Raw genomic sequence first — 144179 nt, 5'->3', positions numbered from 1 at the left:
TAATTAAGAGTCAGGCATCTTCTGAAAGTTAGGTCATCAGTGCTCAAACCCTGGGCCAGCCTCAGTGCTGTGCAGTCTGGCCAAGGAGTACGGTCTCTCAACTCAGCGTCTTCGTTTGCAGGGCAACCCCAGACTCAATTACACAAAGTGAGACGATCTATTTTCTTCCATTTTTTTTTTTTGACAGTACTGGGGATGGAACCCAGGGGCAGTCTATGTCCAAGCTACACTCCCAGCCCTATTTTTTATTCTTTTTATTTTGAAACAGGGTCTCACTGAGTTGCAGAGAGCCTCTCTAAGTAGCTGAGGCTGTCCGCGAACCATGATCCTTCGGTCTCAGCCTCCCGAATGCTGAGATGACAAGCGTGCGCCACCACGCCCGGCATGAGGCAATTTTAAGAGCAAACAGGAGTGCTGCCCACATAAAATGAGGCTGAAACACCCCGGAGGGTGGCTCACAGTGACAGTGTGCATAGCGCCTTCCTTAAGCCTTAGCATATCATAGGAGCCAATGAGTGGGAAGAGCTTGTGCTGGTTCAAATTTTTAAAAAGTGTGTGTGTGCGTGTGTGTGTGTGTGCCTGTGTGTGTGTGTGGGAGTATGTGCACGTGCGTGTGTGTGTATGTGTGTGTGTGTCATACTGGGGGTTGAACCCAGGAGCATTCTACCTCCGAGCTACATCCCCAGCCTCATTCCTTTTATTCTTTATTTTAAAACAGGGTCTCACTAAGTTGTGGAGAGCCTCACTAAGTAGCTGAGGCTGGCCTTGAACCTGGATCCTCCTATCTCTGCCTCCCAAGTACAAGTGTGCACCATCACATTCAGCTCCCAAGTCCTATTTTATCTCTTAGTTGGAAACAGATTCAAGTTGCTAAGCCTGGGCTCAAATCCACAACCCTCTTGTCTCAGCCTCCCAAGTACTGAGATTACAGGCACGGGCCACCACACCCAGCTCAAGAAAACTGGTCTTCTAAAAGGTTTGGATTTTTCCCCTGAAGTGTTTCTCTTTTTCCCCTGAAGATTTGGAGCTATAGAAGATTCTAAACTGTTAGTCTGCCTGCTTCTCTCACAGTCAGAAGGGCCAAGGTTAATCAGAGGCCCTCCCTCTCCCCCTTACCATCTTCCTTTTTGATATTCCCTGCAAACTTTTGATATATCACTGCAAACTGTATAATCTGGTAAGAGTGATTAAATCTGGAACCTCAAGTTCTATATCTAGAAAATGGGAAGACAAGTAGTAGCGAGGTGTGGAGCTTGGCGTGGACCTGCTGAAATGCAATAAGCAAAAGCTCAGCATAAAATGATGTCAGTGCACAGCACAAAGCCCGGTGTACAGTAAGCACTTCATTCGCAACGAGCCATAATAATTGTATCCTCGAAGCAACCATAACTACATGTGCATTCATGAATATGCATACACCAAGTTTTATAAGTAAGTGTGTTTGTGTGTGTGCACGCATGACAGGCATAGTAGTTAACAGTACAGACTGCAGAATCAGAGACTGCCTCTGCTATTTCTGGTCTACATAATTTTGTACAATTCAACTGACACCTCTGGGCCTCAGTTTCTTTTTTTTTTTTTTTTGGCGGGTCTGGGGATGAAACCCGGGGGCATTCTACCTCAAAGCTATACCTCCCTGCCCTATTTTTTTTAATTCTTTATTTTGAAACAGGGCCTCACTAAGTACCTGAGGCTGTCCACGGACCATGATCCTCCTACCTCAGCCTCCAGAATGCTGGGATTACAATTGTGCGCCACCACGCCCGGCTTGGGCCTCAGTTTCTTCCTCTGTAAAAGGTATAAGCAACTATACATATCTCCTCGAAGAAGTTCTGTTAAGTTCAAATAAGGTAGTATATATAATGATTAAAACATTCTGTTCAAATAGTACACAGGAGGTATACGTTCACATGCAGCTGTACTCAAATCAGAGAATTCTATTTGACATTTTCTAAGTAAGGACTGGAGCGTGGAGGGAGCGCTGGGAAGTGGGAATATCAAAAAGGAAGGCGGTAAGGGGGCGAGGGAGGGCCTCTGATTAACCTTGGCCCTTCTGACTGTGAGAGAAGCAGGCAGACTAACAGATTTAGAATCTTCTATAGCTCCAAATCTTCAGGGGAAAAAGAGAAACAATTTAAAAATACACAAAAAAAGCAAAGTAAACCTACAAAATAACAAATAAATGAAAGACGGAAAAGAGCCAGAAGCACTATTTTTCAAGTAAAATATCCTTATCATACAGTCACAATTAAACAACTAGAACAAGAAAACAGCCAAATCCCTCTTGTGGAAGACCCTGGAAAATGCAGAAACAGAGGTGGACGTAGAATGGACCTATTTATGGCCAGGCAAGGTCTTCGGATGTGGGCTCCCTTCCCAGCATCTTCGAAGGTGGCTGTGAGAGCCTGTGGAGAGCACCAGAGACAGATGGGTGCTGGGAGTCGATGGTCCAGTGGGTGGCTAGGTCCAAAGTCAGGTAGAGGAAAAAGAGAAGGGAAGAGGCCCGGAAGGGCCTCCAACCAGGCCACGGCCTCCAGCCTACGCCTCCTGCACGCAGTGTCCCTCAACTTCTGTCCCAAACCCCTCAGCTGCACCTTCCCCTGCTGTAGGGAACATCAGAGGAAGGGACATTGCTGTCTGCTTCTTACCTGTGGGCAATGTTCCTCTTTCAAAAGGACCCACGTTACCCAGAAGCCCGGGTTTCAGGAGTCCCAGCACCCCAAATCCTATGGATGTTTCCAATAACTTACTCCTTTCAGTGCATCACTGTCCCCGAGCCCCTGACTGACTCGGCTGGGACAGATCCAAGATGCTTCAGTCGTGGAGTAGCTGGATTGTCGGTGGACAGGATGCAAGAAAAGAAGATAAAGTCTAGGAAGGGACAGGAGACAAGGGAGAGCGGGACCCTTCTCCCCTGAAGCTGGCTCTGACCTCTGGAGTGCTCAATTATGGAAAATATCTAGAATGCTCCCTAAGCTGTTTAAACCAGTTTGTAGATTCCACTCCTCATGACCAAAGGTATTCTAACTGATACCTGGACTGGGAGCTCCAGGACCCTCCTTACTGTGCAATGGCTCAGAAGACAAACTGATCTGAGTGTGTTCTCCTAAGGTAGCCATTTACAACTGTGATCCTAGAGAAGTTACCTAACCTTCCCTCCCCACCCCATTCCTGTTTTATTCTGCTCCTCTATAAGAGAAGGATCATAATCCTAAGGTGCAGGGGTGTCACATGAATTATATAGGGCAATACATGTTAAAGTACTTAGCAATGTGAGTTGCAACACACACACACACACACACACACACACACACACACACACACACACACACAGGAATATGTCACCAAAAAAAGGCACAGGTGAAAGGAATACAGAGAAACCTTATAGGCATCCCAGAGTTGGAAAGGAGGAATCGACGGAAGGATCAGCCTCTGAATGTGCTCCACAGATAACCATCTCCTTCCTTTTCTTGGTTCTCTCCTGGCATGACAGGCTTTTTTTTTCCCATCAGGAATGCTCCACACCAGCTCTGCTGCTCCAGATGCTGGACCTTGACACATTTTTCAGAGGTCCAACCTAAGGGGATGATGTAATTATCCAGGCCTCTAACACCCTCCCTGAGCTGCTTTCTGCACTGGGGACATGCACAAAGGAAAAACTGGCCATGGACCAGCTGCACTGGGTCCAGGACACAGTTGCAAATACAGAGGCCAGGTGGTCACCTACCCTAAATCCTTCCTCAGAAGGAATCCTCCCTGAGGACTCACTCTCCTGCTATGGAGAGGGGTACATACTCCCAACAGTGGAGCCATTAATATTCTGAGTTTGAAGAGGACACTCAAGGTCAGAATTCCAACTTCCCACCCAACCCTACTGCATTTAATTCAAAATGGCAAAACTGTGGAACTTGATCATCTACAGTAGCGAATTCTGGCTTTTGGTCTACATGGATGCTCTGGACGCCAGTCTCCAGTACCATTTTTACAAATTCCTGACGTTTTTCTCTGGGACTTTGCTGAAAGCAACTTGATTCACACCTGGTTGGAAAGCCAGTGACATGTGTGGTGCCTTGCAGATTGTCATCAGTGGTAAAATACTGCACCATGGTGTGAGGAGACAAGGAAGAGTTGGGTCCAATTCACCTAAAACTGGCTCTACCTCTGAAGTTCTCCATTATATCAAACATGTAACTGGTTACCTAGCTGTGGAAGCCAGTTTGTAGATTCCACTCCTTGCAACCAACGGTGTTCTACCTAATACTGCAAAATCCTGAAATCTCATGGGCAGAAATGCAAGCCCACTCTACAACGAGTTAGACTAAGACCCTGGAAGAGGGCATTCCATTGCATATATCTGTACCTTCCAGAAGATCTGAGCAACACTGTGGCTAGGGTATGCTACCAAGGAAAGAAAGGCGTAACACACACCGCAGGGACGAATGAGTGGACAGGTGCCCCTCTAACAGAAAGGGATCTTGCTTTAGTAAATAAGTAAAAGGAAACTATCTGTAGTTGGTAAACAAAAGCAGGAGTGACTGCTTGAAAGTGGGGAGTTGGAATGATTCAGAGAAAGGATGCTCTATGTGTTGGTGGGGAAGTACATGATTTGGACAAATGGAAAACAGAGACTTCTCCCTAGATGAAGTCATACAGGAACTAGCATTTGAAGTATGGACTGAAGTTTTCTGTGAGTATCTGTGCACACAGATGTATGTGGCTAGCTATATTTAGCCAGGAATTAAGAAGGGGAAATATCCTAACTTTCCAACACACTTTCTGGCAGATATCATTTTTAAAACACTTGGTGTATACATGTGAATATAACATTGTTACCCTGGACACTCTTGGGAGTGAGGGAAAAGGGGAAATGGGCGGCACTGAGTACTGTGTGAATATATGCCATTGTCAACACGATCCACATTATGATGTGAAACTATAGTGCACCAATAATAATAATAATAATAAACCACTTGGTGCCATACCTGATGCTCTTTTCAAAAGTTTCATACAGGGGCAACAACCCCTGTCAATCAAACAGTAACCCTCTTGCCAGCAAGTATTACATCAAATGCTCTTCTAGATGTTAAATGCTTCTGTGTGTATATTTTTAAAACCACACATTTATTTTTATCTTGGAATAATCACAGCTTCACAAGAAATTGCAAAAGTAATACGGAGAGCTCCTATGTACCCTTCACTCAGTTTCCCTGCAATGTTGACATCTTAGGTAGGAATAGTCATTTTCAAAAACCAGGAAATTAACATCAACATAGTCCAATGAGTCAAACTTCAGACTGTACTCAGATTTTCCTAGTATTTGCATATACTTGGGTTTTTGTCTTTGTGTAGAGTTCTATGAAATTTCATCACATGTATAGATTTAAGTGACCACCGTCACAGGCCCTGCACAGAACTGTTTCTTCAACCCAAAGAAAAAATGCTCTTCTGCACAAGCTGGAGGTGCAGCACAGTGGTAGAAAAAGAAATGCTCTCACGCTAGTCCATTCTGTTTACACCCAGCCCCGAGGTCCTGGCATCGAGGGATCCATTCTTCCTATGCTCCATAATTCTGTCATTATATAAATGAAATCCTGCACTATGAGACCTTTTGAGATTGGCCTCTCTCACTCAGCAGAATGCCTTTAGATCCATCTCCCCCGTTGTGTGCATCAAGTTCACTCCACTTTCTTGCTGAGTAGTCAATTATAAGGAGGCACTGCCTTTTCTTTAATCATTCGCCTGTTGAAGGACATTTGGGTTGCTTCCAGTTCTGAGCTTTTACAAATAAAGGCCCCACAAATATGTGCATATAGCTAGGTGGTAAACACAAGTTCAACTTTTCTATGCTGAATGCCCAGGCATGTGACTGTTGGATCATATGGTAAATATATATTTAAACTTTTTGTTTTTTGCAGTACTAGGGATGGGACGCAGGGGGATACTACCTTTAAGCTTCACCTCCATCTCTATTTTTTATTTTTATTTTGAAACAAGGTCTCACTGAGTTGCAAAAGGCCTCCCTAAGTAGTAGTTGAGGCTTTCCACGAACGCAATCCTCCTGCCTCCGCCTCCCGAATGCTAGGATTACAAGCATGCGCCACCATGCCCAGCTACATTTAACTTTTAACGAAATTGTCATACAGATTTCCAGAATGGCCGGACCTTTATATATTCCCATAAAAGATGCAAATTGTCTGTATCCTCACCAGCATTCGGTACTGCCGATGCTTTTTATTTTAGACATTCCAACAGGTGTTCAGCAGTAGTTGTTTACAGACTTAATTTGCACGTCCCTGGTGTCAGTGAATACCTTCTCATGTGCTTATTTGCCATCTGTCTATTTGCTTTCATAAGGTGTCTTTTGCCCATTTCCTAGGTACACTTTTTTGTTTCTTACTGTTGAGTTTAGGGGCATTTTTATATACTCCAGACACAAGTCTTCTGTCAAACATGTGAATTCACACAATTCCCTCTAGCCACTGGCACATATTTTTACCAATTTAGCAGAATTAAAACCAAATTAAAAAAAAGAAACAAGCATGGGAAGAAGGGATGGGGAGGGAATGGGATGGGGATTGGGTAGGGTCTAACTGGGCAATGTGCGCATGTATGTCTACACAAGATTTTTATCCCATTATCATGTATGAATACATTGCACCAATAAATAAATAAATAAAACAACCTTAAGTCCAATTTAATCACTGTATTGTGCTTATGAATTATGCTTTTGGTGTCCCACCAAAATTAGTAGAGGTGCTTTGGGAAATTACTTAATGCCCTGTGTCTCAGTGTTATACATGAAATGGAAAAATAACTGCAGCATCTATTGGTCATTATATGCAGTAAGAGTTAAACTACATAAAACACTTAGAACAGCACCTGGCAAATAATATTCGCTGCTGCTGCTGCTGCTGCTGCTCTTATTTTTACTTCCCTATAAAATAATATTCTTCTTTGGCTCAAACAACCTTATAAAAGTCCTAAGAGGAAAATGGTATTCAGTTAACTTTAAAAATAATGCAGATTAGCCACGTGTAGTGGTACATGCTTGTCATCCCAGCATTTGAGAGGCTGAGACAGGAGGACTGCAGACAGCCTCAGCTTCTTGGTGAGGCCCTTTGCAATTCAGTGAGACCCTGCTTCAAAATAAAGAATAAAAAATAGGGTTGTGAGTGTAGCTCAGAGGTACAATGCCCCAGTACCGCAAAAATAAATAAATAAATAACGCTGATTCACAAGCGTTACATGTGCAAAGGAATGATTCAGTTGAGCGGGAGATGACAAATACATGCTCTCAACACAGGAGTCATGCCAAATTTCTCAAACAAAAGGTAAATCAGAAACCAAAGGAATCCATACCCTAAGTAAAACCAAAACTCCAAGTGATGATCTGGCTTCTTCAACTGACAACGTCCCAAGCTCTTATCCCAGAGCAATGGCTCTGGATGGCAAAGTGAGGAGACCCTGGGGGCTCTAGCTCCATGATCACTGGGAGAAGAGTTCAGAGGCTCTGCCCAGTGTCTAGACCTCCTAGCATGGCTGTCTTCCTTTGCTCCCTATAGGCAGGCTACGGGGTGTAAATCGTCACCACCTTTAGGAGCGGTGATGTCCACCGTTGTACTCAAAGGTAGCTTTACATCATCTTAGAGATAAATTAAAAGCATAATTTATATTAACTTTTAGGAAACCCTTATAAGAAATGGCTTTATTCCCTCTCCTTTAATTAAATGGCTATGACAGCAGGGACAGAGGACCGCCCCACCCTGCTCCCTCTGCATGTACGATCTCCTTGGACATATGGTAGAACAAGCTGGGCACCTCACCCCCAGTGTGACTCATGCAGGTAACTTTCCACCTGTGAGGACACAGTGCTCCCCCAGGTGCTTCTCCCTCTCTGTAGACCATAAGCCCGCAGGGCAGGGGGCCCTCTCAATTCATCCCAGTACTCTATTATATAAAACAACTTCTAACACACAAGCCAGCTCATTAGTGTAACCAGCCGCCTGGCAATGCTGGGTGGGTAAGCAGGTGAAAAGGGAGACAAGACAACGCGATAGAGACAGGAGGGAAGGTTGGATGCACAGGAAAAAAAAAAAAAAACTAAAAGAAACTCAGAGGCCAGTGCAGGGGCATGTCTGCCAGTGTAGCAGTCAAGTCTCTGCTGCAACTCCCTCAAGACAGCAGCCTAATCCTCCCCTCAGTACAAACCACTGTTACATCATGGGAACTTCATGTTCCCCAAAGTTCTGGGGATTTGGCTTCTCTACAATTTACATTTTTATTCTAAGACTGAGATTGAATTGATCTAGGTGTCAATCATCTCTATATCTTCCATAATGTCCCATATCTGGGAATGCCTTGGGGACAAGTTAGCCCTGGAAGCATTTGATGGTGTAACATGGCTTCTAAGGAAAACTATCCTGGAGTTCTGGGCATTTTACAGGTGTGTTGTACACAGCTGTGATCCAGACAATGTTAATGGGATTCATAGGTCTCTAGGGTGAGATGACTGCGAGTTTAACAAAGTAAACAGCCCCAAAATGAAAGGCAATGTCAGAAGTGCCCAGGAACAGCCCAGGATGGGCAATTCACTGTGAAGACTCAGACTTAGCATAGAGATGTGATCAGGCCCATGGCTGATTATTGTTAAGGGTCACACAGCAAAATTAAGAAAAGGAAAGGTGCCTGGCACAAAGTCAAGAGGAAACTCAGTAGCCTGAGACTTCAAGAGTCCTCTCCCTGTGAGCAGCACAGGATGCACTTAATTCCTCTAACAATGACTATGACAAGCATGTGAAAATGTATCTATCACAGAAGCCCAAGATCAGCTTAGTACTCAGGGTTTTAGAGGGGACTGGTCAGGTAGGCATCCCTCTACCTAACAGACACCCAAACTCTTGCCTTACAGAAGAAAAACCAGTGTTCAGCAAAAACTCTATAGTTTTTCTAACAGTTTAGGTGGCCTTATCAGCCTGGGAATCCTCCTAAAATCCAAGTTCCAGGACACCAGGCAGCTACCTTACACACAGGACTTCCAAAGACTCAGTCAGACCACTATGCTAACTCTCTCCTCAATAGGGAACACAGACAAAAAGATTTGGGCCAGAAAAATCTTGTGGGGAGTCATAGACTCATTTCAATAAAGCTGCCTTTGTTCAGGATAGTTTTAGATTTCTCTTTGGGAACTGACCCGAGAGCCCTCCATCTATTCAAATGTGGCCAACCTCTGAGCCCTAAAGAAAGACCGTATCTCTACTAACTGAGGTATATAGGCAGGCCTCTTAGATTCAAACAAGAATACAATAATGTAATTTCATCTGCCTTCCTTGGTCACCAGCCACATAGGGTGAGACCACTTATCTATTGTCTCCAATTTCTGAATAACAGTTAGTTTGTAGGTCACTTGCTTGTGTGTTAGTCAGCTTTCTATTACTGTGACAAAATACTTGACATAAGGTAACCAGTGTGTGCGTGTGTGTATGCGTGTGTGTGTGCGTGTGTGTGCATGTGTGTTACTGGGGATTAAACCCAGCACATTCTACCCCAGGCTACACTCCCAGCCCATTTTCTTTCTTTTTTTTTTTTTTTTTGAAACAGGGTCTCAAACCTGTTTGAAGCAGGTTGCTAAGAGTCTTGCTAAATTGCTGAAGCTGTCCTCAACTCTGCGACCACCCAGCCTTCCAAGTACTGGGATTACAGGTATACACCACCATACCTGGCTAACATAATCAACTTAAATGAAGGGGAGGTGTATTTCGACTCACAGGCTCAGAAGTTTCAGTCTATGATTGGTTGGCCCTGCTGCTTCAGGGCCTGCGGTGAGGCAGACATCATGGTGGAAAGCAGGTGGTAGAGCAAGGTACTCACCTCATGACAACTGGAAAGCACAGAGAAGAGGAAGAGACCAGAGTCCCACAGTTTCCCTCATGGCCATGCCCCCAATAACCTGACTTCCTCCCAGCAGGCTCCACCTTCCAAAGCCTCTACCACTTCCCAACAGCACCACAGGCTGTGGACCGAGTCTTTAATATATGGACTTTTGGGGGACATTTATCTAAATCCTAGCACTAGAATCACAGTTCTGAAAAAGAGGGCTGCCGTAACCCTCAGTCCAGCTCATCTGCACAGTGACTCCACAGGATGAATGTGCACTGTGCCCTGCACAAGGGGACTGAACAGAGAGAGCCGGAGTCCAGTGGCCGCTCCTGCTCTGGAGCTCACAGCAGTGTGCCTGGCCTCTAATCTGCTCGAAGGCACCTTGAGGCTGGCAGCAACACTGTCTCCTCTCATCTCCACTCACTCCAGAACAGAATGGAACATGCATCCAGCCCTTCATCTTGCTGTGCCCTCTGCCTGAGACAGTCTCATGGTCACCTTCTTCAGGCCCCTCTCAAATGTCCCCTTCCACATCCCCACCTAATGCACAAGCCATCAAGGTACCCAGCATGCCCCCTGCCTCTTCATTTCTTTATTTTTTTTTTAATTTTCAGTATCAAAAGTTATTTAATGTCTACTTCCCCTCACTGGATTTTTTAAAATAATTTGAAAAATTAAATTATTTTTAATATGATTTTAAAATTATATTTAATGCATTAAGGTGAAACTTACATAAAAAACTCTTTTAAACAATCCACTGCCATTTATTGCATTCACAATACTGTACGACCATACCTATTTAATTCCACGACTTGTTCACCACTCTGAAATAAAACCACTAGGCATCCTTCCTCCCCATCCAGGTCCTGAGAATGACCAATCTGTTTCCTGTTTCCATAGATTTACCCACTCTGGATATATGTTACAAATATATAATATACAACATAGGGCCATTTTGTATCTGACTTCTTTTACTACCCCTTGTTAGAATTTAAGCTTAGGAAAATAGTCTTTATTTTCTTCACCACCACAGTTCCAGTGCATAGGAAAAGCCTCTGAATGAAAAAGGTAAAACAAAAACAAAACCAAGCATGTGTTAAACGGAAGGATGAAGAGGTGCATGGGTGGGTGGATAGGTAGAAAGATGTATGTACATATGTACATATGTAGGTATGTGTGTGTGTATATATGTGCGCGTAAATGAATGATGCATAGATAGGTGTATGGGTGGTGAGTGGATGGGTGGATGGATGGATGGATGACTAGACTACATGTTATCCAATGGGAAAGAGAAGGAAGAAAAGCATAAAAAGACTTGGGCAAAGTTCACTTGAGGTGCTGACAGGAGCAGACACTGAACCCACAAGCAGCCATGTAGGTGGCAAATGGAGCTGGCCATGGCACAGCCTGAGAACTGAGCTCCAGGCAGCCTGAGCCTTAAAAGTGAACCTGGCACCTTTTACAAATGCAATGCTTACAGGACCTTCAGAAGAAACACCTGCAGGAAGAGGACAAATAGCTCCTTGAATACTTTCCAGGAACATGACTATATCATTACATCAAAATTACCCATAATGTTACATAGCCCCAGCTCTAGGCCCCTTGAGAACAGAAGAGCTCATCAATCTTTAAATCCCAGCACCAAGGACAGTGCCCAAGCCTGAGCAGGTCCTCAGTGATGCCAGCTGTGCTGCTCACAGGGAAGCAGTGAGGCTCAGAACTAACTCCAAATCTTTTCCTTGTGCTTTTTAAACCACGTGATATATAGAAATATGATTTGATAGGTAAGTTGCTACAGCAGGTAAAACTATAGCCAAAGCCAGGCATAGAGATGCACATCTGTAATCCCAGTACTTGGAAGGATGAGACAGGAGCATCACAGGTTTGAAGCCAGACTCAACAACGTAGCAAGACCCTCAGCACTTAAGGAGACGCAACTTCAAAATAAATTAGAAATAAAAATAAAGCTGAGAGTATAGCTTGGAGGTAGACTGCCTCCAGGTTCAATTCCTAGTATCAAAATAAGTAAATAAGTAAACAAATAAATAAACTATAGCCAGCCATTAAGAGCCCTGGAGATAGCATGCCTAAATCTAAATATCAGCCCTACAACCTTCAAATGGTGTGACCTGGGGTGAATGTATTAACTTCTCTGGACTGAGTTTCATTAAGTTTTCAACACACATTTGCTTTCCATAAGTAGGTCTATACTTCTTTTAATAAACTTTACTTTTTAAGCAAAGTTTAGGTTCACAAAAATTTGGGAAGGTACACAAATTTTCCATAAACTCTCTGCGCCCACAAATGCATAGCCTCCCCCCTTATCAACATCTCCCATCAGAATGGTATGCTTGTTACAACTGATGGAACTACAATAACATATAATTATTACCCAAAGCTCTTAGTTTATATTTCACTTTTGATGTACCTTCCACTGGTTTTGACAAATGAATAATGCCATGTATCCACCATTATAGCACCATGGATAGTACTTTCATTGCCCTGGAAATCCTCTGTTTAACACCTCCGGACCCACTAGCCTGTGGCAGCCACTGGTCTTTGTACTGTCTCCATAATTTTACCTTTCCCAGAATATTACACTTAGAATATCATATGCAGCATTTTCAAATTGACTTTCTTCACCCAGTAATATGCATTCAGTTTCCTTCTGTGTCCTCTTCATGGCCTGAGCACTGATTTCTTTTTGGCACCAAATAATATTGTCTGGACATACCATTGTTTAGTCCTCTCACCTACTGAAGACATCTTGGTTGCATCCAAGTTTGGGCAATTACGAACAAAGCTAATCTAAATATTCATGTGCAGGTGTTTATGTAGACATAAGTGTTCAGCTCCTCTGGGTAAATACCAAGTTGTATGATTCTGGACCCTATGATAAGAGTATGTTTAGCTCTGTAAGAAACTGGCAAACTGTCTTCCAATGTGGCCATCCTGCCTTCCCCCAAGCCACGAATGAGCGTTTCTGACCCAGCACATCCTAGCTAGTGTTGGTTGCTATCAGTGTTCAGAATCTTGGCCATGCTAACAAGTGTGCAGTCATGTCTCACTGCTTCAATTTGCACTTTTATGATGATACATAACATCGAGTGTCTTTCCAAAAGTACTTCTTTCTCCTGGAAATCTTTGGTCAGGTGTCAGTTAAGGTCTTTGGGTCATGTTTTAATTGGGTAGTTTGTTTTCTTCTTCTTGAGTTCAGAACTTTACTAAGTTCCTCCATCCCCTTATCAGAAAAAAAAAAAATACGGATGAATCCTTGGCAAAACGCTAGGGGAGGGAGAGTCAACATGGGGACATATGTCAGGCCCCTCTACCCACTACAAAGGTGCTTGGCACACACAAGTGGGGGTGTCCAGGTGAGTCCTCTAATCATCCAAGACGACAGGGAGTTTACAAACCTTGAGGCACTCTGTACGCCTGAGAGACCATAAGCATGAGGAGGCCCATCATATTATGTGTGGGATGAACCAATCCCACACAGTGATGTGTGTCCTGTGCCCACATTGCCTAGAAGAGGCAGCAGCAGAATCCAGTATTCGACATTATTTTTAGGAGACCATATTCTGTATTCCAAGGTGATTAACCTCTTCTCCACAGGAAGCATGGAGCTCAGAGAACGTGTCCATTTTGATCAGCCCTGGCTTAGCACAGGACTTAAGTGTAGAGGGCTGTCAATAAATACATTGTTATGTATAACTAATATGACAGAGAACAGTTGGACAGCTGGACAGTGGGTCTGAAATCCCAGGGAGACATGGGCCTCATGCTCTGTATCTTTAAGCCAGCACTACTATGTTTGATTTTAAATTTTCTAGTAGCCAGATTTAAAAAAAAAAGCAGGTGAAACTAATTTTAATAAGTTATATCTTATTTTACCCAATATATCAAAATATTATAATCAGCCTATCATCAATAGGAAATAATTTATGAGACAGTTTACATTCTGATTTTCATACTAAGTATGCAAAATCACATATTTTAACCTTAAAATATATTTATCTTTGGATAAAAATTTCAACAATTAAAGTAAAATGGAGACCTTCAAAAAACCATAAAACATGTTTAAAAAAATATTTTATACTACTTCAGGGTTTAAATGTAAATTAAGATTGAGTAATCTCTGGGTATATATCCAAAAAAAAAAAAAATGGCATGTGCATTTGCATGTTTTTTCAGCACTACTCACAGTAGCCAAGATATGGAACCAACCTAAGGGTCCATTAACAGAGAAAATATAGCATATGAACACATGGAATACTACTTAGCTAGAATAAATAAGATTTTGCCATTTATGACAACATGAAAGAACCTGGGAGGCTTTATGCCAAGTGAAATAAGCCAGGCACAGAAAGCAAATACCGCTTAATTTCATTCATATGGGGATCTTAAAGTTGATCTCATAGCGGTAGGAAGGAGCATGCTGGTTACCAGAGGCTGGGGTGACTGGGTGGAATGGGGGTATGGTTAAAGTGTACATAATTACAATTTAAAAGAACTACATTTCAAAAGATTTATCATGTAGCAATGTGAAAAAGTTGATGATTCCTGAGAAATATAGTGTATGCTACATGTTTTCATCACAAAATGATAACTATGTGAGGTATCCCATTGTTAATTAGCTGAATTTAAGCAGTCTACAGTGTCTATGCTCCTCAAACTATCATGTTAGTTATACTGGATAACAACATACAATGCCATATGCCAATCTAAATAAAATAATCAATTAAAAACATTTTTTTTTGGTGGTACTGGGGTTCCTGGAAGCCCTTCTGCCTTAGGGCTACACTCCCAGACCTATTTTATATTTTATTTGGAAACAGGTCTCTTAAGCCAGCAAGGCTGGCTTCGAACCTGCGTGATCATCCTGTCTCCACCTCCCAGGTGCGGGGATTAAAAGCGTGGGCCACCACGCCCGGCAACTAAAAAACATTTTTAAAGACTAAATCAGATCTGAGGGTGAGTTCCTCAACAGCAGCATTGTCCACATCTCCAGAGGCATCATGCCCCTGTGGGTGCGGCTAAGTGTGTGGGTGTAGCTATGTGCATGGGCGTATTTACATATGTGAGTGTGGCTAAGTGCGGGGGCATGGTTATGAACCACTGTGGGTTGTACACAACCAGCACAAAATCATTGACTCTAAAGATCTATTGTGGGGGAGCAGGAGAGAATTGCTAACATGCTCTGTGAAGAAATTGTAAGGCCTTCTGTCTCCTTAAATCCTCAGCAATCCTATAAAATAGGAATTGTGCTTTTCAGGTTGCAGAAGAGCCAGGGTTTGAGAGAGCTTAGGCTGTCTTGATCACAAGGTTCAGAATCTGAGCCAGGGACTGGATAAATCCAGGGCCACCCCACAGTACAGGCTCAACCTCAGGTAAGTGGAATCAAATCTCCCTAAAAACTCCCTAGAGTGGGTGCATTAACATCCAACCAACCACAGTGTGAGAGTTTCTAACAAATACCAGTCCCCGGCTCTGAGCATCAAGAGAGGTGTGGCCATGTGGCTTAAGCTGACCAATGAAAAAAGAGCCAAAGTATTTGAAAGACAACTTGGCAAACCAGTGTGTGGCCGGGTCTCTCTGTTGAAGTGACCATCAATGGCCCTGACTGAGGCTCTCCAGTGATCCTGGATCCCAGAGCGAAGATAGCAGGGAGAAGAGCCACAGGGGCCAGTGATGGCCAAGAAGGATAGGGGAAAAACCCTTAGGGCTCTGTGTGAGGTCTGTGTCTGCAGAATCCCAGCTCTGCACTGATCCAGGCACGCCGAGTGTGCACGTGGAGGAGGGATAAGCTTGGTGTTAAAGGAAAAGTGGGTAACACTAAGCTCCTCCTTATGTTGACTGCAAGAATCCTGCAGGCTGTGCCCCTCCAGTCAGTGAAAGGGCTATTATACCACCAGCTGAGGCGGGGGTTGGGGGGTCTGCACGCATTCCGACTGGTAATACTGTATTTCTTACAAATAGCTCATTAAAGCAATTATCAGTCATTAGCTCAGAAGCCTGCACATCAGAACAATCACACGCATTAATACAACACAATTTAGCAGAGCTAGTAAAGACATGAACGAACTAAGCTCCCTGGTGCAGCAGTCGTGGCTCCAGCTGAAAAGGATTTCCACTATACTGAAGCCACATGCTCTGGAGAAATCTGCCCATGAGATTCAACTCCACCCACAAAGCCCGAGTCTCCAAGAGAAAATCAACATGCTTTCCAGGGAACAAAGGGATTCTGCTCTCTCGGCAACATGGAGGAAGACGTGGGCTGGATTTAGGAGGTGAGAAAATCATGATCCGCTATATAGAGGTTGTGCCCAAGGCTAGAAAGGCAAGCTGAGGCCTGACTGGGAACAGCTTTCCTATGTCACATTTAGTTGATTGGATTTTTTTCTAGAGGCAATGAGGACTGATCAAAAGGCTTAAAACCAGGAATCCACAGGCTGCTCTGAGCTTTAGAGAAACCCTTCTGGCAGCATGGTCATGATAAATGAGGAGGCACGGGCAGGAGGAGACCAGGCCAGCAGTTAGCACAATACTCCAGGCCAGGGTGATGGGAGCCCAGCCCAGAACCACAGCAGATGGAGCATGGAAAACCGGTGGGAGACATCAGGAGGAGGTGGACCAGCAAGCTCCGTGCTCCACTGGTGACTTGAGTAAGAGGAACAAGCAGAGGAGAAGTTGGACAGAGAACTCCTAAAGACGACTGCAAGCTTTTGACCTTGGGTTCACAGAAGGTCAGAGACTCTTGGGGACTATTTTCATAGGTTGTACCCAGGAGGACAGATGCAGAAAACCATCAACAACATGTATAGAGAGGCACTGAAAACATGACTTTTCCTGCTCATGGGCATTTAATATCTAAAGTCCCAGGAACAAGTGTTTTAGATGACAGGACCATAGGTTAAGGCTAGGCTTAGCTCCACCCATGCTCTGAAACATACTGAGAAGGGCACCTGGCCTCTCTGCCTTCCTGTGGTACCCACAAGGCATCTCACCTGCCTCCAATTTGTGACCGTCTCTTGGTTTCATTTTAGAAAAGCCTCTTTTTGGCACAGAATGTTTTCTGTTTCTTGGCCTCCCCAGAGGAATGCATGAGCCTCAGTTTTCTATCTGCATAGTATGGTGCCTTTTCTCTGGATTCAAGTCTTCAGAGAAAACCAAGGTTCAAACCAGAGTCTGGCAAGGTGTTCTTCCAGCCAGGGTGCAATGTCCTTGGTGAGACCTCTCTCAGCCACACATGTACCTCTGATCAGCCAGCTTGAAAGCACAGATGATACAGGGCTAGCAAGGCCGTCCTGTCCATCTATCATACCCCTGGGATTGCCCCCAGAGGTTCTGGCCCATGGCTGAGTCTCCCAGTGTGTACATTATTTCCTTCCATAAGCACAGTCAGGCCTCACCAGCTGTCCAGACCAGACACAACATGGATCGTGACGTTTCTTCACAGTTTATTCGTTCATCCGACAAACGTATGATGCCCTGACAACATACCAAGCCCCGTGCCAGGCAACAAAGTACAGAGATGAAAAGAAAACCATCTGTCCTTCAAGAAGTGCAGAGCTGTTTCAAGGAGACAAAAAATAAAAAGACAAATACAGTACCAATCTATTGAATGCAACTGGTTCTGCCTGCTTCCGAGTTTTCTCTATTAGGTAGTACCAAATTGGTAGAGAAATACAGACCATTCATTTAGTATTGGTTTAAATCGTCTTCTGATCTACATCTGGTGCATAAGAAGGGCTGTTCTAGGAAGCTACAAGCTTCTTCAGGTAAGGTGGGCAAGCCCAGTCCTAAGAAGCTGGTAGAAATATATCATGACCAGAACCAAGACAGGCATCAAGATCCCACACAAATATCCTCATGGAAGGCAGATGTGACTGGCATTTGGGATCTCCTCTGCCCAACAGACCAGAAAGTATATAAAGCAAGATTGATGATGGTGGTCACTTATCTTTAAAAAATTATAAAATGCTGACATTCCCATTTGGACTCAACTACTGGGAAAGAGCTCACAACTTGTGTCCTATCTCAACTCTCAGTTTGAGGATAGGATGGTCCAGCTTTCCTATTCATTAAAGATCTCAGGTGAAAATTAAAGATTTTCACCATGAACACAGGAATCCCAGGTACCCTTGAACTCCACCTCCTTCCCATTTTGACTCATATCTCCAGCTTTTCCAAACTCTCTTGCATTCTGCAATGCTTCCAACTTCCACCCCAAACCCTTTATGGGAACATCTCTAGATTAGAATAAATGTCGCATTATAACAACTCCACGAACACTTATCAAATACACACAGAGGGAACAATTATTTACCAAGTGATTGAATCATCCCACTCTTGTAGCAAGCATAGAAGGTATTTGTTTTCCAGGTCCAGAGGGAAGCATGGGAAAGAAGCATCATCAAGTTAAGTTACTCAGCTCAGGGGCAGGGACAGCAAGAGGAGTGGGGCCAGGACTCTACCCGGGTTATCTGACCCCCACAAATAATACCCTTTGCAAATTCTCATTTGATTCTTTCAAATTCCAGAAGGCTCTCAGAGAAAGGATGGCCTGATGGACTGTCGAGATACTCCAAAAGTCTCCAACAATCAAGTTCTTTCTTCCTTCCTCTTCCCCAAAAAGACCTAGAACTAAGGCACTGGGTGCCTGTCTGGCCAGAAAATGCCTTGCCACCAGCATTCAATAACGCCAAGGTTCCTGACATGTCAAATAGCAGCGGCGATGGGTATGATGGCTAGTTCTACATGTCTACTTGGCAGGGCTAGAGAATCCTGTTAGTTAACCAAACACTGTGAATATTGCTGAGCAGCTATTTTGTAGATGCTAAACATGGACAACCAGTTGACTTTAAGTAACGTCAACTAAATCCCATTGACCTTAAATCATATCGGTGGGCCTCATCCAATCAGCTTAAGGCTTTAAGAACAAAGACAGCGGTTTCCTAAAGAAGAACAAATTCTGCCTTGAGAATGCGTATCTAACTCTTGCCCAAGTTTCCAGCTGCCAGCTTGACCTACCGATTCCAGAATTGGCAGCCTTCGTAAGCACGAGCCAATTCCTTAAAATAAAGCTTCAACATCTATATGTGTGCATGGATGTATATGTGTATGTATAGCTATATTATCTTATTGGCTTTGTTCTTCTGGAGAACCTTGAATTCTGCATCTAACTTATGCATAACCGAATTTGACATGAACTATTCCATTTGAACCTCAAAATAGTCAATGAAAACTGCAGATCCCTACAGGTAAAAAATGTAGTTGAGGAATATACAGATACAGGCATGAAATGACAGGGCTATAATTTATATACCGCCTTTTAGATTAAAAATGGCATGCTGCTTTTTTCAAGGCACACCTACTCCCCAAAAATGTCACCAAATCTTTAATGAGAACACCCAAAGATGGAAGATTTGATGATTGGACACTAGAACCCACAGCCTGGCCAAAATGGCTCTTCTCACACTTCATGAGGATGTCACCGTCTTGAAGGGTAGCACATGCAACTTCTCCAGGGCAGCAATGGGATAGAGGAAGACTGAAGAAGGACCAGCTGAGGTTAGAATTCATGCCGGTCCTCATCACCTTGCCTAAGCCCAGGGCTCTCGCAGCCTGCTCCCTTATCAAGCTGTCCAGCTGTTCAACATGACGGCAAAAATCATTGTTCTCCATTAATTCACTGGAAGCCTTCATGTAAACCTCGTTAACGGGCTCAGTAATTGCTCTGTGAATATTGCCCATTTTCCAATTATGTTCCTGTCCTCCTGCCGGGAGACTCTGCCATGGGAGAAAATGCACTGTGTTGTCTTTGCCTGTTTCAAGACAAGTGGGTGAGTGACTGGCTTTTGACAGTGGCTTCTACGATAGGAGAGGACTCCTTTCATCCAAGACTCATTCTACAGTGGGCAGAGCTTAGGCAAATGTCTATCAACACAGTGTCTATCAGCCCAGCCCAGAGACTCTCACACAGGCAATGAAAAAGGGCCTGGCAGATCAAGAAAACACAAGCTTCAAAAGAGAGCTGGAGCTAGGATCTGCATGCCTCTGTCTTCCAGGGATATGGTAGCAGACGTCAAAGAGAGCGTGTGTGTTCGCATCCACGGGGATGCCCAAGCGCAGCCTGCAAGTGTTCAGCACCACACTTCTGCAGAGCCCGGGAAGGCCTGCCTTACGCGCAAGCCCTTGGGGAGAGGTGCTCTGGAAGGGAGATTCCGCGGCTGAGCCATTTGTAGCTCATCATAAGCACTTCTTATCAGACTATCAACTGCTCCTCACCTCCAAAAAACCAGGCAACCCTCCCGAGTCCAATTATCTCCAAACTTTTCCTCTTTTGCATTCACTTTTCTCATACAATGAGCACACAAAGATGCGACATGGTTTCAGATGCTGGAGCTGTTTTCACAAATACAACCCGTCCAAACCACAAGAGCTCAGGGAGCGCCCCCTGTCGCCTGTCGGGGAACAAATGAGGAACAATAAAACAATCCTCTGAACAGCACAGGCAGCTTCTGGTTTTTCATGTCTGGTTTCATCCCCGGTAGCAAGTTCGGCTTCTCAATACACACATAAACACAGAGTGTCTTAGTACATTTGGGCTTCTAGAACAAAATGCTATAAACTGAGTGGATTTTAAACAACGGAAATGTGTTGCTCACATTTATGGGGACTGGGAAGTCCAAGATGAAGGCACCAGCAAATCCAGTGTCTGACTCTGGCTCATAGACGTCCACGTTCTCACTGTACATACATAGCAGGCGGGGTGAGAGCGCTCTTGGGGGGCTGTTTCCTAAAGGGCAGTAACTCCATCTCTGACATCTCCCAGAGGCCTCATTTCCCATAAAGTTTTTGTTGAAATACTAGCCCCCTATAGGCAGGGAGGCTCAAACATTCACAGCACTCAGACAGACAGACAAGAAACAAATAAGTAACAGACATGTTAGAATCAAGATTCTAAGTCAGGCCTGTCAGACCTCCAAAATTAATATCCTTTCTAGGACAAAGTATTAGCTTGTACTTAATCATCTCCAATTCACAAGGCTGTTCAGGAAAGGCCAGTGTGGGGGGCTATCGACCTCCAAGGTCTCACTCACTCCAGTTTTTCTCTACAATCTGACCTCATCCAGCACAACCTGCCCCCAGAGCCACAGCACTGGGTTAATGATGTGTATACCTGAAAGGCACAGGTGCATGTGTACATATGTTGACATAAATATGTATACGTATGTGTGTGAGCATATATCTATATAGATCAATATGTATATGTGTGTATGTTTAATATGTACACATATATGTGTGCATAGATATCTATATACATGCACATATACTTTTTTTTTCCAAATACGTACACTGGAGCTCAGTGCCCTCCCTGCAGTTTCTCCTTTGCCAGGCACACCAGTTTTCTCACAACCTGGTAATTGCTTACAGCCTTGCATCCCAACTCGGCCCCTTTGAAAGTGCACCCCTTCTACAGGCCTGGGCTTATGGATTGGAACCTGTCTCAAGCCCTAGGCATACCTTAGATCATCTTATGCTGGAAATAGCCCCAAGAGGTAGACAGTGCTGACACCCCCTCTTACAGTCACACACAGATATGAGATGGCCTGTGCGTGGTATAACGGCTGGAAAACAGCATGTGGGCTCCAGAGTTCAAGCCACTTGAGCCTTGCACCGGGCCATCTCTGGAACTCTGCCTGGAGCTGTCTCCCTCTCCCCGCCCCCACCTGAGCTACGGAGCACGTGCAGTACTTGGCTGCGGATGTCTATCCCAGGTCTCACCACTCCTGGCTGCTCTGAGTCCCCCACCAGCCTCTCTTCTATCTACACCAGGAGACCCTTGGTGCAGGACCCCCCATTCCTGGACTATCAAGCCCAGTTCACAATGCAAAAGGGCTTTGGGGGGTCAGCCAGGGTCACCAAATCCACATAAGCAGAGAGCACAGGAAGGCAAGAGAAAAGGCCCAGAAGACGGAGCCGCTGAGCCCAGGCTCAGCTGCGCTGGGCAGCTGGGAGCAGGAGGATCGCACTGGCTCAACAGCTGCCTAATAAATCTGCCCTCTTGTCCCAGATGGACTCCGGCCGGCATTAGCATGCACCAGCACACCTTCTATTGGCAAATGCTTCATTGTCATTTTTATTAGTTATGCCTTACAACTTCCTCGCTAGGTCAATATTATCGAGGGGGTCAGCGGTAAGGTAGGACAAAATCATTATCCACTTATGACAGATGGGGAAGCTGAAGGAGGGGGAAATGAGGGAGGGAGAAAGAACAGGGGGGACCCGGTGGCAAAGGCAGCTTCATTCAGTGGAAGTAGGGCATTTCCAGCAAGGGCCCTGGCCTTGGACCCCAGCCTCAAACTCATTAGGCTTGGATAAGTTCTAAGCTCTATATTCTCACTGATGGAGATGGACAGGGTCTACATCTCCACCTTGTATCATCAGGTGCTGGTCCCAAGAGTCACAGGAAACTCCTGCTGCCACACAGGATCCAGACCTTTCCAGTAGTGATCCCTCGAGTTACTCTCTGCTATGCTGCTGTCTTTGGTTTATTCAGGGGTCTGTAAAGAGCTGAAATCACTGTATTTGTCTATTTGCTTACAGCCTGTCACTGTGTGGAGAATGTATATTCCATGGGGATGGGGATCCTGTCAACTCATTCATGATTGATCCTCCAGAGCCTAATAAACTGCAGATGTTTGATAAATATTTTCTGCATGGATAAAGGTGGGGAAGAGTCGGTTCCGGCAGGTGCACTAGATGGGATCTGACGTGAGGACAGCCAGGCGGCCCTGTCACTGCCCTGGAAAGAGCCATGCACAATGGAGCTGTTTCCTGGAGAAGCCCGCCCTGTCCCTGCAGGTGCCGATCCTTCTGCTTCATGAGGCAACAGCTCTGTATCCTACCCGTCCAGGCCCCATGCAGCCAGATGCTACACAGCAAACATGTACGAAGTAGTGAACACATAGCAGCCATACTGTGCCTCTTCATCAGCTTTGAATCAAAGGAGACAGACATTCAAGGCCCAGGGAGCCCAGTGACTGGTCCAAGGCTCACAGGTCTCAGCAGATTGAGGATCCAGGTCTTCCTCCTTTCAGAAACCTGTGCACTGAGGCCTCCCTCAGAAGGGACACACGCCTCATTGATGCCTTCACAACTAGATTCCAGCTAAGGTTGCAGCTCCCCACTACTGTTGCCTATGGCCACCCCATTACCAGGTAGACATGGGACTTGGGTACATGGTACGTGCCCAGTACTCATTGTTAAGCTCAATTTTCCCCTCGCTAAAATTAACCTGAAAATCCTGACTGAAGAGAACAGGCCGACAGATTATACCAGCAGCATGGTCTCAGCTGTCAGTGAACTTCTGAGTTCACTCAGGCTCCCTTGGTCTTAGTAACCTGAAAGCACTGACCACAACAGCCAAATGCTGCCAGTCTCACCCGCAACCGCACCTTACAGTGTCTCCTCCCGGGACCATGTGAGCCAGAGCTCTCTACCAGTCCCGTGTTCTACAAAGAGCCAATAAGGGCTCAAAATTGAGCCAGTCCACATGTATGAGTGCTCTTTTTGGGTGACTTTTTTTGAAGTTAAGATCCTCTAGACACAAAGATATCCTCTGTTACCCTCTAACAAAGCTCAGGACTCCATCCTTTTTCAATTTTATTACCATCTAGGATATCTGTCCACAACACTAGTTCAGCAACTGACCAATGTCCTTACCACCAAGCCTCCAGGCACCAGCCCCAGCCCTTGCTGTCAACTAAGAGTTGAGGTCAACTAGCTTGCCCTCAAACAGCCTTCCTTTAGAGATGGGTGCAGTGGTGCGCACCTTAATCCCAGTACTTGGGAGACTGAGACAGAAGGATCACAGGTTTAAGGCCAGCGCAAGGTAACTTAGTAAGAACCTATTTCTAAAAATAATAATAATAATAATAATAATAATAATAATAATAATAAGTAAATAAAAAGACTGGGAGCATAGCTCAGAGGTAGAATGCCTTTGGTTCAATCCCCAGTACCACACACACATGCATGCACATACACAATAACCCTCCTTTGTTAATTATTCAATTACCTTTATTAATAGCTTAACCCCCCCCCAAAAAAAAATCCACTCCCTCTAATTCAGATCTCCCCAGACACCCTTCCACATGTGCCATGGGAGGAAAGAATGACTGAATGTGAATCTTGTCACCCCCGTACATAATCTCTATGTCCTTAAGAAAGTTTATTTGTTCCTCCAAGGCTCAGCTTCTTCACCTGTACAATGGGTTGAGTACAGAGCGGCCAGCTGTTCACCACACTCTGGTGCAGGGCCTCCCAGCCTCTGTGCGGTGAGGGCGACCGTGTGACCATGTTATACTATGCTGAGAGTCCCTCCCAACCCCTGCTGCTCACACTCTTGCATTCAGCGGACTATATGTCAGTGTCCAGAGGTCAGAGCTCACGTGGATGACAGCCAGGCTTCCTTCAGCCTAGGCCACAGGGTTGCTGTGTAGGGCAGAGACACATTTCACTCCTTCATTGACCCCTGGATACTCATTCTGTGAGTGTAAAATAACAATCTGGAGTCATTGTACATCCTCAAGTCTACTCAGCCTGCTTGAACTAACACCTCATTCTTCCTGTCTAATGATGGGTGTGAGGATTAAATCAGGAAAGTCTGAAAAACACCCAGTGTAGGACCTGGCAATAGGACAGGTGTTTTTATTGTTTTTTTTTTCTTTGTCATTATCTTCTCTGGTAGCATTTGCTTCAACTTTTCCAAATGGTAATAGAAGTTACCAGGTATCAACTTCCCAACACAGCTAATTATACTCTGCTCATGTTCATCCTTGGCTCTTAATTAATAGTAATGATCAACGAGCAGCATTCATATGTCCAACATAAAGTGCTTTATGTGCAGGATTTTATTTGAGCCTTACAATTACAATAACCCTATGAAGTAGGTAGAATCAGGGTTCCCCTATGACAAGAATCTCAGGTTCACAGTGGCAAAGGGTTGTGCGAAAAATACTCATAAATGGTAAGACATGGCTTGAATCCAGAGCTAATGTCTAAATCCAAGAGATGACCATGCATTCTCTCAAACCTGGTCCTCTCCTGGCCATCCCCACCCACTTAGCTGCCCAAGACAGGAATGGGTAGATCCTCCCAGGCTCCTTCCTCTCCTGTATACTCCACCCTAACCCTATTGGGACTGCCAATCACCTATGCTGCTCTCTGAGATCAGCCCCTTCTCATGCCCTGTGGCCCTCTAGCTAGGCTGGATACTCCCCACTCACCCCTTGAGGTCCATCTCCATACTGCTTCTCTAGGAAGGATTCCGTCTAGCCAATCCCAACAGTATCACAGCCCAGTGGAAGCCCCTGGGGCTCCTCTGCACCCTCTGAAGCTCCACCCCACATAGCACCTAGCTCCAGAGTACCTGACACCCTGTACTGACACTACTGACTCATTGCTTTGTTCCATATTCCTGGATTGCAAGTTTCTTGAGGGCAGGAGCCCTTCTTTATCATCCACCATCGCTGGATCTGTGCCAGGCATGTACTGTCACCAGGCATAAGGTGGTGGAGAGAACAAATAAAAGAATTTTCCCAGCTGATGTCACATGCCTGTAATTCCAGTACTTGAGAGGCTGAGAAAGGAGGATCATAGGTGCGAGGCCAGTTTCAGCAACTTAGCAAGAGTCTGTTTTAAAATAAAAAAACAGCCAGGTGTGGTGGTGCATACTTGTAATCCCAGTACTTGGGAGGCTGAAACAGGAGGATGACAGGTTCTCAGCCAGCCTCAGCTACTTAGTGAAGCCTTCCACAATTAAGCAAGACCCTGTGTCAAAATAAAGAATAAAAAAAAGGACCAGAGGTATGCCTCAAAGGAAGAATGTCCCTGGGTTCCATCCCAAGTACCACAAAATAAAATAAAATAAAATAAAATAAAATAAAATAAAATAAAATAAAAATAGGCTGGGGATGTACCTCAGAGATAGTGTGTCCCTGGGTTCAATCCCTGAGTTCAGACGCCCTTGACCCCCAAATTCCTCTGCTCTTCTGAGACCCTTCTCGGTTTTCAGATCTCTCGCTGGTGTGTGTTGTCTGCCAGACAGTGTGGCCGGAGCTGAGACAGGAGATAAGAGAATCCCAGTTTCATATACCAATGCTGCCATGTATGGCATAGGCATGGCAACTTGCTATCTTCACATCTCAATGTCTTCATTGGAAAGCTGAAAAATGGAAGCTATTGAGGGTTAACTTAGAGTGAAGTAAGGTGCTAAGTAAGCCCTGGATTTATCGCCTGCCACTTTTAAGCAATTTCACTGGACCCTCCATATCTGTGGGCACAACACCCACAGACTTACTTAGCCAACTCAGCATCAAAAATGCTCTAAAAAATATTGTGGGGAGACAGGAACTCTTATATGCTGCTGGATAGAGTGTAAATTTGTTCAACAACGATGGAGATCAGTACAGAGGTTCCTTAAAAGACCGGGAATAGAATCACAACATGACCCAACTACACCACTCCTCGGTGCCCTTCCAAAAGAATTAAAGTTGGACTATGGTAGTGATACCTGCTAACCCGTGTTTACAGCAGCGCAATTCACAACAGTGGAATTATCGAGCAAGCTAGTTATCTGTCCACAGATGACTGGATAAAGAGAATGTGGTATATACACACAAGGAAATTTTACTCAGCCACAAAGAAAAACAAAATTATGTCATTTGCAGGAAAAATGGATGGAACTAGAGGCTATTATGCTAAGGGAGATCAGCCAGACTCAGAAAGTAAAGGGTTGTATGTTTTATCTCTTATGCAGAAGCTAGGCAAAAAATAGGAAGCAGACGGGTCATCAGATAAATGAGGAGAGACCATGGGGGAAGGAGGAGGGGACAGAAAAAAGAGAACTGATGAAGGAAACATTTCAAATAATACTATGTCCATGTGTGAAGGCATCACAACCCATCTCACTAATTAATAAGTATGGGGTAGAAGGGATCCAGCGGGAACCATACCAGTGCAGTGTCTGTCTATGTTTGTGCTACCCTGAAACTCACTATGACACATAATTACAGTGTACCAATAAAGGTATATTAAAAACTTGCATCATCTCTATTGAATATGTAGACATTTTTCTTGCCATTATTTCTAAAACACTACAATATAATAATAATAATTAATAATAATAATAATAATAATAATTGGCATAGTGTTCAAACTGTGTTAGGTATTAGAAATAATCTGAAAAGGGTTGTGTGAGTTTAAAATATTATGCCATTTTAAGTGAGTATTGTGGCTCACACTTGTAATCTCAATACTTGAGAGGCTGAGACAGGAGGACCATGGCTTCAAAGCCAGCTTCAATGTCTTAGTGAAGCCCTCAATCACTTACAGAAACTCTGTTTCAAAATAAATATTAAAATATGACTGGGAGAAGGGTAACTCAGAGGCAGAATGCCCCTAGATTCAACCCCTAGTATAATAATAATAATAATAATAATAATAATAATAATAATAATAATAAATAACAACAACAACAACAACAGCAACAACAAATAAAAACTATGCCATTTTATATAAAAGCCTGGAGCTTCCATGGATATGCTTATCTGTGGTTGGTCTTGGTACCAATCTCCTAGGAACTCTTAGAGACAGGTGCACTCCCTCCTTCCCCATCTCAAAATTGTGAGCTCCAGGACAGGGTTACCTTACACACCTTCTTTCCCCACACTGCCTTGGGGATATGAGCCATACATGACGAATGTTTGACTGCTTAGATAGTAAAGATCTCCAGGAAAGTAAACCCAAGGTACATAAGCAGCTTTACTTCCAGTCACCTGCATAAAGAGTGTCTAAGAACATGCAGAGAAAGAGCGGAGATCAAAGATTCCAGGCAAGACCCCCCAGGTGATGAATTGCACCCTCCCAGCCCCAACCAAAGACCCGCTGCATGAGGAAGTCTATCTCTCCTAGCAGGATGTGTGCGTGCATGTGTATATCCTTACATCAAAGGAGCTAAATTCTCAGTACATGACTGGGGAATTTTTAACAATCATGAACATGATGGACAAGAAAAAAGTAAGAGCAGAGGATCTGGGCTAGAAAGCCCGCCCAAACTATCAAGCACTTTAAAAGGCATGGGGAAGAAGTGGAGAACTATAAACAGCAGTGCTTCATTTGAGTGACTTTTTTAAGGAACAAAAGCCTTCCTGCTTTCAGTACTCAAACATTTAGTTTTAATGAAGTGAAAAGATATTCTGCTCATCTTGTAATCAAATATAATAGACATATCTTAAATTTTTGTGGTGTTTTTTTTTGTGGTACTGGGGATTGAACCCTAGGGCATTCTACCTCTGAGCTATACCTTCAGTCCTGTTTTTTTATTCTTTATTTTAGAACAGGATCTCACTAAGTTATGGAGGGCCTAAGTAGCTGAGGATGGCTAGGAATCAGTGATCCTCCTGCCTCAGCCTCCCATGTCCTGGGGTTATGAGCATGGTGCACCACCATGCTCGGCTAAATTTTTCTTAGTGATTCTGGTCAGTTATGTAGCCCCAATCCTGGCAATCATACCATGTGATACTGAATTTGTCTATGTTGGAGCATTATGTGTGCTCTTGTGAGCCACAAAGGTGGCAGGGCCATTAGCCTGAAGTGGAGTGACACAGTCCAAGCTCTTACAGCTCTGGTAGAAGTGGCTTTCTTATCCTTTCCCCACAGGTCAGAAGGTTGCTTCTTGTCCCTCTTTGTGGCCTGGCCACTTTCTGATGTCCCCTTTAAAATGCACTGCTGAGCTCTACAGCTTAGAATTCAACAGTGAAGTTTGTGGGAATGATGTGAAGACCTTAAGGTGGTCAAGAATTCTCAGTCACATGTAAGAATGCAGTCACATGTAAGAATGATCTTCCTCAACTCCTGGAAAGGAATAATGGCCCACGTGACTTGTTTTGACCACGAATGGTGAGCAAAGACCTGTAAGATCTACACCCTGATCCCCCTCCTCTAGCCACAAGGATCTATGACATTTCAGAAAGTGGGACCCTCCTGGGCCCAAGAATGGGTAGCAGGACAGAACTCACCCAGCACACCCACACATACCATGTGAATTCAGGAGGAATTGAGTTGCAAATCTGAGAGATGCATCTTTATTACTTAAACCACAGAGATACTGGGTTGTTCTGATAAACAGCTCAACCTAGTTCATCCTGACAAATAAAAATGGTATATTAAAAAAAAGAATAGCAAGTTCATGACTCATGAGTCAAGAGGCCTTCCAATGAGAAAAAATCAGGAGCTTATTCTCAGACCACAGCACACACCCTAGCTTTCCAAAGATTGCAGGTGTAGAGCTTCTATGTGCGCAAATACCTGCACAGTCCCAAGACACACCTGCCATTGCTGGCTTCCTTACCTGTGTCTATTGGAGTTGTGAGATACATAAGAACAGAGACTATGTGTTTTCTATATATCTCTACGGAACCTAATACAGAGCCAGGTACACAGTACAGATCAATAAATAACTCATTGAAATGAACGATCTTGCTATAAATAGTAAGGAAAACAATTACAACAGCTGGCTCAATTTTACACAGATTTGCAACTGGAAAGGAAATGATGGCCAGCCATCCCCCCAGAAGAAAGTCATGCTCACGCCATTAGACAGGTCCAGTGGCATGATGTGCTCCTGGGCTTGTCCTTTTCAGCTGAGGACATAACTGATGGCTCTTCCCCACATACAGCGTGCCTGTGCACAGGTGCTTTCTTCTGCCTATTGTGCCTTCTTCTCAACTATGAGGATTTTCTAGCCAGACTTAGATGCAGACAGAGCCCTTTCTGCTGCCCTATGGGAACAAGATATTGTTGTTCAGACTGAGTCATGTGCACTTTGTGATTCTGTACTGTCCTTCTTAAAAGACAGAGCTATGGGAAAGCATCCCATCTACGGACTCTCCCTGCCACATGCATCATAGCTGATGGTAAGTGCTGCCGTTTATTCAATGTTCACTGACCCCAAGGCATCGTTGGGAACTCAAGGTTGGGTACTGGGATCAGTCCCTTTTCCGTTACTGTAATAAAATGCGGAAGGTAGACTAGCTATATAAAGAAAACAGGTTTATTTAGCTCACAGTCCTGAAGATTTCAGGGCATGGTGCCAGCCTCAGCCCTGCCCCAGTGAGAATATTATGGCAATAGCAGAAGTGTAGCCAAAAAGGAAGCCAGGAAGGCGGAGAACTCAGGGGTCCCAGAGAGCTACCTTAGTCCTGTGTCCAAGGGCACAATCTCAATGTGACCTAAGGACCTTGAACTTGGCCTCACCTTATGTGTGACTGTGTGGTGCTGGGGGTTGTAGCCAAGAGCACTCTACCTCTGAGCTATACCACCAGATGTATGTATGTATGTATGTATGCATGCATGTATGTATTGCAGTATTGGGGATGGAACCCAGGGACATTGTGCCTCCGAGCTATACCCTCAGCCCTATTTTTTATTTTTATTTATTTATTTATTTTGTGGTACTGGGGATGGAACCCAGGGGCTTTCTACCTCCGGGCTATACTCCCAGACCTTTTTTATTCTTTATTTGAAAACAGGGTCTCACTAAGTTGCTGAAAGCCCCACTCAGTAGCTGAGGCTGGCTTTGAACCTGTGTGATCCTCCTGTCTCAGCCTCCCAAGCACTGGAATTACAAGTGTGCACCATCACGCCCAGCTTCTATTTTTTATTTTCGAAACAGGGTCTCACTGAGTTGTGAAGGGCCTCGCTAAGTAGCTGGGGCTGTCTGAAAACTGTGATCCTCTGGTCTCAGCCTTCTAAATTACAATGTGTGTGCTACCACATCCAGCATTTTTTTTTTTTTAAACAAGGTCTTGCTAAGTTACTGAGGGGCTCACTAAGTTCCTGAGGCTGGCTTTAAACTTTTAATCCTCCTGTCTCAACCTCCCAAATACCAGGATTACAGGTATATGCCACCATACCCATCTCCCACTTGGCCATTATTTATAGGCTTAGGCCCCAACTTCCCAAAGGGCACACCACCCCTCAGCACCAGCACACTAAAGACCAAGGACCCAACATAGGAACACTCGGTGGATAGGCTCAAACCATACCCAAGCCACAGCAGTATCTTCCTTATATTATTACCCCATCTCACTCATGAGAACAATTTTTCAAGGTAGATATTATTATCCTCATCTTGCAGATGAGAAAATGATAGAACCAAAAGTTTGATGCTGCATGCCCAAGTTAAACACAAATTAAGCCCCTGGGTTTAGCTAGCATTTTATTGAGCAACATTCCTTAATTATATCTATTTCCCTGAGTCCCTAACTTATCTATTCATTTATTTACTCCTTCCGCCTATAAACATTCATTGAGGACCTGTGCTGAGCCCACATTATCCCCATTCTGCACATAAGCTTTAAATTTAACTAGCAAATGAAGGCTACAGAATTTAAAGGTCTGTCCAATTAAAAGGTCTAAATACTTCCTAGTAATAACGGCATCTACTTTGTTCTTTACTTCATAGAGAATTAAATGACTTCTTATAGGAAAATTGGTTAATATAAGCAATACCTGGCACATAGTATGGCCTCAATAAGTGTTAGTGGTTTATAGAATGCAATCTAATGACAGCTGTTTCCCCAACACATTTTAGCCGTTTTGAAGGAGGGAGAGAGGGGCAGAGGGGCAGCAGGAAGTAAGTCTAATGTCATATTCCATGACATCTTGTCTCCGAGACAACACCTTGGTGCTTTGTTTGTTTATGGGCAAGATGAGGAAAATGAATGTAGTCATTTCTAGGAAGCAGTCTTAAAATGTTATGGCCGGGCCAGGCGTGGTGGCTCACGCATGTCATCCCCGCACTTGGGAGGCTGAGACAGGAAGATCGCACGAGTTCGAAGCCAGCCTCAGCTACTTAGTGAGGCTCTCAGCAACTTAGTGAAACCCTGTTTCCAAATAAAATAGTAAAAAAAAAGGTCTGGGAGTGTAGCCTGGAGGTAGAAAGCCTCTGGGTTCCACCCCTAGTACCACCAAAAAAAAAAAAAAAAAATGTTATGGCTGGTTGTCGAGGTAGATGGTCATTTAATAAGCGACACCACTAAGCCACGCAGACAATCCCCCACATCTACTCAACAGGAAGTGACTGCTTTCTGTTGAGTAGAAAACCATGAAACACAGAAAACCATAAAACACCTCCAAGCACTGTGCCCCTATGAAGGAAAACCCATACAAGAAGCTTCCAGAGGCTGGTTTCTTTATTTCAGGAGGCAAATAGTTATCAAATCCCCCAAACACAGTCACAAGGCCTCTCCCCTTCACTTTCCTAGTATCCACATTCGGACCCATTCCAGTCACAATCCATGATTCTCTCTTGATCTCAAGCTCAGCAACTCAATTACACTGACAAAGACCCATTTTCAAATGAGGTCACGTTGGCAGATTCTAGGCTTTAGGACCTCCTGATATTTGGGGCTTACTATAGTTTTGCTGATTAAAAAAAAAATACCCTTCAAAACACATGAATGAGACACACAGATCTGGAATATTCAAACTGGAAAGAGCCTTGGAAATCAGCTAATCCCCGCTGCCTCTAAATAAAAAGAGGCCTGGTTTGCCCAGGATTACCCAGAAAACCCAGCCTAGCAAACAAAGGCCACTTTAATCCAAGCTTTTCCCAAGACTCTGGGAAGAGTTCATTGAAAAGAATATTGTTATCCTCCTCCCAAGCCTCTCCCTGCAGAACCTACCATGTATAAATTTTTGGCTCACTGACTGCATAAAATGAGTCACATTTCTACAAAGGGCTATTATAGTTTACAAAAAAAAAAGAAAGAAAGAAAGAAACTCTGAGTTAGCTCAGCAGAGTGGATATAAGAAATTCAAGGGTCTGGCCTGGGCTCACCCCTATACAATGTGCTCTGGCCTACTCCAGATTCAGAGAAGAGATGTGAAGATGAGGGATGTCTGGGCAGGGAGATGATGATGTCATCAGGGATGCTGGTGCCTGGAGCAGAGATGAAGCAGAAAAATCAATGAGCTGGCCGACTCAGGGGATCTCACATTAGGAGTACTACAGTCAAGTGGACAGCCGGCTGAAACTCTGACTGTGGGAGCCTCCCACAGTGTCAGAATCTACAGCTCTGCATTGGGCTCAGAAACGGACATCGCTGCCATGACGCAAGGGATGGTGATGATGCTGGTCCAGAAAGAGCTCTTTGGAAGCCACTGTTCCATGGAAGACCTGGAGTAAAGCCATAGAAATGGAACACAGAGGATGGATGTCAGGGACAGTACTGGAGAATTCCCAAAATTGTGGTAGGTGGAAAGAAAGAGGGTAGCAGGAGGGTACCAACTCTCTATCTGACACAATAAGTCTACAGCCAGCGGGACTGGTGAGAAAATGCATTTACAACCAAGGGACTGGCTCCCCCAGGAGAAGAAGCCACAGAATCCTGAGGTGGCCTGCCTGTGAAGGGCATGGGGAGCCGTGGTGATGTAGGCGATGGCACCTGTGTGCTCAAGGAGCCAGGCGAGTCCCCAGGAGTCCCTGGGAGGAAGTGCAGAGTGGGAGGGCTCTGAGGAGGGAGAGGGTCAAGAGGCTGACAGATGACCGCAGAGTTCAGAAAGCAGGATGGAGGGAGACAGTTCCCACCCCCAGCAAGGTCACAGAAGCTCACACAGCAGCTGCTGGGATGGAAGCCAGACTCGGAGGGCCAAGCCAGGTGAACACTTCTTTGAAGCTGGGTGATGACGGAGAAAGGAGAAAGAAGTAGGGGTTGATAAAGCCAACTCTGAGGGTATCTTCAATGATAGTGCCCGTATCCCGGGTGGTTCTCCAATGGAGCACGCTTGGTCTAAATTGCTACTCCCTGAAGTAGTGCTGGACACCATGGGTATACTTAGTAACAGATTACTGAATGGGTGCCTGTTTAAATGCATGAATGAGAAAATGTATTAAAACTACAATGTAAGAAGGAAGAAAAAAAACACCGCCACATAAAATGAACGTGTCACCCTCCCCAGAGCTACTTAGCCAACACAGGCTCTTTGCTGACGAAACCCCTCGCTGAGGCCCTCAGATGTGCTGTCCCCTCTCTCTACAATCCTCTCCCCTGCTTATCTAAGTGGCTGGCTCCCTAGCTCCATTCAGTGCTAAGTCAAACACTACCTTCTCAGGAAGTCTTTTTATTTATCTATTTATTTATTTATTTATTTATTATTTATTTGTGGTACTGGGGATGGAACCCAGGGCCATTCTACCTCTCAGAATCCCAGCCCTATTTTTTATTCTTTATTTTGAAACAGGGTCTCACTTGAAAGTAGCTAAGGCTGTCTGTGAACCGCAATCCTCCTGTCTGAGCCCTTCAAGTACTGGGATCACAAGTGTGTGCCACCACACCCGGCTCAGGGAGTCTTTTAAGAATCTCTTTTTCTAAGACAACAGCACCCCGGCCTTCACTCATGCCCAGTGCTTTCTGTTATTAATCTGCTTGCATTTCTCTTCTGTTTGCTTGCTCTTCAGATCCACTGACGACTTTACTCATTCTTACAATCCCAGTGCCTAGTCTAGTTGCTGACACATAGTAGGTGCTCAATAAATACTTATTAAGTGAATGAGCCCACTGCCTTGCCTCTTCCTTGGGATTCCTTCCAGGCTTAACAATCCCTTGAGGGCTGCTGGAGGATCTGCTTGAAACTCCTCCCCTTGCACCTGTGCAGCACTCAGGTGAAAACTGATGACTGGCAGAAAAATCCAGCCACCATCTGGCTGCCGAAGGACCCCTCCTGGGTGCTGACAACATTGTCATTCAAGATGATAAAGATTAAAACCAAGAGTGATCCAGGGGGAAGGGCTCTCAGCAGGCAGCCTGGCTGGGCTTAACTAGTTCCTAGCCAAGGAACTTCCAGACATCCTGAGAAGGAACCACCCTTCCCTGAGAGGCAGGGGCACAGGCAGGGCCCCTGCTGGAGAGGTTATAGCTGACCCCTGGAGGGAAAGGATGGGAAGGCACTAGCAAGAGCACTTTCGCAAGGCCATGACTGTGGGGACAAGAGGGAACTCTATGGCAATGACAGATGGAAAGTGTCATTTGCCCATCAGCCAACAAGGCCCTTTGGGCCGATAGCCAACCTTGTTTTCAGCTCATCCACTGAAGTGAGGCTGCGCAGCCCACCGTGACACTGAGCCTGGACCCACCGCCACCTCATTGTCAAGAGACACTCCATCCCTGACATTTACAGAAAGGGGTTTTCCAGCCTAATCAATTTCCATGAGTGAGTGCTGACCACTTTTGATTACAACATAGAACCTAGGTGGGGGTTCTGGGAAGAAGAGGACCCCAACATCACGCAGCTGTAGAAGCAAAGGGAGCCAGCTGCCACCACCGCTTCCTTCCTTCCAGCTCCCAGGTGTAGAAATTGTCAGGGACATGTGTCCTCTGTGAGAGTCAGGAGGAAATGGTTCAAAGCAAACCCCGGTGCCAGATGGCCTGGATGTGAATTCCAGCTCTATCCTCTATCAGCTGCGTGACCTTGGATAACTTTTTTTTAGCATCCCCATACCTCAGTTTCCCCCAAAGGTAATATGAGAGTCATGACAAGAAACTAGCTCCCATAAATGATTATATATGACAAGCTTCAAGAAGATATGCTGGTGTAGGAACACATTATAGAACACATTACAGAAGCAGGAGGTGATCACATGTGTCAAGTTTCAAGAAGAAATGCAGGTGTACGAATGCATTATAGAAGTAGGACGTGATGGTGATGAAGATGATGGAGAGGGTGATGACTGGTACCTTAGTCCATTTGAGCAGCTTTGGCAGTAGGCTATACACTGAGTGGCTTCTAAGCCACGAAACCTATTTCTCACGGTTCTAGAGGCTGGGGAGCCTGAGGTCAAGGCCCTGCAGATTCAGCATCTCTTCCTGATTCACAGATGGCACCTTCCAGGGTATGCCCTCACGTGGTGACAGGGTGAGGTGCCTTCCTAGGCTCTTTAATAAAGCTACTAATCCCACTTATGACAGTAGAACCTCTATGAATAACCATAGCCAAAGACTTCACCTCCTGACACCATCACACTGGGAACTAGTTTTCTAATTATGAATTCTGGAGGACACAAGCTTGCAGTCCACAGCAACGGTAACGGTGATGAGAGTGGTGGTGGTGATTACATTGCTGATGTACAGAGAGATCAGGAACAGAATTGACAGGGACTAGAAATTTAGAAGTCAGAAATACAAATAAAGAGACCAGGATAAACTTGAGTCTTAACCACAGTGGGGTCAGGACCTGGGAACCAGGATGCAGAGTCTCCGGGCTTTGTGGCTGTGGCCCAGCTCAAATGTAGAACTCAACAGCACGGAAGTCAAGACTGGCCTTTCAAGATGGGCCACCCTGAGAACTGGGAATCTACCAGGTCTGCTACAGCCCTGGACTTGCGACTGGCTGGGGCTTCCAAATGCCACCAGGGGGCACCTTCCTGGTACCCAATAGGGTTCTGCAAGTGAGAATACTGCTGAAGCCCACCATGGATTTTAATTCCGACTCCTGACTCTGGGGGCGTTGCTGAGGCCACAAGGATCTGCACCTGGTATAGTCATGGCTCCATGGTGCTAAGTGTTATTACACCACCATTGTGGAATGCAGCCCACTAGGGCTGGCAAGCCACCCGGTGTGTCAGCTGTGATCCTTGCCCTCAGCAGGGGAAACAGAGGCCACTGTGATTCCACAGCTACAGAGCGCCCACCTGCCTGGGCACTGACACAGGCAGAATGTGTCTGGATAATGCCACAACACCATACTACAGGAGTGGGATGAGGTCAACTCCAAAGCCCCAAAGCACCACGCTCATCGAGGAGATTATAGCAGATCAGGCTGTAGGGCCAGCTGACTTTTAGATTAGCCTTTAATTGTATTACCTCTGTAATTAGACTTTAAACTCCTTGGCATTGGCTGAACATACACATAACACTCTACCAATTCCAGTTCCAACCGGTAACTCCATGTATGGCTTTGGCTGTGTTTCCCCTAAAACCCAAGAAGTCTTAACCCTCAGTATAGAGACTAGAGATACAGTCCTTAAAGAGGAAATGAAGCTGGGCGTGGTGGCGCACGCTTGTAATCCCAGCGCTTGGGAGGCTGAGACAGGAGGACTGCACAGGTAGAAGCCAGCCTCAGGTACTGAGTGAGGCTCTCAGCAACTTATAAAGTATAAGATAGGTTGGAAGTAAAGCCCGGAGATAGAAAAGCCCCTGGGTTCCACCCCTAGTACTACAAAAAATAAATAAATAAATAAATAAGAAATGATGTGGTCATCAGCTGGGTCCTAACCCCAGCTGAGTGGTGTCCTTAGGACACAGAAACACAGAGGGAGAGTGTGTCAGGACACACATCTGCCGGTCATGAAGAGAGGTCTCAGAAGAGACCTTGCACAGAGCCTGCCAGCCTCTACGATTATGAGAAAATTAACTTCTGTTGTTTAAGCCACCCAGTCCGTGCTACATCGCTATGGCAGGTCTACAAGACTACTCATGCCAGGTGAGGTCGGTCTTGGTGCATGGCTGTGATCACTGTGCCAAGAGCACACTAGAATCCCAAGAAGGCAGACACCTCTGAGGCACTGGATTGAAGGGAAGAAAGCCTGGCTCCTCCCGGCAGTCCTGATGGCTTTGCCTTGTGGTCAGCAAATATCTATCTAGCATCTACTATGTGCTAAGCTGTTTTAAGAGGCTAAGGATACACAGTGACCACAAGAGGCCAAGCCTCCCTAGTGAAGCTTTCAAACAAATAGGCAAGAAAAAGAACTACCATCAAATAAATATAAAATATCTTCAGAAATACCTGGAAAGCAGTAGAAACAGAAACACAAGCAATTTATTTTTTTCATCCCCTACTATAGTTCTTACTGTGAACATTTAAGCCAAAAAAAGCTTTCTTAAAAAAAAAAAAAAAGCCAAGCCATAAAGTGAATATTTGATGGAAAAGTGCTGGGGAATCACTCATTCATTTCATTCTTCTTTAAGTTTATGAAAATATCAGACTGGGCCAAGGCATAAGCCCCTAGGAAAAGTCTCTGTCATGTTAATATGCCACAGCAACAAAGAAATGGCAGAAATTATACAGTTAGCGGTTCCCATGCAGGATAATTTTTCCCTCTAAAGTTGGAGGCCAAAGCTATTTCAAAGAATAACCGTGCTCAGGGAAATGGATTTCGTCTGGCTTCACCCGGAGGAGAATTCACACAATTGCTCGAGCTCTCCGCCAGGAGAGATTCTCGCGACACTGGATAGAGCGAAGCCGACTTTCACTTTAGAGCTGGTGCTTATGCATACATTATTATCGCATGTTTATCAAGGCTTTATGTTGATATAATATTTTACTGCTAGAGAAGCAATCGCAGATGCAATCCATGGCATCTTTAAGTGTCTTTTCATTCACTGTGCTGTACTTTGGGGGCAAGTCCATGGAAAACTCCTATGACTGTCCAACCTCTGGACGGCTCTGCAGTGTCTCCGCAGGGATCACCTGCCCTGCTGCCTCCCTGAGAGGCTGCCAGGACTTAACCCTCGCCCAGTGCAAGGTGCTGTCTCCATTACAATGCACTGAATGGCATTCAGGATAAAACCAGAATTCAGTGGCATTCCCCAGGCTCTGGGATCTGAGCTGCCTAACTGAGGCAGGTGAGAATGACATTTGAGGACCCAGCCGTATCTGCAAGCATTCATTTATTCATGCTAAAAACATGCTGGCACTAACACGGCCCAACTGCTTAGATTGTCACCGTAACTAAGATATAAGTGAGAAGCCAAGTTCTGCAGCTCACCTGGCACACAGAAATGCCTCCAAATCTAAGCTTCATTTCAGTATCTTTAAAGTCAGGAAAATTCGAGTACCCACAACGCAGGGTTCAAGGGACTTTAAAATGAAATTAAGCATGCGAGCCGCTGGCCCGGAGCGGACCCTCATTAGGAGCTCAAGTCATGATAGCTTATGGATGAACAGTCACTTCTTGCTGGCAAAAAAAGATCAAGATGAGGCCAGCAGTTAGCAATCACTCCAACTCCTCTTCCCCAAAGCAGAATCTGCTCTAGCCCAGCCTGAGTATGCAAATTCAGAGGCAAGACTGTGGACCCATACATAGGTGGCCTTCGGTAAGGCCCTACATTTGGCATGCAAAACCTTGTTGCATGGTCTTGCATGTGCACAACTCCGCTCCTTTGGGTGAAAGAGGCTACTTTCCAACAGCTTCTCAAAGGAACCCATGACCAGGAAAGGACTCCACAGGTCCCTGAGTCCGGCTCAGCCTGCTCCCTGCAGAGGTGGTAGAGAACAACACTGGAAGAAAAGAGCTCAAAACCCAGGCGGTCACAGCCAATGACCTCATAGGAAAAGCAGGAGTGAATCCAGGAACGGTGTAAGCACAGGCGCGGGACACTGAGAGTGCTGGATGTCATTATCATAGCGACTCAGTGACGCTGGCTCCTGGAAGAGCAGCTTACTGCGAAGACACTGAAGAGAATCAAAGGTAGATAGGCCTCCTGGGAACCCCAGAAAAGTAAGTGTAGAAACCCAGCAATATAGAGCCTGACACTTGACCCCAGGCAGCACGAGGGGCCTCAGCGCGGACTGAGCGCCGCACCCGCTGACTGGGCAGCTCCCTGTGTCCTCCGCACCTGGCCTCAGCTTCCGCCTCAGAGCCCACCGTGACATCCGGCCATAACAAGCTCAGTCTGCTTGCACCTGGGGCCCTGGCACTTGCTGTGGCCACTGCCTAGAATTCTGAACTGTCCTGTCTTTCCACAGCTGGCTGCACCACAGCCTTCAGGGTCCTCTCCCCCAAGAGGCCCTTCCTCGCCACCCACCCCTTACCTCCCACCATCTTCTCTCTATCCCATTAAGCGGGGTTATTTCCATCACAGCACTTATATCTTATTTTATAAAAGTTGTTTTCTAGGTCTGGCGGGGTACAGCTCAGTAGCAGTTTACTCAGCACTCACAAAGCCCCAGTTCAACCCCCAGCACCAAAAGAGAAAAAAAGTACATTCTATATTCTTTTACTATGAAATATAATAGCTAAGAAGTCAACTCTATTTCTCTGAAAGAATCCCATTTCCCTAAATGAGTGCTCATACACAGAAAGAACTCCAGACCGATTTGCTAAATGAGCGGATTCCTCTCCCCGCTTCTGAGCCAGCTGCTAAGTGGCTGCCCCCTCTATAGTTCTCGTCAACCTTCTTGGAGATGCAAGTGACTCGTCTCCATTACGACATGGGAGACAGGTCCTGATGCTAGCCCACTACAGAGGACGCCGCCCGGGGTCTCAAGCCGCCCGTGTCAGCTGCACACCTTCGGGCACAAATTCCTGGAATGATCTGTTACAAGGAGAAGGCCATTAGTTTGGAGTTCCATCTGTCTTTCTTTAAGATTTTTTCTGTTGGTACACTGTGGTTACGCATAGCAGAGGGATTCATCATTACATATTTATATATTATATGCACATAACATAATTTGTCACTTTTATTACCCCGTATGTCCCTTTCTACCCAGTATGACTCTTTCCATACCCCAGTCCCCTTCCTCTGCTCTAGTGGTCAAGGAAAGCCATTTCTGTCGGCAGGTGTTGAGTTTGTGGCCAGTCCCATGACTGTCATTTCAAAGAAACAGGAGCTTTGTAATTAATAATAATAATAATAATAATAATAATAATAATAAATGTTTGTACATTAAATGGAGAAAGAGAATAGAGAGATTCGGTAATATATAGATATATATAGAGAGATTTTATATATATATAAAGAGAGATTGAATAATATATTATCATATATAATATATATACATAGAGAGAGACAGAGAAATTATATATATACAGAGGTTGGATAATATCTCTCCCATGATTGTATACTATATATTATAAAATTGCATACATTATATGGAGAAAGAATATAGATTAGATAATATATATTTATATAGAGAGAGCATATATAAAAATTGGTTAATATATATTACATATATATATATGTGTGTAGCGACAGAGACAGAGATTGGAGATATATATTTTACATATATATGCAAGTATACATATATAAATATAGATAAATAAATATACCATATATATGTATAAATATATACATATACACACATACATATTGCTGTCCATCCTCCACCCTTCCCCCAATGGTTCCTGGGTCTCCCTGATGCTGTGTGCTGAATGAATCCACTCCATCATCCCCTGACAGCTCTCCATGAGTTTCATTTGTACCAGGAGAGAGAAAAATATGAAGGGAATAGAGTCCTCCTGGGACAGGAAACCTCATGCCAAGAAAGGGGGCAAATGGAGAATTTCAGGTAGAAATATACCATATATATGGTAATATATGAAATATATATATATATATATATATATATATATATATCAGAGAGAAATAGGATGTATCCTCATGGATACATATATCATATGTATATATATATATATATATATACATCCTATCTGCTTTTCAACTTTATACATCTTTTTTTAACAACAACCACTTTCATACCTGCCTATTACACTTTCAAGAGAGGCTAATTCAAATGGAGGCCAAGACCCAGTGGATTGTGAAAGATAAAAATAGTGATGGAGAACAAAGAAGAGGAAGAGATAGCAGTCTAAGAGAAATGCACCTGTATACTGTGAGCCCTTTGTGACCATCAGCCATGACTTAGTAAGAACACCTGAGGCCCTCATGCATCTTCAAGAAGCCCCTGGAGAAGAGCAGACACCCAGGTGAGTGTCCGTGTCCAGCAGCCAGAGGTATAACTGTGCCTGCAGACATCCAAAGCTGCCTCTGAATGGTAACTCCTCGGGCTGGAGTACACATGAGTTTGGGGAGTGCGGGCGGGAGCTGGGCCGGCAAGGAGTCTTGCATTTATCCTAGTGCGCTGAACAAGCGTTATTATTTTCCACGAAGCTTCAAGGTGGAAAGGTTCAGCAAACACTATGTTAGAACAGGAGTCAGCAGACATTTTATGTAAAAGGTCAGAGAGAAAACCTTTCAAGCACGGCATGTCGCACACTATCTTCATGCAGGTATGCAAGTCAATCATGGTCGCAGGGAAAGCAACCATGAATGACAGTAACCAACAGGTGTAGTGTCCCAACAGAAAATTACTGATGGACAGGAAATTTAAATTTCATGCCTTTCCCACATGTCATAAAAGAGTCTCTTTTTTATCATTTAAAATGTAAAAGCCATGCTTAGTTCATGATTGATCTGAAGACAGACCGATGCATCATTTACAGACGCCTGTTCTCTCTCAACCATTACCACCTGGTGTGAACACCAAGCTTCTACCTTGGGACTCTGGATGCTAAAATTTCTTCTACTTGATGCTCAATGACTCACAAAACACGAGGATCTCCAAATATGCATTTTTTTAAAAAAAAAATTACCCTTTGGCCTCTAAAGAAACAGCAGAGTTCAACTGCATTCTGGAACAGCCCATCCTGCTTGGGAAGAGCACAAGCTCTCAGGGGTTGCTATCCACCCTCCATCCTGCCTACCCTCAATGGCTTCTGGGTCTCCCTGATGGTGTGTGCCGAATGAATCCACTCCATCATCCCCCTGACAGCTCTCCATGTTTGTTTGTTTTTTTTTTTAATTTGCATTCGGGAGAAAAAAATAAAGAGATTAAAATACTCTAGGGACAGAAAACCCCATGCCAAGAGAGGGGGTATAGAAAGAAATTCAGGTGGAAAACAACAAGAAGACATGAAATAAGTTAGGGAAGAAAAAAGGTATATCCTAAATGAAGACTCTCAGGGAAGGTTCTCATGACACATACATTGAAAAAAGGAAGAAATAAATGCATAAATGACCATATTTTGACCAAGCAACAGAATCTTCTCATTCTACCACAACTTGTACAGATCACAAAAATAGAACATCTAGTGAGAAGATTTATGCCCTAAAGAATTAAAATATGAATGTTATAGAAGCCAAAAGATTCTTTAATAAAATTCTTAATTTCCCTAGAGCCAGACTGGATGCCTTAAAATAACACATTTACATGAATGAAAAAAAAAAAAAAAGAAGAGTGACTTTTGATGACCTACCAGGTGGGAGGCACATTCACATATGTGCCCTCATTTACCCACTACAGAGCACCAAGACCCTGTTGACTCAGATCCCCAGCCCAGTAAAGTCTCAGGATGTGTGGGGTTCTGGATTTCAAGCCCTGGCTGTTGAGTAAGACTCTGATCATTTCATTCACTTCTGGATTATAAAACCACTATGAAGTAATGCATGGCCAGATTTTTTTCCCCTTGTAATGGGGGTTGAACCCAGGGCTATTTTACCTTCAAGCTAAATCCCCTGTCGTCTTTATTTTTATTTTTAAACACAGTCTCGCTAAGTTGCTGAGGCTGGCCTCAAACTTGTGATCTTCCTGTCTCAGCCTCCCAAGTACTGGAACTAGAGGCATGTGCCACCACATCAGATCTTTAAGAAATTCTGCACTGCCTCTCAATTGAAGAAGGTTAGAAATGATGTAAACCAAGCCAGGCGTGGTGGTGCACGCTTGTAATCCCCGCGCTTGGGAGGCTGAGACAGGAGGATCGCGCATGTTCGAAGCCAGCCTCAGCTACTTAGTGAGGCTCTCAGCAACTTAGTGAGACCATGTTTCCAAATAAAATATAAAATGGGTCTGGGAGTGTAGCCCAGAGGTAGAAAGCCTCTGGGTTCCACCCCAGTACCACCAAAAAAAAAAAAAAAAAGAAAAGAAATAATGTAAACCAACAAAGGAAAATAAGTTGTGGGAACATACTGCTGCACTGACAAGGTTTGGGGGATTCTATCCTATTTCAAATCTAAATATAAAGTTATCTGACCTAATAATATCATATATGAAACAACTAGTTTAATATCAAATAGGCACCCCCAATCCACTGAATGGACATCCCACACTTTAAAGTCTAGGAAAAGTAATAGAAACCACACAAAGAAAGCTTTGAGCTTCCTAAAAATAAAAAGAAACCTGTTGCAGTTTTACTTCCAGACTTTAAGAATTGCTTACACATATATTCATTTAAGATTAGTTTTGGAGACCTGCTCGTATAAGCAAAATACTGAGAGTGACATAATACAGTTAAGGTCTTCTGTTAGTTTTACCTATGGAAACTAAAGGATAGTTTCTTTACATATATGTATGCATCTTTTTATATATCTATGAAACAAGAATAGTCAAAATCTGCTCTAAAAGATTCAAACATAGTTTTCCTGGCAAGTATCTAATATTTTACCATTTCTAACATGCTTTGGGATGTTTACCTTCCTTCATCCTTACAACCTTAGGTAAATGACAATTATTGTCTTTTACTTTTTCCCTCTTAAAATGTTCAAGAAAAGTTTCCAGAATTTGTAAGAGTGCTTTCCAACTGAAGGAAAAGAAAAAACAATTCAAACTAATGGAAGAAAAATAAGGACTTAAGCTGGGCATGGTGGCACACATGTGTAATCCCAGCATTTGGGAAGCTGAGACAGGAGGATCCTGGTTCATGGACAGCCTCCACTACTTACTGAGGCCCTTTGCAACTAAGTGAGACCCTATTTAAAAAAAAAAAAAAAAAAAACAGAATAAAAAAAAATATGTCTGGGGATGTAGCTCAAAGGTAGAATACCCCTGGGTTCCACCCCCCAAAAATACAACACAAACAAACAAACCTAAGGACTTAATGGTTTACAATCTGTAAGGCCCTGGTAGGCAAGACGAGAGTTGGATCTAGGGGCAGCATGGTCTCTCTCCCCATCTCAGCTATGTTCTTGGTCATTCTACTCCCTGATGTACCCTGCGGCAAGGCACAGGCTGGGATGGATGTAGCCAGGATGCTCACAGCTATATTCTTTAAGGTTCAAGACTAGTGGAAAAGGACAAAGTCACTTCTCTCCACCATCCTGCAAAAGCCCCATCACATCTTAATGGCTCTGACTAGATCCTGTGACACCCATAAGCCAATCACTATGATCAGGGCTAATCCGAGTCATGAATCTCACACTGAAGCTAGTTCAAAGTCATCTTGACCAAAGTCTATGGGCTAAAAGGTAGGTTTAAGTATGGGTTTCCCAGAAGAAAACTGATAAGAATGCATAAATACCCTAGTTAGAAAACCCAGAGATGCCGGCACAAGCTACGTGACTTGCTCAAAGCCACACGGATACTAAGAGACAAAATCAGGACTCAAACACAAATCTTCTGAGACCAAGTGCTCCAAAAATAGTGGCAAATTATTTCAAGACACGGGAGTGAATCATTAAAAGTCCCCAAACTGAATCTCCTGATCAAAAATAAAGTCTAAAATATTTAACAACTGCCTATAGGGCTTCAAAGAAAGCCACGTTCCTTTTCCAACATATAAAGTTTGTAAAATTAAACAAGGTTTCCATTATCTAAATCAAAATCCCTTTATAGTTCTAAATGGCTCCTCACCATCTGGAAAGTGAGAACATTGTACTCCAAAGTAAAAAGGAAAAGCTTTTTGACCTATTTTTGTCCCCACAATAATATAAAGCACCGAATCCTATTTATTAAGCACCTTCAGTGCGTGCCATCGCACAGGCTATTTGAAACTCGAAAATGACACCTATTATTCAGTTACAGATTAGAATCTCGAGCAGTAAGGCTTTTTTAATAAAAAATAAAATTAAAAATAGATTTGCCATTGCCTTTTTAATGAAACCAGTATCTCTGCTGGCTTAGAGGGGAAATGACATATTTCTTGGGAATTTTGTAATATTGACCTGAACAGTGCTTAAAAAATAAAATAAAGTCACCAATGTTCATCCCTGGAGTAACTGTGCTCAAAAGAGTCTCCTGTGACCACATCCCCACACTCCGAGTCAGCGGGCTTAGGCAACCCTTAAATCCACTTCCACTAAAACAAACCCAACCTTCTGATACTAAACATACTCAAGGGCCACGGAACCAGGGCACAGGGATGTGATTCCACCCAGCACTGCCCCAGAAAACTGTCTCCCATGATGCTGCCCCACACCTGTGCTCACCAATGTAGTGGCCACCTGTTGTATGTGGCTACCGAGGTTGAAGAACCTAACTTTTTAATTTAATTCAGTTCATTTCAAATATCCACATTGTCCAGTGGAGGACAACTGTGATGTTACCTTTAGAGTCTCTGCAGCATGGTCAAATTCTTAATTCCTCACATGTTCTATCCCAGCACAAATACACCATCTACATATCTCCACAGACCCAAGTTGGTGCCTCTGGGATCCGACACAAACAGACCCTTTTGGTCCTGAACAGCCATATTCCTGGCCTGCACAGTAGACTCCTTTTGTTTTCAAAATGCAGTGTTATGGTTTGGTTCTGTAATGTCCCCCAAAAACGCATGTGTTCAAAGGACAGTCCCCAGTACAGCAAGGTTCAGAGGTGGGGCTTAAAGGCAATGATTGGATCATCAGGGCCTGCCCTCATCAATGAGTCAATCCATCAAATTGATAGCTGGATGGACCACTGGGAGATGGGATGGAGCTGGAGGAAGTAGGTCACTGGAGCATTCCCTGGAGGGATCTGCCTTCTCTCCAGCCCTCTCCTCCCTCCTGTTTCCCTCTCTGCTCCTTTCTGGCTGCTATAAGCAGAACAACATTCTCCCACTGAGCCTTTCTGCCATGATGTTTCTGCCTTGGAGCCAAGTGACTGACCCACCAAATCTTCTGAAACTGTAAGCTATAATATATCTTTCTTCCTCTAAATTGTTCTTGTCAGGTATTCTGTTACAGCAAAGAAAAGCTGACCAAAATGCCCAGCCAGGCTTCACCTCTTCTGTGAAGCCTTTCCTTTCCTTCCCTTCCCTTCCCTTTCCTCTCTGTCATCCCCACTCATGAATCTCTCCTTCTCTGCTTCTCTGTGTATTTACCTCTAAGGCCTCACACAAGTTACATGATCTCTGCAAGCCTCCACGTCCCATCTGTGAAATGGGGCTTTAATGGTGACTCTCCTTTCTGGTTGCCACAGTGAAAAAAGAAATAACCAAGTCTACACAAGACACTAGCAAGATGCCTGGCAAGAAGCGGGGACTCGATAAAATTGATTTTATGTGTTACTTTTTATAATATGATTAGACTGTATAGCTTCGAGTGTAGACTAGATCTTAGCCATCGCTATACACCAGAGTCACAGAACTCATTAAAGATTAAAATTATTAATGATGCTTCTAGTGGATGGATGCCAGGTCTGAGGTCAGTTATATATATAAACGCTATAATGCTGAACAGACTTGCTCTGGAGATCAAGTTTAGACACTGAAGAGACATCTCAACAGAGGTAAGGAGGGGAAGAGGGTTCTGAGGCCAAGGAAGACCCACTACTCTGACAGGGGCTTGTACAAACTGTACCCCAACTCACTGCCACCAGCACTGGCCCCATGTGCCCCACCAGGGCCACAGATCCTCCGCCCACCCTCGACCTGGCTCAACTTCTACCAAAATGTTACGGGTGGAAATAAACCTTATCGTGCACATTCTGGTAGAGTAAAGTAAATTAACATAAAAGTACAAGCACTCAGCTCTGACCGCCCACCCCTGCCGCTCTCCTTCATGGCTCTAGTTTACCCCTTCCCCTCTCCTTTCTTAGCTTGGCAATCCAGGTTGGGGGAGAGGCTTCACTTCACAGGAACACCCCTGTAAAACCTGTCTGTGAGTTGTGCTCTAGAGGTATCCCTGGCCCTGAAGGATGAACTATCTCCTGAGGCCCTCCTAGCCTCCTTGGTTTTATTGAAGGCAAAAAAAGAAAAAGAAAAAAATAAAAGAAGGAAGGAAAAAAGATGAGCAGCAGGAAAAACAAGCTTTAAAAATGACTAAGTGTTCAATATACAGCCTTCCCAGCCCATGCAGAGTCCCAACGAGACTGTTCATTTCCCAAATTCAATGTTTTCCTCCCACTGCAAAGCTCTCTGGCACAGGTGCTCGGCTAGGAGTTTAGTGAAAGAGCAAGTAGGAAGCTTGGAACATGCAGCAAATGCAGCTTGAAAGGGCTCTCCCTTCGACGCTTTGCACACAAATGATGATTTCTGCACGGCTTCCACCAGGAGGATAAGGCAGTACTAGAGGAGGCTTCAAGAGGAAGGGTTCAGAGAACGTCAGGACTGGGCTGTGCATGAGAAACCAAAAGGTCTAGAGACGAGCAGCTTGCCTACTGTGTGAACTAGGTACATCATCTTCCCTCTGTGGGCTTTGGCTTCTTGTTTATAGTTACAGGATGGTTACCCTCAGTCAAAAAAAAAAAAAAAAAAAAAAAACATTATATATACACACACATACACACACACTGCTTTTTATAATATGATTAGACTGCATACCTTCAAGTATGGACCAGATCTTAGCCATCGCTATAAACCAACCTCCTTTTTTCCTTTTTTTTTCTTTTTTCTTTTTTTCTTTTTTTTTTTTTTTTGTGGTACTGGGGTTCCTGGAAACCCTTCTACCTCCGGGCTACACTCCCAGACCCATTTTATTATTTTTTTTATTTGGAAACAGTCTCTTAAGCCAGCGAGGCTGGCTCCAAACCAGCACGATCCTCCTGTCTCCACCTAACAAGCGCAGGGATTACAAGCGTGCGCCACCACGCCCGGCTGCAAACCCCCTTTTTGTCTCAAACAAAATTTTATGGGGGAAGCCCAAGATATAAAACAGTCAGGGGAAGAGTTGAGACTGAAGTGCATTAACAGGATTCTGAAGTCCTCAGCTGGGCCTCTCCCTCACACTTCTCCTAGCCCATAGGAACTCCAGAATCTCAGAAGTTCAGGGATGCATTCAAAAAACCAGTTCACCTTTCTAACACCATAGCAAATTGGAACATTTCAAGATGTTACTTATGGTGAACCTATGATGCCTGTTTATGGGGAATGGCTCTCAAATGGGTAAAATTATTATTCACTTCAAATTTTTATTATGGAAAAAGTCAAACACATTCAAAACATGAGAGTCCCTATGTATCTAGGACCCAGCATCAATAACCATGGCATGACCAATCTTGTTTCCTCTCTACCCTACATATACCCCTCCACTCCCCGCTCCCAGGGTTATATTGGAGCAAGTCCCTGGTTTGGGGTCATACATACTTAACCACAAATTCTATTTCATTACCGCACTAAAAAAATAGCAGCATTAATTTCTTATCATCTGACATCTACGGACAACTGCCTCCCTTATTTTTTCCCTCCTACAATTTACTTGCCAATGAACTACATTGCTTTCCTAGAGTTTGCTACCACCTGGGTTTTCATGTCTGCATCTCACCCATCTGACATGTGCCTCTCCTTCTATATATCCTATGATTACACACCTAGATCTAGAATCTTGATCAGATTGAAATTCCATCAGGAGACAGGGTACCATGTGATTGTTTCTCTTTGTGGAATTGGCAGCCATCAATTAACTGTTCTCTTTATTAGAACGATTACTTCTCAGCCTCCTCTCTGTCTTTAAAAATGTCTCGGGGCCAGGCGTGGTGGCGCACACTTGTAATCCTAACACTTGGGAGGCTGAGACAAGAGGATCCGGGTTCAAGGACAGCCTCAGCTACTTAGTGAGGCCCTTTGCGACTCAGTGAGACCCTGTTTCAAAATAAAGAATAAAATATAGGGCTGGGGGTGTAGCTTGGAGGTAGAATGCTCCTAGGTTCCATCCCTAGGACCACAAAAAGTATCACTAAAACAAAAATGTCTCATGCCTATAGAAATGCTCAGTTACAGCTTGCTATTTTTACCCAAATTACATCAAATTCTACCTGTGTTCTGAAACTTTTTAACAATAAGAGATACCAATTTTTTTTAAAAAAACTCAGAATTCCATAAGACATGTTTCACCTGTTGACAATATGGGACACAGTTGAAATTATAATAACTCAGAAGATTCCTGCTCTATACAGAGCAGGTGAATAATAATAGTTGCTGAGCAAACGACCAGTACTACTAAATCCATAAGCAATAAAATACTATGAGCTGACCTGCACAGGACTCCACCAGATGAGTATACTATGTGATAGAAACAAGTCTTCTAAAAATTCCCAGCCACTTTTCTTCTCAGATTAAACTAGGAGAACTCAATTCCTTTTTTTTAAATCACTTCACATTTTGTAGTTTTAAAGAACAGTTGAAGCCGGGCATGGTGGCACACACTTGTCATCCCACCATTTGGGAGGCTGAGCAAGGAGGATCCCGGTTTGCAGACAACCTCAGCTACTTTGCGACTCAGTGAGACCCTGTTTCAAAATAAGGAATAAAAATAGGGCTGGGGGTGTAGCTCAGAGGTGGCATGCCCCTGAGCTCCATCCCCAATATACAAAAAATTAAAAACAGCAGGGCATGGTGGTGCACACTTCTAATCCCCACGCTTTGGAGGTGGAGACAGAAGGATCGTGCAGGTTCGAAGCCAGCCTCGCTGGCTTAAGAGACCCTGTTTCCAAATAAAAATATAAAATAGGTCTGGGAGTATAGCCCGGAGGTAGAAGAGTTTCCAGGAACCCCAGTACCACCAAAAATAATTAAAAATAAAAATAAAAAAACAGTTGCCTAAAGAAAGAGAGAGAGAAAAAAAACCCACATGACTCCATCTTTCCCCATCTTGCCCCATTCAATCATGAGTATTTTTCCCTCGCTCCCTTCAAATAGCCTAAGTATAAGCCAGAGCCCTTGATCAATAACCAAGCCAGTCATTCCTGCCACCCACACTAATGCTAACTACTGGTTATGAAACTGACAGCCTGTTTCAATGGAACCAGAGGATTAAGGACCCCAAAGTGATAAATGTCACTGTTTTGCTTTCTGTCTAGAAAGTCATTGTTATGAAAAGTGGCAGCAACTCCCTACAGTCAATTAATAGTGCCATGAAAAAAGCCAGAAACAAGAGCAATCAAAGCTAAGTCGGGCAACATCATTTTTATTTTTTAAGCCCTCTGTAGGTGTGGCCCTCCACTCAAAACTAGCAAACAGGTGCTTACTGGGAATGACTAACTGAAAGTATCTCTCCACGTGTGTCTCAGCCATCCCCATCTTTTTCATTACCCACATGTTTTACATATAAAGTACACCTTATATAAGGATAAAAAGAGGATTGTGGCTGAGTGGCTGGGCTTTGTGTGTGTGTGGTACTGAGATAGAACCCAGGGGCACTGTACCACTGAGCTACACCCCCAACTCTTTTTTCTTTTTATTTTGAAACAGAACCTCACTAAGTTGCTGAGGGCCTTGCCTAGTGTCTGAGGTCGGCTGCAAACCTTCCATTCTCCTGTCTCAGCCACCCAAGCACTGGGATTACAGTGCACGCCACCTCGCCCAGCTGCTAAGTGGTTTTCAAACCAGGCTCACAGGCCCAAGGAGGCAGTGGAGTAAGAAAAATCCAGTACTAAAAGTTTGGGGCCAACAGCTCTCTTCCTCCTGCCCTGCAGTGGCCTTCCGCCACCCCAAGACCACTGAGTTGTCAAATATAATCGTTCCCTCCAGCATTAATGAAGACCAGAAAGAAGCCTATTAACACACTGTGGCCAAGGAAGGGAATGGGGACAATTCCTAAAGCCAAACTGAGACAAAGATGCTCCAATCCAACTTCTGTGCACAATTGCCAGGGGGTACTTGGGGCCCTAAAATCTTAGTAGTTTAAAAAATAAATCAATAAAAACATGTCAACTCTCTAATCAAAGACACTTCATTCCGAAAAAAAAAAAAAAAAGCTGATATTCAGTTAATTATTCAACTCATGCCCCTGTAATCCATCCCAGGGGCACGTAAAGACAGGACTCATCCCTAACTACCCAAATAAATTTCCTGAGACACTTGTTTTTGTTGTGTGTGTGTTTTTTTTTTGATACAGGTTCCTCACTAGGTTCCTGAAAGTCTTGCTACATTACTGAAGCTGTCCTCAAACCTGCAATTCTCCTGTCTCAACCTCTCAAATACTGAGATTACAGGCATGCACCAATATATCTAGGTGACGCTTGTAAAGCTTGCTAACCTGTGTCTCCATTTCCTCATGTGCTTGATGAAGTTGCAGCATGTACCTCATAGGGTTACTGTGGAAACTACTGAGACCTTAATTTACGTAACACGTAGTGCTTGAAAATTTTATGCCACTGCTATCATTATGTTTGTATTGTTTGTCAGCATCCTTTGTAGTTATCATCACTATAATGATCTTAGTTCACTAAAGTATGGTGATCAAGAGTTTAATAAACTGATGCCCAAGAGTCAGTGTCTTCACCAGGGTCAAACTGTAAACAAGTAACCTAGGAAGGGATTCCAGTATGACACCTCCTGCTCCTTTACAGCCCTGCTCTATGCAGCACATACTGAGTGCTTGGTAATATTCAGGATCCTGGAAATACAGAAACTGTAACGGAGTACATCATCTGGCTAGTTCCCTCACTTTGCAGATCAGAAACTCACACCCAGAGGATAACTCACCTACCTATTCATGATCATTCGGCTAGCAATAGAGACCTACACATTTTTACAGCGATGCCAATTACAGAGCTTCGTCACCATGTAGCAATGCTCCAGGCTCCAGACAAGACCACCAAGGACACATCTGTAGTCAAACAAAACCACGTTTATTAGTTCACGGCAGTAAAGAAGACACTGTCCCCCCAGAGAATCCCAGGCATCTTGGCAGGAGGATGTTCGATTTGAATAGCGTTCAGTGATTTGGAGAAGAATTTGAGGAAATTCAGTTTTTGCTCTGAAGTAGGTGCTGTTGTAAAGTAAGAAGAATTCCGTGGCTGGATATCTCAATAATTTGTAACTAAGCGGCAACAGGAACAGAGCAGAGCCAGCACTGTAACTGGAAGAGAAAGCAGTCGTGCATAGGAGCCGAGCAGGAGGGTGGCTGGCCACTTCTGTGGGCTGCAGTGTCCTGCTGTCATCTGTGCCCAGTGTGGATGGCAGAGTGGTTCCGCTTTTGTCTTGTTCTACCTCCAACACAGACCAACCCTGTTACATGTCAACACTCTGTGAAACTGTTCACATCCAAAAGAAAACACCAGGGCTTGGCTCCCAGCGCCAGACCAGCACCTCGCTGATGGCAGTCAGAGATGTGGGCTTCTTCCCTTTCCTTAACAACCTCTTCAACTATCCACGGCACCTGTTTGTGGCAAAGGCATCTAGGCACAAGATAAATGAAGATCACATCCCAGAGGGAGGCTATAATCAAGAGAAAGTAACAGTTGTTTTGTTTATAAAAAAAAAAATAAAAACAAACCATTGAAGAGGGTAAGTGGCATAGAACGAAATAAAAAGCAGAGCAAAGTAGAGTGGAATTCCAGGCTTGGGTTGCAGCATGAAATTTACAGTCTTAAAGGAAGTAAAGGAAAAAGCCCCAAAAAAAAGCCATCAAAAAAAAAAAAAATTGACACCACTGTCCCATTTCAGAAGTGAGAAAACAGACTTCAGGGTGGAGGAGAGCCAGGCATGGTGGCACACGCTTGTAACCCCAGTACTTGGGAGGCTGAGACAGGAAGATTACAGGTCTGAGGACAGCCTCAGCTACTTAGTGAGGCTCTCAGCTAGTGAGACCCCTATTTCCAAATAAAATAGAAAAATATTTCTGAGAGTGTAGCCCAGAAGTAGAAGGCCCCTGGACTCCATCCCCAGTAACACACACACACAAACACACACACACACACACACACACACACACACACACACACAGAAGCAAGGCGGAGGAGCTTGTCCAAGACTATACAATTCAATGCTAGAACCAGGTAGAACCTGGCACTGTCTCCAGACTCCCAGACCCATGTTGCCTTCCCTAGAAGGAACTGGAGCTAAGGCCAGTCGTATGCAGACCAGGTCCAAAGACACTTGGGCAGGAGTGTGAGCCAAAAACCAGGAACTGCTGTCCATCCTATACAGAGATTTGCAAAATGTTTGTCAATCCACCCAACCCAATAGGTATGATGCCCACCCCATGAGGTGTCTCCATGAACACAACTGATCAGAAGCCGATGGTGGCCACTGAAGTCCCTTATTCCACATTACACAGACAGTAAAAGGCAGAGTTTATTCTCAACCCCGGGCTGCAAAATTTCTTCGCTCTGTTCTGCAAACACACATCAGTATGGTGTTCGCAAATATATACACAGAAAATCCCTGATACTTGTTACCTTGCAGATAGTTGTATGGCTTAAGTAAGTATGCCTCCTATGTACGCCTAAGCTAACGAGAACATGAAAAATACCAGTTCATTTCTCAGATGTGCTCAACTGGAAAGAAGCTGGGGCCAAAAGCATGTTCACAAGGACAGAGACGTGTGTGTATGCACAGAACATGCCTTGGGTAGGCACCAGATAGTCACTGGATGGATGGACAGACAGATGGATACAAACTCTTCCCTCTGCTTTGTTCTCAACCCTCTATGGATCTTCCAAACCATCTCTCAGTTCAGCACTACACAAGAGGAAGCAAGTCCAAAAGAAAAATTACTCTCAATAGGTCCCAGCTCAGCACATTCCTCGGGGTGGACAGGCAGCCGGCTACACGCCCAGCCAGCCTCGCCGGAAGCTTCTGACACACACCAAACAAGAAAGTCAAGTTGCCTCCTAGGGATTAAGAAGTGTATGGAGGCACTCTGGAATTGACCCTCAAATCCATCTATACTAGAAAACTTAAGTAAAATGAGTATCACATTTAAGAACCTAACATACTGCAAAGTCAGAAATGATGAGTGCAATTATTAATGTGTTTAATAAATAAAAAAGATCTCGCCCTGGGCACAGAAGATAAGTCACCGGGATTGGTCAGGAAGCTCTGTTAAATATAAAAAAAAATTCTAAAATAAAAGTGACTATTAATTACTTTAACAGTTGACTCAAAAAATAAAATAAAAATAAGGTCCTGTGCTCCAAGCGTTGGTTTCTATTTCTCGGTGCAGAGCCCCTGTTTATAGCTCCCTGGCTGACCTTTCCCTCTCTGCTCACATCAGCCTGTTCCAGCATGATTCTTCCTTTTTAAAAAATACAAAGTAAATCCCCCAGTGCCCTAATCAAGCTCCCGTACTTACGTGAAGGGTAACCTTCACAGAAAAGAGGCCACTTGAGAAATTCCAGGAATGTAAAAATAAAACATAATGGAAAAGATAGCCCAATCATCAAGGCTAATTACAAAGGAAGAGTGAGTTGCTTTTTTTTTTCCCCTCAAGTGTCTCTGGTTTATTAAAAAAAAAAAAAAAGACAATGTAATAAAAATGTCCTGTCCTGTGGTCTGAACAAGAACAGAAGTAATCTTGCAGGAGACAGTGGTGTGTGTGTGTGTGTGTGTGTGTGTGTGTGTGTGTAAAACAAAAGAAGTTAACGTCATTCTTGAAATTTACTAATGATATTGTTCATAAATTTACTAATGATATATTTAAATAAATTATGATGTGCCAACTCGATGCAAGAGCCTGGGGAAGGCTCCGTGGAGGGGCCACACTGACTCGAGTGAGGCTCTGCCCTTTATAAGTTTATAGCCTGTCCTAGAAGTAAGATGTTGAGTAGCAGAACCATGGTGCATACAATAAAGAGGGTGCTTTCCAGACAAGGAGTCTTTCTGGAAAAGGTGCCGTTGAAGGTGGCCATGAAGGATGGGTGGAAGATGGAGGGGTGGAGTGTGACCCCGAGAGGAATCTGATAATGTCCTAGCCACACCATCTGGACCCTATCCAACAGAGAATAGGGAAAGAGTCCTCAGAGGCCAGAGCGCCCACTGTCCTCCACCAGGGCTGCGGACAATGACCACCGAGACCCTGGTTACCCTATTGTGTGTGCCAAGAAGCAAGGAGTCAGGATTTCAAGAGGGGGGGCTCAGTCATGTGCTTTGGGGAAAGGCCCTGTCATGGCTAGTCTGGGGTGTCAACCCAACCACACCAAGGGAGGCCTTGAGAACGGGTAAAGCATTATTTCGGGGTGTCTCTGTGAGAATATTTTCAACAAAGACCATGTGGGTCAGTGAACTGAGTGGGGAAGGCTCAGCGGGGGTGGCACCATCCAATTATCAGGGAGTCAGAATGGAACAGGAAAGAGGAAGAAGGAGAAACGCCCTCTGGCTCTTTTCTTCTGAGCAGGGCATGAGCTCTCCTCCTGCTGCCCTAGACACAAGACTCCGGGACTTGCACTGGTGGCTCTCTGGGACTCTTAGTTCTAGGGCTCTGCTGACAGCCTTCCCAGGACTGAGGCTTCGGGCTTTTTGGACTGAGCCAACCCCAGGCTTCCCTGACACTCCTCTGCTCCCAGACAGTTATCATAGAACCTCTGGTCTCTGTGATTGTGCTGGCCAATCCCCTAGCAAATGCCCTCATAAATTCTACTGTGTCTGTTTCTCTGAGGAACTCTGACTCCTACAGCCTGATCCAGGGCATTCCTGATAGGCAGTAACCCTAAAATCCACAGATGCACACCATGACCTCATTTGTCCATGTGGGATAAGAGAAAAGATTCCTTATTTATAGTTACTGAGCATTGACCTCAGGATACAAATAGTGACAAAACAAAGGACGTGCCCTGATTACACATTTTTGCACACAGAGACCTTGTACTAACTAAACACCAGCAGGTGTTACTGTCACTTCTCCTGCCTCCCCTCATTTTTAGACAAGGAAAGTGAAGTCCAAAGAGTTACAAGGGCACAAATAACAGATGACGGGATCAAGACGACGCCTTAGCATTCTGGGAAGCAGAATTCTGCATAGCGCCACTGCGGTATTGCTTACAGAAGCCGCCCGGGCACGGTGCTGCCCTAGCGGCTGGGTGCAGAAGGCATAAGGAACAGTGTTCACCCTTAGAGGGGGTTGACGAGAGTAGAAGTGTCAGGCAGTGGAGAAGAGGGCCCTGGCAGACTTCTACTGAAAAGATTCCAGAACATCAAGCATGTTCTATACTTGGAATATTTGTTCAGAATCTTGCCAGGGAGTGGACATGGCCAAACCTGGCTAGTGGACAGCCCTCAAGTGACCGTGGTCCTCTAAAAATATTCTTCACCAGGACAGCCACACACCTTCCCAAGGAAGGGGGCAGAACTGTTTCTGATGGAACAGACCCAGTGAAAGGTCTGAGAAGCCACTTTCCACTGGGGCCTCAGTCAGGTCAAACTAAGAGGCGGACATGAAGCGTGGTGGTCTTTCTGGCTCCGAAAGGTGATTAACAGATCTCCTGGTCTGTTAATCTACGAATAAAATCAGACACAGAGAGAAAAATCTCACTGGGACTGCAAATTACACACATTTCTGGGTATTAGCAAAGAAACCGCTCTCTCTGATGGAAGGACCAGAAGAGAACCCTAACCTTCGAAGGGGGGTGGCACCCAGCACAGGTTGGCACTTTCACCTTTTAGCTCAGAATGGCAAGTTCCTCGGCACACCCAATGTGACCAAAAAGGGTGGCTCGCAAAGGTTTCTGTGAGGATTTTTATCATTTACATTTTTTATGGTGGTACAGGGAATGGAATCCAGGGGCAGTTTACCTCTGAGCTACACACCCAGTCCTATTTTTTATTTTTTATTTTGAAACAGGGTCTCACTGAGTTGCAAAGGGCCTCACTAAATAGCTGAGGCTGTCCCCGAACCACAAACCTCCCATCTCAGCCTCCCAAATTCTGGGATTACAAGCGTGCGCCACCACGCCCGGCTCTGTGCAGATTTTATAAAACAGCTTTGAAACCGCCTCACCTCTTAGTCAGTGCGCAAGTGCCCTACAAATGGCTGCCACTTTTCAATTTGCTCCTTGATGCAGGTTCTGAGAAACAGAGAGGGCCCCTTTAAAGCTCCTGTCAGAGAAACCTGTCTATCATTATCTCTTTCTTCTCCTTCCAACGCCCGATTTTTGTTTTGCCAAGAGCAAGCAGAAAAAGCTAAAGTGACATCTGAAGTCAGGTTCACAGGGCAGAGAGAGTGCAGAGACCTCTGGGAGCTCACATGCCGCCTGTATTCTACGCTGGCGGCCCAAAGGAACGGCAGCTCCTCCAGGCCAGGAGAAAATCCATTATGAGCTTTTGATACCCAAGTAGTGAGGGAACCCCAAAAGGCTGGATAATATACATGATCAATAACCATTCCCAACAGACACGTAACCGTAAGCCATGATGGGGCCGGGAAAAGGCAAAGCTAAATTCAATATTCTACCGCAGTGAGTGTCTAGGAAGGCACTAAGGAAGCCCTTATTTAAACCCCTCTCACATTTTATGTAGAGGTAAATGTTAGCAACAAGTAATTAATGCCCTCTGAGATAAACAAAACACTTATTTTAAATAGAAAACGAGGATCGATTGGGTCAGATAGAAATGCTGGCATATCACACGAGAGACCACACCTCTGACACCATAAACCATTTCATGGTGCACCGGAAGCAGCCAGCCACTTATGAGGTCCTGGGCTTGAGAAAAAATGACAACCTCGGGGGAGCCAACCTCTCAAACCAAACCCGTGTCATGATAGTGCTGGATTACTGTGCTTGCTAATTTCAGAATGGTCCCTCAAGGTGGCCATTTTACAACCATGAAGAAGAAGAAGAAAAGAAAAGAAAAGAGCTTATGTGAACTAACAAAGTGGAAGCAGATTGAGGAGATTAAAAAAATATAAACAAAAAAAGAGTGCCCTTTCAGGAAGTAGCGGACCCAACAAAGATACAAATAAAAAATCTCCCGCTCATACCATGTCCTCTGGTGACGCAGAGTAAGTCCCCACAAGGCTTCTGGGGAAAGAGCTTGCCAAGCAGGGACTCAGAAAAGGTACATGACTCATTGGGTCCAAATCTGTCTCAGCCTTAATAAGGGCCTGCACTATGGTAGGGAACTTAAACGTCACCCTGAGGCCCCATGTGTCGGAAGCTTGGTCCCTGGACTGCGGCACTGTTGGGAGGTGTGGAACCTTTAAGAGGCGGAGCCTAGTGTGAGGAAGTTAGGTTATCTGGTGTATCCTTGAAAGGGATAATGAGACTCCAGACTCTTCCTGTCTCTAGCTGCCATTAGGTTAGCAGATGTGCTCCACCACATGCCCCCACCATAATGTGTAGGTTTCCCACAAACCCAAAGCAACAGGCCAGCCAACCATAGACTGGAACCTCTGAAACAGTGTGAGCCAAAATAAACCTTTCCTCTCTCTAACTCGGTTATCTCAGGTATTTTGTCACAGTGCTAGAAAACTGACTGAGATGTTAGGCATTCTGGGCGCCTTCTACTCTAAGTCTCGCCCACCACACTTAGACTCCCAGGCCCTTTGCAGAACCAGCTGTGAAGTCAATGCAGAAACTCAGGGAGAAAGAAAGGGGCATCCTGGCTGTCACCTTTCAAGAGGAGCCTTGAAAAGCCTCCGCTAACATTTTTAGAACATTCTCCATTGGATCCTTAACAAAAGTATTATGTCCTCATGTACTAAATTCAGCTTGAATCCTAAAGCTAGATGAACCTTAGTAGTAAAATAAATCAGAAGTGTTAAATAGAAACTGGGGGCTTAAATTCTGCTCTCTCCACTGATTTAAGAAAGCACTCAAATGCAGCCAAAAGACAGAAGGAACTAATCATGAATAGTCCCACCAAGAAGATGGATGCCAATAAACAAATACATGAACAAATATGTTACGTGGGTTTCTCATGTACTAGAATATCGTCCAGTCTTGAAAACAGAAGGAATCCCGTCACATGTTACAACATGAGTGTACCTGAACTCATGAGTATGAGTACACCATACTCATGAGTGTATGTCAATTCAAGTAAGCGAGTCACTCACGAAATATATGGGGTAGTCAAATCCTAGGGAATGGTGTTTGCCAAGGACCGAGGAGAAGGAAGGGTGCTTAACGGGTGCAGTTTCAATTCTGTAAAATGAAGAGAGTGCTGAAGCTTGGCTGCACCACAATGTCCATGTCCTTCACATTTCTTACCTGTACATTTACAGATGGTTAAGATGGTACATTTTATATTAGGTGAAAATCACTTACAAATTTTTTTTTTTTTTGCAATACTGGGGATGAAACCCAGGAGCATTCTACCTCCAAGCTACACCTCCAGCCCTATTTTTTATTCTCTATTTTGAAACACGGTCTCACTGAGTTGCAGAAGGCCTCTACTACAAAACATTTTAAATCAACAAAATGGCACCGAACCCCAGGGCTTGAAAAAAGACTGAGTCAAGATAAGGAACGTAATCTAACCATAGCACCTGCCACCTAATAGGAGCTCATATAAATGTGTTTCTTCTGGGATCTTCATTTTCAAAATAAGAAGTAGGTCTGCGGCATCCTGACAGACAGGAACCCTGGAGTCACAATGTCTTGATCCAACGCTGGCTTCTCTCCCTGGAGCTGTGGAAAGTCACCCAGTGTCTTGGGTCCTGAGCCTCCTGGGCTGAGAGATGAGAGTCATGCCGACCTCAGAGGGGACCATTCTCAAAATAAATGTGGGTTCAAAGAGTAGAAAAGTGCCTGGACCCCCTCACCTGGCCTCAGTAGCAACTCTAGGCAAAGTGGTTACAAGACCAACACATCTGAACCATCAGGCCACCACCCTGGCACGTGGGCCAGCTAAGGCACTCCTAGGTACAATCACCTGCAAAAGAAGGAGCCTGAATGGTGGGCCGTGCCAGCTCTGCATCCCCAAGGCCCCTCTGCAGGCCTGCAACATTGCCTTTACAGGCCTGGCTCACACTGCACACCCTCTGCAAGGATGCTGGGCCAACAGTGGCACTGGCATTTCTGGGTGCTCCCTCTGAGAGCCCTCACCCCTGAAGCTCAAGGCAAGGCCCCAAGGACTCCAAGACTGAAGGCATTTACTTGAGGAAGCAGCATCACTCAGGCGCTACCTCAGATACCTTTCCTGTCCACCCCCTCCCCTCCCCATTCCTTATTCCCATCTGCACAAGGAAAAGGTCAGTAAGCACAGCCCCATCTTGGTATTTTCACCCAAGCTCCACATTAAAGGGAATCTGACGTCTGCAAAGAAAGAGCAGGCAACTTGTTTCTCCCTATTGAGTTGCTGACCAAGAGCAGCTTCCACCTGGGCTAAGGATGCCAAGCTGCAGCTATCACTCCACAAAAGTAACCCAACCCCTGAGATGCTGCTAGCTAAGCCAACTCCACATCCCCTACACACACACACACACACACACACACACACACACACACACACTATGTGCCTTCAGTTAACAGCCAACAACACAAAGAATCCAGATGGGGGAGTGGCAGCATACTGTTATTGAGCGAGTCAGATCTGGGATCCCGGCTATGGAACCTTAATACCAAGGAGAAGCCATGCTAACCCTCAGGCACCTCACCTGCAGAATGGACACCCCATCAACACACAGGACCAGGAGGTCCAGACACCTCTCCTGCCTCAGGTATCATGCCACTCCCCAGTCCAGCCCCCCACTCTGTCTTGCACCAGCACTTAAATGCTGTAGCAGAGTTGGGCCACTCGCTCTCCCTGACCATCCTTCAGCCAGAACGAGACACGTGGCCTTGCCTGACTGAAATGGGGAAGGAAGGGTCACTTGCCTGTGTCCCAGAAGGAGAGAGGTGGGTAAAAAGCAAGCATTTCAACCCAAGCACAACCTCTGTCCTCAGGAACAGGTGGAAGAAAAGAGCTTCACAGACCCCTGAGAAGAGGGGAGAAAAAGCCATACAGACCCCCAGAGCCCAGGTGAGCCAGCGTGGGGACAGAGGCCAGACAGGCCTGGGTCCAGGTCCTGGCTCCATCACGTGTCTTCAGGGGCCACCGTGACACTGATTCTGGGCTTGATGTTACAAATATCAGCTCTTCTTGTGAGAATATAACAACTTTGTTAACAAAGAGGGGGCAGTCTATGGCCCAAATGGTCAGAAGTAAAAATAGCCAAAGCTGAAGCACTCCTAGCCTACAGTCCTTGGAGAGTGGTGTGGTCTCTGCCAGTATTTGGACTGGGCTCCAGGTGAAGTCTGAGCCTTTGGACCTAGCTCTCTGGCTCTCTCTCCATGTGTCCCTTCTGGCCATCTTAGCCCAGTTCCTGGACTAACCCAGGTTCCTGGCCCTAACCCTTGGTTGGCCCACAGTCTTGGAATTAAGCCACAAGAACAGAAGACAGCTCCAGCCTGATGCGCAGAACACATTCTGATGAGCCCGTAACCTAAGGCGTTGCTGACCTCAGCAACAACTGTCCACAGCATGGTGACACAGGATTACACTCTAAACAGGACATGCTCCCTCTGCTGCCTTTTCTATAACCCCAAGTGAGATAGGAGAACTCTCTCTTAGCCATCCTCAGAGAGACAGGTAAGCCAGGAACAGTGAAACATCACCAAGCCCACAACCTAAAATCACCTGTCCTCTCCAGCAAGACTGTGGATCACTACAGCCTGACCTCTTCTTCCCACACAGATTTTTTTTTTTTTTTTGGTGGTACTTGGGTTCCTGGAAACCCTTCTACCTCCCTGGACTACACTCCCAGACCTATTTTATATTTTTATTTGGAAACAGGGTCTCTTAAGCCAGAGAGGCAGGCTTCGAACCTGCGCGATCCTCCTGCATACACCTCCCAAGTGCAGGGATTACAAACATGTACCACCACACCCAGCTTCCCACACAGATTTTGAAAGCTTCTCACTGTTACAACATAGGGTCTTTGTTATTGTTATTGTTGTTATTTTTGGTGTGTGTGTGTGTTGGGGGGGTTTCTAGGGATTGAACTCAGGGCATTTTATCTGAGGTACATCCTCAGCCCCCCCCCCCTTTGTACTGGGGATAGAACCCACGGGGCATTCTACCTCCAAGCTATACCCCCAGCCCTATTTTTTTATTCTTTATTTTGAAATAAGGTCTCACTGAGTTACAAAGGACCTCACTAAGTAGCTGATTCAGCCCTTTTTTTATTTTTTTATTTGGAAACAGTGTCTTGCTAAGTTGTTGAGGCTGGCCTTCAACCTGCAATCCTCCTGTCTCAGCCTCCCAAGTACTGAAATGACAGGTTGCACCACCACGCCTGGCACAAAGTAGGTTTTGTTTCATTTGTTTCATGGCAGAACGGAACATCCTGGTAAGGAATATTGGCCTTTTTTTCCCTCCAAGTCATATTGACGCAACTTTACCTCCTGTAAAAAAATGTTTTCAATCTCCTTGAGTGACTTAGTGGGAATAGTAAGTTCTCAAGCGTGCACATGGGTTGACCTCTTTACCAGCACACATGTTAGCATCAAAGTGTTTGGGGCTGACAAACACTTTGAACAAGGCAATTGGTTTTTTTTGTTGTTGTTGTTTGTTTGTTTTTTTGTTTTTAGCAATATTCACTATTGTACAGATGGAACACAGGGAGAAAAAAAGGAGATGGTCACGCAGAGGTCTTCCTGGGAGAGAATATGGCTTTACCCCTTTCTTGCTGTAAAAATCTCCAAAACAGAGGGGCTGCGTTGACCCTTGTTAATTCGCCTATGGTTTTAAGGATTAACTTAAATCACTGGCTGCAAGTAAAGCATCTGAAAACTACTCGGTGCATAGTAGGCACTCAATTAATGTCAGCTATTGTTATCATCTGGAGAGAGCACGGGAGGGGGCTACATTGTCCAGTAGACTCCTAATAACCACATGCAGCCATTTAAATTTAAATTAAAGGTAAAAATTCCATTCTTGATTTGTACTAGCCTCATGCACTCTATAACTACCTGTAGCAGGCAGATCCCATCCTGGACAGTGCAGATAGAACATGCATCACAGGGAATGTTATATTAAATCCCTGGACTAGAGGTAAATAAATGGCTTGAATTAGGTCTGTGTGATCTGGGGCAAGTTCCTTAACATTTTTGTAGCTCTTTTCTCCACCTGTAAAATGGGAATAATAGAATACTAGAAGCCACATGAGTCAACCATAATGAGGATTATCTGCAAGGCAAGTGCTCGTGCTAATGCTCGTGATAACAGCTGTGAACAGTCACTAGATGGTACCCTAAGATGGGAACAAACACAAATAGAAGTACAGAAAAGGGCCTCAGAAGGAGAACTGTTTTCGTGGAAAGCACCTCCCGCAAGGTCAAACTCATGCAGACACTCAATCATTCTTTCTTATTTACTCTTTCTTATTTTCAACCAATGTTTGCAGAGTACCTATTATGCACTAGGTACTCTTCTAGGCACCAGTTACACATAAATGAGCAAAAGCTTTGCCCTCATGAAGCTTACAGCCTCTACAAACAGCAACACCAACATGTCCATTCTCATCACAGAGTAAATACCTCTGGGAATGTAAAGGAATGCCAAGCATAATACTACCCACCAGGGAGGAACCTAATAAAGGGCTTGGATGGATGGAGGAATGGATGGGTGGAAGAGTGGATAAATGGAGAAGTGGATGAGTGGATGAATGGGTGGGTGGGTGGATGGATGGATGGATAGATGGATGGATGGATGGGTGATGGATGGATGGATGAATGAATGATGGATGGATGGACAGATGGATGGATAGATAATGGATGGATGGATGAATGGATGAATGATGGATGGATGGGTGAATGGACGGAGTAGATAAGTGCATAGATAGGAAGGTGGGCAGGTGATAGATGAATGGATATGTGGGTAGATAAGATAGATGAGTGGGTGAATGGATGGATGGGTGGATGTATGACTATGGGGTTGAGAGGAGGCCCAATAATGCACAAGCAGTGAACTGGGCTCTGGGCAAATCCAGATTTAAGTATCCTCTGGGGAATAAATGTGGCTAATTCAGGGAACCGTTGCTAGGCGACACTAATAAATGATCATAAAGCAGTCTGCAAACTGTGTTATGTATAAAAGCTTAATCATCTTGCACTGGAATCTTAAGCCCCAGATGACTGGGAGCGAGATGGCCTTGCACACGTGCCCTCTGTCTTCTATTCTGGGCTCTCTCTGACTCACCCTGTCAGTTGAGGCTGCTCCCTCAGCCAAGGGACCAAACTGCCTTCCACTGGCCCTGGACAAACAGAGCCACTCCACACAGAGGAACCCCATTGCCCAGGAACTCCTGCCCAGCCTTCGGGCTCACTGGGCATGAGCAGCTGCAGTCTCGCCCTGCTCCTGTTGTGCATCAGGAGTTTTCCAGGGGAGACAAGTGGCACCACACCCCTGTGTGTGCTTCTATTTCCAAAATCTAAACACTCCCTTCAGTGAGTCTTTAGCTCCCCAGCACAATTAAATCAGGATGGGGTGACAGTAGAGTATCAGGTCTGCTTCTTACCAGCAAGGAAAGACCCCACAAGTTATTTCAAGTCCTCTAGCCTCAGTCTCTCCTCTTATTTATGAAGGAAAAATAAACAATATTGTTAGTGAGATTAATAAGGTCAGTACAGTGTCTTTATTAGTCCATTTTGTGTCACTGTAACTAAATACCTGAGGCCGGGTGCTTTATAAGGAAGAGAGTTTATTTACCTCACAGTTGTAGAGGTCCAAGATTCTGGCACCAACATCCACTGGCTCTGTGAGTGCCTTCTGGTTCCACATTGAAACTTGAGGGATAGCCCCATGGAGAAGTACACGAGACAGGGAGAAATCACTTGGCGAGACAGGAATTTCTAGCATGGCTTCCTAGCAGAAATCCTAGGAGTTGGCCAGACTGGGAGGACAGGAATGGATGAGATGATAGTGCTCCTCACATGCTGGATGACCTCACATAGTGATGACCATCCGTATCTTCCCTTGTCCCATCGCACCCAACACCACCACACCATGGCCTCTTATCCATGGTCCTCCTTATCAAGTCCTTAGAGGAAGTATAGGCCATTTCCATCCCTATCAAAGTGAGCAATCCCCATAAACAAAAATTTTAAAATTAAGGGCACTTCTGCACACTTTATTTCATACTCTCTTGTCAAGGCTCAATGCTAAAAGCTGTTCAGCCTAGGTTTGATCAGCCAGAAATCAACCAGTTACACATCCAATTCCACTCGCTGTGTTTCCAGCATGTCCACGGCATGGCAGCCTCAGCACCCAGACATGACAGCAACCCTGGCCGACCTTGAGGGGCTCTAAAGTAAATGGCAGGCCTTCAAGGAACAAGAGTCAACCTCTGAACTCAATAGGCTGCCGCGAGGACTTCAACGGGATTATAAAAGATGCCAGGAAATCAGGGGAGGCATGCAAACTCCAAAGCTGTAAATGCAGAAAGCGGGGTTAAGAACCAGGCTCAAAACAGAAGCAGAATTTAGATGGAGAGTAAAAGGGGATGGCGAGGGAGATGCCACCATCCAAAACACTTTCCGATCACTGGGTCCCCTCCTCAGACTCGGTTTCTTTTTGATCCAGCCCCTTTGGATCTGCCTGAGATTTCTGTGGCGCCCTTCCCGTTGGCTGCTCTGCGTTGGATATGACCCCTTCGGCCGGCTCACCTTCCCTGTTGCCTGGGACCTGACCCAAAACAGCACTCTCCGAGTTGCCATTAAGTGGAGGCAAGGCTAAAATTAGGACTGTTTCCATAGATATCTAGACTTCTCTGTAGCAAATCTGTTTGGCTCCCAAGTGGGGGAAAAAAATACATTTTTTTTCCATTCTAACAGCAAAGTAGCCCAAGGGTCTGGAAAATCCAAGCCTGCTCATGTTTGTAGGTCTCTGGGAGCCTTCCCAACCCCTTGGGAAAGGAAAGAGGGGCCTCCTCCCATCTCTGACGGTGACTACAAGAGCCATCCACCCTCACTGACCATACAGCACCCAGCAGGAAAGGGGGATGGTGATTGGCAGGTGCTGGGTGTCCAGGCCCCCCTCTCCTAGGGAGTCAGTCCCCCCCAAAGGGGAAAGGATTCCCTTTCCCCTCTGGTTCAGACAAGAGGCAAGGTAGGTCAGGAAGACTAAGGAATCCACTCTCCTGCCTGGCAAACCACAACATGTCAAAGTTGATGAATGGGAAAACGGGCTTCAAAGATGCTCAGAGGCGTCCTCTGCAAAGGGTGGTTACTCACAGTGAGGATCCAGCAGCCAGGGTAAGGACAGGCTCAGCTAAGGCTGAGGGTGCTGCTCTGTTCTCATCCTGTGCTCAGTGCTGCAATGGGTTTCTACCTCCTCCTAGTTATGGGTTGAAATGTGATCCCCATAAGAGACAGGAGGCTCAAAGTAAGAGTCCCTAGTCCCCAGCACCCTAGTGACCTTATTTGGACACAGAGTCACTGCAGATATAATGACGATGAGGACATCCTGGATTACAGTGGGCCCTTAACCCCGCAAGACTGATGTCCTTTTAATAAGACGGCTATGGGAAGAGATCCACAGAGGTCGCAGGCAATGCCAAAGGGTCAGAGTGAGGCTTCCCAAGGCCACAGAGAGCCAGGACAGCAGCAACCCCAGATGCGGGCAAGAGGCAAGGGAGGGTCCCCTCTGGGTTTCCAAGGAGCACAGCCTGAGGACACCTGGACTTCATACATCTAATCCCCTAGAGCTGACAGACCATGGATGTCCACTCCTGTGGTACCTTGCCCTGGCAGCTATAGAAAATGAACACAGACGACCTTATCATAGCCCGGTCCATGGATATGTACACACAGGACGCCGGAGCTTCATTAACTGCAAGTAATACCAGCACGGTACTGTTTTAGGTGTAGTATCTCATTTAACTCCCACAGCCACCTCTGGAGGCAGTCCCATTTTAAAGGAGAAGAGACTGAGGCACAGAGAAATCAAGTAATTTAGCTAAGGTCAGGTGGCTTATATATAGTAGAATCTGAATTCAAACCCCAAACCAGAATCGATGCGGTTACCAAAGGCAGGCTATCCAAAGGCAGGCAAGGGTGCCTGCTCTAGACGAACGCCAGTGGTCTGCTTTCAACATCCACGACCTGGATCTCTTTTTCAACTTTGTCTTCCACTTCCAAAAGAATGCTCTGCACCGAAAACATTGTGTGTGTGTGTGTGTGTGTGTGTGTGTGTGTGTGTGTGTGTGAGAGAGAGAGAGAGAGAGAGAGAGAGAGAGAGAGAGAGAAACAGAGAGAGAGAGAGAGAAAGAAACAGAGAGAGAGAGAAAAAAAGAGGGGGGGCAGGCAGATTGACAGACACTGGGGATTGAACTCAAAGGATCTCTACCCCCAAGCTATATCCCCATCCCTATTTTATTTTTATAAATCAAATAAGTTGCTGAGGGTCTTACTAAATTGCTGAGGCTGACCTGGAACCTGCAATCCTCCTTTCTCAACCTCCAAAGTATGGAATTACAAGAGTGAATCCCCACATCTAGCTTTAAAACACTTCTTTTATGGCACAAACGAAATGCACTGAATGGGCAGTGACTTCCTTACAGGCCATTATTTCAAATTAAGGTAAGCTGATGTCCATTTTTAAGAGCAACCCAGGTCCACCTGGGCAGCAGTTATCAGGAAAGGAAGAGGGACATCTCCAGGCAGGCCGAGAGAAATAAAGCTTCTTTAATGAGGGCCTACCATGAGCCAGTCCTGTGTCAGGAAGAGGAATTCAAAAGACACAGCCCATGCCCAGGAGTGGTCAGCCTAGGAAGACACAGAAAAGGCCAAAACACTAAATATCCTGATAGGAACCAGTGCTGCCAGAAGATAGGACTGTGCCTAATTCCATTCTAGTCAGCAGCAGTGACCACAGAGTGGAGGACATGGGACCCTCACCCTTCATTCCCAGCTTTGCACTTTAAGGCTGATCTAAACACCGCCTCCCCTTCCACACATCTCTTCCCTTCTCCCTTCTCCTCTGTTTTTCTTTCTCTTGCAACCTTTTCCTGAAATGCTGACACTTTTCACTGCATGAATGGCCAACAACACTGCAAGTTCACAAATGCTAATTCCTAATGAAAATGGTGTTTGTTGACCACCTTCAGAAAAAAAAAAAATGTTAAGGTCAGAGCCTAGAGAAACCAAAAGTCAATAGATAACAAGCAATGACTAGTAGTATTAATTCAGCTCAACTGTCTCAGCACCAGGAAACCAGGTCTGTTCTTAAATCAACAGATAAGGAGGGGTATTCCTGAGAGCAGAAGGGCCTAGAAAGGCAGGCATCCTGTCACAGCCAGCCAGCCTCAGGAGACAGTCACTCCATGCACAGCAAGCTGGTCACATGGCTTAGCAAAAGCAACCAAGCCCACAACTGGACCCTGCCTCCATCTATCAAATGGGCATATAAGTGTCTAAGCTTTAGGGAGTCCTTCTCAGTCTCATGGACTACAGAGCTCAGAACCACGCATGGCACAGGGCAGACCCACAATAAATGCCATCCATTGTTATGACTAGCCCAGCCTTCTCCATCTAAGAATTTAATATAGCGCCTAGGAAAATAAACAGCCACATCCCTCTCAGCTCCATCTCCCCCTGGATCACCACCGCTGCCACCAACAGCCGGAAAATGGCCGTGGGCAAGCCCTTATGCCCTTCAACCTGAGTTCTGCATCTACAAAGAAAACAAAGGGTGCACTAGGCCCACCAGGTTGTGCTGGGAGCTGGTCTGACTGTAGGGGCAGGAGAAAGAGGGGACAGAGTGAATGAGGGGTGAGGCAAAGAGCTGGGGAACAGACCCAGCAGGAAAAACAAGCAGGCAGCAGCGAGCCTCTTACACTAAAACTGAAGCTTTCTAACAGGAAGTATGCCCACTCACCTGTGCTCCCCGCCCTCGGCTCAGGGGGCCCCAGGGGCCCGGGCCTTGGCCGCCTCTCCTGGCAGCCAAGAGGTGATCCTGAGTGGGTAGTCGCTGGCCCCGTTAGAGCACACAACCTCGCTCTCTGCTTGGCTTTATAATTTCTGCCCTGCCCACAAAAAGCCCTTGGATCAGGCGTGAGTATTTCTTTTTTTAACCCCCCTGGCATGAGCCAGAGCGCTGGAGGGAGGCACTCCTCCCGCTTGCTCGAGCTGTTCCCGGACTAATGAGACACACCACGGGGTTTACTTGTGTAGCCTGTTCTGAATGGTGTCGCGTGGAGGGCTCCAGTCCAGGCTGAGAGCACTGCAGACCAGAGTTCCTTGTGAGGTCCCTGCTATGAAGCCGACATGGAGGGCCTGAGCTGGGGGTCCTGACCTGCAGAACCCCCTGAAACCACGGAGCAGGTAGAGCTTGGCATGCATCTCTTTCTGGCCCACTTTTTACCAGCCTGGGAGGTGGTAAGGCAACTCCAAGGAGCACTGGACTCAGAGTCAGGGTGCTGCGACTGACCATATGCTGACCAACAGTGGCCTCAGGGCGGCCCCCTCCAGTGCTCCATAGGGGGCCTTCAGGGGATCCTGGCACCCAAGATTGATCACTTGGCACATTCCTGTGTCATTCTTTACCCTCCCACTCCTGACTGAATCCTGCATCTCTCCTCCTTCCCCTCCCACCTCCCTCCATCAGGCCTAGGAGCGGCCTCCCACCTCCCTGGGGTCCTGCCCCTCCCTGCTGGAGGCACAAAATGAATGCCAGTCACCTGCCTCTCCTCCTCCTCCACCTCCACCTCCTCCTCCAGGCTCCAGCCCCGCCCCTCTCACCTCCCAACCCTGACATTTCCCCTCCTCTGCCCTGGCTGTATTTATATTTCTGACTCTCTCCCTCCCCCTTGATCCCCACCCTCTGGCCCTCTATTTTCCTGCCTCTGCTTGCTCAGGGAACTTAATTGAGGATGTGGGATATTATCTCACAGACTGTGCTTGGCTGCCTTACTTTAGTCCAACTGTGAACCTCATCCTTGCTGACTGATTGGATCCTGCGAGGTCTCTGTGGATCCTGAAGAAGGGACCTCAGAGGCTCTGAGGGTGAGGGGGACCCTGCGCCCTTGCCCAGTAAAGGCACAGGCCACACCTCCCAGGAGAGACACCAACCTGGACAAAGGTGAGGAAGCACATCTAGACTTCTTAAGACCCCACTAAGACTGAGCTCCCACATCGGGGTATTTAATCTTCAACCACAGTGAGAAGAGATGTGCCATCTGCTCCCTACAACATAACAAAGGTCTCAGGGACCAACCCAAACAATCAGGTGCTGTACATGTGGCGGCTGCGATGGAACAATTCACTCGGTAGGTGCTGGCTATGTTTATTTTTTTAAATGGATCATAAAATAAACAGTGTTTGTCCTGTGTTTCCTGGAGTGCTTTGGGGGTCGGGGTATCATTCTGAAATAGAGGCAATCCTTAGGTGGAAACTTTCAGGCAAACCACTAGGGGCTCTGCTTTCTCACCAAGAAGCCTGGAGCCCAGGGTCTCAGGCTCAAATTCCAGCTCAGCTGCTTACTGAGTGTGAACTCAGGCCACCTGTGCCTCAGTTTCACTGTCTGAAAACAGCATAAAAAACTACTTTTTGCACCTGAATTCCTAGAAAACTATAACCAGCTCCATTATGGTTTTGTGAGTTCTCATCAGTTGTCAACGTGTTATACAATATTCCATGCACTTCACATGGATTAATTAACTAATGCAACAACTTGAAGAGGTATCTCCACTTTATGGAAGATCAGAGAAGTCAAATCTATGACTCTACAAGGCTGGGCCTGGTGGCCAGCAGAGGGTAGGTTGTTGGCCGCCCCTTGCTCAGTGGGATTATATTATGCCACACTGCCCTCATTTTTATAAGGACCATCAACTCCAGAATGATTTTATTTTGGCTTTGATTAAATTTCTGTCCCCAGGATATGGAGCCTAGAGGACTGGGGTAGATCTCTGCCCACATCCCACCCTGGTGACTATGGAGAGATGGGCAGGGAGAGAGAATTGCCAGCCTGTAGTTTTATGGGTCAAGTTGCATCTCTGGGTCAAAAGATCTGGGGAGGGGGTGGGGGGGAATCTGCATTCTTGAATTGCTAACCAAACTATAAGTGGCCAGGGCCAACTGCAAAATGACAGCCACCACCTGTCCCTCCTGATCGGGGAAGCGTGAGGGCAGAGGGCCACACTGCAGAGACAGCAGAGTCCCGCTGGCTAAAATGCATATGCCACCTTCGAGCAGCACCTGGGGGCCTCCAGGCTGGGCAGAGCCTGCACTCCACACCTGCTCCAGCCCAGGAACAACAACTGAGGCTGAAATCCCAGGCATCAGACCAGCCATGCCCTGTAACAGGCGACTAGCGATCACTTCTGCTTCTTGGGCTCAATGTCTGTGTAATGTGCTGTATTTCAATAAAAAAAAAAGTTTACTAAAACAAAGGAAAAGGTTTTGGCATGGGACGCATCAACTGGCCTTTGTGCCAGGACTCAGTGCAGAGCAGGAACTCTGGACCGAGCACGCAGGTCATCTTTTCACGTGAACCCCTACCCCAGCTGTATCTGTAAGCCCCCCTCCCCCAGGGATACGACAGCAACCGTGGGCTCCTGGCTGGCTCAGAGATCACGTCCAGGCTCCAAAGTCCCCTTGCTCACTTCTACAGATGCCTTCTAAGCATCTACCGTGTGCCAGACACAAATCCGCTGTGAACAACACAAAGAAAGCCCTTCTTCTAAAAGCTCACTTTGTGGGCCTGAGGGAGGGGAAGGGATGGGGTACCATTCATGAGGCCCTGCAGGGTGTTAATGATAGTGCCCAGGGTGCAGTGCGGCCACCAAAACATGCACTCTTCACAACACTGCAAGGTTCAGCCTAGCCCTGATGACCCTCAAGCCTTCCCACCCTAAGTCCTCTGATGTAAACTACCCAGTCCCTGACAAAGGAAAGCCCAACGCCTTCTCCAAAGTCTCCCCCACCCCAAGATTTCCCGATGCAATTAGTACAGTAGCGCTCCAAAGACAGGCTATCTGGTTTCAAATCTTCACTGTGTAATTTGGGGCCCATTTCTTAACCTCTCTGTGCTTCAGTGGTTTCATTTTCAAAATGAGATAAAAGGGTGACAGCCTAAGGTTCTGGAAGGATTACATAAGATGGTCCAGGAAGATGCTGAGCAGAGTGTCTGACATGAAGTTTCGTGCTGCATACACCTTAGCTGCTGCTCCTATTTTCATGAATTCCTGGTGAGCTGCTACTTTGTCTTTCCGTGAAACTCATCCTACTCTTCATTTCCCAAAAAAATGCAGTTATACAGAGCATTCACTGTGACCAGTGGCCATTTATCTCCCTGTTCCTCACAGAAAAAAAAAAAAAGCCAGAAGAAGAAGAAGAAGAGAGATCAAGAGAGAAAGGGAAGACTGGAAAGGATGCAGGAAAAAGGGAGGAAGAAAACTCACTTCCCCTAAAGGGCTGTTCCACTGGCGCCTCAGGCTCCTACCAAGACCTGTGCCGTCGAATATGGGAGCTGCAAGCCACGTGCGGCAACAGAACACTTGAAATCAGCTAGTCTGTACTGAGCTGTGCTACAAACTCAAAGGTGCTTCAGATTTCAAGATCTTACTCTGAAGTGAAAAATGCAACATGGCATATTTTAAAAAATATTTTGTTCATACCAAGTTAAATACAGCATATTATTAAAAACAATTTCACCTGTTTCTTTTTGCTTTTTAAATAGTCTTGCCACTAATAAATTTTATACTGCTTGTGTGGCGTGTGATATATTTCTATTGCCCACAGCTATTCTAGTTCATCAAAATGTCTTTCCGCGCAGAGGCAGCTCCTGCCCTCAAAGGAAGTTTCATCACAGCTCTTAGGAAAATCTGTCACCACCAGGCGTGGCGGCACACGCTGTACACACTTGTAATCCCAGCATTTGGGAGGCTGAGATGGCCTCAGCTACTAAGTGAGGCCCTTTGTGACTCAGTGAGACCCTGTTTCAAAATAAAGAATAAAAAAATAGGGCCGTGGGTGTAGCTCAGAGGTAGAATGCCCCTGGGTTCCATCCCCAGTACAGCAGTAATTAATAATAATAATAATAATAATAATTAATAATAATAAAAATCTGTCACATCTCAGGACCTAAACACATTAACTTCAGTTTATGGATGTAGAAGGTAAAACTAGGAGGGATGGTGTGGCTTTGCTAAGACAGATCCTGACCCCAAATACAACCAGATGCTAAGCTGAGCTTTCTGATACCCAGCATGAATTCCTCACAGCTCTGAGTCTGTTCCTTAAAACAAAAAGCTTCTTCATGTCATCATCAACCCAGGCAAAGGGGAAAACTACAGTGCAATCACTTGTCACCAGGACCACCGATGGGTGGTTCTGTTTTATAGAGTAAGACTGTTTGGTGCCCGAGGGAGATGCAGCTCAAACAGGGAGTTGTGAATGTCCGCAGAGACCAAGTCAGGATGAGTGACGTTCAGACGTCTTCATACCTGGCTACAGTGATGCTTCCAGTCTCACTGCCCTTTTACACACAGCACATCAAGGAACCCGGGTACCTGGAGGTTTTCATCGCTCAGAAGGGGAATTAACACTGAACCCTCCCCCAAAGGATGTAACCCCATGGGATGTGGATCCTCTCTCTCATTTTACAGATGAGGAGGGCAACTCACAGGAAAGCTGGGTGATCTGCCCACACTCAGCCAGCTTATTAGTGACAGAGGCAGAATTTGAAGCCTGTTCATGTCAAGTCTCTCGAGCCTCCTGCCTGAGCAACCGCAAACCCACCCTTCCCTTTTGGTCCCCATCTTTCCCCTCTACCTCCTTATCTAGAATGCCTTTTCCTACCATCTCGCCCAGCCACATCTTGCGCAGACCACTTTTTTCTGTAAACTCCATATAGCTCCCTTCCTTTTTCTAAAATCAGCCTCTCAAAGCAAGGCATGGTGGCGCATGCTTCTAATCCCAGTACTTGGAAGGCTAAGGCAGGAGAATCCAGGTTCAAGGCCAGCTTCAACTACTTAGTGAGGCCCTCTGCAACTTAATAAGACCCCTGTTTCCAAATAAAGAATACAAAATAGGGCTGGGAGCCAGATGTGGTGGCACACACTTGTAATTCTAGCATTCATGATGCTGAGACTGGAGGCTCAGTGTTATAGACAGCATCAGCTACTTAGTGAGGCCCTTTGCAACTCAGTAAGACCCAATAAAGAATAAAAAATAGGGCTGGCGGTATAGCTCAGAGGTTGAATGCCCCTGAGCTCAATTCCCAATGCCAAAAAAAAGAGGGTTAGAGGTATAGCTTGGAATTAGAATGCCCCTGGGTTCAATCCCCAGTAACGCAAAAACAAACAAACAAATAAATAAATATAAAACATAAATAAATAAAAAGCAGCCTTTCCTTCCCCTGGCTATCAATGAACTTTAAACACCATCCCTTCTATAAATACAATGAATTAGAATTGATTGCTTCTAATTCTATAACCTCCACACAGGACGAGCTCTTCACAGAAGACCCTAGATAGGTGTCTCTGGCTCCCAGACAGCATCATACAAATAAGAACTGCTCAGTAAATGGAGGCTGAGACAGGAGGGTCACAGGCTGGAGGACAGTCTGAGCAACTTAGCAAGGCCCTCAGCAACTTAGTGAGAACCCGCTTCAAAATAAAAAAATAAGTAACGAGAGCAGGAGGTGTGTTCAGGGGTAGAGCATCCCTAGGTTAAAGCCCCAGTACCACACAAACACACACATATAATGATTACTCAGTAGAAATCTGTTGATTCAATGAGCGAAACGGCCAACCAAGCAACCCTGCTTCACTCAGTCCCTCTGCCCCACCAGCTTCCCTCTGCTGGATTGTGGTGCCCTTCCCCCCGGGCGGCTTCTCCACCAATCTGTCTGTATGGAGAGAAGCCAAGTGCATTGCTTTGGACCGTAGCTTGGTAACACCAATTGTCACCTCTTCATTTTTATTAATTGCTGGGTTAATCAAGCACTTCAAATCGTGTCCACCCACGATAATACACTATTATTTCTACAATGGCCAAGAAAACAGGTTTAAGCTGAAGTAAAAAAAAAAAAAAATCCTCAAACAACAACAAAAAAAATAATCTTATGGCTTTTAGAACCTGGCATTATTGTCATATTTTTCAGAATATCTGACACCCTCCCCCAAGTCAGATCAGACAAACGAAAAGCCTGGAACAAAATCTAATCTACAGCTTCTATGGAGCCAATAGTTAGTATAGTGAACTACGGTGGACTTTGTCACCAGCCCCCTACCACTCCTACAGGACTACTGTCATGCCGGCTTTCAGATAAGGAAACAAACTCAGTCAAGAAATATACTGTACACTTCTACAGAACCCGAAAGCTCAGAGATAGAGCGACTCCCAGACCGACTCCCCCAGGCCCCACGCAGGACCTGGGCACCACCGCTGCCCTCCCCTGAGGCCTGACCCTGTGCAGCGGGGCCACCCTGTGCATTTAATATTCTTTAACCTCTAGGAAAGCTAGACTCAACCTCCCAACCATGCAAGCAGACTGAAAAGTTTTCAGCTGAAGTGACAATTAGATGTTGCTTCAAATTCTTTTTTTTTTTTTTTTTTTTTGGTGGTACTGGGGATGGAACCCAGAGGCTTTCTACCTCCGGGCTATACTCCCAGACCTTTTTCATATTTTATCTGGAAACAGGGTCTCACTAAGTTGCTGAGAGCCTCACTAAGTAGCTGAGGCTGGCTTCGAACCCATGCGATCCTCCTGTCTCAGCCTCCCAAGCACAGGGATTACAAGCGTGCGCCACCACGCCCGGCAATGTTGCTTCAAATTCTAAAAAAAAAAAAAAAAAAAAATCCACAGGGACATTTCTGTCCTCTGACACAGATGTTGATGTAACTACATCACTGCCCGCATGCCTGCCTTGCTATGCCTCCTTCTGCCGATGGTAAACACAGAAGCAAAGGGACAAAAGGAAGAGGGAACAAGTGATTTTATGTTATTCTACCTTTTATTTCAATGCATTTTATATCCTCAGTGCACTTTGTACTTGTAAGTTAATGTGCTCTTTGGCCATCTGATTTCAAAGACTCGATGTTACCCTTCTGAACTGGCCCCTTCTACTGTCTCAGGAGACTTTTGTTTTTTAACTTTCAATAAAGATGCCACAGAGGCTGCCAGGCCAAAACACGATGACATTCCCTGACAGGCTCCCATATGGAGGCTCGAATAATCCAGATGCCTTCACAGGTACCAGGTTTCTAGAAACACAGTTATGAGCTCCCTGGGGCCGGAAAAGGCGCGTGGTGCACAAGACACGCCACGCACGCCGCGCGGCTTACTATCCAACTTAATGAGCAAACTGCTGGGAGCCTGCAGCGGGACCCATGCCCCAGGGGTCCCCCGATAAGTCACCTCCAGCTCCCCAAATGAGCAGGTGCAGAATGAAAGGCAGGATGATGAGCATCTGTTGGGAAGGCGGCTCCAAGCCTCCCCATCCGGGAGAGTGCTGAGGAACAGCGGAAAGAGCACTGGAATCCCAAACCAGTTCCTGAACGTGAAGGGTACAGGGATCCTTTCTGAAGGTGGAGGGGAGCCTGGTTAAAGAGTACCAGACTCATGTTGTGAAAATACATTTCAGTTGCAAATGATCACAGCAAAGAAACATAGCAGTTTCTTTAAGTCTCATCAAAATATAAATGCCCAATTTAATTTAAGTTCCATGGAATCAGCAGCTCCCTCCCCTGGGGCATGAAGCACAGAGATGCATGGGGTCCCACTTTAAAAAGACCCATCTACAGAGTATATTTCATCCCTGCTGAACCTTGGAGGTCCAGGAAACAGCTTACAATATATCGCAAAAATGGGTTAAAGAGGCAGTTAGCGAGCCAGGCATGATGGCTCCGGCCTGTAATCCTAGTACCTGAAAATCCAGGATGGGAAGATCACAGGTTTGAGGCCAGCCTCAGCTATTTAATTTAGCAAGGCCCTCAGCAACTTAATTAGACCCTGTTTAAAAAAAAATTAAAATAGGGCAGGGGGTGTATGTAACTCAAAGGCAACCTCTCTGGGTTTAATTTTCAGTACCACCAAAAAAAAAAAAAAAAAAAAAAAAAAACAATAATAAAGGCAGTTAGAGGAACAAGGGTCCTAAAGTGGAGTGACTCACACATAAGACTTGTCTCCAGACAGTAAGTGGACACTGTGACAGCCCTTGAGGACAGCACCATGCGCAACATGGGCAGATTGTGTGGAAAAATTCTCCCACAGTGCACTGGTAAAGTAGGGACCAACACCCTTTCCTCCCCAGCAAAAGGCGCTCCCCTATCAATTCCCCTTCATCCGCTCAATAAAAAAGGCCAGTGACCTTGGCCAAAGAAAATGTCTGTGTTTAAAGCCAGTCTGGGCTGCAGCCACATGATGCCCAGCAGCTCCTGCTTCTCTGCAGTCACAAAGGGGTAGAAAAAGGAAGCACAGGCCGACAGGGGCCTCCGGGCAGCGGGGTGCTGTTAAAGCTTAGGAAGAGCACAAAGGTAAAATTCAGCACCGAAAGCAAAGGCTCTGCCATCGCTAAAACCTCAACAGCCATGCTGACCTTGTCCCGTAAGGTGACTGAGACGTAAATAAGGCACTTTGCAAACAGAAGTTCCGTGGGTTACACGGAGTAGTGAAGTGCACTTAATTAGCTCGCTGCAGCCTCTAGGGAACCCATGAGATTGATCTTGGGTGACCATCCCCTGTTTACATAACTGAACAGGAATTTCTATTTTCTCCTGCAATTCTTTGGCCTTCTTTGCTCTGGTTACCTTAAATGCCAAGAGTCCCAAATTACGGTGATTTCAATAGACCCTGAAGTTCTCTCTCTCTCCCTCTCCCTCTCTCTCTCTCTCTCTCTCTCTCTCTCTCTCTCTCTCCCTCTCTCTCTCTCTCTCTACATATATATATATATACATATTTAATTTTTTATTGGTGTATTGTATTTATACATCATGATGAAGCAAAAACCTTGTATAGATATAAATGCACACTTCACCCAGCCCGCCCCCTCCCAGTCCCCTCCCCACTCCCTCCCTCCCATGCTTGGCTTAGTGGTTGACTATGATATGAGTTAGCATGTCGTGCGCTTTAAAGAGTTTCCTTCTCTCCTCCTCCCATCCCTATAGTTAGGTTGCCTTATTTGCTCCTCTATAGGATCTGAAGGAGCACTCTTAATTTATCGCTCCGCAGTCCAATTTTCCTTGCACTGGATCACAAATCCACCCCACCTCTCCTCAAACCCACAGGGCCATGACACATCACACACACACACACACACACACACACACACACACCACACACACACACACACACACACACACACACACACACACATACACACACGGCTGAATGAGCTGTGTTGAAAACGGAGACCTCATCATGTTAGGCCCGAGATTCCAAATCAGTAACACTGGCCGGTCTGAAAACCCCTGGTCCTCCAACACGGGTGGCTCCTGTCCAGTAGAAAGCAGCTGTGACCTTAAAGTTACAGCCTCTGCCCCGTTCAGGGCGACAGTGGGAGGGGCAGGGTACAGACTCCAGGGCCAGCGTGATTGGTAAGGGTAGAGCCACTCTGCAACCAGGGACACTGGCCACCTCTAAATTGTCCTGGGAAACTTCAGTGTGAACATCTCCATGGCAGAGCCGAGGAAACGAAAATAAACGTGAGGCAGCAACTCACCCCAGGACTAGAGAATGTAGGCTACAGAGACTCAGACTAACTCTCAGTGCCTCCCAGTACCCCATGGCATCCTCATCTCCTGCCTCAATTGTAGCACGCCCCTCCTCCCATGGTCTCCTTGCTTATATTTTGTTACCTATAGACAATCAGAGGCAACAGCATAGCCCTGAGCTAGCCTGAGAAACAGGAGCTGTCTCGGGCCTCTCTTCCAAAGCCCACGAGACCCAGCACAAAGGGGTCCCCACTCTTCTTCCACTGTGGCTTCTGGGAGCTCCCCCTCTTGCAGGCACATGACTCCCTTGTGCTCCCACACTTCGCAACTGAGAAACCGCCTCAGGGCCATTATGCCTACCTCCGCCTCAGCCCTTTCCCCACACATCTCCACGACATGGGCTTCATGTTCTTTGGGTAACTGTTCAAACCATCTCCACAAATCCCTGCTGACCCACTGACCCCAGGCACCCAGCAGCCCCACTCTCCCAGCCACGCTTTCTTTTCCTATGGTCTCATCCCCAGAGGAAGCATGGCGATCTCCCTGTTGTGTTTGTTGGTCTGTCTCCTTCAAACAGACTTTAAATTCCATGAAGGCTGGGCCTTGTGCCATGTGACTAACACCCCAGAGTGCTTAGGAGAGGACCTCACACTTCGTGAGGCTCAATATATAAATAGCTGTGTAATGAGCCAATAAAGAAAGAGAAGGCCTGAACCCCAGTGTGGTACAGGTTGACCTCCGCTGGCCATACCACCTCAAGGAGCATGGATGAGTTCAGGGTGGAAACCACGACACTATGGCCAGCCTCCATCAGGACCAGCCTCCATCCAGACTTCCTCCCTCCACCTGCCAGTCATCACTGAATTTTCTCTAGGCTGCTGGAAACACAGGGCTTGGAAGCAACTGTGTACTTGCAAAGATGCCCTCTGAACTCTTCACACCCTGCTGAGTGGGGATGAAACAGCCTGGAGAAGCTGCCCATAAATGGAACCCCACATCCCTGCTGAGGCCTGCACACTATGCCAGGAAAGGCCTGGCAGAGAGGCTGGGCCATGCCTGGGAGTTTGGCTGGAATGTCACAACCATGCAGAGAATCAGTGGGGGCTAGGCGGGGCAAAGCCAGATTGGAGAGGCCCTGAAAGGCCAGAAGCCACCTTCCTGCAAGAGAAGTCAGGTTCTCAAGATCACTACCCAGTTGACCAGGGCCACAACCAGCCTTTAATCTGCCTGCTTGGGGAGGGGGGTGCCCAGCATCACTACTGAATCCCCAAATCCAACCTCCATCTCCAGGGGACAAAGAGGTGACCATAGGCCCCCTCACTGCTCAAACCCCCTTCCCTTCTGTTCTCTGAAGCCCAAGACCTCTGTGGCTTCGGAGGGTGCAGCCAACTGAGGCCCTGTCACTTGCTCCTGGGATGGCACCAACAGTATGTATTGAGGATTTCCACTGAAACAAAGCATTTTAATAAAAGGGCAAGTAAGACCTTTGGAGGAACAAGTAATAACTGGAATATGTGTGAATGCTGAGCTAGGTACTTTTTGATATAATTTGTTTCAGCCTACTGCTCTGATTCAACACATTTCTCCCCATTTTACCCAGGCAGAAACTGAGGCTCAGATGATAAATAATCCACTCACCCCAGAAAGTGACAGCAGCATCTGTTTTCATACCCAGGTGTAGGTGGCTTGAGGGTGTGCATTTCACGCAAGTTACTGTGCTCCAAAGAACCCACAGAATAGATCCCTTTCTAAGTGGCTGAAAATAAACTATGGTGCCACTAAGCAACTTTATTTCAGGTTGGTCTCCACACTGAGCCTCTGAAGAAGGGGCACGGACAGGTTCTGAGAACTGAGCGCAGGAGCCGGGGGTGGGAGGCAGACACCCGTCTCTTTTTGGATGGCCAGAGGACACAGTGAATTCTCAAGCCCCAAGTTCACATAAATCCTGCTAAGCTTCAGCCTGACCATCTGCAGCACAGAAATGCTTATTCCACAGCAACAGCATGAGCACAGTGAGGACCCTGGGGTACTGATGGGATAATACAAGTGTTTTTACTGGGCTCTGTATCCAGTAGCGGCAATGCCAACAAAAGTATAACTGTGCGGCACAGGGCAAATTAGGCCTATCCAAGGACTGACCCTCGGGCACAAGCCGCTCAGCTGCCTTCCAGTGAAATACACAGCATAACTTCCTAGTCACCTCCCATTGGAACTCTAGTCTCTGGATGCCATAAAAGACAGGAAACCCAGAGGGTGGGCCTGAATTGCAAGGTCCTCCTGTAAGCATCTCAGGTAGGTGGCCAAGCTGAGATGCTAGCTGTTTCCCTCTTCCTGTCTGCCAAAGAAGCCCACCCAAGGTGGCCCTGCTCCTGGTATTTAGCCAAGAGCCAATAATTTCTACGTCCTGCTTTCCTTCCATACCTTAGGGCTCATATACTGTCTCATGAGCAATCCTGCCCTCTTATACAAAGTTCCTCCCACTTGAGTAGCTAGGGGTCACTTTTATATTTTAAAAAAAATGGGCAGGGAATCCTAATTTGGGCTTAAGTTGTTTTTATTCCCATTATTTAAACAGTAATACAGAAAAATATTCAAACGAAAACACACAATGGAATTTTACTCAGCCAGAAAAAAGAACACAATCACGTCATTTGCAGGAAAACGGATAGAGCTGGATAATATCATACTAAATGGGACAATACAGTCATAGAAAAGTGAAGGGTCATACATTTACACTCACGTGTGGAGGCTGGAGAGAAACAGGGAGAAAGAGGATTTCTGATAAACTAGGGGAGACGCTAGTGGAATGGGGGAGGGGAGCTCAGGGAAGAGGGTAAGGAAAAAATACGGAGATCTGACGGAGGAAACAATTCAAATAATCCTGTGCTCATACATGAAGTTATCTGTACCAATGTAAATATTATCTGTGGGAAAGCAAGAAGGGACCCAGAGGGAAACACACAGGAATGTTGTGTACATGTGTCTTTCTATGACTCTGAATCTCAATATGATGTATAATTATAACATACCAGTTAAAATGAATTTAAAAACTTAGCCAGGCACGGTGGCGCACGCTTGTAGTCTTAGCATTTCAGAGGCCAAGACAGGAGGATCGCTTTTTGTGGACAGCCTCAACTACTTAGTGAGGCCCTTTGCAAGACACTGAGACCTTGTTTCAAAATAAAGAATAAAAAATAGGGCTGGGAGGTAGAATGCCCCTGGGTTCCCTCCTCAGTACCACAAAAAAAGAAAATTAAAAAATTAAATAAAACATATTTATTAAACACTAAGTGCCAGGTAAGCATTCTGGGATACAAATACCAGGACAATAACAAATCTCACCCTGTCCATAGGAAACTTCTAGTCCACCCACAAAGAAAGGAGAAATGGACAAAACTGCCCCACAAAAGTCTTCAAAGTTACCTGAGAAGATCCCCCTGCAGGCCTTCATACACCCAGAAGGAAAGTTCTGGTCTGGTGAGGAAGGCTGCAGAAGCTGGAACTGATTCAGGACCCAGGTGAGCATAGGTGTTAACTCAGGTTAGAAACTGGAAAGAAAAGGAAAATTCCAGGGGGAGAGAAGGCCCTTGAACCTGGACTTAGGTCTGCTGTGGAATGTTTGTGCCCTGTCCCTCTCCAAATTTATAAGGTGAAATCCATTACCCCCATGTGATGATATTAGAAGTAGGACTTCTAAGGGATAATTAGGTCATGAGGGTGCAGCCCTCATGAAATGGAATTAGTGCCTTTATCAAAGAGACTCAATGGGAGGTCCAGACAGGCAGATCACAGGTTCAAAGCCAAACTCAGAAATTTGGTGAGACCCTGTTTCCAAATACAAATAAAATTGGGCTAGGAGTGTAGCCTGGAGGTAGAAGGCACCTGGGTTCCATCCTCAGTACCACCAAAAAAAAAAAATAATAATAATAATAATAATAATAATAATAATAATAAATTAATAAGCAAGCCCAAGAGCCCCCTTGCTCTTTCTTCCACATGAGGACACTGAGAAATGGTGCCACCTCTGAACCAAGAAATCGCCCTCACTAGACAACAAACTCACCAGCACCATGACCTTGCACTTTCCATCTCCAGAACTGTGAAGGTAAATGGCTGATGTTTACAAATCCAGTTTATACGATTTTGCTGTAGCTGCCAAAACAGGCCTAAAACAGTCTTAAAAGCAAATCATCTTACAAGCTGCAGCTATCCCTCAGTATCCCCCTGTCTCCAGGACTTCCAGAAACTGAAATCCCCAGATGCTCAAGACCCTGAAGATACAGTGGTATAATTATGCATGTAATCTACACACATCCTCCCATATACTGTACCTAATATAATGTAAATGCTATATAAATAGTTGTTATATGGGATCACTTAGGAAGTAATGAAAAGGGAAAAAAGTTTGTACATAATTGGTACAGATGGAATTAAAAAAAATCCTTGATTCATGGCAGGTTGAATCTGCAGGTGCAGACCTAGGGATGCAGGGGCCGGCTGTACATTCTGGGGGAAGTTCAATACCAAAGCAAGTTCCAGTGAAGCAGATGTGACGGTCGGCACTAGTCCCCTGAACCTAAACCACAGCTCCCCCGAGGAAGTCTGGTTGGCCTGCTCTGGTGCGTGGCTCGTCCAGAGCTGGAAACACTGAGAAACCACTCTCGCCCTTTTCCACTATCAGCTGCCTCTGCCTTTCTGCCACTGTCTGTCTTTAGTCAAAGAGGTGCCACCAGGTACCAAAGCAATGACTCCCTGGTGCAAAGCCACAGCCAATGTCTGGTGATGAGGAGGAGCTACATGGACAACCCAGAAGATATTTATAATAATTTTAGATGTCAGTTTAAAACTTTTTAAATGAAAAAGGTGACTAAAAAGTCTTAGGAAACATCCGCAAGCCTGTAGAGAAACACTGAGAAACCTTCCTCTCTTCCATTTTATCAAAGTCTTAAACAACCTCAAGATAATACCTCCCTGCTGCACTTGCAACCTTATCCATGTGTCTTCCAGGTCTAGCAGTGATGTGCAATGGAAGAGATGTCTAATAAAGACTGCGAGGGTATATAGCATTGATATCACATATAGGGTGCATCTCAATTGAGGTAAGGAAGTGTCTAGTTCTCAGAGTCCCAAATTGCCTACAAAGCACCTGCTGATATATCCTCACACTAAATTCACAAGAAGTGTAAAAATGGCTTTGCCTCCTTCAGAGATGAGAACACTGATGACGTTTCAGTAGCTCAAGTCAGCCACACCCCCATGTCAAGGTCCGCCTGGTCCTACAACCTGAGCTCTACCCAACACCCGCCTCACTTCCCCAAAGGAGAACCGTGCAGTGTGAACCACAACACACAACAGGTGCCATCTTCCTCCGCAATTTTCTTCAAGCTCCCTTTAGAAACGCCATTTCTGTCCTTTTAATTACACGAGCTTTTCCGCAAGCCCCCTCCTTCACAATGAAGGGAAAAGGTTCCCATTGTGCCTTATTGTCTTCTGGTTTAATTGTCCAGTTGGCAAGTGTAGCTGCCTTGACAGTTTTCATGGCAAAGGTCCAGGAACTACGCTCCCTCCTGGGCCAGGCGGACTTTTGTGCTTTGACAGTGCTCCTGAGCTCCATCTGTGACATCTTCCTCCCTGGAAGAAAAGGAGTGTAGCCTTTGGAGTTCCCCCATTCACAAGTTTGAGATGTTGGGGCTGGAATCATTTAAATTGGGACACCTGGCAAAACTGTTCCGGGTCCCCTCTGAAGTTCTAGCCAAAGCAGAAAGCCACACTTCTACATTTCAAGGCTGTTTGCGGAGAGCGCATGAAGGGGAGGCAGCAGGCTGTGGGCTTCGTGTCTGCAGGGGCGCCCCATAGGGCTCATGGGCACAAAAAGGAAGGACACCCAACAATGTTCATAGTGCACCTATATGGTTCTGCAATCCTATTTCTATTTTATATACTTAGTGTCAGTGAGGAAGAGAATCAAGCTGCTACTTTTGCTATAAGGGAATGGGATCGTTAGAACTAGGGTTTGCCGGGACAGTAAACTGGAAGGACCGGAAGATTAGTGAGAGGAGAGCTGGATGCAATGCATTCATTAATTTGCTGTTTTCTGAGTACCCAGTGTGGGAGATGCAAGCTCAGTGCCAGGAATGTGGCATGGCCCAGGAAAGCAGAAATAGTCCCTGCCCTGTGTACTGTACAACTTCATGGCATGGATGGATGAGATACACACAGGCAAATAGAAATTACCAGCCACCCATTGCTAAGAAGGGAGCATCCCCCAGTTTCTGCACCATAAGCTGGAAACCAGGCTGGTGCCCTATGAAACCCTCCCAGCCATGACCCATAGATTCCTCAGAACTGGAAAAGAACAACATGGCCAGCTCTGGAAAGAAGGGATAGAGATGGAGAACTAATAATCTATGTACACCCGCTATGCTACAGTCACCAAGTCAGTAGGGCAGGGGTGTGAAGTGCAAGATTTCAGGGTTGGAATCCTATTTCTCCCCTGTATCCCTGGGCAGGCTGTCAATGCCATGGTGCCTCAATTGTAAAGAATGGGGTCACCATTATGTTTATTCCATATCGGGGTTTATGTGAGGATTCAAAATGGCAAATGATTAGCCAGGTGTACTGCCACAGGCCTGTAATCTCAGGCTTGGGAGGCTAAGAAAGAAGGATTTCAGGTTTAAGGCTAGTACACAGTAATTTAGTGAATTTGTTTCAAAATAAAATAAGGTTAGGGGTATAGCTCTGAGGTAGAACACCCCTGAGTTCAATCTCCAGTACCATACATAGGCATATTCATATTCTCATTCTCTCTCTCTCTCTCTCTCTCTCTCTCTCTCTCTCTCTCTCTCTCTCTTTCTCTCTCTCTCTGTCTCTCTCTCTGTCTCTCTCTCTCTCTCTCTCTCTCTCTCTCTCTCTCTCACACACACACACACACACACACACACACACATACATCAAATGAACTGGTTTATACAGAATCTAAAACTAGTGGCACATGGTTGGTGTGCTTAAAAGTCTTAAACAGCCTTTTAAATAAATAACACAACAACTCTATGATGCAGGTTTAATGCCTACTTCAAGCTTCCTCATATCCCTGTGAGAAGAACCTGAAGGATGTGGAAAGCTACAAAGGAATGTCACAAGATCCACACCTGGGTCAAGCTGAGAGTCATCACTAAATCATTTCCAAACCCAAGAGCCACAGGCTATCATTTAACAGAAGCTTGGATCACCACAGGCTACTTCAAATTTATTTTATATCTGCGGAATTTCCAGGTCTGTTTGAGAGCATTGTTATCTTGATGATAAGCCAGGCTGCTTAAGCAACAATTCCTCCAGGTGTTCAGGACAAAGTGGATCGCAGTTCTTTTGGTGTATCGCCTCAGTTTCCCTATGGCTGGAAACAGAAATTATGAGACTACCAAGATTCAGATCTTCCTAGTTTAGTAACCACATTTTTCTGGAGACTAACTGTCCCCACCTCACTGATACAACAGGCTATAAAAGAAACACAACTGAATGGCTGCCATGACCCAACGCTAACCTGAGTACCAGGAAAGCTCCTGTCTCCTTCGGAGCAAGCCCCTTGCTTCTCCCTTATCTAATTCAGACTCCTCATTTGAGAATCATTTCAGATTTTGCAACTTCTGAAGATATTATCTTTCTAGGACTCTTTCAAGGGCCCCTGCTTCAGGTTCTTCCTAATACCTAGAAGTACGTTCAGTATTTCTACCAATGAATATGCTTCACTTGTTTTATAAGGATCCGTCCATGAATCCACCTCCAGGCTGTGACTTGCACACAGACATGGACAAAGGCATTTTTCCTTTTCAATAAATATATTCAGCTTTGTTGAGCAGACATCCTTTATGCTCCCACTATTTTCAAGGCACTGTGCTATGTGTCAGCAACAAAAATGAACGAGGAAGATGTTAATAATGAAAGGGACAGACAGAGGGGGTAGAATGAGACTTTGATGTTACTGCATAAATTTAGCAAGTAATCCACCCTTATGAGTTTGGTTAATTTACCTGGAAAACAGAATAAAACATTAGTGTCTACAACTCTTAATGATTTCATGAGGTCACACAAATAAAATGCCTAGCAAACACATTCCTGGTTCAGAGTAGGTATACCAAATATATGTTGGATAATCCTTCAGGGTAAGTCACACATATATTGGCTATAATCAAAGAGAGATATTGCTCTCTGATATCAACTTACCTTTGAGTCTTTTTTAGGTCCAGTAAAAGTAAAGTCATTAGATATTTAACGGGAATCTGGCATCAATGCATTGGCTTTGATGAGCAATCACCTTTGAAATATCACGTATCTTTAACTCTGAATCCTAATCGATGTGCCTTTATTCTGGACTTTGATAACATTCTGCAAATGACTTCTCAAAAGGCCACCCTCTCCACTGGATTTTCTCTGATCACTCTTCTTGTACAATTCCCATCCTGAAACTCCTTTCACCAAGTCCTCTTTCAGTCAGCATTCACATTACTGTGACACACAAAACCTGATGACCACAACAACTTAGAAGAAGATTAATTTGCTCATAGTACTGGAGATTTCAGGGGTTCAATCCATATTAGGCCAGGTGAAGTCTACAGAGCTCAGGACACGGCATGGAAAGCAGAGAAAGGGAAAGCACAAAAGCTCATCTCTCACACTGCAGAGGCTGGAAACAGAGAGAACTTGTGAAGGGTGATCAAAGACAGGTCCCTATTCCCAAGGCCACATCCCCAGTGACTCCACCCTCTTATGATGAGTTTATCCACTGAACATCAGTACGTGAGCTATCATCTTTGAACATAAATACACGAGCTCTTCAGGCAACATTCTATAACCAAATGATAGTACTTTATCTTGTATGATACTTAATAATCTTGTCCTGATCCTCCTACCACCGGCACCAAACTCCAAGATTTCTTTCAGAAAGGACCCGTGTCTGAATCATATCACTATCCCATCATTTCAACCATGATACATAAAAATACTACCCAATAAATCAGTGACTTCAAGTAATAATCTTTTCACCTTTGTATCTGCATATGGGTTGGGACTTGGTTGATCTAGGCAGGTCTTGGTTTCTCACTGGAAAGGTCTCGGGTCTGCTCCAAGTATCCCCCACTCTAGACTCCTCCTTGGACCCACAAGCTAGTAGTGCGTGCTTTTGTGTGGCAAACACAAACACACAAACAGAAATGTTTTGAGATCACATAAGGCATAGGCTTAGAACACACACCTCCACTTCATCCTACAGGTCAAAGCGCATCACACGGTCAAGTCCAAAGTCAGGGACGCCAGGTAGGATTTTGGGAAAGTGTGAAGAATGAAAGCCATTAATGCAAATAGCCTCTCTCATCCACCACCCAGGCACCTCATACATATAAAATGATCATTAGGCCCTGAGTGAGTGAACAAACGAATGGAGAAATGAAGACTGAGCACACTTCAGAGCCTTGTCAGGACACATGCCAATTTCACCAGCCGCCACAGTGAATCTGAAATGCAGTCCAACAGCAGCACTCTCCTTAAATATTAGTTTGCTACAGGTCCCCAGACTCCACTGTACTTTAGCTGGAGAGGCGGCAGTTCAGAAACTTGTGCACTCACGTTGTTATTTTTTCATGGATCTCTGATTACAAAATAAATCAATATTCCCATTCACATGGGGGAGCCCCCATGTCTGCACCACTCCATGTTCTCTCTCACCAGGAAAAGAAAAAGAGATGCTGTTTTGTATGCATGGGGTGAAGGAGGGGATCAAAAAGGAGGAGGTGAAGAGGTGCCTTTGAATCTAACCCGCAGTGGTTAATTTTCATTTAACTACCTAGCTGCGACTAGAGGCTTCGCAGAAGCACATTAAGTTCCACGAACTTATGAAATGATGCATTATTGAAGCAGCAGCAGGGGAAAGGCTAGGTTTAGAACACATAAAAGACTCAAGTCTGCACAAGTGCTGTTTTCTATTACTAGGTAATGGCTAAAAAGGAAAGAAAAAAAAAAGCATCTTAATTGCCAAAGAAGACACCTGCTACAAAGGGGTAGGTAAAACAAAATTTAATCCATTGTGCTCCATTTCCCCACTCCAGGAACACTGGCAGTTCCTCCCAGAACACAACTGAAGACTAAGCCTTAGATGATTCTGTGCCCCCCCCCAACTGGATCCCACTCATACCATCACCACTTACTAACCCATTCAACAGTATGTATCTTAAGTGTCCTGCACCTAAGACATTAGGAGACAGAAACTCCCCACTCATACAAAAGGCAGTACATGTCATCACTTATTGACCCACTCAACAGGTGTGTTATCTTAAGTGTCCTATGCCTAAGACATCAGGAGACAGAAAGCCTATCCTCCTCGGCTTATACTCAAGTAAACTGCACAGCACATTAAGCACAGTGATGTTACAGGAAACAAGAACAGGCTGAAGAAAGCAAGAAAGTAGTTAACAGAGATTTCAATTAAAATAGGGTGACAATCCTCAAATGTGTCACTTTCCAAAGGTACCTTGGGTGCTCTGTGCTTCTACTTTTAAGAGGTGTTTAAGTCAATCACTAAATTAAGTTGTATAGAACCTACAACAGGTAAATTGCATCATTCACTCTAGCAGATACAAACAGGGAGTCCCTAGGCTTTGCTCAAGTCCCTCTCATTGGGAGGCTCTTGGGTGTCATGGAAAAGCCACAAACCCCAGATGAACCATTAACTCAAAATGATGTCAAAAGGTAGGCCATGCAGCACAGATGGCCATCATGTTAAGGCCTGTTGGATGCAGGTCCCAATTCTCTTAGGACATGCCTGCTCCCTTTGTTGAGTGCTGAAGAAGAGGTGAATTTGGAGGCACTGAAGATGCAGGGACATACCAACTTCAAAGGAAAACATTAGCACAGCCATCTGGATCCCCACACTGAGCTTCTTGAAGCCAGTTCTGCGGGCCAGGCTCTGCAACCCTAAGGTACTAAGCACACAGGGCCTGCCTCTGAGTGGGGATGGTAGGTATGGTGGTGGTCAGGGCCATGCACTCACCTGATGCTCTATCCCCTCTGCTCCCTACTCAACCTCCTACCATACAGAGGCTCTCCCTCCCCATGTTCTGAGTCTGGTCACATACTTATCTCCTGGGGAGTTTTTTTCCCTCGTGCCCAAGATGCACACAAGTAAGATGAATGGCAAAATTAATCTTCAAAGATAAGATGATAATCCCAGTACTTGGGCAGCTGAGACAAGAGGATCACAGGCTTGACTCAGCAACTTAATGAGACCCTCAGCAGCTTAGCAAAACCCTGTTTCAAAATAAAATTAAATATGGCTGTTCTAGCTTAGCAGTAGAATGTCCCTGGGTTCAATTCCTAGAACCAAAAAAAAAAAAAGTAAATAAAAGTAAGATGAAGCAATATATGTGGAATGGAACTTAGGCATCAGTGTTATAGTTAGCTATGGATGTCCCCTGAAGAGCTTATTTATTGGACTTTAGAGCTTATATAATTGAGTCATGAGGGCTATAATATCATCAATAGATAAATCCATCGTAGAAGGTTTATCTGAGTGGTAACCTAGGGTGGTAGGGTGAGGCTGGAGAAGGAGGGTATTCAGAGGGTGTAGCCTTAGGGATCCTGCCCACATCTTTAAATCCCCTACTTGTTCTCTCGCTTCCAGTCTCCTTGATGCGGAACAGAGCTCTTGCTCTCTCTTTATTCTGGCCTCCCTGATGTGAGAACAGAGATTTGTGTGCTCTCTCCACTTCCTGAGGCCGTGCCGTGAGCTCCTGACCCCAGCTTCACATGGACTGAACCCAGAATCTCCAAAAAACATGAGCAAATAAATCTTCTTTCCTCTAAGGTCAGTTGTCTTGGATTATAGCATTGAGAATGCTGACCAAGAGTTAGTACCTGTGGAGTGAAAAGTTCCCTGAGGATTCACTCTGCAGATTCACTGTACAATCAAGAAGAGAAACCCTGTGCCCACAAACTCTCCCTCCCAGCGCAGCTCACTACTGCTGGGATCCCTGGGAATCCTCAACTCCTAATCATCTCATTTCAATTTGAGGTTTCACCTATGGCCCTATCTCATGTGGTCTCACTGTAGTCCATCAGGAATGAACTTGGGAGCCCTTGTGGTGACCTCTATACTGCTGCAAATCTACCTTCCAAGCAAAACTGGGACATGGGACCTGATAGAAATGCCTCCGTGCTCTTCCAAGGCCATGAGCTTGGGCAAAGGAGAGCAGAGCACGGAGTTCTCCTCCTGGTTTGGCCACATAGGAGCTTTTGGTGACAAAATGAACCTCCCTGCCTCTCAGGGTGTGCCTCTGCACATCGGGCACCATCACACCCGCCTCCTGGGACTGCTAGGAAGATATAATGAGAACCATTAATCAAGTGGCTGACATATGGCAGTGCTCAAAAAGTAGCAGCAGCTCTTTTTTAATTTATTGCATGGGAGTCGGTCCAGTAGGAGCTTACACACTGAAGTCGAATTTCTAGAACAGGTTAGTTGTTTATGGGGACAAAAAATGGGATAAAATATTTGAAATTAGAGCCACCCCAGAAAATATGAGCATGTTTTATATTGAGTGCAATAGTGAAGAACTATGACATGGGGTTACACCGCTGGCAGTTGGGGGAGAGGCAGAAAAGGGGAGGTGAGCGTCCCTACACAGGTGGGTGGCGGAATTTAGCACCTGGAGTCTCTGTTTTTTGGGGTTTTTTTATTTTTTTGTTTGTTTGTTTGGTCGTACTGGGGTTCCTAGAAACCCTTCTACCTCCAGGCTACACTCCCAGACCTATTTTTATATTTTTATTTGGAAACAGGGTCTCTTAAGCCAGCGAGGCTGGCTTTGAACCTCCGCAAACCTCCCAAGTGTGGGGATTACAGGTATGCCCCACCATGCCCGGCTACCTGTGGTCTCTGGATGGAATACATAAATCAGAAAACAGAAGATAGAAGAAACTGGAGAAGAGAGGACTGAGCTGGCTCTAGCCATAAATGTACTAGAGCACAAGCAGAAATAGAAAAAAGCAGACCTCTGATGCTTTCCCTCCAATACAGAGGAGAAGAAAAATGCAGGCCTGAGGTGAGCAGGGTGGAGGACCAGAATGGAAATCAGTTCATTCGAGCCTCCTGGGAGGTTACGCATCAGTGACCTACTGCTGCTGCGCTGGCAGCCTGGAACAGCAGACAGGTGTGGTCCCAGTCTCTAGCTCAGGCATGAGCCTGGGCATAGCCAAGCAGCTCAGAGAGTCTCGCGGGCTACTGAGTGCCACTGGATGGTCGTGTCCTGTGGAAGATCTAGAAAGAACCCACTTGAGAGAGTTCACTCGGTGCTAAAATAATTCATTTTCCTGTGCCTGTGGGTCCTGCCTTCTGGCTGGTGGATGGCTGGGGTGGCTCCCAGTTCCTCGAAGCCCTCCCCACCCCCGAGTTCCCTACCTGGTGGGCTTCCCCAACACAGTAATGTCGAGGTGGCAAGAAGAGCCTTGAATGAGTCTGTCTGCAAGACCATGTGCCCCTCAGTCACCCCCGCTCACCTCTGCCACAGTCTATTAGTTAGAAACAGGTCACAAGTCCCTTGCACAGACAGGTGGAATTATAGCAGGGTATAAACACCAGAATGTGGGGACGCAGGGCCCCTAAGAGTCTGCCTATCCAAGTGTTTTATTTTCATTGTAGAAAACTATATGAAACATAAAAGATACCTTTTAACCAGAGATCAGAGAGCAGATAGGTGGAACCAAGTAAACTCACATGATTGTGGTCACCACTACCCACCTTCAGAATGTTTCTTCCCAGACAAAAACTTGGCCAGTTAAGACACTAAATGCCAATCCCCTGCAGCCCCAGCCCCAAGAAACCACCAGTCTGTTTTCTGTCTTTATTACAGATCTGCCTACCCGAGAGACCTCTTACAAGTAGAATCATAAATACTTTTCCTTCAGTGACAGACTTCCTTCATGGAACACAATGTGCTCAGGGTTCATCTGTGTTGTAGCACGTGACAAGATTTCCTTCCTGTTTAGGGCTGGATGACATCCCAGTCTGTGTACGTATCACATGGCGCATATCCGGTTGGCCTCTGATGGACACTGTAAGGCGGCTCCCACTTTTAGTTATTGTGAGCAATAATGCTGAGAATACGTGTGTGCAAATACCACTCTGTCCCTGCTTTCAATTCTTTGGGGTACGTAAGCAAAGGTGGAGTTGCACCGCATATGTGCCTGTGTTGGGGCAGAGCGGCTTGAGAGCTTATTAGCACTATTGACAGAGGCACAGAGAGAGTGGAGGGCATCTGAAGGGCCAAGAGCAGAGCTATGTGGTGAGCACCATCTCTCCCCAATGATGCACCCGCTGCCAGCATGTGCAACCTTCATCGGGTCTGAGGGATGCCCTTACTGGAGCCCAGGCACACGATCCCCTGGGCTCCCAACACACACCCCAGTTGGCTTCCTACTTGCTCCGCTCCCTTTAGCATTTTAAAGGAGTCCTGTTCTGTTACACTGTTTGAGTTGTCTATAATTGGATATTTGTTCTCTCTTGGTTTTCAGAATGAAACCAATCATCTTCCCAGCTGTGCCATGGAGATCAAGTGCTAGATGCAACACAGCAGAATACCTCTGCCGCCCCAACCAGACCAGGCGGCAGAATGCCAGCCAGAGGTCCCCCAGGAGAGGAAGCTCGGGATTAGAAGAGTTGGAGCCAAGAGTTTTCCGCCTGCCCAAGGTTCAACAGGTGAGGGACAGTTTTGCAGGAAGGAGGCCGGTGTTTTGAGGAGCTCCCTGGAAAGCTTCCACCCCCCCAAAAAAAGCTGAGGAAGAAGCAGAAATGAAAACCTCACAGTTGACTCACAAATGGGGAATGAGACACACCCATCTTTGCAGAGCAGCTGCCGCTGCGTTCAGTGCACACTACAGCTTTTAAATCAAGCCCATTCTTTTGGGAAGCCTTACATGCCCACTCCTCTGCTGCTATTTTTTGCTTACACAAAAAGCTGCCAGCAGTAAACTCTCATTGTGATGCAGGAAGACGAAGTCCCAGGGATCTATTATGACAGGCAGGATAGGGGGTTCCTTCCTTAACTTTCTGAAGACTGTATGCAATGGAACTGAGCGCATTCCCATGATTGCGCAACCCTGGGCCTCATCCATCTCAGGACTTCTTCATGTCCCCCAAATGAAACTCTACCTGCTCCCACTGACCCGCAGCAGCCCACAACAGAAAGAGGGAGGCAGGCAGTGCCTGGACGGCTATGGGGTGGCAGTGAGGACGGGAGGTATGCTGGGAAGGCACTCGAGGCAGAGAAGCCCTATCTCCATCCATCCCATCTCGGCCAGCGAAGGTGAAACTGGAGGTAGAATGCCAATGAAGCGGGCGGAACCCACAGACAGCCCAAGTGTGGTGCTTTATTACCGCGCCTAAGTGGCTGCAAACAGGCCGTTATCAAATCTCTTCAGTGACAAAGCTCCGTGTTGAAGGGCACAAATAAAAATAAGTACATTAAGCACAATAAATCAGAGGGAGCTGTCGCGGAGACCCATTATTCCCTGGGGGACCGCGGGGCTGTTTTCCTCTCTGCCTTCAGCGATTGGATCCTGGTTCTCCCCTCATTGTCTTAATATTGCAACCATTATTCTCAGAGCCTGCTGTTTCTCCGTAGTTCTGGGTGGCAAGGGCGTAATTTGTTTTATGATTTGCTTGGGAGGGTGGCTGTTTTATATTCATCTTTAAAAGATACATTCAATAATTGTAGCAATGAGACCCTGCTTATAAAACAAGCCTGGGTCCTATGTCGGTCCTTCCAGTGTCAACGTGACTAGAGTGGTAGCTTCCCAAAGGCTATACCCAACCATGACCAGGAGGATAAAGTGGCTTCTTCATAGGGCAGCTTGCCCAAGGACAGCTTTAGTCTTTTTTCAGAGCCCTGTGAATCATGCAGAAGGCAGCTTGGGCTGCAGGGAGATGGAAAGTGGTTCAAAATTAGGGGGCCTGGGTTTTACCATTATCTCGGTGTGACCTTGGACAGGTCGTGTTTTCTGGGCTTAAGTGTACTCATTCATTCCCAAAATAAATCAACTGGTCTCCATTGCCTCTTTGGAGCCCTAAAGAACCTGTACTCTAATAAGACGCAGAAGGAGTGTGGAGAACTTCAGTGATGACACTTGTATTTCCTCCTCTCAACTGGATCATGACAAGACTCATTTTAAGATAAAATGATGCAATTGTCCAAGACACGTGCCACCAGTTCCTTCTTGTCTCCATGCAGAAAGCTTCCCTTCTGGTTCCTCATTCCCCGTGATTCTTGCAAGAGAGCTTTTCACTGTGAGCCAGGTACAGTGGCACACAGCTAAATCGCAGTGCCTGGGAGACTGAGACAAGAGGATCACAGGTTGGTAGCCAGCCTGGGTAGCTTAGCAAGACCCTGTTTCAAAGTACACAGAGCTGGGGGTGGAGGGGTTCAGTAGTACAGCATCCCTGAGTTCAAATTTACAGTTCTGTTAAGTCCTCCTCCTCTGCTAAGTCCTTCTGTCCTGCTTGAGGACAGAATGTTCAGGGCCAGATCGCTAGGGCATGAGGCCATTCAGACTCTTCCCGGTGGAGCAAACGTCTCTTCTGCAAGATGGCTGTCCACCTTTGCAGGCAGCATAGAGACGTCGATAGTTCTTTCAGGCATCCCCATTTCTATGACCACATCTAAATCTCGCCATGAAAAGAACACTTCTTGCGATGGAATGCTTCCAAGTGTGGCGCTGTGCAAGGCAGGCATATAACAAAATTGATCCCAGGACTTCATCGCCCATCAGAGAGGCAATGACATAAAACACACTGACGATGCCCAACTCTCAAAATACTCTATAAAGGACTCAAATTCAGAAAAGGAACAAAAAAAGTTACAAGCTCTTCCGTGCTAGAAACAGAGCTGGGTTTTACGGATCATCAAAACCCATTGAGCAGCCTCTTGGGGGTGAAATAAAGAAGATTCCTCCAACCAAGCGATGCCTCTGGCTTTGCAAAATTTGGTGTAACAACCCAATAAATACCAAGTGGAGTTAGATATATGGTAGCTTTTAGCTGAGAACTGCAGGTGGCAAATGACTAAAGAAGTACCTCTCTCTGCCAAGAAATGCGAGGACTAAGGGACAATGTAACCCATCCAGGGGGACCCAAGTGTCCCAGAAGGAAGGCCCCATTAAAGTAGGGATTTTAACTTCTCCTCCTCCCTGCTGCCCAGCACAGTGCCTGGAACATAACAGATGGCCAACTGTACATCCCCTGGCTGAGTGAAGGAAGAAAGGAATCTCAGCAAAAGGTCATCAATGACTCACAGCCTTTAGGAATTCAGATCCAATCATGAGAATAATGCTAAGACCTATTTAGCAGGGAAGTGAGATTTCTGCAGTTCTTGCAGCATCTCAAAGAAGACATGAAAATGTCCAAAGATTCAGACAACAGTCTATGCTGTGCTACATACGAAAGGAAGCAAAAGATCCGGGTTTCCAGGGTTGTTTTTGTTTCTTTGGGAGCCTTTATTTATTTATTTTTTTCCTTGCAAGGGATAAGGAAAAGGCAAAAGAAAATCACAGTCAGAAAACATTCTTAACCTCTGCCCTAAGTGTGCCTCTTTTGAATAACAAAACACGGCTCAAGAAAACAGACCAATTAAAAACAGAATATATTCCCACACTCTCCACAAAAGATTCAAGAGTTCAGACAGGTATCTTGGTATGAACACTCAAATTACAGCAAAGCCAGCAGCCAGTGGCTGGCGAGTCAGGAGAGAGAAGGTGATGCAGGAGTTGCAGATGTGAAGGGGCACACTCCACCCAAATGGTAAGCCCCCTTCCGTTCTGGTTCCAACACACTCCAAGTTTACACCGAACATGCTGCCCAAGCCTGTCATACATCTCAAAGGAAAGAATATTTAATTGAAAAAGCTCACAGAATGCATCATGTGTCATATCCAAAGGCTCATTAGATATCATCATCCAGAACGGAGAGAACCTAATGTCCCATGAAAACTCAGACATGACCCAGAGGATATATGTAGATGTCCATGAACTTACAATGTGGTTATATCCCCATAAGCCCCTAAGGTGAAAGCATCATATGTTGAAGACACATGTGTAATATACCTATCATACATCACAGCTCAGCAACACAGCTATTTGCCCTCCCCATAGAATGGATGATTGGGAGCTCTTGTTCAATGGCCCCATTGAGCATCTCCAAGAGAGGATTGCGTACATATCACCCAAGAAAAGATCAAAATGCGAAACCCAAAGCATGGTATCTACTCAATGCATAGTTTTCATACCATCTAAGAACAAAAACTTTAAAGTTGAATCATCATAAGTCAGAGATAGAATGCTTTCTCACAAGATTGTGTTTGATCTTTACTCTGAAGGTGGAAATGGATGACGAGCCATGTTTTGCAAGGGAAAATATAGCTGAAAGCATTAGCATCTGAACCCTGTCTCCCACACTCACCCAAAAGAAGATCTACTGATTCCTGAGCTCCCTACACTACTTTAGCACAATGTAACATTCTTTGGAAATAGAGTCTTTACAGATGTAATCAAGTTAAAATGAGGTCATCAGGGAGGGCTTTAATCCAACACCACTGGTATCTGTATAAAACTGAGAAATCTGAACAAAGAGATGCACAGAGGAAAGATGTGAAGATTCACAGGGAGAAGACAGCCATGTGGTTGGAGGGGTGCATCTACAAGCTAAGGAATGCAAGGGTTGATGCTTCCCGGCATGAGAAAGGAGGAGAGGCCAGAAAGACTCTCTCTGAAAGCCATCATGGAGAGAATGTGGATCTGCTGACAACCCAGAGACACCTTCATTTTTTACTTCTGGCTTCCAGATCTGTCAAATAATAAATGTTCTGTTTTAAACCACCCAGCTTGTGGTAGGTTGTGACAGAAGCCATGAAAAGGAATGCACAGAAGAGAAGTACTCTTCCCAAGATGAGCTAGCTAATTTTAACAAAGAAGTAACAATATACCAGCCTCTGAAAAAAAAAAATTAGGATCCTGAATCATATATCAGACGCTGACCATCTCCCAGTCCGCCAAGAGAAAGAATCCACTCTAGCACAGGAAGGGGGAGAAGGGGGAACGATGTGCAATTGGAGTTCAGGGCTTCCTCCGCATCCCACATTGACACGTGCACACTTTAACCACATCTTGTAGCAATTCGCTTCCCACAGCATCAAGTTACAGAAATTGGGGGATTGCAGTAAGCAATGGGGGATTTTTCTCTTTTGACATGAAAAGACTTCCACTTGACAAGCAGCACCCTATTCTGCACATCTTTTCAGCGGTGATGTTCCATTACAAACACAGACAGGCCAGGCAATGAGCACACAAGGCATATTAAAACAATAATTAATGCAGGAATGAGAACAGTGACAACCTCTTGACAGAGTAGTATAATGGACAGGTTTGTCATCTGCAGAGCTTTGGAAGGTGAGCTCAGGGTGTGAGCAGAAACCTTGCCTACACATCTGCAGCCCTTTCGTGACTTGGTGGATTCACTCCAAATCTACAAACTTGCAGATGTGGTTCCCAAGATACAACAAAACAGGATGATAAGGGTCTCAAGCTCTCCAGCACTGGCACCATGAGAGCCCAGCAGAACTCTTGGCCACATAATCCTCTGCTTCATGAGAAGTATGAAGGGGAAGGGCTTTAACACATGCTATTTCTCTCCATGTCAAAGTCCCACTTCTTCCCTGCTCTCCCCTAAAATAGGTAAGGTTGTTTTTGCAACCCAGAGGCATTCTACCTCTGAGCTATACCCCAGCCCTGTTGGTTTTTTTCTTTTTTTTTTTAAAGGGTCTCACTGTGTTTCAAAGGGTCTCACTAAGTTGCTGAGGCTGGCTGCAAACCTGAGATCCTCTTGTCTCAGCCTCCTAAATACTGAGACCACAGGCATGCACTGCCATACCCAGCTCCAAGCATCTTTGACAAATCCATAACTGAATTTTACTGCTACATCCATCCTCTCTCTCCTTCAACTCAAAGGGAAAATGTTTCCAAACAACAAATCCTGCATCAAAATTGCCATCCTTGAAGTGGTCTGTTTGCATTTGCAGAGGTATGTTATGAATTAGTGTTCAAAACAAAGTTTGGATGTTATTTTTCAAAGTACAATCCAGACACAGTGTTAAAACAACAGATGGTGCTCTGGAAAGAACTGTCCCTGCTCCCATTCAAATACTGAAGTCCTTACCACAGTCTCTCAGAACATGATTATATTGGGAGATGGGGTCTTTCCAGAGGTACCATCAGTAACTCTGAAAAATGATGGTAAAATGAGGTAATTAAAGTTGCCCTAATCCATTATGACAGTGTAGTTATAAAAAAGAGAAGATAACTGGGCGTGGTGGTGCACGCTTGTAATCCCCGCGCTTGGGAGGCTGAGACAGGAGGATTGCACAGGTTCGAAGCCAGCCTTAGCTACTGAGTGAGGCTCTCAGCAACTTAGTGAGACCCTGTTTCCAAATAAAATATAAGATAGGTCTGGGAGTATAGCCCGGAGGTAGAAAGCCCCTGGGGGTTTCACCCCCAGTAACACACACATAAAAAAAATTAAAAGGAGGAGATGAAGACATTAATATATGCAGAGGGCGACAACATGAAGAGACACAAGAGAGGAGGCAGCTGAAAAGACAAACTAAGCAAAGCGGCCACGAAGACACCTGCCTGGCCTGGCCTCAGGCTCATGGCCTCTAGAACGTCAAGATAAATTTCTGTTGCTTAAGCTGAAGTGTGTAGTGTTATGCCATCCCCAGTAACCAATCCCATCATTTTGGGCTTACTTTTTTAATAAGTAAAATCACATAACTAATGATTTAAAAAAAAAAAAAAACTCACAAAATAAACTGTCAGAAATTCGAATTCTTTTCAATTTCCTTGGAAGTCTTGAAATGTCGGAAGCCAGGAAGCACGGCACCATTTTTGCCCCTCTGCTGGTGGCAGGTGGCCAGCACAACTGTGAGTACGCTAGCAGGTGTGGTGGAGAAGAATACCCAGGGCAGGAGGTCTAGAGAAGAGACCACAGGTCTGCAGGACAGGACTTCAGGATCTTCAGAAAATCTTCCTACAGGGCCCTTTGTGTCTCATCCACCTCTGCTCTACTCTCCAAGTGATTCACAATGGACTTACCACTTCACAACCCATTCTAGGGTCGGATGTAGGCTCTCCTGACCAAGTCATAACCAGTACTTTACCAGGTGTAGTGGGAAAGATGCTCTCCTACAGCTGATACTGAGGTAGGTGGGATATGAGTCCAGGGCTCCAGGGACCATCTCTGCCAACCCATGGGAATACCCTGCCTGAGCTGGGATCCAACACAGAAGACGGCAGAGCCAAGGGATGAAGCCACGCTGAGAACCTGGATCTAGCCCTGCCTCGTGCTTTCCTCTATAGTCAGTGACTTAAGCAGATAAAATTGATATTGATGTTATTTAACATCAGTATGAATTAAAGTTGTTATCATGCCTAAACTAGTTCTCACCTGGCTACCAAGGTCTTCTACAATACATGATTACACGTCTAGTTACAAGTGTAAAGTTTTGTTAAAACTTAAAGTGTGTTTTCATTTTCCTGAAATGCCATATAATTTCAGGTGTGCTTAATCAGGAGTGCAAAGAATAAAATTTAAGAGATAGTGATGTCCCAGAAATTCTATGGACACAAACTTTAGGTGGATTAGGGTCTATGGCAAAAGACAACTTAAAAACCACCCACTCCATGGTTCCGTATAGAAGTATATAGGATACTAATCTTCAAGAATTTTTTTCTTTTTTAATTCTGAAATCTGAACTTTACTACCTTGCTTTTTCTTAGGTTGACATCTGAAGTTTTCATCAAATGCTAAATAATTTCTAAGGATGTAATTTTCATCACATTGTAAACATTAACATTGTAAAATAGAACTCCCACATCACATTCTTTAAATAAAATCCAACAATCAGATATCTATCATCGTTTTAAATTTTTAAGAGCAACTTATTTTTTAAATGCTGAAAATTCATAGTATTCCTTAACATGAGAAAGGGACTCAAATGCCCTGTTTGTAGTACCAACTTCAAAGGGTAAAAGATAATAAGGAGAAGAGTAACACAATGGCTTAAAAGGCTCTCACACACCAATTTCAAATAGTACCCTTGTTTAGTGCCTTTTCAAGCTTGTATGCCCAGAACAACACGGCAGAGTCAGATTAGTTTTAGTTAGTGATGTGCCTTTATAAATTTGGGACTGATCACTCCCCAAAGGGAAAGTAGAGGAATCATCATCAACCAGGCAGGGGATGATCTCAGGCTGAGCAATTCCATGATGGGTATATATGCGGGACTGAAGATCTAGAACTAATCTCCTTAAAACTATCCACACCTGCGTATCCCATGACCAGTTCGGGTATCAACAGGGATAGGTATATATCTCAGTATCAAGACACCTGGGTTAGTGCATCAGACAATTAAGAACCAATATTCTGGCTACAGAGCTGAGTTCCAGTCTCCAACTTTATTACTTTAGCAAATAACAACCTGTCCAAACCTCAGTTTCCTTATTTATAAAATCAAACTGCTTAGCTCAGAGGGTTGTAGAGAGACTCCAAAGGCATCATGCCTAGAAATCACATCTCATAAGCATATAAGAAATCCTCACTGAATGGGAGCTATAATTATGATCCCCATTATTACTGCTGTCTCACACAATGCACACCATTAGCTTGCCAAGAAAGGACCGTTTCGTGTAACACTCCCTACCTCTCACACTCCCTCTATCTGCCAGAGCCCAAACATCCTGTAAGAAAAAAGTAAGGTGGACAGAAAACTCCTAAAAAAATTTATCTCAGGTGATGAGTGAGCAAGCATTTGTTCTTACCTTCAGGGCCTCTGCAAATTGTCAGAGACCTCCGGGTGAGGTTAAAAAGAACCAGACCGTGGTCCCCTGAGAATTTCCAGAAGCCACCTGCTTCCTTCTTTTGACACACAAACTCACAAGGGGGCAGGGGCAAGAGGTAAGAAGAGATGGGATAAAGATGCTCTAAATAACAATTCCAATAGCCAGCGTTTATCGCGTGCCTGCTCCTCACTGCACACACGTTAACAGACTGAAGTGAGCTCAGAAACGCTACATTTTAAGGGGTGTTATGGACAAACTCAAGCAGAAGGAAAATAAAAATGGCAATAGCTAAGACTCAGAGAAAGCATTCCCCAACATATATTAAATCAAACCACCGCCTGAGAAGCATCAGGGCATTGTGAACCACATAACCCATACTTCACGCCAAGTGCAAGTTCGAGTTTTGCTAGGGCCTGGATCCCAGGAACCCTCTGATAAGCCTAATGCTCTCCTCTGTCCCTCTTCTGTGATTTTCTGAGCACCTGGCTTATGAGGGAAGTGCATTAAAAGCCAAACGAACCTCAGAAATACTGGAAGCAATTCTCGATTCTAACATAAACACAGGCTTGTGTGGAGGAGTCTTTGGGTGCGGCTACTGAGCTTCTATACACATTAATCCAATCCTCCCTAGTCATTCCCAGGCACTGCCTGATATTTCTCCATCAGTTATGACTGTCATTCTGCATTGGGTTCTCTAAGGAATGCTGAATGGTATTAAACCTCATAGAGAGAAGCATGGTCAAAGCATCAGCCAGCATCCAAGAACAAGCCAGAAAAAGTCAAGCACTTGAGGAAGGAAAGGTGTAGTGGCACACACCTATAATCCCAGGACTTGGGAGGCTGAGACAGGATAAGCACAAGTTTGAAGACAGTCTTAGCAACATGACAAGACTCTCAGCATCCTAGTAAGATCTTGTTTCAAAACAAAAAAGTAAAAAGGGTTTGGGCTGTATCTTGGAGGGAGAATGCCTCTGGGTTCAATCCCCAGCCCTACACAAACACAAAAAAAGGTACCAATGATCTTCAAATTGCTTTCCCACTTATATGAAGACATTTATAGGTCTGGCAAGGATGCTCTCCCCACATCACCTTCTCCACCACCACCACCTACCAGATTTCCCAGGAGGCAGAACAGTCATCCTAGTCTTGATTGGAGAGGGAGTTAATGCATTTTTATGATCTGGGAATACCGAATATCTTGATAAACAAATTTACATCATCCCGTCTTCCCCTAAAGAACATGGAACGTTCTGCAAGAAAGAATTACTGTATGCCTAGCCAATAAATACTATGAAATGCAAACCAACCATCACCATGTGTTGAATGGACAGCACACTCCAGGTACAAGGTAAAACTTAGAGAGCTCCAGAGTCCTATGATGTCATCTTTCCTGAAAGGAAAGATACAGCCAGGTTTAAGATCTGTGAATATACCAGGCATGATGGTGCATGCCTATAATCCCAGTACTTGGAAGGCTGAGACAGGAATGAAGGTCAGGTCACAGACCATCCTCAGCAACAGAGCAAGACCCTGTTTCAAATTTTAAAAAAATAAAAGGGAATGGGAATGTAGTTTGGAAGGAGAATGCCTTGGAATCCAATCCCCAGCACCAAAAATAAAAATTAAAAAAAAAAATTTAAAAATCTGAGAATAGGATATAGGAAGGGCACCAGCACAAACCAAGTAAGACAGATATTACTCCACCCAGTACCAGTAAACACTTGGAGAAGGACCACCTCAGCTTGGTTCCAAGGAAATAATTGTGTCCTAGGCAGAGAAGAAAGGAAAGAGCTAACCAAGCCAAAGGGAAATTTATGTGCAGAGCCTGGCTGGCTTTGGGGAAAATAACCAGTAAAGAAGGAAACTAAGGCATTAGGGATTTGTAGTGCATAAGATGGGGGTGGAGAGGTGACAGAGAGGCTACAGAGAAAGGCAGGGGCAGATTTTTTTCAGTGGCTGATAATGAGCCAGTGAAGGTAAGCATACAGAACATTCTAAAAAACCCTTTCCTGAAAGATTAGAATAACAGAACATTCTAGAAAAACCCTCTTTCCTTAAGGATTAGAATAAAAGACTATCTGTAAGGGGTTGGACCATAATGTTTTAAAAACTCTGTTACCCAGAATGGTTCACTGTGCCCTTCTGCAAAGCATGCCCCATAATCCAGCAGCTGGTTAGAGCGAAGCGTTTGCAGTCACAGGGGCAAGACAGGGACCTGCTTCTAAGGTGAAGAGCAAGCCCAGATGTCAGAGCCCCGAGCAGTTCACGCTCAGCTCTCTGCAGCTGTTCCAGGAACCACTCATGAGAAAAAGACAAATTTCCTCTATTGCATCCCTTATTGGGTATCATCCGAGGCTAGGAAAGAGGTTGTTCTATAACCCTGGGCCCATTTAAATGAACCCCACTAAAAGAGGCTCCAGAGAATGCGCTTCACCAAAGGTTGTCCCCAGCCGAGCTAGAGGAGAAAGTGCTAAGTAAGAACTAAGTAAGAACTGCGGCCTGGGTCACAGGCTTGGGCCTCAAGCTAAACAGATGTGCATGAGCCTAGTATTAAGATATGAGAACATTCACAGGCTTCCCTTGGCTTCTAACCTGCTGCCAAAGTTCCAGTGCTGTGTCCTTTTGAACTGCATGCACTGCTATGGTTTGACTGAGTCCCCCAAAGTACACATGCTGGAACCTTAATTCCCCAGTGTACCAGTGTGGGGAGGTGGAGCCTACTGGGAGGTAGCTGGGTCCTGAGGGGAGTGCTCGTAAATGATGTCATTCGCATATGGATGAGTTCTGCCTTTCACTGAACAAGAGTTGGACCACTTCTCTCTTCTAGACACCTGCTTGCCCTACCATTTTTTACCGTCGATGACGCAGAAGCTGTGATGACAGCACCATGCTCTTGGACTCCCCAGCTTCCAAAACCGAGGGTGGGCGTGGTAGCGTATAACTCTAATCCCAGCACTTGAGAGGCAGAGACGGGAGGGTCACAGGTTCCAGGTCCGGCTCGGCAACTTAGCAAGCCCCTCAGCAACCTGGTGAGTCCCTGTTTCAAAGCAAAACATTAAATAGGGCTGGGGTACAGCTCAGAGGTTCAGTTCCCCAGTACTGCACAAGTAAATAAGTAAATTTTAAAAAGCATTTGAAGGCATTTTCAACGCAACCTAGCATCTATTCTTTATAAGTGACCTAGTTTGGGGTATTCTATTATAGTAGTAGAAAACAGACTAAGACATACATGAACAGGTGCGCACACCTGCCCAGTGGCCTCCCAGCCTTCAACTTTCTCCACTCCAATCTGCCTTCCTTGCAGAGTAGAGCTTTCAATATACCCTCATCCTGATCACGAGTCACCCTGCCCATCAAATGCCTATAGCCCCAACCTCATCCAAGTTCATCTAACCCCTCGCTAGCAGAAACCCAGGCTGTCTCCAATCCCCAAACAGCTCTCTGTGCTTCTGCTAACCTGGCTGTCTACCTCCCTTTAATCATTCCATTCATCTCTAATTATGTTGTGTCTAAAGACCCAACTTAAATCTTACCTCTTTTGCAGAGTTTAAGAAGCTAAAGCAAGAGCCCATCTGTGGTTTCCTATCAGCCTCAGTGCAACCGTTCAGTCCACTGCCAGCCCTTTCTACTGCTGCTCTGAACTGTTCATTCATATCTGTAACTGTCGCTTATCACATCACTTGTTATGATCTCTCCAATTGTGTTCCTTGGGTCTCTCAATTTAACTTAACACACATTTATCAAAGAAGTTCTATATGCTTAGGAACTTGGTAGGATGCTCTGTCAACACACGGATAGTGTGACCTAGTCACAGTCATTAGGAGCTGACCCACAAGGGAGCATGGAGGGAGATACCGGTGATGCCAAGTTGAAGCCAAGAGCAGCCGGTGGTGGCTTTATGCTTTAGACACTGCATCTTCTCACTGTAGCCACCCATCTCTGATTCATGAAGACCCAGATGTGATGCTGTAGTCATCCTGAGTCCTCCAAGCCACCCTATACCCATGCCCTTCTCCTTTCACTCACGCCCTTATTAGCCTCTACCTCTTCTCTCACCAGGTCAAGGCTACTTACTGGATGAACACGTGATCACCAGGCCTCCTCTACTCAAGCTCGCAAGCCAGGACCTGCACACAGTAGGAGCTAGGTGAGTGAAGAGAACAGCAAAAAGAGACAGCAAGCATCTCAGAATGATGGAGAGGAAGGATAAGAGAGGGGATGGGGGGCTTGATCCAGCAACTGGAGGGCAGTATCAGAATTACCCAAGAGAAAACAAGGGCCTTGTTGGCCAACAGGCAACCAGCCTGAGGCAGGGAAGCCAGGTCAGCTCTGAGCCAAGCCTCCTGAGGAGTCTGGACAGCAAGAGTGAGTCCTGGCTCCAGGTTTCATGAGCATGTGGCCTGAGCCAGCCTCAGCTTCCACACCTGTGCAGCGGGAGAGGATTCTCCGAGCATGAAGATGAAGTGGATGAAAGCCATCAAACAGCCCAACAGTGGCACGGCCTGGTGCAAAGGAAGCGCTTTTAGGTGTGAAACAGACAAAAACAGAGTAAACAGAAGAGAAGGGGGCTGAGGATAGAGGTCTAGAAGGCACCTGCGCAGGAAGGAGAGCTGCCGGACACGGCTTGCATCCCCTCAGAAGAATTCTCTTTACTTCCCTGGCCTCAGCACCTGTTGCTGTAAAATGCAGGTGTTAAGCAGGCATGGCGGGGCAGGTTTGTAATCTCAGTACTAGGGAGGCTGAAACAGGAGGATGGAAGATTCAAGGACAGGCTCAGAACCTAAGAGAACTTTTTAGCAGCGTGGTGAGACCTTATTTCAAAAGTAAAACAAATAAAAAAAAAAAAAAAAAAAAAAAACAGGTCTAGAGTGTGTAGCTTGGAGGTAGCATGCCCCTGGGTTCCATCACCAGGGGTGGTCTGAGCCACTCAGCATTCCTCTCCAGGCTTGGTGGTAGCTCAGCATGACACTTGGTTCACACAGAGGAGCCATGATGAGAACTGGTAATGGAGAAGCCGGGTTGGGAACAAGGTACACACACAGAGGAGGGTGAGGACACCAACAGGGCATAGGCAAGCTCTTCCCCATGGAGGCAGATCCCTTCTGTTCCCCAGGCCCACTTCATCCTCCTGGCATGGAAGTCAGGCTCCAATGTTACCTTAGCCACATCTGTCATCACCAGCATTGAAAATACCACCAGCCACGGCCACCCTAGGGTCACTGCATTGAAAACGCTTTACAGCCAGCCAAGGAGGTACACACCTATAATCCCAGTGCTTGGGAGCCTGAGAAAGGAGGATCACAGGTTTGAGGCCAGCCTTAGTGACTTAGCGACACCTTCAGCAACTTTGCAAGACCGATTCAAAATAAAAAGGGCTGCGGGTGTAGCTCAGAGGTAGAATGCCCCTGGCTCCAATCCCTAGAAACACAAACTCACTCTCTCTCTCTCTCTCACTCTCTCTCTCTCTCTCTCTCTCTCTCTCTCTCTCACACACACACACACACACACACACACACACACACACACGCTTTTCAAGGCATTTTCAAAACAAGCTGGAGTCTAAATCCAAGCGAGCTTTAGAGCACACCCATTCTCCTCATTCCAGATAAGTTAAAATCCCTACCAATTCAGAAGAAAGAAAACACGGGACCCATTTTGGCATTGTACTTCCCTTGCTTTTATACAAAGCCATCAATGTTTGAATCACAACAATGGTCCCTCAGAGAACTCATTTTGCTGATCTGAAACGTCCTTCACACTTGAAAAATGAAAGCCTTCCTGGGGTGGCCTCGAGGAGCCCAAGTCTAGGGCATCTCCACTCAGGTCTACTGCAACTGATGCCCCGCTCCCTCCCCGTCACTCCACTCCACTGGGCTAAGACACCCCCTTGCACCTTCATTCACCTATACCACTCAGCACGGACACAATTCCTGACTTAATGCAGACCTACTAAGCATCAGGTACCACCCCTGGAGGCGGGAATAGCCCCCCCCCTTTATCACTCTGCCTGCAACTCCCCTGGCTCCTAAAGCAAACACTGAATGCCATTCCCAGATAAGAGCTGACATCAGTCAGGGCGGCAGCTACACAAATAGCATAGCGTTGGCTTCTTAAGGAGCCACACGCAACTGTTCTGGAAACAAAAGGAGAGGGGACGATTTCCAGTTAGCCCCAGCAATGTTAACCTTAGTCAATGACAAGTGTGTGTTTAATATACCCAAGGCAGCTGCAGCAGTCCCTAACCACAGAAGAACACTCAAGAGCCCGGGATTCCTTGCTGAATTTAAATTTTAAGAAAAGGAAGAAAGAAAGAAATCCCCGCATGGCCATGTTCTGCTGCAAATCCTCCTAAATTCTAATGCTACCATGGAGAGCTAGGAAGATCAGCCAAGCCCTTTCTTCCCAATTGGCCTTGGTAATTCAGAAAAGGGCTGTGTTAAGAGCAAAGCTCTCCCAGTAGCCAGGGCTCCCTTTCCATCTGCGTCCGCTGCCTGTCCAAAGCACAGCCCATAATGTGACAAGAAGATGCTCAAATTATGGGTAAGACTGCACTTTCCATTCCAGCCCCAGCCTGTGATTACCCACAACTTCAGGTCGCCCAAAATTACCTCTGAAGCCTTGAACGTCTCCATTTTATTCCATTCCTAGAACAAATTCTTTTTTTGGGAAACTTCCATAAGAGATAAAGGAACAACAGCAGAGAAGAGCCTAGGTGATTTCGTTACAATGAAAGAACAACTAGTAGCCGTGTACAATTTAGTTTTTTTTTGTTGTTTTTTTTTTTTTTTTTACACATCGCATGCAAACCTCTGCCACTGTATTCTTGGGTGGGAGAAAATGATTTCCATATCTTTGCAAGTACAAAAACTCAGAATTCTCACCTAATTGACTTTTTAAACTACTTCTGTTCTCATTTTTAGAGCTGGAATCTGAGCGTGGGTAAGGGACTCGTGGGGGTGGGTAGTTATAACTGATGCCTCCAGGAAGAGCAGTTAAATATCAACCTGTCAAAAGTCAGTCCATCAGTGGACTGATTCCATGTGATGGGTTAGTGGTTGTGACCATGCATACAATTCCTGTACTTCTTTCTGTAATGTAGATCTACACTGGACTCCTCAGGAGAGAAACATCGTGAGTTTTTTGTTAAAAAAAAAAAAAAAGTTCTAGTTTATGTCTTAAAAGTCCTTGGTTTTACCTAACGGGTGAGGCTCCCAAAGTGTCCATCATGATTATGTTAATCAAATAACTTCAAATACAATAAAGGAACTAGCTATTAAAAGGAGGCTTACAATAAATCCCTTTTGTAAAATAAAAAAATCCTTTTGTACCTCAAACAATTGCTTACCTTAAATTACTTGGTTTTAAGGTCAGATTTTATATGTCAAGTTCTCCTAAAATACAGCACGCTCCCACTTAGCTTCAGTGTTGAAATCAAAATGCAACAAACTATATTTACATTGCAGTTTCTTCAAATGCTCTCTTACAAATACTCAATGCCTCTACTTGCAGCAGATTAGCAGTGGGAAAGAGGTTTTTGTTTTGTTTTGTTTTTTGTTTTGTTTTGTTTTTTCAGAAAGAAGCAAGTCACAAACTCAGAGGCATAGAAACAAGTCACTTTGCATTTTTCCTGACTTATATCTTTACACAGTTGTCCTTCTGCTCCATTTTTCTTTAAAAGATTTTTCTCTCTCTCTCCCCTCATATTCCCTCTCCCTCCCTCCCTCAGTCCCTCCCTCCCTCCTTCTTCATATTTACCCAACAGCTCCCCTACAAGGTCAGATGAAAGGGTTTCTCTTTCCTAGTTACAGTCCAGGCTTTGCAAAAATCTTGAAGGGTCAACTTGGCTTTTATCTACTTAATTTTGAAACTATTAAAATGGTCAACATTATTATTATTAATTTTTTAATCACAAAGCACTTCATTCCCAAGTAGCAGCTCAGGCACAATGTAACATTCTAGACTCCTCTGTGGGTTTCCAGCAGGGGAGCCTAGCAGCATTCTTGCCAGGGGATATCAGAGGGGTTCCAACAGACTGTATTGTGCAGAATCTATGCCCAACACGGCAAAGTCTCTGGAATGCTTTTCCTCGGCAGTGCCTACTGGCAGAGATTTATAATGTAAGGTAAAGTATACCTTTACAGTTGGCCAGGCCTCTCCCCATCTTACAGCCAGAAAGCAAAAACCCTACGGAGTGAGTGGTCTTTGCCACTAACTGATTCAAGTAAGCCAAACCTTTCTGGGCCACTAAGTTCCTAGTGACAGGATAAAATAATGCCTTACTAATTTAAACAGCACTTGAAATCCAGAGGTGCCAAGAAGTGTTGGAAGGTCACCCTACAAAGTTCGCATATGATGAAGCGAGACCAAACCCCAAATCTCCTGATTTTACTTAAACCACCCTATCTTCCACTCCACACAGGGATAGGTGATAAAGACAAAACAAAAACACAAATATGCAAACATATGCCAGGGCTTCTGGCTCCTGTTTCTGAAAAATTAAATATCCTGGACCCTGGAGATACTGTTGCAATTGTGATGCCATCATCTCTATTACCGTCCAGGTAGTTAAACTGTTGCATATCATTCTTTCCACATATAGCCAGCCCTCTCAGTCACAAACGTCTGCATCTAGGGATTCAACTAACTGGCATGAAAACTATTGGGGGACTGTGTGTATACCGAACATGTAGCCTTTTTTTCTTATCACACAAGGAAAGCCCGGGATGTAAATCATGCACACAAGAGGGCAGACTCAGGGCTGATAGGGACCCTTTTTTCATTTGCATCACATTAACTCTTTAATTGATATAGTATAACAATTATCTGCATAGCAATCATATTGTGTTAGGTATTTTTAAAGTAATCTAGAGATGAATTAAAGCATATGGGATGATTGCTAAGGTTAGATGCAAAGAATATACCAGTTTATATAAGAAACTTGGGCACCGATGATTTTGGGTATGAGATTGTAGAACCAATCCCCCACAGACCAACAGGTAAGAGACAGTGGTTTCCCCATCCCACACAACACATGTGTACACACACAAGCACACGTTTCCATTCTCAGTATTATAAAAGTCTTCCTTTCTAATAGCAAAGGAAGTACAAGCCAGAGCAGAATGATTTACAATACAAGAACCTGTTCAAGTGTTAAATACAACCATAACTCCTCCCAGAACCAAATCCGACAGAAAGGAATGTGTCCTCACAGAAAAAGGTTTTTTTTTTTTTTTTCTAAGACTATATCATTTGTCAAGTAATACTGTCATTTTTCCCACAGCTGCATAATCACACAAGGAAAGCCCCAGATGTAAATCATGCACACAAGAGGGCCGACTCAGGGCTGATAGGGACCCTTTTTTCATTTGCATTGCTAATAGTTTTTGAAAGAACGGGCAAAATGTTATATGCAGAAGGACAATGAACAAAAAGAAATGTTCTTTTGCTATATTTAATAAGCATGTGGGACAGTCAACTAGTGCACTTGACTCTCAGCCAGCTGCCATTCTTGCTACTATTTCAATCTGTAGAGCAAAAAGCTAGGGCACGGTCCTCAGCACAGAATCCTCTTACATTACTGTCCTCCGGCGCCAGCTCCCCTGCACTGGCACGGTTCACCTTGCAGCTACACTAACGATGGACTATCTCCATGCACACTAGGTACACTGAGGTTCCCATACTGTTGTCTGCCCGGGATTCCTTTCAGACTATCTTAGCAAGCTCAAAGTCATCCTTTGAACAAACCTGCACAGTGGTACTTAGCTTGCAGGAGTGGCTGCATGTTTAATTTAGCTGTTGTACTTAGCTTGCAGTAGTGGCTGAATTCAACTAATGTTAAAAGACTATAAGCTAAAGGCAGAGCCTCAGCCAGGCGTGGTGGCACGTGCTTATAATCCCAGCATTGGGGAGGCTGAGACAGGAGGATCGCAGTTTGTGGACAGCCTCAGCTACTTAGTAGCCTTTGCAAGTCAGTGAGACCCTGTTACAAAATGAATTGAAAATAGAGCTGGGGATGTAGCTCAAAGGTAGAATGACCCTGGGTTCTACCCCTAGTACTTTTAAATATATAAATAATTAATTAATTAATTAATTAATGCAGAGCCTTACACAGAAGGTCAGCACAGAGTATGATACCTGCCACACTGTAGAAGTTCAACTGCTGCTCCTCAAATTAAAAGGAACAAAGTCTTCTAAACTATATTCAATGAACTGGCTTCTGGTCTACCAGTCTCTAAATGGCAACATCACAGAGATGACAAGTGTCTCTCAGTGTTGACTCTTCCAGAGTGGAGTAGCAAAGCTTCAGTAATATGAGCAGACTCTTTGAGGTGCGTGTGTCCCCCAGGTGTGTCGACGGCAAGTGTGTAGAGCCCCCGACTCACACCACGCGCGTGTTACTTCCTCCTTAGAATCTTCAGTGGCAAAGATACGTTCACTTTGTTTTGGGCTCTGTAGAAGGCCAGCATCCTGCCTCAATGTCTTCCTCTGCCATCTCTCCTTGCTCAAATCCATAAGGCGTCATCGGTGCACCAATGACGTCTTATGGATTTGAGCAGTATCGCTCTCCAGGATCAGTGTTCGCGAGTAAGGGCCCAATGGCAAACGCGGTGTGATTTCCATTCCAATCTCTTCCCCCTTGCCTACACTGCGCCTATGAGAATCAATCTATAAAGCCTTAATAGTAGAAGTAAAGTGTTATGCTGGCCATTTTTTCCAAGACCACAATCATAACTCCCCTTACACTACCTAAATATGCACTATACACACAACTAAAGGGTCACACAGGGGGTCTAGCAGATCTCTGAGTTTGAGGAAATGCAGGATTTAAACATAAGTCTAATTCTACATGCTGAACCGGGCCCTTTAGAATGCAGTAAGGCCTAAATCTAACTTGGTGATGTTTGCCATTTTTGGTGCCCGTACTCTGAAATGGGCAGTCTCCTCTTCCACTCTCTCTTACCTTTCATGTCTTTCCACATCTGGGGTCAGCTTTGATAAGACTTGGCTATGGTGGCAAAAGGGCTTTGTTCTTCAGGGAAAGAGAATTATCTTCTAATTCTGCTGGAAGAATCACAGACACTAATGATGCAATACTGTCAAAAGTACAGAGCAAATCTCAGACACAGTGCAATCACACATCCAACATTATGCTGACATCTGCATAAGGCACATACTTTTAAGAGGATGACATCAAGGAATGATGGAGTCAATTTTAGAGATGTTTTGAAGCGGTGTGATTTTTATAAAGACTGTGTAGAGGACGCCGTCAAAAAACCAAAAGGAGAAGTCTGAATCATAAACAAGAGATTTAAAGTTAGCATGGTCTAATGTCATGGGTAGAGACTGTGGGAGGTATCACCTTCCCAAAACATACAGCCCTTATGTATTTAGAAATTATAACTGAGTTTTGGTTGGTGTTTTTTTTTTGGAATTTCACATAATACTTTGCAGTTTAACTAGTTCTGAGTTGCCCAAATGACAATATAGATAGATGGGGGATGCTGATCATCTAAGCATCTGGAATCCACTCATTAGTGCAAACACATGCTGGGTACCAAAAATTTAGGCTCTTGAGCCCAAAAGATAAGCCAGTCTTTTGTACCATGGGTCCTTGTGCCTTCTTCATTGGAGATGGAATAGAAAACTAGTCCCCCCTAGTGTCCTGTAGGTGGCTGAAGGATGGAGCCACTACAGGACACACCCTCCTACCTCCCACATCAACTTTAGAGCACAGCTCAGGAATCTAGAATCAGAGACAGAAGCACTTCTGAAACCTACAATGAGCTGAGAAAACCTTGCATTTCTAAGTCCCTTCCAGTTTCGGTTTAAAGCGTAAGGAATCTGCGTTATCTCACATAAAGTGTTAAGTCCACAATCCAGTCCACTTCGTTGAGCAAAGAGGATCCACTCTCACACAGCTAAAGCTAATTCTACACCGGTGGGGTCTTTCCCTTAGAAACCTCTCTATCCTAAGAGGGAGATTTTTTTGTCTTTCCTTATCAGTCTCAAAAACACACTGAGATCTAAATCTCTAATAGCTTCTGCTCCTCTATTGGAGTTCACTTCCTTTCCCGGAATGGAATTAATAGGGCCAGGCTCAATAAATATATGCTTTCCTCAAGCAATTTTCACAATAAAAAAAAAAAAACTCTCTGAAGAACTGAAGGTACATAAGAGACATGTGGTACCCTAAGGCCAGCTTCTTTCCATTTTTCTCCCCCAAATGAGGCCTCAGCATGCCCGTGAGTAATTCATTCATGCCACCCATTTGTGAGAGAAGAGAAAAGAAACCACCACTGTTCTTTTCCTAATTTAGAACCTTCCCTTATCTTCAGTCTACCGAAGCTGATCCTGAGGTAGGAAGACAGGAGCTGTAGGGAGAAAAATTAGCCTGAGGTGACTGCTTGCACAGTGAATAAGCACTTTGGGTCTCCACCTATGTCAGAGATAGAAGGTATCCACATTTAGGTGATGCGGAGGCCCCCACCTGCACATCTCCCTGGTCCCTTTGAAGGAGGCAGGATCCTGGGTTCTCCTGTTCATTGCTCACTCTCCCACAGGGTCGCTCATATTCTTTCTCTCATATTCTCTCTCTTCTCTCTCTCTCTCTTTCTCTCTCTCTCTCTCTCTCTCTCTCTCTCTCTCTCTCTCTCTCTCCACTTACATAAGACCCCTGTAAAACTTCATGTGACATTCACAGAGAATGTAAGCTGCTATTTTGCTCCCTCTGGAGATCCTTTTAATGGGGAGATCATTTTAATGGACCAAGTGACAAAATTCCTGGATTCAGGCTTCAGCAGAAACCTGCTCAACATCAATACAAAGACATCAATACAAAGACAGGGGCGGGGGGAATCCATCCCCATTAAATAGGGTCATGGGGGGGGGGGGATTGAGTGTGTTAGAGACAATCTGTTCCCTCCAAAGTGACCCATTTAAAATCTGTTCCGAGGAAAGCTCATAAGTTTGATAAATTTCAAACGGGCAAAGACAGGCTGGTAGGACTGAGGTTTCTTGTAAGGAGCCTTCAGAAGAAAGTGATAAGACAAACGACAGAGTAACGTGAGGGTGCAGAAACTTTAGAATCCTCACTCCACCTTCAGAAGCAGTGACATGTACAAAAACAGCCTGGATCTCTTTGTGTTCCTCGCTCCTTACAAGCAGCTGTGTCTAACTTGACAGACAATGCTGGTTAGGTTTTCCCCCTACAGATACTGCCGCCAACCCAACCACTGGTCCTGAAGAGGGACTTGCTAACTTGGCTGTTCACCCCCAAACTGGCCTCTCTGCAACAAGAAAAGTTCTTCACAACATCATCACACCAGGAGAGACAGGTGAGTAGAGCAGAGAGCTGTGGAGCAAACACTAAGATCAAAGCCTAGGTGCTCCAGGCCAGCACACACAGGGAGGCACCAGGGCGCGGGCACATCACCTCCTGGTGCCACAGACAGTGAAACTTCCTCACGTGCTCCCAGTCAGCAGCGTGCAGGCTTAGGAGCCTGGCCAGCCCCGAGACGAGTCCCAGGACCCTGGGAGGTTCAGGGTCCTCCCACTCCAGTCTCTCCAGGGCTCCCAGACCACAGAGGTGATGCCCGCGCGCTCTCTTTCTCCCTCTTAAGCCGGCATCCCAAGCTCCGCGGGTACTAGCCACAGGTTCAGAGAACTTGTCCCGCGGCTCTGTAGAACCCCACGTCTCTTACCTTCGCCGTCACAGCCCCCAAGCAAAGGAAGACCACGCGAGGGCTGGATGGCTGGGAGCTGTCGCCGCCTGGGAAACGCAGGGGGTCCGGGTCGGGGTCCTGGCGAGCGCTGCCCTAGTCAGAGCGACGGTGCCAAGAGCCGACTTCGGGACAGCCCGCGGCTCCAGACGCCGCAGGGAGGATCCAAATCGCCCGGACTGAACTCGGTCCCTTCTTCCTCTTCCTCCAGGGCGGTCGCCGGGAGCTGCTGCCAGCCCGGAGGACTCTTCCCAACCGGGGGCGCCCCGCATGTGCAGGGGCCTGGGTCCGCCAGGGGCTGGGTCCGGGAGCGGCCGCCGGGCCGGGTCCACGTCCCGGGCTCTCCGCTGCTTCGCCCCCTCCGGACAGGGCCTGTCCGCCGCGGGCCGGGCACGGCGAGCGCGGCCGCGCCCCCAGCTCCGGGCGCCCGGGCTCCGGCGCAGCGGCGGGGCACCACGAGCCGGGCCGGGCCGGGCGCCGAGCGCGGCGGCGGGGGGGGGGGGGGGGGGGCCTGCAGCCGGCCGCGGCGCCTCCTCCCCCCGGGCCTGCGCCTCCGCGAGAGGCCGGCGCGCGAGAGGGCCTCGCCCGGCCTGGGTCTCGGGGCCGGGGGCGCGGGGCCGGGGGAGGCGCCCCGGGAAGGTCACCGGAGCGGGGGCGCGGCGAGCGGAGCGCCGCACGGTGGGTGCGGGGAGCCCGGGCGGGCGGCCCCGGCCCCGGAGCGCTCGCCGGCCTCGGCCCCGCCGCTCGGAGACACGCCGGCTTCCCGGAGCGCCCGGTGCTCGGAGCGGAGCAGCCGCCGCGGCCGCCGCCGGCAGCCGGGCGCCGCTGGCCCGAGCCGCGCGATCGGCGCTCCGCGATCCCCGCCTCCCGCGGCCGGGGCCGGCGGGGGCGCCGCGCGGGCCGGCGGGGGCGCTGGCGGCGCTGGGTCCGGGCTCCGGGCTGGCCCCGCCGCTGCCGCGTGCCCACAGCGCCGGGCGCGCTCAGCAGCTGCAGTGACTGTGTGTCTGTGTCATGTCTGTGCAGCTGGGGGGGACCGCGAGCCCGGCGAGCTCCGAGCGGGGGCGGGGCCAGGGCCCGCCTCGGGGCCCGCCCCCGACCCCGTGACCGCGCCGCCAGCCAATGCCCAGCGCCGCGGACGCGCGGCCCGCGAGCCCGCCCCCGCCCAGGCTCCGCCCCGCCTCTCCTGCTCGCGGGCGGAAGCAACACCCGGAGCCCGGAGCCCGGAGCCCGGCCGGGGAGCGATGGAGGCGCGCTGGCTGGGAGCTCCCCGCCCCGCTCCCTCCACCCGGCCGCTCCCGGCAGCCAGGGGCTTGGCAAGCCGCGCCGAAAGAGGGGGAAGGGAAGCGGGACGGGTCCGCAGCTGCTGCGGTAGAGACGCTTGCAGGCTGGCAGGGCCGTGAGCCTGCCCACCCCCTTTTTGCAAAACAGCTGTCGTGGGAAGTGGGAAGTTTCCCCACCTCCAGCTTTTACTGGGGTCGCGTTTCACTCCGGAGGTGGGAAGGAAAGCCCTGTTGAAGGGCTTTGGGCTCTGTATCCAAGAATCCTGGCGGATGTTCTCTGTTCTTTGGGGGAGTCTATATTTCTGTTCCCCCTATACACACACACACACACACACACACACACACACACACACACACACTGCCTTCCCGGTTCTGATTGTATTCTTGCTTCTCCCCCCGGCACAAGAACCCGCGCGCAATATCCCATCGAATGGACTTCCAGCCTCCCAGTCCTAAGGACGAGGGTGGAGTGCCGAATCCTCCCAAACCACGGAAGGAGTGGGTGCAACTGGCTGGGATAAAGGGATCGGAGGGGTGTGAGCGCGGATGGCGGGAGGGGGCCTCCCGCAACAGAAAGCCCCAAGAGGAGAAAGCAGAGGCCGGGAGAGAAAGAGGTCGCGCAGGGATGGACAGCTCCGACTCCGAGACGGAGCTCCGAGCTTACGATCCAGCTCCCGGTTTTTTCCTCAGCTTGGTCCCAGGGCTTCTGGGGTCCCCTCCCCCCCCCTTGTCCCCACCTCTGCCGAGCCCCGCGGGCCGCCCGGTCTCTGCCTTCCTTCTGCGCGTCCCTGTCTTTGCTCCAAATCTGAGAGTAGGCGGCGGGAAACCCACCCGAGTTCTTGGAAGGGGTGGAGTAAGGATGGAGAGTGGAGGGGTATGGAGCACGGACCACACTTCCCCAGGTCAGCCTGGGGCCCAAGGTCTTCGGGGGGCCTGGCCCCTGCCGTCCGGGACCCGGCTTCCACCTAGGTCACCCACCGCCCCCAGCCCGGACCCTTCCTCCATCCCCGCCTCCCTCTGGTCTGGTTCAACCACGACACCACCACCACCACCACCACCACCACCACCACCACCACCACCACCACCACCACTGGCGCCCTCTCTTCCCTGGCTCCCGAGCGCTGTTTACCTAATCTCTGGCCGACTCAGCCAAGGAGAAAGCGGAAAAAAGGTAATGGTTGTACAGCAGCATCCCCGGCGAAACAGTAAAAGAAGAAAAAAGAAAAGAAAAAAAAAAAGACCTTTGCTTGGGAGCTCTTCGGGAGAAGTTAACTGCAAAGCTGGGGTCCTGCGGTCTTATCTCTGCCGGGATGAGTCTCGCGGTGCACCGTAACGGGATAGGAGATCCTATCTGCTTTTTGATGTCATTACTGTGTCGGAGAAGAACATTATATGATAAAATATCGTCCTAATATCCTAGAGACCATTACAGTGTCGAAGTTTAATGCCGAGCCTTTTAGCTCCGAGGCAGCTCAGTTCTTCCGCTGACGTGCAGCCCGGTTCTAGAACGCGCAGAAAGCTAGGGGAGCATTTTTACTTTTTGCTGGCCGAATGCCCTTCCTACTCTCTTCCTCTTTCCCCACTCCAACCCCCGCCCCCCGGAACCGGGTAAAGTTAAAGGGAGAATTTGTGCTTTTTATTATTATTATTTATTGCTTTGCTTCACTTCATTAACGGTGTAAAATGCATTATTACAATACATTAGCATATTCATAAGGGGAAGGGAAGAGAGATTTGAAATTTACAAGCAAAAGAGAAATAATTGGATTGCATCGGAAACTAAAAGATAAGCATGTGGAAAAGAATCCTCGCCATTATAATTACCCAAGAGTAGTATATTCTCTAGATCTTAGAAAGACAGGACCAGGGCTGGGGAGGAAACGATATATTAATGCTGTTCAGTAAAGTACAGTGAAAATAAAATTCTGTAGTGGAGAGTTCACAAAATTTGCTTGCATGGATTAATAAGCACCTGGAATGTGGGAAAACCTTATCAATTCAAGGTTGCAGGGCTGAAATGAGTAGCATATACATAGCTAATGCTCTAATGGTAGGAATGTAGTCACGTTGAAATATTCCTCAAACTGATTCTTTTAGTTAGTTCATATCACATGAAGTACAACATTTAAAAATAAATAAATCCCTTTGGAATAGCCCCAAAGGTCCCTGGTCAAAACAATTCACTCAGATATGTATATGACCTAAGGTGTTGGATGTGGTTGCCTAGGAATTCTGGCCTTTTGACATAAACCAAAATATAAATGTCTTAGAAGGATTGGGGCTGCGGCATAATGAAGTATGGGGGATGCGGAATAAAGTATGTAAGGTGATATATCTGTAATTTCTAAAGAATCTGCAAAGTTTTGCTAAGAACGGAGACACATTGCCCCCTCGGAACCAACTGTTACCTCTTTCTCTCTATGCAGTTATTGTACCCGTCACTGAAGAAATTCAGAAAGGTCTTTTTATTAGGATTATTAGGGTCAAGAAGACCTAATCCTAAGAAACCTGATGTCTTAAAACAGCCACTAGGGGGCCCTAAAGTCATCTCTAAAAGGAAGCTGGGACAAAACATGGCCTCACCTCCGTTTTTGCTGTGTACCTAATGGAAATAGAATCTAAGCACCTAGGAACAGAGGCTAGAGAAAAACCAAGCTCTATGTTTTTTTAAAGACTGTGAGTCTAGTTTTGACTCTCCAATCAAGGATTTTGTTTCCCAACACCAACTCCTTTTCTCACCTCCAAAAAGAAGAACAAGAAAGGAGCATTGCCTTCCTTGAGAGGGCAGGATGGACAGTAGCCTGATATTCTTGCCATCATAAAGTCAACCCAATTATTTCCACCATTCCAAACAAGATCTACTCTTCTAAGATTTGGGGAGTGTGTTTAGAATGTTTTGACGTGTTCTTCTTGAGTAAGGTAGCTAGATGATTGAGTCTCCATGGGGGATATTTAACAACCTATACAGCAAGGTGTACAACCCAACCATCTGTCAAACTCGGTTTCATCAAGCCAATGATAGGGGCACAAATATTGAAACAGCTTTGTGGAGGCCCATGCCAAACCTGGTATTCTTTCTTTAGTGCTTGGTTCTGGTGAAAGAGTGATAGTGTTGGTGGCAGATAAGGTGGTTCCTGAGTAAAGTGCAGAAGTCACTGGCAATATTGGTTATAGTGGAAGTGGTTGGAGGGCACTTACTGCAGGGGTTACTTACCAGCCAGTATAGAGGGGCTGTAATGGCTTAACAGTAGTGTTGTACATTTGTCAAAAAAACTAAATATCAGGTCTGATTCTCCAGAAAGCTGCTCAAAATGCTTTCATAGGCCTCAGTATCTAGCAATCAATTTTTTTAGGGCTTTGGAATCCTTAGCACTCATGTAATATCGTCCCCACATTTTACCAGTAAGTAAGGTCAAGATGATCTTTATGAGGGTCAAGAATCAACCCGCATTCAGGTAACACGGGCAAAGAGAAAGGCTAATTTGCTTTCAACCAAATGCTGGCAAACTATCTGCAAATGATATTCTATTTAGAATATCAAGTGAAAATTTAAACGCCGAGCATGAAACATTCCTCTTGTCATTCAAGCCAATAATCAAAAGACATTCCTGAGCAAAACAGAGTACCTCCATCAGGGCCAAGCAGGAAAGAGGCTACTTGCTAGCTGAAGAATTAAAGCACATTGCAAACGCCACCAAATTAACACTAATGGAAGTGTGATTTGAACATAATTTAGCTGAAAACAAAGCAAGAGCAGAATTAAGACGTGAAACAGCGAATCAGAATAAAGTCTTCGTGGAGTGAAATGAAAAATATTTTGTGTTTGCAGTATCGTGTTCATTAAGCAGGCTGGATACAGGTATTCTCAAAATAGCATTATTAACTTCCGGAAGACTTGCCACTGCAAACCTCAGAGCCAGCTAATTAGAACAGATTTGGCTCGAGATGGAGGATCCCATTGTCTTTAGGAAAGAGGGTTTATTCACTCACTGGCTGTGAAAGCCCATCAGTATAAAACCTTGTCCCAGCATATAGCTCCCTGATCACCTTATGATAAAATGCTGAACTGGGAAACAAAGCCCCTCTGGAGACTGGAAGGAAAGATCAGTGCTAAAGAGGTCAAATTAAAGACAGAGCCAGCTTTGCTGCTCTTCCTAAAAAGGAAGAGGATCTCGAGCTGCTGGGGCATAAGACCCCCAAGATAAAAATGACCAAAGTAATCTAAATATGGGCAAAGCAACCAAAATCTTAAAATAAGAGATGATAGTGTATACCTACTAGAAAAAATAAAAGATGATCGCACATACCTTTTAGGGCATATAGATCTTGCATTTTTTCCCCTTTCTCCTCCATCTCTAACTATACAACTATAGAGCAGGACATCTCAAGCCTTAATGTGCAGGATATCAGTTTAGAATCCTGTTAAACTGCAGATACTAATTCAGTAGGACTGGGGGAGGGCTGAAGTTCTGCTTTTCTAAGGACCACACCCTGAATAGAATGTAGAAGATGTTTGTTAATGGTTGACAGCATCCTTCAGTCTCTTCCCTCTGCCTAGGAGCATTGTGTTGGTTAGGATCCCTCAAAAGGTAAGTGTGTAAGGAGATAAGGATATACGGGTGATTGCAGGAAGCAGAGTGCTGTGGGTTGAATTGCCCTCCAACATTCATGTGCTGAAACTTAATCCCCAGGGTGACAGTGTTACAAAAGGAAACCTCTAGGGGGTGATTAAGTCATGAGAGCAGACCCTCATGGGTGGGGTACTCAGCCTTGTGGGAGCAAGTTCAGGCTCTTCTGCTCTGTGGGGACATCATGTTTGCCCCTTTATGACCTTCTGCCTCCTGCCATGTGAAACGCAGCCAGGAGGCCCTCGCCAGACACGGAATCTGCCAGTGTCTTGACCTTGATCTTTCCAACAAATACACTTACGCTTTAAAAAAAAAAAATGCCCAGTCTAAGGGATTTTGTTAAAGCAGTACAAATGAACTACAACACAGGTTGAGGATGTGAGGAAATGAAATCGGGAAGAGAGGCTGGCTGATAAAGGGTGGATTAGTGAGGGGTCAACATGTGATAATTCTACGAGGATGCTCTGAAAGGCTGTGCAGAAGAGCATTGTCCAAAAGAACTTTGGTGAAAGGCAGATGTTCGGTACCCGCTGTGTCCAATATGGTAGCCCCTGACCACATGTGACTGTCATGGATTTGAAATGAAGGTACTGTGTCTGAGGCACTGATTTTTAAATTGTAGCTATTGTAAATTGATTTAAATTAAAATAGCCATAGTTTGGCAATGATGAATTATATAGCTATTAACATAGATGTGCATGCATTAGTAGTTTGGTTTCCATTCTTTTGGGTAGATACCCAGAAGTGGTATTGCTGGATCATATGGTAGGTTCATTCTCATTCTCCTGAGAATCCTCCATGCTGTTTTCCAAACTGGTTGCACTGATTTGCAATCCCACCAACAATGTAATAGAGTTCCCACTTCTCCACACTCTCAACAGCATTTGTTGTTATTTGTGTTTTTAATGATTGCCTTTCTAATTGGAGTTAGGTGAAATCTAAGATTTGCATCTCTCCAATTGCTAGCGATACTGATTATGGAAGCAGCCAAGATGTCCATCAACAGATGAGTAGATTATAAAACTATGGGATACGTACACAATGAAATTTTACTCAGCCACCTCTCTGATGCCTGAAGCCATCTCTAATGCTTTGGTATGGGCTCCCTAATTTGTTTTAGTGTCCCACTTCATAATGGCAATATGGCATGGTGGTTAATAGCACAAATTCTAGGAATAAACTGCTTGTTTTGGGGTTCTAGTTTGGGAGCTGGAGCCTGCTTCCAGAACCTTGGCTGGAAGATTTATTGAGCCTTGAAAAATCTACATTCTGGCAAGAATCTTACCTGGGAACCACTGGAGACTCAAAGTTCCTGTGATCACACCTTTCTCCACCATGGCATTTGGACCTTCGGCTTTGGTTTCTGTATGTTTGGACTTGAGTGTGCTGTGCTCACCAAAGTGAGGAACTTCAACTAGTGATCTCCGTATGGAGGGGAAAGATCACTACGTCCCAGTTAAACTACAAAACCAAAGCCTTAAATTGGTCTCTTCTTTCATGAGGCTCAAGAGGATGCCTGGAAGCCAGGGAGGGTCTATGCTGACAGTGTTTTATCCAGGCCTGCCAGAAAATCAAAGATTTCTTATTTTCAAAAATACATACATTTTGTGTGTGTGTGTGTGTGTGTGTGTGTGTGTGTGTGTGTGTGTGGTACTTGAGGTGGAACCCAGGGGCTTTCTACTTTTGGGCCATACTCCCAACCCTATTTTCTATTTTATTTGGAAACAGAGTCTCACTAAGTTGCTGAGAGCATCACTAAATAGCTGAGGCTGGCTTCGAACCTGCACAATCCTGGTTCAGCCTCCCAAGCACACCATGTCCGGCAAAAATACGTACTTTTTAAGTTGTTCACTTAAATTATTTAAAAGTTTAGCACGAGTGTTTTGGAGTCATGTGGCCCATGGTTTATTGAGTAGCTATGATTCACATGTTAACATGCTGTGCATTACATGAGATGGAAGTAGTAGAGGATAGACTGAGAGAACACCAGAAGGTCTTCAAACCCAATGAAGAAAACAAAGCACTTATGTTGTTGAGATTAACAAAAGAGTTTTCATTCAGTGTTCTTAAAAGATGCAGAGAGGAGGACCACCAGTGCTCCAAAACTGAAACTGAAAGATTACCATGGTCCATCTGGCTCTTGGAAGACTTAGAAAAGGAGGAGGCTCCTGTTGTGAAGATTGTCAAGATGTGGCCATATGTGAGGGGAAGGAGCTTCAAGCTTTGAGAAAAAGCAAAGATGTTAAGCAGAAGGTGTGATTGGCTAAGGTGAAGCATTTATTTAAGGGCTCAGAAACTGGAAATCTAAGTTAGGTCTAGAAGTACTTGACAAGTAGTATTGAGTCCTCACTGTGTGTCAGTCAGTGACTATGCTGACCATTGAGGACTTTAATGAAAACAGAGTTTTCATTCTTTTAATAGGTCACAGTAAAGTAAATAGGAAAATTCTGAACTATTCTTAGACATCATTCTCTGTTTTTCACCTATTGCTGATCCCGGTCCATGCTGCCTTCAAAACATTTTCAAATCCGTTGCTTCTGCTTCATCCAAACTGTTACTGCCTTGACTCAGCTCAAACCCTTATCTCTCACCTGTTATATTGCAAAAGTAGCCTGCCCATCCACAGCCTACTGAAACTCACCTTTTCCTATTTTTTAAGTGCTAACCAAATTGCTTCTACAAAATAAATCTGAGAATTTTTCTTTTTAACTTCTTTCTTATTTATTCTACTTCTTTCCCCCAAAATATCAGTAATTCTAGTTTGATGTTCCTGTATGAGGATCTGGGACTCTGGCTCCAGCCTGGTGTTTGCAAGGTATCTAACAAGTAAAGGTAGGATTTCTCAATGGAATGCAGAAAGTAGATCAAAGAGAGAACCCAAAGTTCAGAGTTTTATTTGCATGTCTCAAATGAAGTATCGGCCCCAAAGTATGATATGTGGGGTTGAATAGAAAAGAAAAAGCCAGGGGCTATGTAGAGTATCTAAGTGGTGATGTATCATGGAGTTATAGCTTGCTAGGCATTGTCACACATTGGCTCAATTAATCATACAAAACCCTATGAGGTAGCTACTCTTAGCATCATCTTTGTGGCTACTTATAGGTTAGATAACCAAGACAGAGAGCAGCCAGAGAGCTTACCAAAAATAGAACCCAAACACAAGCAGTTTATTCCTAGAATTTGTGCTATTAACCACCATGCCACATTGCCATTATAAAGTGGGACACTAAAACAAATTAAGGAAACCATACCAAAGGATTAGAGATGGCTTCAGACTTCAGAGATATATCCATGAGGCACTAAAAGAAAGCTGCAGGGGCATTTTCTATTGTGTGCAGTACTAGGGATTAAACCCAGAGCATTCTAACTCTGAGCTACTCCCACAGCCCTATTTTTATATTTGTATTTGTGTGTGTGTGTGTGTGGTACCAGGGATGGAACCCAGGGCATTGTACCTCAGAGCTACACCCCACAGCCCTATATTTTAGTCTTTTAATTTTTTACAAAGGGTCTCACTGAGTTGCAAAGGGCCTCACTAAGTAGCTGAGGCTGTCGGAAAACTGCGATCCTCCAGTCTCCACCTCCCAAATGCTAGTATTATAAGTATGTGCCTCCACACCCAGCCCTATTTTTATTTTTATTTTTAAACAGAGTCTCACTAAATTACTTCACCCTGCTGGTCTTGAACCTGAGGTCCTTCTGTCTCAGCCTCCCAAATACTGGGATTACAGATGGGTGCCACCATACCTGGCCTCAGGGGCTTCTTAAAGGTTGCCCACAACCTTGACTACTAGCTAGAGAGAACATGAAGGAAGATGCAAGCTAATTTCTTATATGTTTCTCTCTGGGTGTCTAATATATGTGTCGTTCACTATCTCATTATTTTTAACCCCTAGTCATTGATATTTGCCTCTTGAGATAGCTACCCTGCTTTCTTCTCGGAATCACTGATCCAGCTTTCCATATGTTCAGTTCTGTTCTTTATTGCTCACTGTAGACATGAATTTTTCTTTCCATTTCATTTTTCATTCTTTTCCTTACAATCCTTATTTATGTCATCCGTCTCCCTTTTAATTTCATTTTCTTTGTCTTGACATCATGACCTTTCTGCTCCAGTTTTATTGGTGTCAAGCAGATTCTAAATGACTTTATTTCCTATAGTAAATCATCTTGAGGGAATTCCTCTTGCCTTGAGTCTTCCAGATATTCCTCTCTTTCCCTTATTCTGCAGTACTTTTTTACTGGCTGTGCATGGTTGTTCTTTCCTGCTCATTTATCTTCAAATAAGAACAAATCCACCTACACCTCGTGTTTACCAACTCACTGGGCTGATGGATTATCCTTAGCCTGATTCTTAGTGTGGTCATTTTGAACTGTTTTTCAGATCTATAGCTGAACAGAAGGTGTTTCACAAATAGCTTCTGGCCCATCTCTGGCCAATTTGTACCTTGTGTGGCTTTGCTAATTGAGAATGCGACTTCCCTATCCCCACCCCCGGCTCTCTAACCCTCTGAAGAAGTGAGATATGCACACTTGTAATTCCAGCATTTGGGAGGATGAGACAGGAGGGTCGCAGTTCTCAGACAGCCTCAGCTACTTAGTGAGGCCCTTTGCAATTCAAACCGTGAGACACTGTTTCAAAATATAAAGAATTAAAAAATAGGGCTGGGGTGTAGCTTGGAGATAGAATGGCTCTGGGTTTCATCCCCAATATCACACACACAAAAAATAAGAATGAGGTGTGCAAAAGTATAACTTCCAATTCTCTCTCTCACTATGCTTCCCTTTTCTGCTTTCCTGGTGGGAACTCCTTGTCCCTGATTCTGCTTGTCTGCTTTCTCACACAGAAAGCAGGTGGTCCAAGTTATGACAAATAATCTATTCATGAGTTTTAGGTTCTTGCTGCTTCTAGTGGTCCAATAAATGTGTCCAGCGACCATAAACTTCTCCATCCCACCAGCAACCATATAGTGAGTAGAAACAGTAACTCAACTGATGGGCTTGCTTTCCCAGGTTAGCATATTGAGTAGCTGCTGCTATATATGTGATCACATGAGTACTTTAGCAGGAAATCATGAAGGCAAATGTGATTGGCCAAGGCTATTTTATGCTTATGAGAAAAGAGGCTGAAGGTTAGCATTCTCTTGTGCAATGGTTCTAGGGCCTTTATTTATGAGCAACAACTTCTGAGGAATGTGGTTGATGCTGTCATTTTAGTGAAAAGTCTATACACCAACTTCCCAACAGAAGCAATCTGGGACTGGCTAGGGTATGGGAATTCATATACTTGATGGGTCCAGCCCGTCAGCGGTGGGGTTGAGAGGGAAGGTTGAATGCCGATGGCCCCAAACAACAGCAACACACGGAGCCAGGAGACGTGTCAAGCAGAATCTCGTTTATTCTTCTTCAAGCAACATATATATATAGCACAAAACCACAAGGGGAATTTCCAATGAGGAAATGGCCTAGCCTATCAGGATAAAGGTCACCTCTTCATGGACCCAGCATGTAGCTCGCAGCCAATCCCAGGCCAGTACACGAGCCATTCATGTGTGCGGAAGCTCCTTTAAAGGTAAAAAGGGAAAAACTGCTCAGTCTCCCAACCCATAATGAATAGGGAAACCACGCCTTCGTAGCTTCCTCCAGGCTGTCTTAGCCTCTTTTCTGCTGAATCATTTTACTGTGAAAGTTCTTAAACTTTACCTAAAGCTTTGCCTTAGCCTGCAGGCCGCTCAGGCCGAGGGAGGCTGCATCTCTTTAGGCGAGGTATGCACACACCCCAACATATACTGCTTCATCTATTAGAAACAATTGTCCACTTCAACAGAGTTGAGATTTGAAATGGGAAGACCATCAAATTCAGCAGAACAGCCTAACTGAAGAGTTGCTTCCCACTGAAACCAAGGTAGTAATGAGTTTTCTCTCTGCCCAACATAAGTAAAATCCATGCTGAAATCTGATGGGAAATGTCTCCAATGGAGACATTAGAGTTTAGACTGACATTAATTCATTCAACTGGGGTTAATAGAGGTTCTGCTCTTCCATATTGGTGCCAATCAAGAGCAGAGCAGCCACATTCTTTCTCTCATGGAGGATACCCTCTAGCTGGACAGAGAAATGTTACACAAACAAACACAAAACAGATGCATAGTTGTCAATTGGGGAAAGTGCCATGAAAGAAATGGAAATGCTAGGGAAAGAGTCGATGCTGGAGTTCAGGACAGTCTTTGTGAAGAAGAGACATGTAGGCTGAGATATAAAGTAGAAGTTATTCAGGCAATTTGGGAGGACAAAGAGTGATGCAGCTGGAGGAACAGCATGTGCAAAGTCACAAGATGGGACAACTCGGCGTGACCGAGCAGATGAATGAAGGCCAGTGGAGCTGGAGCTTACTGAGTGGGATGCAGAATCTTGAAGAGAAGAATAGGACATGAACAGCTGTTTAGGGTATTTAGGAGAATCAACAAGAGATGAATAAATGAGTTGCCAAGTAGCAGTGTGGTCCCATTGAACTTAGCACGAATTAATGCTGATCCGAGTCAGCACAGTTCTGGGACTTTCTCCAGCAATATTAGATCACTCTGTTTGTCTTTCATTTTTGCCTCTGCTAAGGAGATGCGGGAAACCCAGCTTAACCTTTTGCAAAGGTCCATCTGGTGCCCTTAACTCTGCATTTCTCTAATCCTTGCTGAGAGACCTACCTAATATCCTCAGGTAGCTTAAACCATAGTCTGAAACTGTCCTGTGCTACACATGGGATGATGTGAAAACTGGCCATACTTCTTTGACTCTAAATTGGGTTGGTTTGTGATATTTTTCTCTTTTACCCCATCCGCCTCTATCTCCTTCCCTATGAAGATCAGATGGCCTTTCAATTATTACTGACTTTCTGGAGCCACCTCCAGTCAGCTGAGGTTATATTTTGGGGAACCCATGGCCCATTCAGGATGCCTTCTGTCCCTTTTTTAACTTTTTTATTTTTGGTGGTACTGGGGTTCCTGGAAACACTTGTACCTCTGGGCTACACTCCCAGACCTATTTTTATACTTTTTTATTTGGAAATAGGGTCTCTTAAGCAAGCGAGATGGCTGGCTTCGTCGAACCTGCGCGATCCTCCTGTCTCCGCCTCCCAAGCAGAGGGGATTACAAGCGTGCACCACCACGCCCAGCCGGCTGTCCCTTCTTTTTAATCCAAAGCATCCACCTGAACTTCTCATGGAGAAAGGCCTCAACTGATAACAGTTTAACAGAGGTTAAACTGATAACATCTACATATGACATCTTTAAGCCTTCCAATAGGACGTCTGGAGGCATTTCTCAGGGATCACCTAATCTTTCCTAGTTTCACTAGAAATTAATTTCCTATTGTTTAGACCTGGTAGAAAATCGATGATTTGCCACAACCCTCCCTGTGGAAACAATATTCAAGTTATAAGAATAAATTAATGAATGAATAAATAAATAAAAATTAAATCTCCTTGTTCAGCCTTCCTTTTGCCACACTAATTTAAATCCCTGAAACCTTTTCTTCCTTAGGTCACATACTTAAACGCTGTATACTTAAAAGGCTTTCAAGGACAAGTCTTATTATTTACCAGGATTGAAGCTTTCCAACAGTAACAGCATCAAGGACAATACCTCACAACTTTATGGCACTTAACTTTTTTTCTTCCTAGTGCCTTTTTGGGGTGCATACGGTATTTTATTTTGCCCATTTAGTGACTCTGTGAATTAAGGAGGATGACTGTGATTTTCTCTCTGAAGAAAAAAATAAATAAAACAAAACTCAGTCTTGGTTTACGGTGATGGATGTTTAGCGTCCAGCTGGACCAGCACAAGGCTGCTTCATACATATCACCCCATCTGCCTCAGAGCACTCAGCTGCCTTGCTCCTCTGAGGAATGCTTTAGCCTTCTATTAAAGGTCATCCAAGGATAATAATAGCCAACCTTTCTAGAACATTTAATATATCTCACATGCTGTGCTCCCTAAGTGCTTTATATGCATTTTATCTTTCAAACCTTATGACAAAGGAGTTGGTTCTATTATTGTCCTTGCTGTTCAGAAGAGTAAAATAAAGTTCTGAGAGGTTAAGAGATTTGCCCCAGACCCCATAACTTGGGTACCAGAGGCTTTAGACCTGTACTCTTAGATATGATGCTATGCTGCCCAAGAACCAGCTGAATAAATCTCAACTCTGCTCATTGTGAAACTCTTGGTGCCTCGTGAGGGCATTGTCTGTCACCCTATGGAATGTTCTTTTAGAATGTGTGCTTTAAGAAAGTCTCTCAAAATGTATTGCTGGCAATAATATCCTTTCTTGGAGTAAAAGGTTTGTTGTTACTGTTGATTTCTCTGTTTTGTTTTGTGTTGTATTTTTACTTTCAGTTAATGAAAATATGAGTCATAGTGGAAATCAGCAAGATTTGGGAATTAGATGTGCCTTGGAATGCTTGCTAGGAATCAGGACTTGCTAGGAATTAGGATTTACTTGGGGCTCTGCCGCATGCCTGCTTATGTGACTTTGCATCTATTGCTTTATCTCTTTTAGCCTTGATTTAGCTAATTGTTAAAATGGAGAGAGTAGTAGTAAATTTAGGGATGCATGAGCATGGGATATGATGCATGTGAAAGTATCACTATAGTATAAATATGTCCCTCCTCCTCCTCCTCCTCCTCCTCCTCCTCCTCCTCCTCTTCCTCCATGCTCTTTCTTCCTCATTATTTTGGTTTTCATGGAGGCAGGGTGCCAACTTTTGACTTGAAAACCAAAGTAGTATATATAATAAACCAGGGCTCCTGATTATGACCCACACAATCATGTCTCTGTGTTATTAAGCAGATGACTAATATACAGAATCACTGTGAGGACTGAAGAAACAGACTCAAGAGATTAAGAACAATGGCAAAGCCAGGGTGGGGGGCTGGCCCAACCGGGAAGCCCCCCCTGCTGCGAACTAGACTTTAGAGTGTAGCAACCTAGTTAGGAACTCAGCTTTTTGCCACAACTCAGAAGCCACTTCTGTGTGAGGAACTAGACCTTGCATCTAGCAACCTTACCACACAGTGACTCCATTACAGAGCCAGCTTCCTGGTGTGGTCACCCTCTGATAGAAGGAGCCTCTGAACCAGGCTGAAAAGAAGCAGATTTGTACCTTAGGAAGGTATAGCCCTGGAGATGGGTTACTTAGACATTATAAGCTGTTCTAAAGGTACTGGTCATCTGGAAAACATGACAAATGTCCAGTTATCTTTCACAGGATTGACATTCCCTGTCTGTGTGTGTGTGTGTGTGTGTGTGTTATGAGAGATTGAACCTAGGGACATTCTTTCTCCTAACTACACCTCCAGCCCTATTTTCTGTTCTTTATTTTGAAACAAGGTGTCACTGAGTTGCAAAGGGCGTCAATGAGTAGCTGAGGCTGTCTGCAAACCATGATCCTCCTGTCTCAGCCTCCCAAATGCTGGGATTACAAGTGTGCGCCACCATGCCCAGCTGTACCTCAAGGATTTTGATATGTGAGAGAGCAAAGAAGACATGAAGTGCTGAGTAGAGATCATTTCTGGTGGCCTCGGTACAATTTAAATTTTTTCCAAGGATGTTGTGACATCATAACCCAACTGTCTAAGAGAAGTGACTTTGTTGGAGTTTTTACTTCTTTAGCTTTCTTTAATTACTTCCTTTCTCTTCTCTCTCTCTTCTCCCTTCTCCATTCCTTCCTTTCTTTCTCTCTCTCTCTCTCTCTCTCTCTCTCTCTCTCTCTCTCTCTCTCTCTCTCTCTGTAATAAACCTAGGGACTTCCATAAGCAAGCATTCTACTCATGAGCTACATTCCCAACCTTTTACATCTTTTTTTTAAATTTATCTATCATCTATTTATGGGGATAATACCTAGGGACATTCTACCTCTGAGCTACACTCTAAGCCTTTGTTTTTTGTTTGTTGGTTTGTTTGTTTATCTATGTTTATCTAAGATGTTTATCTAATGGATCTATGTTTATCTAAAAGATCTATGTTTATCTAAGATGTCCAGGCTGGCCTCAAACTTATGATCCTCCTTCCTCAGCCTCTGTACTAGATGAGATTACAGGTGTGTGCCACCATGGCAGGTTCTTTGCTTCCTTTAATGTCTACATTTTCAAGCCTGATTTTTTTCCCTTATATTTTGTGAACTATGGAGCCAAGAACACTCATTGGTTCAGAAACTCATACTATCAGGTGGGTTTCAGGTCATAAATGTCCATCAGAGTAAAGAAAATAATCTAAGTTGTTTCTGGCCTAATTAAAAATGCTAGAATCTGGTAGACTAAGATCTATGGTGGTCATCCTGAATGTGGTTCTCACTGAAGGTGTGACCTTCACTCATATAGAACAGTCTCAAAGGGATTATTGAAATAGTCTAAGATACTTTAAGAAATCTAGCAGAGTCACAATTTTATTTATTTTACCCCTACACATGTAGAATAAAGAAAAGGCTGCTAAAGCCCTTCTAGCATATCAAAGAAACTTCACAAGTATTTGCAGCCTTTATAAAAGTGACTGTCATGATAATGTCATTCTCTAAAACAATTAAAACAGTGAAGATGATGGCAGCTTTTTCAGAGGTTAAAGGTGATTTTTCTCAGGCTGCTGAAACCATCTCAAGTCCAAGTGTTTTACAAGACTCCTTTGTTAGGGAAATATGTTTACATGGATGGCAGCATCACGCAAAACTGTGTCTGCTTCTCTATAGTAGAGGGGGGAAAAAAGGGAACATTATCGCCTTCTTTTTCTGGAGTTCTCTTTCATCAGAGGTGAGAAGGTCCTGAAGCTTTTTCCCTAAGCAATGAAATCATGTCAGTTCACAGGAAAGGGAGAAGAACAAGGTGAAAAGCTTAAAACTTACAACATGGAAAAGAGAATAGCAAAAGGAAAATGCTAAGAAATAAGATGTTACCCAGGAAGCTGCCTCAGTGACTTAGCAGAAATTCCACTGGGCCCTAATCTTGTTTATCTTTGAGGACAGGATGTCTCAGGGTCAAAAGCTCATGGACTGGCCTAACCAGGTGGATTTACGATGGACCCCCCACCCCCACCCCAGACAACCTATAACTTCTTATAATCTAATTTCCATGCTAAGTGAGACTCGCTGGCTGCCACGACCCATAAAAGGTAGCACCTAAATTCAGAGAATTCTCCACCTATTCCAGGAAAAGAAATTAATATTCCTTCTCTTTCTTAGCCCATCCTCTCCCTTCATTTTTACTACTCTATATCTAAGACCTCTCAACCCTAACGGAGTTTGTCTTTGGAGAAAAGATGGTTCTGTGAGGTGTCTGGAGGAGTTCCCAGGGAGGCAGAAGAAAACTCAACTCAGGACTGGCAGGGTCTTTGTCTGACGTGACAGAAAAGAATTTCAGTCAGAGACATAAAGAGAGATTTATTTAGGAAAGCAAGCAGTAATATTCAAGGGAGATTCAGGGCCATCTCCTGAGTAAGAGATGTACACTTGGGGTTTCATGATCAAGGAAACTTTGTAAATGGAGAAACAGAGAGATACAAAGACACATGGGGTGGTGTCAGCCCAGTGAATTCTATTCCTTTGGTTGTAGAGCACAGAATAGGTATTATGGTACCTCAGAACCTTCAGGATAATACTACCTAGCAGAAGGGTTAGCACTTGGTCTATACCAATATTAATGGGCTGTGAACAATATCTTTCTCTACACTTCTTTTGATCAGTCTAAAAATACATTCTGTAAGCTAAGTATATATGCACTGATTAACTGGACTTAGAGTCTTCTAAGATTTATTGGCCCTTTTAAGAATTCAGGCTTGAGCCAGGGGAAGATGGCGACCGAGAAAAGCGGGGCTTAAGAGTCCCGCTAACAACCAATCTCCATTACCACAAAAAGAGCGCCTTTCATAGCCAGAAAACACCATCACCAGAAAAACAAAAAAACCACCAGGCTCCAGAGAGAAAGCGGACTGAGAACAGAGCTCAGGGCCACAGAGGAGACACACGCGCCCGAGGACGCGGCAGCAGCGCCATACTGCCGGCGGCAGCGGCGAACTCAGCGGACGGCTACAGCAAGCCGAGGTGAGCCGATGCGGAACAGCCAGGCGGGATCTTTCGGCGCAGACAGCATTTAAAGCTCCCAGTGGCTGAGCTCAGCACACGCTGCAGGGATTCAGAGTGGAAATCAAAACCAGAGAAGAAAAAATACGCCAGCCTCATGGCCGAGGGCGTGGCAGAGGCGCCATATTGCCACCGGCGGCGGCAGCAGCAGTGAATTCACCGAGTCCAGTACAGCTACATCTGCGTACTCAAGAACAGTGAGTCAAATTGCGGGCCACAGAGGAGAAATCCCAGTACTGTAATCCCTGGGACTTGACCCAGTGGGGGAGTGGTGATGGCAGAGATATCACACCATAGGAGAACGTGCAACCTGGCACCCCCCACAGTCTAAAGCAGCCTCTATCGACTCCCTGGGTCGGAGACTCTGTGATACAACCCAGTAAAGGAGTAGTAGGGTCTGAGATAATACAGACTCGAGATCCAGAGCACCTTAAGTGAAGCCATAGTGACCCAAGGGAAGAACCCAGAGAAGGCACAAACCTCAGAAATCATGGGAAAGAGGAATAACACTGGAGTAATGAATGTGCACAACCCCACAACATCAGAACCTGATAAAACAGAAAATCAGAGTTTTCTAGAAGATCAAATCAGGAAAATAACTGTAGAAATAATAGAGGTGCTTCGAAAAGAACTCAGAGAGAGCCAAAAAGAGATAAAGGATGCAATTAATGAAGTAAAGGCCTCAATTCAAAGCACAAACAACCGATTAGACCACATGGAGAACAGAATCTTGCTCTTAGAAGATGAGCAATCCAAAAATGAATGCATAGTTTCTAATCTAGAAAAAGATATCCAACAGCAGGAATCTGACATTGAAGAAATATGGGCCCATCTTAAGAGAGCTAACCTAAGAATAATTGGAATAGAGGAGGGAAAAGAAAGTGATACCAAAGGGATCAACAATCTCTTCAAGGAAGTAATAGCAGAAAATTTTCCAAATATAGAGCAAGAGGTTGATACACAGATCCAGGAAACTTATAGAACTCCCTTTAGACAGGATCCGAGAAGAGGATCCCCACGCCATATAATTGTCAAAATGACCAATGTGGAAGCCAAGCAGAGAATCTTAAAGGCAACAAAAACAAAGGGCCAAGTGACATTCAGAGGCAAACCAATTAGAATCACTCCAGACTTCCCAAACCAAGTCATGAGAGCCAGAAGGGTTTGGAGTAACATATTCCAAACTATGAAAGAAAACAACTTCCAGCCAAAAATTTCCTATCCAGCAAAACTTTCTATCAAAGTAGATGGAGAAATAAGAAGCTTCCATGACAAACAGAAACTGAAGGAATTTATGTCTTCAAAACCAGCACTAGAGAAAATACTCAAAGAGATTAACTACAAAGAAGAAATAGGTAACACTCACCAGAACCAGAGAAACAAGAGTTTCCATCCAACAGACAACTAAGATTGGTTATCTGTGGAGATTCATTATTTATGTTAGTCTTTTACCTATCTCTAAATTGTATTGTTTGCCTTTATTGTTGTTAATTTTTAGGATTTCTAGTTGGAATATTAATATACCTTCAGATATAGCATTTGGAAATATTTTATCCAATTCTATTAGTAACTTTTAACTCTGTTTACATTGTCTTTGGATATACAATATTTTCTTTTATTTTTTAGGGAGTTTGTATATTCTTCTGTTGCCTGTGCCATTGAAATCATATCCAAGAAATCACTGCCAATTTCAATGTTGTGAGGTTTTATGACCCAGATTTTCTCCTAAAAGTTTATAGTCTTAAGATTTATATTTAGGTATTTTATCTAGTTTGAGTTAATACTTATATGTGGGATTAGGTAAGGGTCCAATTTTATTCTTTTCCATGTAATTATTATTTTTCAACAATATTTAGTTAAAAGATTATTATTTCCACCACCAAATCTTCGTGGAAACCTTGTCAAAAATAACTTGACAATATAGGGAAGAAGTTAGCTCTAGGCTTGTATTTAACTCCAATGGTCTATATATCTGCCTTTAGAACAGTACTACACTGTTTCAATTATTGTAGCTTTATATGGTTTGAAATCAGAAAATATACATCTTCTAGCTTTGTTTTTGCTTCGAGATTGTTTTGGGTATCTAGAGTCCATATTCCATATCAGGATAGATTTTTTTCTGAAAAATAAATATATGATAGTTTCACCTAAAAAAAAGAAAAAAATATTCTCTGGTAAGAAAGAAAGCAAAAAGAAATATTGAAATGTTATCTTTAAGTCATCAAAAGCTTGGTATCAGACAAATGAAACTGTTATGTGAGATTATCATTTTTAGTTTTGGATAAATTGCTATAATACTAGATGTCAACCACTAAGCCAAGCATGGGAGGGAGGGATGGGGAGAGAATGGGGTGGGGATCGGGTGGGGGCTGACTGGGCGATGTGTGCATGTATGTCTACAAAAGTTTGTATCCCACTATGATGTATGAATACAGTGCACCAATAAAATAAAATTAAAAAAAAAAAAAAAAGAATTCAGGCTTAAAGGAAAATGGATCTTCAGGGCAAAGGTAAGAGCCATCATGAAGGTTTTAGATTCAGAGCTACAATGTCCTTTGCCTTTCTTGTTTGTCTCCTTTCTACCCATTGCTTTTATTTTTCCTATCCTATCTCAAGTGGAGAAGTTAATTTTTGAGCTAAGCTTCCTCTTCTCCAATCTTCTGCCACTGAATAAAGCTTGTGCTGTTGAAACTCAAACTCATTTTTATTATTGGCTTCATGAAGCCAGATGGAAAGAGGATCCCGTTAGGATCTCTCTTTACCTAGAAGGGGGCCAACAAATCTGGTGGTAACAAGAACGTGTCATATCTTGCATCTTCAAGAGAAGAAGGAATTTAAAGACCATGGATACTCATGTAAAGAAATAGAATGTTATCTTCAATCTATAATGTTTTAGCTCAGAAGTAGAGACCAAATATCCTAAATAGCTGCAGTTAAATAATCTGTTCTGTATTGAAAACAAAAAGCCAAGTTAGATCCTATGAATTGCTGAAGCAATGTGGGTTGAATTCAAAGCATCACCAAATGTCTTTTTATTAACCAAACTATTGTTAAAATACTGAGCTCTCAAAAGTAGGCATGGACATATGTGGGAAAGTTTACAGTGCTAGGAACTCCTAGTCCTCAGTAACTCTCCCATAGGGAATTAGGTCCAGCAGCCCTCTCCCACAGGCTTGAAGAGGCTCTTTTTTTCTGTTTTGAAGGCAACTCCCTTGCTCAAAGGCATTATATTTGAAGATGCAACCAGATCTATGTATAGGCTCTATGACTATAATTTCATTCATATCCTACCATGCTATGAATTGGAGTGTAATTAAACTCAAGTCTTAGTGGACAAGGATGGTTCAGAAGATCATTTACCATGAGCACACATGCTGCAGCCTGAGTAAATGTGCTAGCTCAAGCAATTGTGAGCCTTTCTAATGCATGGCATGGTTGGTTGACTCAAATGTATACACACATCTACATATAAACATAAGACTGGTCACAGATGGTCTTGAAGGCACAAATAAATTGCATCAATACTTTACTCAAACTCCAATCAGACTAACTCCTATTTTGCTATCCTTTCTCATTCCGCATCCATGACTTCATGGGATTTTCCAGTGATGGAGGAAGATACAATATGGATTTGGTGTAGATGGGTATATATCGTGTGTGTGAGCCAAGACAGTACTTCCAGGTGGCACCACGGGTGGTCTTATAAGATAGCACAGGAAGATAACCTTACCATGGACAATGTTTTGAAAATAGTGTTTACCTATATTCATTGGTAAAGAATTTAGTGGCTATTACATTAGTAGGGGGCAATCTTCTAATTTTTTTTAATATGAGAAAAAGGGTTATGAGGCTGTTGGATACTCATAGTAGAATTCAGGGGCACTATTTATTTATTTGTGCTATCCAACATATGGCTATTCTTCCTGTTACTATTACCATGGAATCTCTTATTTATTTTAATTAATTTAATTAATAGTACTGGGGAATGAATTTAGGGACATTCTACTTCTCAGCTATATTCCAGCACTATTTTATAATTTTATTTTGAAAGACAGTCTCCCCAACATGCAAGGAGTCTGGCTAAGTTGCTAAGGCTAGCTGTGAACCTGTGATCCTCCTGTCTCAGCTTCCCAAATACTAGGATTACAGGCATATGCCACCATGCCCAGCTGAAATTCCCCATTTAAGGGCCTTGATGGAATATAAATCCACCTCCCACAAGGAAGCTGACTAGGGGCAAATATCCTCTGGAAGTTGGCACATGGCCCCTTGCTTGAGGCTGACTGGTTGGAAGAGTCCGAGTGAGATAGATATAATTGTTCAAATGGGGTAGTCTACAATCACAAGAACTTGAGATCTCAGTTCCCTAAGCCCCCTTATTTCCTGCCAGTCTTTACCATGACATTCACTAGCATTTCCTTCCCCAAGTGACCTTTTCTTCCTAGCTTAACCAGATGGTTTCTGTTGCTTGTAACGCTAACCTTGCCCAATAGAAGTGCACGGTGCATGAAGCTCGTCAAACAAAAGACAACCAATCAACAGTGACTATCATTTTTCTTATAGGTTCCTGATTTTTATTAACAGATATAAAGTCTCTTTCTATCAAGTATAATTATTTTCCATCTGTCCTACTTAATCATGCTAGATTCAACCTTGTGAAAGCTTTCATGCTCTTCTCTGTCAGTTTTTGATACCAGCAAAATTGGAGGTTTCAGAACTAACCAGAAAAAGCAATCAATGTCTTTAATATTTCTAACTACAGATTTTGGATGGGTGGTGTAATCTAATCTACCTTGTGCTTCAACATTCAGAAATTCTACTTCAAAATTTAAAAGTCTCACTAACCCAAGCATGGGAAGGAGAGATGGAGAGGGAATCAGGTGGGGATTGTTTAAGGGCTAATTGGGTTATATGTGCATGTATGTCTCCCCAAGTCTTTTATCCTATTAAGATGTATGACTACGGTGCACCAATACAAAATTAAAAATAATAATAAAATAAAATGTTCCTCACAGAAAAATAATTTAAAAGTCATTTTGAACAAGCCTTTGAAAAGTTGTCATATATTTTTAGCATTAAATTATGCTTTATTTTCATGTGAAGGCTATAAAGTATCATTGGTAAAGAAAATAAAATAATTGAATCATGAAATACTTGCACTTTACGTTTTCTGCAACCCTGTTTACAACAGACAAGATATGAAATCAACCTACATGTCCAACAACACATGAATGAAGAAATATATGTATATTGCTCACCCATAAAAAGACTGATATCCTGTTATTTCCATAAACATGGATGGAACTGGAGAACATTATGTTAAGCCAGGCACAGAAGGAAAAATACTGCATGTTCTCACTCATTTGTGGAAGACAAAAAAGTTGATCCCACAGAAAGACTGAGTGGAATATTGATTACTAGGGACTGGAAAAGATGAGGTGAGGGATAGAGGACGTTGAGTAGCAGGTACCAAAAAACAGTCAGATAGAAGAAATAAATCCTCTACAGCACATCAGGATGACTGTAGTTTATATATTTTGTAAAGAACTAGAAGAGAGGTGTTTAAAAGCTCCCAACTCACAGAGATGAAAAATGCTTAAGGAGATGACAATGCTAATAACCCTGATTTGATTATTATACATTGCATAGAAGTATTGATATATCACACTGCACCCCATAAATGTATACAATTATTATGCACCAATTAAAAGGGAACAAAAAATACTGTTGGTAAAAGTGAAAAGATAAATTACTTTCAATTCTGTTGAGCCAAGTGCCTAATACAATGATAACCCCCCTAAAACAGCTATAGTCTAATTGCCAAAGACATGCTGCTATTGCTTGGTCCAGACTTTCCCAGCCATGGAGATGCATTCTCTCTTGGAGTTTTAAAGGGCACGATGCAGATTTTCAGTCATAAGTCTGTATCTCTAAATCTGTGTCCCCTTTCCTAACCCTTCTGCACCTCAGGAAGGCCTTCACTATTTATCCTGTCACCTTTCCCACTTAACCTCTTTCTACTCCATTTCGCAGGGAATCGGAGAGAAAAGAAATGGGACCCTAATGGTGGTGGCTGTTTCATTTGTTTAGGGTTCATTTTCATGAAGGACTTAAATGTGTACAGTCTGGCCTCATTAAATTTGTAATGAGATGGACTCTTCCAGCCAGGCGGTCTTAGGGTCAGCTTGGAGTGTCCGTGGCAAGTTTTTGGTTAGTTGCCATATATATTCACCCAGCAGGAAATAACCTAAGTCTGTGTTTTGAAAACTGTTTCCTTATCACCCCTAGCCCTGTCACCAGGACTTTGTGATTTTTTAAATAAAACATTACGAGCTCATGTTGTATACCCTTGCACTGAAAGAGATCCCAAGGGGCCTGATTTTCTGTACTCTAAAGCAGAGCAACCCATCTGCAAACTGCTCACAGGAGGGCTGCGCAGTAATTCCACCATGTACAGAGGGTACATTGCCTGCTGCCAAAGCCATTGGCCCTCCATCCCTGCTGGCAAAGTCCCCAGCTCCAGTGGTCATTCTAATTAGTCTAAGTCCACCATTGAAACACAGTCCTCTTCCTAAAAATTGTTTAGAAATGAAGCTTGATACAGGTCTGGATGGTGAGATGTGAGAAATCTGCTGGAGCTTTGGGGAGTTGGTTTCACTACTGACAGAAAGAGATAATGGAAGAGATGGCCCTTTTCCTTCCTTCAGACATCATGGTGTTGGCATGTAGTGTTGGGAATGGCAGAAACCATCCTGTGTCAATGGTTTCACCAAGAAAAACCCAACAAATCCAATACTGCACATGGCTGGAAATTAGAAGAAACATGAGTCCTTGATGATGCCACTGGATGCTGAATTAATCAGCTCCGAAGTCTCCTTACATCAGTGCTTGCAACTTGCAATTTAAAAATGTCCTTTTAGATTGCGTGAGTCAGCACTTTCTGTTATTTGTAGCTGAATGCATCCCAACACTCATCTCAAGAGCCAGTCATCCAGGCCCCCCAACCCCCCCCCAGTAGAGGAGAGTTCATGATCAAATTCATGTTTTCTTATGCCTTTCCATGTATAAAAGTGTTTCTTTCTGGTAGCTCTCTATAGTCATCTATCTAACACTCCTTTATTACCCTTGACATATGGAGTACCCATCATCAAAACCCTAACTGGAGATATGGGGGAATTAAGTTATAGAAATAACAACAAACACATATGTTTGCAATGTTCCAAGTACTCTCCAAGATGCTTTGTACCATGTTATTTTTAATATACTTTCATTGGTGTCCTATAATTAATACATCATTATAAGGTTCAGAGTGATAGGAACATACATGCACATGGCACTTGATAAGTTTCCCTTCAATCTCACTCCACACCCTCCCTTTCCCTGTACATAATATTGAGTTGGCATTGATAATTTTGTATAGGTACATAGCATTATTTGGCTTGTTTCCTTCATCAAGTCTTCTCCCCAACCCCGCACACCACGTTCCCCTAGACCCTCTCCATCACTCTACTGAGGTTTCTCTTCCTTTATCTTGAGTCCTTTTTATTTCTTAATTTCTCTCTAGCTTTTATACACAAATGAAAAAATATGACCCTTCACTTTCTGTGAACAGATAATCTCATTTAGTGTAACATTCGATAGTTCCATCCATTTCCCTACAGTGACATACTTTTGTTCTTTTCAGCTGAGTAAAATTCCATTGTGTGCATATACAACGGTTTTGTAATCCATTCTGTACCATGTGTTTTGAGAAGTTTGACTGTTATTAGAGAAACAAAACAGTGTTTTGAAGGTCAGAGAAGGATTTCATCAATAATGACCATTAGCTTTCCCAGCACCATATCTATACTCAAAAAACTTAAGATTTCAGACTTCAGCCCTTAAATCATCTACTCCATGCAAAAGTATATTTTAAAAGCCCAACCCTTGTCCTGAACTCATCAGAATCTGAACTAATTTATCCATCAATGTTGCAAAACCACAGCAAAGAATTAGTGGTATCAGAGGGCAAAAAGTAGACACAAGAGAAATCCTTATTAAGACGTGCCAACATGACGATCATTCTATGCCCGCCCACAGAACAGAATCTAAATGGTTCTGGAATTAAACTCTGTTGAGTGAACTCTCCCAGCGAATGGTGACTTTGGGCACTATTCATTTACTAGCTCTAGAAGAGGAGGACTTGACCTCTACACCTGACTACCACTTAGGCAGCAAATCAGGTATCTTTTCTAAGAGTGAGCAGTTCAGCTATGTTTCCCATCTTGAGAAGTTTAGAAACACTTATTGGCCCTTGTTATCTCCAGTTCTTCGCCTGTCAGTCACTCTTCAATCCACTTCAGTAAATCTTCTGATGTGACTACTTCCTGGAAAATAGCTCTTGCTAAGGTCAACAACAACCTTCACTGTGCTGGATCCAATTTTCATTTTACACAACCACTTAACAGCAGAGATGGTGTCTTCTCTACTTAAGTATTCTTGGTGCCCAGTCTAGTTTCTGGCATATAACAGGTACTCAATAAATATGCAGAAATGAATGAATGAATGAATAAGTGTGTGTTCCATCTCACATGACTCAAGTAATAATTCTAGAATCAAGTATAGAATCCAGAGGCCAGGATTCTTGCTACTAATGCAGAGTTTTATAGAGCTTGACACAGGAAGACTAGAGTGTCTAATTTTTTGCACTTTTTAAGGAACAAAGCAACAATACCAAAAATGCTTTGCTTCCTTGCTTTTATAAATAACTAAATCCAGCAGTGTATTTAGCCTAGAACTTACTTATCTCCTCTTCTTCTTCTTCGTTCTCCTCCTCCTCCTTCTCTTCTCCTCTTTTTTCTTCTTCTTTTTGTTCTTCTATACACTTTTCACCCATTATTCTAAACAAGTTTTATTGTCCATCAAGCAGGTGCATGATAGAGCATTCTCAGGAAATCTCTTTTCCAGATTTTGGTTTTGTTTTGTTTTCACAACTCCCTCCAGATCTCCCAATAATACTTGGGAAGAATACTTACCCCTAAATTTTTAACAAGGGGGCAGGAAAAGAAAATATGTTTTAAAAGCTCTGTCGCATGTCCCATAAACTTCTAGATAATTATTTCAGTGTACAAAATAGCCCAGAGTGATGAGTTTTCTTTGCAGAGATGACTTCGAGAGCCAAGAGCTAGGCCAGAAAAGCCAGCTGGAAAGTCCCGCTACTAAAACAAAAGACATGCCATGAGGTCCACAATTTCCAAATTCATCACTTAGGCAGCAAATCGGGCTCTTGATTTTTTTTTTTTTGCACTAAGCCTCATAAAATTGCAGACAAAAACAAAGGCAATAGTTTTACTGCTTTTTTTTTTTAAAGGAATGTGTTTATGTCATTGCCAATATTATGGAAAAGACAAATGTTAGTTTGTTCTAGATTATAACTATGCTTGGTTATTAATCCTCTCTGTCTTTATTTTTTAGTTTAAGAAGGTACCATACTAGTATCCAGGTGCTATACAAAACTGGGACATCTATTTACTGGGAGAATTCAGAGGCTGAGTAGCTAGAGAGGGCTTTTGAGTTTCAGTGGAGGTCATAACTTCAAAAAATGCACTGACTATTAAATCTTCAGATAGATCAAGATTGTTAATTGGAAAAAGTATTGGGAGCCTGAGAAATTGGGACCAAGTTTGAATGCAATGTGCAGAGTGGACCTGGGAAAGAGGGTCAGACCAGGTAACACTGAGTATTTAGGGTCCAGGTTGAAAGAGAGAAACTATTTCTAGAAATGTTTCTTCTTCACATTTTGAGACATAGGCATGATGCTTTCCTGTGGCCAATTCAACCTTGCTTGCTTACTTTTGCAAGTTTCACTCTACTACAAAACCAACTGAGGCAAACAACTGGTGCCTGTTACATGTTACATGTTCTGGTCGTTTTAGAATTAAGCAAAAATTGATCTGATACCTGCTGGTGACATATGCCTTTAGGAGGGGATTATTGTCTCTCCAAAAGATAAATATACCCTAGAACACATTTTCACCAACTAACCCAATCCTTTGTAGTGTTTAAACATCATGATAACCATATGGTAGCCAAATATGGACATTGCAATGAATGAAATTTAGTTTAATAAAGCAGGACATCTCAAAATCATGCAACTTCTCAACTGATAAATATTTTTGGTGACAGTATTATTTATGGGAGCTCTCTAAGCTCATATCATAGTTTTAAGGAAGAAATTTAGGGGAAATCTGAACATTTATAGTACAGACTCATACAGCTCTTGTCTTTGAAATTCCCATATAAAAGGGAAAACACAGAAGTCCT

This window comes from Muscardinus avellanarius (assembly GCF_963383645.1).
Source record: "Muscardinus avellanarius genome assembly, chromosome: 11".
In the NCBI taxonomy this organism is placed as follows: Eukaryota; Metazoa; Chordata; class Mammalia; order Rodentia; family Gliridae; genus Muscardinus; species Muscardinus avellanarius.
This window is presented reverse-complemented; position numbering follows the sequence as displayed.